The 103,125-nt window shown below is 48.2% G+C and overlaps 1 protein-coding gene across 3 annotated transcripts; it reads right to left on the minus strand.

Moving 5' to 3' along the window:
• Positions 1–13,486: 13,486 nt before the first annotated feature.
• On the minus strand, positions 13,487–93,025 carry scarf1 (scavenger receptor class F, member 1). Of its 3 annotated transcripts, none has more exons than XM_085964646.1 (11): positions 92,800–93,025; positions 87,871–87,932; positions 84,869–84,970; positions 81,569–82,091; positions 75,330–75,548; positions 71,475–71,603; positions 30,642–30,745; positions 28,930–29,035; positions 27,432–27,556; positions 17,438–17,572; positions 13,487–14,784 (listed from the first exon to the last, which is right to left on the minus strand). In XM_085964646.1, the coding sequence occupies exons 1-11, from the start codon at positions 92,898–92,900 to the stop codon at positions 13,694–13,696; spliced, it is 2,697 nt and encodes an 898-aa protein (XP_085820772.1). In that variant the 5' UTR covers positions 92,901–93,025; the 3' UTR covers positions 13,487–13,693. The 3 variants fall into 3 exon arrangements, with proteins under 3 accessions (XP_085820772.1, XP_085820774.1, XP_085820773.1); XM_085964648.1 differs by having other exon boundaries at positions 30,642–30,769; XM_085964647.1 differs by lacking the exon at positions 92,800–93,025 and adding an exon at positions 89,408–89,837.
• Between the last annotated feature and the right edge of the window lie 10,100 nt (positions 93,026–103,125).

The following is a 103,125-nucleotide window of genomic DNA, read 5'->3' on the forward strand; positions in this document are numbered from 1 at the left end:
TGGAGCCAGTGAAATGTTCGAAATGGGCAGCTCCCATAGTACCCGTTTTAAAACCGGACAATTCGGTAAGACTCTGTGGAGACTATAAATTGATAGTCAATCGGGTGTCCAAACTAGAGCAGTATCCTATTCCCAAAACAGAGGATCTCTTTGCAAACCTGGCTGGAGGAAAGAAATTCACAAAGTTGGATATGAGTCATGTCTACTTGCAGATCACACTGGATGACGAATCAAAGATGTATGTCACCATAAATACACACAAGGGCTTGTTTACATATAATCGCTTACCATTTGGTGTCTCATCTAGTCCAGCTATCTTCCAGAGGACAATTGAAGGTGTACTGCAAGAGATTCCACATGTTTCCATCTATCTGGATGACATTCTGGTGACGGGAAGAACCGACCAGGAGCATCTGAGCACTCTGAGAGAGGTACTACAGAGATTGGAGAGGGCAGGGTTCCGGCTCAAGAGGAGTAAGTGCACTTTCCTGGGGAATGAGGCAGTGTTCCTGGGACACAGAGTGGACGCCACCGGGCTCCATCCACTAAAGGAGAAGGTACAAGCACTGCAGGACGCCCCTGCTCCTACAAATGTGGCTGAGTTAAAAGCTTACCTGGGACTGTTGAACTATTATAACAGGTTTTTACCAAACTTGTCAACAGTGTTAGCACCTCTTCACAAACTACTGCGCAAGGAGACACAGTGGCAGTGGGGAGAGGAGCAGGGGGTTTCATTTGAACAGTCCAAGAAACTAATGCTGTCGTCGGATGTGCTGGTTCACTACAATGCAGAGAAAGACATCATTCTCTCTTGTGACGCTTCACTTACAGGGTGGGGGCAGTTCTTTCACACTGCATGGAAGATGGAACTGAAAGACTAATAGGGTTTATGTCCCGAACTCTTAACACCAGCGGAAAAAAACTATTCCCAGTTAGACAAAGAGGGGTTAGCAGTAATGTTTGGGTTACAGAGGTTCCACAAGTACATATATGGCAGGAAGTTCACCATATGCACCGATCATAAGCCTCTTCTCTCTCTTTTCAATGAAATGAAAGCAGTTCCACAGATGGTGTCACCCCGGATCCAGAGGTGGGCCGTGACATTGAGTGCCTATGAGTATGTCATCATCTACAAGGCGGGCAAGTACCAAGGGAACGCAGATGCCTTGAGCCGTCTTCCACTGCCAGGCACACCTATCCGTGCAGCTCCAGAGGACAGAGTGTTGATGTTGGAGGACACTGACATGGCACTTGTGACTGCAGAGCGGTGGCATAGTGGTTCTGTCACTAGACTAGTAAGCCAGAGGCTCAGTCAAATGCTCTGAGGATATGGGTTCAAATCCCACCACGGCAGCTGGTGGAATTTAAATTCAATTCAATTTAATTCTGGAATTAAATGTTAGTCTTAGTAATGGCGACCATGATACCATTGTCGATTGTTGCAAAAACCCATCTGGTTCACTAATGTCCTTTAGGGAAGGAAATCTGCCGTCCTTACCTGGTCTGGCCTACATGTGACTCCAGACCCACAGCAATGTGGTTGACTCTTAATGCCCTCTGAAATGGCCGAGCAAGCCACTCAGTTGTAAACAACCGCTACGAAAAACAATAAGAATAAAACCGGACGGACCACCCGGCATCGACCTCGGCACCGGAAATGACAACGACAATGGCAAACCCAGCCCTGTCGACCCTGCAAAGTCCTCCTTACCAACATCTGGGGGCTTGTGCCAAAATTGGGAGAGCTGTCCCACAGACTAGTCAAGCAACAGCCTGACACAGTCATAATTACCGAATCATATCTTACAACCAATGTCCCAGACACCACCATCACCATCCCTGGGTATGTCCTGTCCCACCGGCAGGACAGACCCACCAGTAGGTGCTGGCACCGTGGTATACAGTCGGGAGGGAGTAGCCCTGGGAGTCCTCAACATTGACTCAGGACCCCATGAGGTCTCATGGCATCAAGTCAAACATGGGCAAGGAAACCTCCTGCTAATTACCACCTACCGCCCTCCCTCAGCTGATGAATCAGTACGCCTTCATGTTGAACACCAATTAGAAGAAGCACTGAGAGTAGCAAAGGTACAAAATGTCCTCTGGGTGGGGGACTTCAATGTCCATCACCAAGAGTGGCTCGGTAGCACCACAACTGACCGAGCTGGCCGAGTCCTAAAGGACATAGCTGCCAGACTGGGTCTGCGACAGGTGGTGAGGGAACCAACAAGAGGGAAAAACCTACTTGATCTCGTCCTCACCAATCTACCTGTTGCAGATGCATCTGTCCATGACAGCATTGGTGGAAGTGACCACCGCACAGTCCTTGTGGAGACGAAGTCCCGTCTTCATGTTGAGGATACCCTCCACCGTGTTGTGTGGCACTACCACCGTGCTAAATGGGACAGATTTCGAACAGATCTGGCAACTCAAAACTGGGCATCCATGAGGCGCTGTGGGCCATCAGCAGCAGCAGAATTGTATTCAACCACAATCTGTAATCTCATGGCCCGGCATATCCCTCACTCTACCATTACCATCAAGCCAGGAGATCAACCCTCTTTTAACAAAGAGTGCAGGAGAGCATGCTGGGAACAGCACCAGGCATACCAAAAAATGAGGTGTCAACCTGGTGAGGCTACAACACAGGACTACTTGCGTGCCAAACAACGGAAGCAACATGCGATAGACAGAGCTAAGCGATCTCACAACCATCGGATCAAATCAAAGCACTGCAGTCCTGCCACATCCAGTCATGAGTGGTGGTGGACAATTAAACAGTTAACAGGAGGAGGAGGCTCCAAAAATATCCCCATCCTCAATGATGGTGGAGCCCAGCACGTGAGTGCAAAAGACAAGGCTGAAGCATTTGCAACTATCTTCAGCCAGAAGTGCCGAGTGGATGATCCATCTCGGCCTCCTCCTGAGGTCCCCAGCATCACAGATGCCAGTCTTCAGCCCATTCAATTCACTCCACGTGATGTCAAGAAACGGCTGAAGACACTGGATACTGCAAAGGCTATGGGCCCTGAAAACATTCTGGCAATAGTACTGAAGACTTGTGCTCCAGAACTAGCTGTGCCCTGTAATGATATCAGCAAATAGAGATGGTATTTGCCTGTTTGATTATGATGCCTTAATAGCATGTTTGCATGTATTGGTTGCTTGTGCCTGACCAGCAGAGGGCATGTGACCGAGAGACAAGCAGTTTGTTTTAGTTTCAGTTTCGTTCTAGATGCATCACAAGCATCGTGTCTCCTGTAAAAGCTGTATAAAAGAGTTGAACAAGCTTTAGATTAAAAGTCATTCTCTTTCATAAATGTCTCGTCATTGAACCCACAAAGAAATCAATACATGGTGTCAGAAGTGATTGAAAGAGATGAAGAGAAAAAATCTGAAGTTAAATCAGCTCTCCACAGATTAGCAAGCCAAAAGAGAACATCGTTACTTACCATTAGAGAATAGCTAACGAAGTGAAAAATGGCAGGTTTACTCCCACCGGCGACGCTTCAGTTGACAGGTAATGTGGCTGAAAATTGGAGAAGGTTCAAACAACGTGTGGGGTTGTATTTATCAGCAATCGGAGCTGACGAGAAAAGTAATAAAAGGAAATCGTCACTGTTCTTACATGTCGTGGGTGATGAAGCGCTGGAGGTGTACAATAACTTCACATTCGCTGCTAATGGAGACAAAATGAAGCTAGATAAAATAATGGAACAGTTTGAGGCCTACTGCATACCTAAACGTAACGTGACATTTGAGAGGCACAGATTTTTCACATGTGTTCAGAAAACAGGTGAGACTATTGATCAGTATGTGACTGAACTGAGAAACAGAAGCAAATCATGTGAATTTGGGGGACTGACAGACTCGCTGATAAAAGACAGACTGGTGTGTGGTATTCCAGATAATGGTCTAAGGGAAAGACTGCTAAGAGAGCAAGATCTAGACCTGGGAAAAGCCATAGCACTGTGTAGGGCTACAGAGACTGTGAAGTTGCAGGCAAAGGAGCTGTTCAGTGACAATAGCTGCAACGTGGATGCAGTGAGAATGAACGGACATAAACCGTTTAACAAAAAGAGCGCCAATGTGAAAAAAGAGGCGTGGCCAGCGAACGAAAATGAAAGGGACAATCGAAAGACATGTAGTCGATGCGGTACACAGCATCCACCAAAAAAGTGTCCAGCATATGGTAAAACATGCAATAGTTGCAACAAGAACAACCATTATGCCCGTTGCTGTAAGAACCAAGTGCAACAAAGCAAGGTCCATGCAGTAGATGAAAGCGACATAGAGGAGTTCTATGTAGATGTTGTGTCTGAAAACAAAAAAGAAGAAAGAGACTGGATGTTGACACTAAAAGTGAATGACATACACATTCCATTTAAATTGGATACTGGAGCACAAGTTAATGTGATATCAGAGACTGATTTTAAGAAAATTAGACCCAGACCAAAGATACATGGAATAAAAGTGAAAGTGACAGGATACTCAGGTACTGAAATACCAGTGAAAGGAAGATGCATTGTCAAAGTGACACACAAGGACAGAGAGCACACGTTAGCATTAATCATGGTGCCAAAGGAGGTGCAAGTCATACTAGGTTTAAAAGCCTGTGAGAGACTGAACCTGGTAAAGAGAGTCCTCGTTGTGGAAAGCGAAGGAGAGACAGTCTATGATGAACTCATGAAAGAGTACAAAGACCTATTTAAGGGTCTAGGCTGCATTCCAGGAGAACACACGATCAGAGTAGATAAAAGTATGACACCGGTCATACATCCATGCAGAAAAGTTCCGTTTGCTCTTCAAAAGCAACTGAAGGCAGAGTTGGACAGGATGGAAAGCCTGAACGTGATTCAGAAGATAGATGAGCCAACTGAGTGGGTGAGTTCCCTCGTCGTAGTGGACAAAAAGAATGGAAAGCTCAGAATTTGCCTGGATCCAAGGGATCTAAACAGAGCAATAAAGAGAGAGCACTTCAAGCTTCCTACACGTGAGGAAATCATGGCACAGTTTGCAAATGCAAAATATTTCAGCAAGTTAGATGCATCATCAGGATTTTGGCAGATGAAGCTGGACGAAGCAAGTTCAAGACTGTGCACGTTCAACAGTCCATTTGGCAGATACAGATTCCTAAGGTTACCATTTGGCATTGCCTCAGCTCCTGAAGTGTATCACAAGACTATCCATATGATCTATGAGCACCTGGAGGGAGTTGATACATCAATGGATGACATCATAGTATGGGGAACCACGAGAACTGAGCATGACGAGAGACTGAAAAAAGTGCTGGAAGCAACAAGGAAAACAAACCTGAAGCTGAATAGAGAGAAATGCCAGCTCGGGGTGACAGAACTGACATTCGTGGGAGATATCCTTAGCGGTGAGGGCGTCAGACCAGATCCCAGAAAGGTGTCCGCCATTGAGAATATGCCAAAGCCACAATGCAAAAAGGACGTGCAGAGGTTTAATGGAATGATCAACTACATGGGGAAATTCATATCCAACCTCTCAGAAAAGATGGCGCCACTGAGACGACTAACTGAAAAGAACATAGAATGGGAATGGAATCATGAGCATGAGAAGTCATGGAGCGATCTAAAGAAACTGCTCACAGAGGAACCAGTTCTGAGGTTTTATGACCCAGCGAGACCCATCAAGATATCATCAGATGCATCACAGAGTGGGCTCGGTGCCGTTCTTCTGCAAAAATATGACTACTGGCAACCTATTGCATATGCATCGCGCTCAATGACAGACGCGGAGACGCGATATGCTCAAATAGAAAAGGAGCTGCTCAGCATCACATACGCCTGTGAAAGATTTCACCAGTTTGTGGCAGGACAAGCAATCAGTGTAGAGACTGACCATAAGCCCTTGATTGCACTGTCCCAAAAGCCACTAAATAGCTGTCCGCTTAGAATACAAAGAATGATGATCAGGCTGCAACGCTATACACTGAATGTTGCGTACACACCGGGTAAGCTGATGTATACAGCAGACACGTTGTCCAGAGCTGTAGACCCAAGTGAGCCCGCAAACACCACAATGGATGAAAAAGTGAACGCCTACGTGGACATGATCACAAGTGCACTGCCCATAGCAGATGCAAAAATGGAGCTCATAAAGACTGAGACAAACAAAGATGAAACAATGAGACGACTGAGGAAAAGCATCTTGGATGGATGGCCCAACATGAAGCAAGACTGCTCACCTGACATAGCAGAGTACTGGAACTGCAGGGTAGAACTATCAGTGGTTGAAGACATCATCTACAAAGGAAGTAAAATAGTTATCCCAAAGAGTCTGAGAAAAGAGATGCTAAAAAGGATCCATGGAGGACATCTGGGAATCGAAAAGTGTAAGAAAAGAGCACGAGAGGTGATGTACTGGCCACGAATCAACCAAGATGTGACAAATGAGGTGTCAAACTGCACAATATGCCTGAAATATCGAGCAAGCAATCCGGTAGAACCACTAAAGCCACACCCAGCGCCAGACAGACCTTACCAGAAGGTAGGCGCTGACCTATTCGTATGTCAAGGGAAGGACTATCTTGTAGTCACAGACTATTATTCCCTGTATCCAGAGGTTAGTAGACTGTACACCACCACTGCAGATGCTGTGATAAGATGTATGAAAGCCATATTCTCCAGACATGGCGTGGCAAGCGAGGTCTTCACAGACAACGGACCCCAGTTTTACAATGCAAGTTTCCGACACTTTGCCAAAGAGTGGGACTTTGTTCACACAACGTCAAGTCCTCACTTTCCACAGTCCAATGGACTAGTGGAAAAATCGGTCCAGACAGTGAAAAGACTGATGTACAAGGCAAAAGACAGTGGAACTGACTTCTACCAGAGCATGCTTGTATACCGCACAACGCCGCTCGAGTGTGGTAAGTCACCAGCCCAACTCCTTATGGGACGTCGGCTAAGGTCAAACCTACCCATCCCGGAGAACCTCCTGAAAACAAAAGAGGGGGAGAAAGTGAAGAAGTTCAAAGAACAGAAAGAAAAGCAAAAGTACTACTATGACAGAGGAACACAAAACCTACCTGAACTCCACACTGGTGACCAAGTAAGGTTGAAAGACAAAACAAACACATGGACTCAGAAGGGAACTGTCCTGAGTGAAGTTCAACCAAGATCATACACCATTCAGACAGATGAGGGTGCTGTTCTGAGAAGAAATCATCGAGATCTTCTCATGGGACCAGCCACAGCAGGTCAAGAGACTGATACTGTTGAACAACCTGATCACACAGCTGAGAACACATCATCTGAGGCAACAACTCAGATTCAAGGACAATCAATCAGAAAATCCTCAAGACACGTGAAGCCTCCTGAGAGACTCATTGAGCAAATTTAAGGACTATTGTTATAGAAGGAAGTAATGTTATCTTATTCTTTCTTCAAGTTCTAGTGTATTGACATATTTCATGTGAACACACAAAGCAAGGTTAAAAAACCTTGATCATGATAATGATAATGTAAGTTCATTAAGTGTTACAGTTAAAATGCAGATTAATACAAAGAAAACATGTTGTTAGTTAAAAGTAAAATACTTTTGTTTTAAGAAAATGAGATGTAATGATATCAGCAAATAGAGATGGTATTTGCCTGTTCGATTATGATGCCTTAATAGCATGTTTGCATGTATTGATTGCTTGTGCCTGACCAGCAGAGGGCATGTGACCGAGAGACAAGCAGTTTGTTTTAGTTTCAGTTTCGTTCTAGATGCATCACAAGCATCGTGTCTCCTGTAAAAGCTGTATAAAAGAGTTGAACAAGCTTTAGATTAAAAGTCATTCTCTTTCATAAATGTCTCGTCATTGAACCCACAAAGAAATCAATACATGCCCCTAGCCAAGCTGTTCCAGTACAGCTACAACACTGGCATCTACCCGGCAATGTGGAAAATTGCCCAAGTATGTCCTGTCTACAAAAAGCAGGACAAATCTGACCCGGCCAATTACCGTCCCATCAGTCTACTCTCAATCATCAGCAAAGTGATGGAAGGTGTCGTCGACAGTGCTATCAAGCGGCACTTACTCAGCAATAACCTGCTAACTGATGCCCAGTTTGGGTTCCGCCAGGGCCACTCAGCTCCTGACCTCATTACAGCCTTGGTCCAAACATGAACAAAAGAGCTGAGCTCAAGAGGTGAGGTGAGAGTGACTGCCCTTGACATCAAGGCAGCATTTGATCGAGTGTGGCATCAAGGAGCCCTAGCAAAACTGAAGTCAATGGGAATCAAGGGGAAAACTCTCCATTGGTTTGAATCATACCTAGCACAAAGGAAGTTGGCTGTGGTTGTTGGAGGTCATTCATCTCAATCACATGACATCACTGCAGGAGTTCCTCAGGACAGTGTCCTAGGCCAAACCATCTTCAGCTGTTTCATCAATGACCTTCCCTCCATCATAAGGTCAGAAGTGGGGATGTTCACTGATGATTGCACAGTGTTCAGCACCATTCGAGACTCGTCAGATACTGACGCAGTCCGTGTCCATGTGCAGCAAGACCTGGACAACATTCAGACTTGGGCTGACAAGTGGCAAGTGGCAAGTAACATTCACACCACACAAGTGCCAGGCAATGACCATCTCCAACAGGCGAGACTCTAATCATCTCCCCTTGACATTCAATGGCATTACCATTGCTGAATCCCCCACTATCAACATCCTGGGGGTTACCATTGATCAGAAACTGAACTGGACCAGCCATATAAATACTGTGGCTACAAGAGCAGGCCAGAGGCTGGGAATTCTGCGGTGAGTGTCTCACCTCCTGACTCCCCAAAGCCTTTCCACCATCTACAAGGCACAAGTCAGGAGTGTGATGGAATACTCTCCACTTGCCTGGATGAGTGCAGCTCCAACAACACTCAAGAAGCTCGACACCATTCAGGATAAAGCAGCCCGCTTGACTGGTACTCCATCCACCACCTTCAACATTCTCTCCCTCCACCACCGGCGCACTGTGGCTGCAGTGTGTACCATTTACAAGAAGCACTGCAGCAACTCGCCAAAGCTCCTTCAACAGCACCTTCCAAACCCGCGACCTCTACCACGTAGAAGGACAAGGGCAGCAGACGCATGGGAACATCACCACCTACAAGTTCCCCTCCAAGCCACACACCATCCTGACTTGGACCTGTATCGCCGTTCCTTCACTGTCGCTGGGCCAAAATCCTGGAACTCCCTTCCGAACAGCATTGTGGGTGTACCTACACCATATGGACTGCAGCGGTTCAAGGAGGCGGCTCACCACCATCTTCTCAAGGGCAATTAGGGATGGGCACTAAATTCAGGCCTAGCCAGCGACGCCCACATCCCATCAATGAATAAAAATAAATAAAAAAAGCATGGACAGGTAAAGATCTAGTACTGTCTAGAGTTCGAGAATATGTGGTGAGGGGATGGCCACAGCATCCGGAAGGGGCTGACTTCACACCCTACAGTGTCAGGAAAACAGAGCTGAGTGTGCAGGATGGTTGCGTGTTGTGGGGAGCACGAGTGATTATTCCACAGCCAGCACGACAGTCTATCCTAGAGCAACTACATCAGTGTCATCCTGAGGTCTTGTGTATGAAAGCCTTGGCTAGGAGTTACTTGTGGTGGCCAAAGCTAGATGAGGAGATAGAAAATCTAGTCAAGACATGCAGCACTTGTCAGGAACACCGGAAGGCACCAGCAGCGGCTCCTCTCCACCCCTGGGAGTGGCCGGATAAACCATGGAGAAGATTGCACTTGGATTATGCGGGTCCATTCATGGGGAAGATGTTCCTCATAATCATTGATGCACATTCCAAATGGATGGATATTTATCCTGTAAATTCTGCTTCCGCCACTACTACTATAGACTGCCTGCGTCAGAGCTTCAGTAATCAAGGGCTACCGGAGATCGTGGTAAGTGACAATGCCACTTGTTTTGTGAGTACAGAGACAAAAGAGTTCTTGAGAAAAAATGGCACAGTGCAGGTGACCTTGGCTCCATATCATCCGTCCTCAAATGGACTTGCGGAGAGAGCCGTACAAACATTTAAAGAGATGATGAAAAAAAGTGCAGAAGGGAGTTTAGCAGCCAAAATGTCACGGGTTCTGTTCAGCTACAGAATAACACCTCAATCCACCACAGGACTCTCTCCTGCTGAGATGTTATTAGGTCGTAGACTACGCTCCACTCTTGACCTTGTCCACCCGGACCTAAAAAGGAAAATGGAAAACAGACAAAACAAACAAAAAGAGAACCATGACAAAAGAACAAAGAGCCGAAGTTTTGGAGAAGGAGATGCGGTCCTTACCAGGAATTTCAGTTATGGACTAAAGTGGATTCCTGGCTTCATAGACTCAATGACCAGTCCAGTATCATACAAGGTCATGTTGGGAGATGGTAGGGTAGTACGCAGACATGTAGATCAGATACTTCTCAGACATGGGGAAATTGAAATGAAGGTTCCAGATGCAATGACTGAGGACAGGTTTACCCCCAGTTATCCAAGTGCATCTGTGGTGCCACCACCAGGGACAGAGAAAATTCCACAGGAACCCATTCGTCAAGAGGGAACCATCGGTGCAGAGTCAGATACTCCGAGCACTGCTCAGGAGCAGCTGGTGGCTTCACCACAAACAAGCAGGGACTTTACTGTTAGGCGTTCACAAAGGCCTCGCAAGCCACCAGAGAGATTGATACTGACCTGTTAGATTCGTCAAGTATGGAACATGGTGAATGGAGACTTCTTATGTGACCCTTAGGAATGGTTGTTTGTTAAGAAATTCATACTGAAATCTTAAGGGGGGAGGGATATAGTGATCTGGGTTGTTATGGTTGGGGTTGTCCACCGGGTGGTGCTGTAGCCAATGCTGCTGCTAAGATCAGGGGGTTTTACTTCCTGTTAAGGTCAGTAAAGGTCGAATGCCAGGATGCAGGCCTGATGTGTGTGTTTCCCTGTTGTTAATAAAGTACTCGTGTTAATTCTACGATATCGCCTCTTTGAGTCCTTGTTCCACTTAATGGATTTATCACACTTTCTTTCTTTCATTCTGAGCTTCAGTATCTTTGTTAATACCTGGCCGTTTCTGCCAGCAGATATGGCGGAGTTTGATCAAATCATGGCGACTATGTGGAACCCTTTGAACATAATCGACAGCCAACACCATGGGCGCTGATGGTGAGAGAATTCAATGTGAAGCAGCGCCTCCTGTAGGCAGCTCGGAGATTATTTTCCAACAGGATAAGGATAAGGGGTAAGCCATTTAGGACAGAGATGAGGAGGAATTTCTTCACCCAGAGAGTGGTGAACCTGTGGAATTCTCTGCCAAAGAAGGTAGTTGAGGCCAATTCATTAAATATTTTCAAGAAGGAGTTGGATATATTTCTTAAGGCTAAAGGGATCAAGGGATATGGGGAGAAAGCAGGGACAGGATACTGAATTTGGATGATCAGCCATGATCGCATTGAATGGCGGAGCAGGCTCGAGGGGCCGATTGGCCTACTCCTGCTCCTATCTTCTATGTTTCTATAGGCCCCCTGTGGCAAAGGGTCAAACCCCACGGGACATGGGCTCAAAACGAGGGAGTCAAGGAAAGGTTTTTCACCCAATGGGGAAGCGAGTTGTGGAATTACTAATCAGGGTCAAGGGGCAATTGTTTCTGCAGAGAGGAGGTGTTGAGGGATGTGGGGAGAAGGTGGGATTTGGAAAAGGGCTTGTTAGGAACGTCTCAGTGATTTGTGCATCTTGTTGATCTGTTTTTAAGAGTGAGCACAGCTGCTCACTGCTGCTCAATATCGTCTCTGGTTTTCCGCGACCTGACCCCATTAAAATAGTTGCTCTTTGCATCTGTTCCAAATGTAAAACTTCATTCCCAACAAGTTCCACAGTGGAGTTTGAGATCTCCTTTTATTATCACACATTTCACAGCATTTAAAATATACACAGATATTGTTTAAATTCTCCGTGATTCCCACTGACCCCAGGCAGTGTGCGAAGGATTAACTCCAGCACGACAGAGCCTTGCGATCAACCCCTGCCTTCCCTGGGCTGGCCAGCACCAATCAATCTCAAACACTGGCCACAATCTGGCTGCATTTCAGAATCGCATTTTGTGTTTAAAACTCCAGGAGTCAGGGAGCACGGAGAGGGGTCAGGGGGCACGGAGAAGGGTCGGGGGGCATGGAGAGGGTTCGGGGGGCACGGAGAGGGGTCGGGGCACGGAGAGGGGTCGGGGGGCACGGAGAGGGGTCAGGGGGCACGGAGAGGGGTCAGGGGGCATGGAGAGGGGTTGGGGGGAACGGAGAGGGGTTGGGGGGAACGGAGAGGGGTCGGGGGGTCGGAGAAGGATCGGGGGGTCGGAGAGGGATCGGGGATTCAGAGAGGGGTCGGGGGGTCGGAGAGGGGTCGGGGTCGGGGGGTCGGTGGCACAGAGAGGGGTCGGAGGGCACAGAGAGGGGTCAGAGAGGGGTTGGGGGGTTGGAGAGGGGTCGGGGGCACGGAGAGGGATCGGGGGGAGTGGAGAGGGGTCGGGGGCACGGAGAGGGGTCGGGTGGTGCGGAGAGCGGTCGGGGGGGCATGGAGCAGGGTCGGGGTGTCGGAGAGGGGTCGGGGGGGTGAGAGTCGGGACTCCATTCATTCAGCGACTGGTGCTGCAGTGAGTCCTGGTGAATTGGCCTCAGCCACCTCCTCTCACACCGAGACCACTGACCCTCTCAGTGGGGTCGTATGTCATAATCTCGCTGCTGTCGTAAAATGACAATGAGAGAAAAAGAGATCGAACGGGACCTCGACTTAAATGGGCAAGTATCTAACGGCATTGTGTGAAATTCCTTGGATCGGCACCTTCACTAAAACAGAGCACGGAATCTCAGACCAGTCGGTGTCCCAGGGCGAAGTTTCAGGACCACTGTTCCCACTGATGGAATTACAGAGCTTTAACCCGTCAGGTGTATAGACTGGCTCGGGCCTGCTCCCCTCCTCCCAGGGCGCATCGAGCTGCCCAGCAAGAAAAAGATACTTAAATAACACTGACGTACAGCACTGGTTCATTGAGTCATTATCAAACGCTTTTACTGGACTCACTGCAGCACAGTCAATGGGGTAGATTTGGAATTTGCACAGTAAAGGGTGATAGCGAATCAGCAGCCCCCTTTACATTTTTATTCCCAATCCCTCCACTCCCCCCAATCCCTCCACTCCCCCCAATCCCTCCACTCCCCCCAATCCCTCCACTCTCCCCCAATCCCTCCACTCCCCCCAATCCCTCCACTCTCCCCAATCCCTCCACTCCCAATCCCTCCACTCTCCCCCAATCCCTCCACTCTCCCCCAATCCCTCCACTCTCCCCCAATCCCTCCACTCTCCCCCAATCCCTCCACTCCCCCCAATCCCTCCACTCCCCCCAATCCCTCCACTCTCCCCCAATCCCTTCACTCCCCCCAATCCCTCCACTCCCCCCAATCCCTCCACTCTCCCCCAATCCCTCCACTCTCCCCCAATGTTTCAAAAGTCTTGTCCTGAAGTACTCTCAACAATCCTACTGTCAAGACTGGGAGACTTGTTGCGATGACCACGTCAGGTTCAGGGTTGAGTCCTAGTCTTTCCACTTCACTTGCCATGTTGGGCCCCTGAACTCTCAGTTCATAACAGCTCTGTGCATGAGTGTGGCCTTTCACGGCTCACAACTCGTTTCTCATTAGTTGCTCTGGCTCGGTTCCTCGGTGGGGATCTCCTCACAGTGCTGGTGTTGGTCCTGATGGTCACCTTGGTCCTGTTCAGGAGGGTTGTCCCTTTGGTTGGGACCGGGCACCATACCCAGTCTGTTTTCTGTATCCTCTGCCATGTTCACCACCAGCTTGCGAAGGATGGGAGTGGTTGGGATAAGTGGCTTCTTGGTCAAGGTGGCGTTGCCCACTGCTTGGCACTGTTGGGTGGCATTGGCTGGCATGGCAGGGAATCTGGAGGGAGGAATCCCCTTGGGTATCTTCACCCCATCTGCGGAGGCTGCCGCAATCTCCAGTGACTGGCGTTTGAAGTTCCTGTCCAGGGCGGCTAGCTTGCGATGGGCTTTGGAGACATTCTCTCCCCGGGATCTGGGTCTCAACTCCTCTTTGGGACTCGACCGCTGTCTCTGAAAGCTACCAAACCTTTTCAGCATTGCCTGGACGGTCCCGGCTCCGATTCCTTCCGCTGGGCTCCCCCAAGTCCTGGAGGACCTCTTCGCTTCTCCGGCCATTACATAGACTGTCGCCACTTTCTGATCGCTGGCAGCGGCTTTGGGGTCAGCAGAGGTCGCTGGCAGATCCACTCCCTCCGGAACCGGAGGGGCTTTCTTGGCGCTGGACAAGGTCCGCCTGCGGTCTCCAGCTCTGGCCCTGGCTGAGGGTTTGCTGGGGCGAGGGGAAGCCTCGGTCTCCGGGTAAACACCGGCCAGGTTAGTGCACTCGTAAGGTTGGCAGACGGCAGCGGGGCTGTCACTGGGCCCAGGGTCCGACTGGATAGGCGACAGTTTACTGAGCGTCCACGACAGCTTCCTTTTCTTCTGCGGGTTGGTGGTTGGGTCGACCCTGCTCTCGGGCACAGATCCGCGCCTCATTTCGGGGCCAAATTTGGTCCCTTCCGCAAACGAGACGGAGGGCCGCTTGGCCTTGGCGATGCTGGAGGTTCTGGGAATGGACAGTGGCTGCAGCCCGTCTTCACTGCTCAACTCCGAGGGTTCCGCCGGGAAATAGTTGCACCTGGAACTCAACTCCTGAAATCCTCCCGAGGGAACCAGGAAACCATTTCCTGAAACAAAGGGAGGAAAAAATATTAAAATAAACATCTCATGTTCTTAAATCTTTGCTAGTTTATTCCCCCACCCTCACCCCTGAAGGTGCTGACTCTCACTGGGGTACAGTTCCTGAAGGCGCTGACTCTCACTGGGGTACAGTTCCTGAAGGTGCTGACTCTCACTGGGGTACAGTTCCTGAAGGCGCTGACTCTCACTGGGGTACAGTTCCTGAAGGTGCTGACTCTCACTAGGGTATAGTTCCTGAAGGAGCTGACTCTCACTGGGGCACAGTTCCTGAAGGTGCTGACTCTCACTGGGGCACAGTTCCTGAAGGTGCTGACTCTCACTGGGGTACAGTTCCTGAAGGTGCTGACTCTCACTGGGGTACAGTTCCTGAAGGTGCTGACTCTCACTGGGGTACAGTTCCTGAAGGTGCTGACTCTCACTGGGGTACAGTTCCTGAAGGTGCTGACTCTCACTGGGGCACAGTTCCTGAAGGTGCTGACTCTCACTGGGGTACAGTCCCTGAAGGTGCTGACTCTCACTGGGGTACAGTTCCTGAAGGTGCTGACTCTCACTGGGGTACAGTTCCTGAAGGTGCTGACTCTCACTGGGGTACAGTTCCTGAAGGTGCTGACTCTCACTGGGGTACAGTTCCTGAAGGTGCTGACTCTCACTGGGGTACAGTTCCTGAAGGCGCTGACTCTCACTAGGGTATAGTTCCTGAAGGAGCTGACTCTCACTGGGGCACAGTTCCTGAAGGTGCTGACTCTCACTGGTGTACAGTTCCTGAAGGTGCTGACTCTCACTGGGGTACAGTTCCTGAAGGCGCTGACTCTCACTCGGGTACAGTTCCTGAAGGTGCTGACTCTCACTGGGGTACAGTTCCTGAAGGTGCTGACTCTCACTGGGGTACAGTTCCTGAAGGTGCTGACTCTCACTGGGGTACAGTTCCTGAAGGTGCTGACTCTCACTGGGGTACAGTTCCTGAAGGTGCTGACTCTCACTGGGGTACAGTTCCTGAAGGTGCTCTCACTGGGGTACAGTTCCTGAAGGTGCCGACTCTCACTGGGGTACAGTTCCTGAAGGTGCTGACTCTCACTGGGGTACAGTTCCTGAAGGTGCTGACTCTCACTGGGGTACAGTTCCTGAAGGAGCTGACTCTCACTGGGGTACAGTTCCTGAAGGTGCTGACTCTCTCTGGGGTACAGTTCCTGAAGGTGCTGACTCTCACTGGGATACAGTTCCTGAAGGTGCTGACTCTCACTGGGGTACAGTTCCTGAAGGTGCTGACTCTCACTGGGGTACAGTTCCTGAAAGTGCCGACTCTCACTGGGGTACAGTTCCTGAAGGTGCTGACTCTCCCTGGGGTACAGTTCCTGAAGGTGCTGATTCTCACTGGGCTACAGTTCCTGAAGGTGCTGACTCTCACTGGGGTACAGTTCCTGAAGGTGCTGACTCTCACTGGGGTACAGTTCCTGAAGGTGCTGACTCTCACTGGGGTACAGTTCCTGAAGGTGCTGACTCTCACTGGGGTACAGTCCCTGAAAGTGCCGACTCTCACTGGGGTACAGTTCCTGAAGGTGCTGACTCTCACTGGGGTACAGTTCCTGAAGGTGCTGACTCTCACTGGGGTACAGTTCCTGAAAGTGCCGACTCTCACTGGGGTACAGTTCCTGAAGGTGCTGACTCTCACTGGGGTACAGTTCCTGAAGGTGCTGACTCTCACTGGGGTACAGTTCCTGAAGGTGCTGACTCTCACTGGGTTACAGTTCCTGAAGGTGCTGACTCTCACTGGGGTACAGTTCCTGAAGGTGCTGACTCTCCCTGGGGTACAGTTCCTGAAGGTGCTGACTCTCACTGGGGTACAGTTCCTGAAGGTGCTGACTCTCCCTGGGGTACAGTTCCTGAAGGTGCTGACTCTCACTGGGGTACAGTTCCTGAAGGTGCTGACTCTCCCTGGGGTACAGTTCCTGAAGGTGCTGACTCTCCCTGGGGTACAGTTCCTGAAGGTGCTGACTCTCCCTGGGGTACAGTTCCTGAAGGTGCCGACTCTCACTGGGGTACAGTTCCTGAAGGTACTGACTCTCACTGGGGTACAGTTCCTGAAGGTGCCGACTCTCACTGGGGTACAGTTCCTGAAGGTGCTGACTCTCACTGGGGTACAGTTCCTGAAGGTGCTGACTCTCACTGGGGTACAGTTCCTGAAGGTGCTGACTCTCACTGGGGTACAGTTCCCGAAGGTGCTGACTCTCACTGGGGTACAGTTCCCGAAGGTGCTGACTCTCACTGGGGTACGGTTCCTGAAGGTGCTGACTCTCACTGGGGTACAGCTCCCCTCATTGTTTAACCTGTGCTCACGCCATCACCACAAGGAACAACTTGTCTCAATCATCTTTGTATAATCTGGAGCTTCACCTCGCAATCTCCTTTTCACAGGAAACAAATCCAATTTCCTTATTCATGTTTTATAATTGTGATTCCTAATTCCAGGGATTATCTTTTCTACCCCCTGGACCCTCTCGAGGGGATGAATATTGTGCCTGTGATTAGGTGACTAGACCTGTCAGTGAGGGGGTGCGCAGTGCTCCCATTACGAGGTAGGGTTCGAGTTCAGCGTTGCCGCTGTGTGTTCCAGAGTTTGCTGCCCCCTCCGTCTCTCCTCACCTTCCTGAGGGGGTACACAGTACACGGGCTCCTCATTGTCCGTCTCAAAGGAGGAGAAAGACACGGAGTCCCAGCCTGCGGAGGGAGAGTCGATGAAACTGCAATTAAAACTGACGTCCGCATCATGGTGAGAAACTGCAGGGGAAAGAGAGCCAGAGTTACACATGTTTCACACTGCACCGTGCGCCAGCGCAGTGACACGCTCGCTCGCTGCACTGTGCGACACGCTCGCTCGCCAGCAGTGACATGCTCACTCGCTGCGCTGTGCGACACACTCACTCGCTGCGCCATGCGTCAGTGCAGTGACACGCTCGCTCGCTGCCTTGTGCGACACGCTCGCTCGCCAGCAGTGACACGCTCATTCGCTGCGCTGTGCGACACGCTCGCTCGCCAGCAGTGACACGCTTGCTCGCTGCCTTGTGCGACACGCTCGCTCGCCAGCAGTGACACACTCACTCGCTGCGCTGTGCGACGCGCTCGCTCGCCAGCAGTGACACGCTCACTCGCTGCGCTGTGCGACACACTCACTCGCTGCGCCATGCGTCAGCGCAGTGACACGCTCGCTCGCCAGCAGTGACACGCTCACTTGCTGCGCTGTGCGACACGCTCGCTCGCCAGCAGTGACACGCTCACTCGCTGCCTTGTGCGACACGCTTGCTCGCCAGCAGTGACACGCTCACTCGCTGCGCTGTGCGACACGCTCGCTCGCTGCGCTGTACGACACGCTCGCTTGCCAGCAGTGGGTATAAATCCCTCCGTTTGCTGTTTTTAGTGAACTGGTTTACAGTTTCCTGTGGAATTCCCTCGTGCGCTGTTTTAACAAAGACATGAAGCCATTTCCTGTTTTGCTTCTGTGTATTTGAACAGATTTAGAGCTGATCAGTGTGAAACAATCCACTCCGCTTCACACCAGAAATTTATTTCATTTTTAACATCTGTTCAATGGAGAAGAGCGAACAATTGTGCCTCTGGAATAGCAGCTCCAGAAAAACCAACTGTATTTGATCATCATCCAGTTTCCCTCCTTGGAAACTCAGCCTCTTTTCTCTTTCAGTGTTTCAAACGAGCAGAAGGTGCAAAGAAAGAAAGACTTCCATTGATATAGCGCCTAGCACGGCGCCGACCTGAGCGGGGGCAGGGGAAAACCCCCAAAAAACAAGGAGTGACCTCACAGGACAGCAGGTAGGTGATTGGTTGGTGAGCTGTTTTGTTCTTTGGGTCAGGTAAGTGGATTAAATTCAGAACTGGGAGAGTATTAACTACTATAACTTTATTGAATTAATAACTTAAACTAAATTAACTAATTAAAACTAAAATTTAAAATCAAAAATAATCATTTGAATAAATACTGTAACTAATTATATAAATAAAATAAGGTTGATAGAGACGGCAGGGCAGCTGGTGTGTGGTAACTGCAGCATGTGGGAGTTGGTGGAGAGCATCGCGACCCTGAGTAACCACGTCTGCGGTAAGTGGCTGCAGCTCGAGGGGCTTCTGCCGGAGTCCGAGCTGCAGACAGTGCGGGGCATCAGGGAGGTGGTGAGTTATGTGGACACTGTTCCAGGAGGCAGTCACACCCCTTAGGTTAAGCAGTACTTTAGAGTTAGTCAATGGTCAGGGACAGGAGGGTGTGACTGTGAGTCAGGAAGGTATGGGGACCCAGGATGTAGTGATGGGGGAGCCTCAGCCCTGGACCTTGTCCAACGGGTACAAGGTACTTGCTGCCTGTATAGATGAGAACAAGGACAGCAGGGAGGATGGGCAAACTGACCATGACACCGTGGTACAGGGGGCCATCCAAGTGGGAGGAGTAAAAAGGAATGCGGTAGTGGTAGGGGACAGTATAGTCAGGGGGATAGATACTGCTCTCTGCAGCCGCGACAGGGAGTTCCGAAGGCTGTGTTGCCTGCCCAGTGCCAGGGTTAAAGACATCTCCTCGCAGCAGGAAAAGAACTTGGAGTGGGAGGGGGAGGATCCAGTTGTCATGGTCCACGTAGGAACCAATGACATAGGTAGAACTAGGAATGAAGTTCTGCTGAGGGAGTTTGAGGAACTAGGATCCAAATTAAAAAGCAGAACCTCAAAGGTAATAATCTCTGGATTGTTACCTGAGTCACACGCAAATTGGCATAGAGACAAACAGATTAGAGGTTTAAATGCGTGGCTCAAAGAGTGGTGTGGGAGGAAGGGGTTTCAGTCCATGGGGCACTGGCACCAGTACTGGGGAAAGAGGGAGCTGTTCCGATGGGACAGGCTCTACTTAAACCAGGCTGGGACCAATGTCCTGGCGAATCGAATAACTAGGGCAGTAGACAGGGCTTTAAGCTAATGAAGGGGTTGGGGGGAGGATTCAGGAAAAAGTAAATTTAAAAGCAGCGAGAGAAATGTCAAGGCTCTAGAGCAGAGTAGATTAGATAAGGGGGAACCAGTGGATGTGTATTTGGATTTTCAGAAGGCATTTGATAAGGTGCCACTCAAGAGGTTATTAAACAAAATGAGGGCTCATGTGATTGGGGGTAATATACTAGCATGGACTGAGGATTGGTTAACAGACAGAAAACAGAGAGTAGGAATAAACAAGTCATTTTCGGGTTGGCAGGCTGTAACTAGTGGGGTACCGCAAGGATCAGTGCTTGGGCCTCAGCTATTCACAATCTACATCAATGATTTGGATGAGGGGACCAAATGTAATATATTCAAGTTTGCTGATGATACAAAGCTGGGTGGGAATGTAAGTTGTGAGGAGGATGCAAGGAGGCTTCAAGGGGATATAGACAAGCTAAGTGAGTGGGCAAGAACATGGCAAATGGAATATAATGTGGAGAAATGTGAAGTTATCCACTTTAGTAGGAAAAATAGAAAAGCAGAGTATCTTTTAAATGTTGAGAGATTGGGAAATGTTGGTGCTCAGAGGGACCTGGGTGTCCTTGTACACGAATCACTGAAAGTTAACAAGCAGGTACAGCAAGCAATTAGGAAAGCAAATGGTATGTTGGCCTTTATTACAAGAGGATTTGAGTATAAGTGTAAAGATGTCTTACTGCAATTATATAGGGCCCTGGTGAGACCACACCTGGAGTATTGCGTACAGTTTTGGTCTCCTTACCTAAGGAAGGATGTACTTGCCATAGAGGGAGTGCAACAAAGGTTCACCAGACTGGTTCCTGGGATGGGGGGATTGTCCCATGAGGAGTTTAGAAGATTGAGAGGTGATCTCATTGAAACATACAAAATTCTTACAGGGCTTGACAGGGTAGATGCAGGGAGGATGTTTCCCCTGGCTGGGGAGTCTAGAACCAGGGGTCACAGTCTCAGAATAAGGGGTCGGCCATTTAGGGCTGAGATGAGGAGAAATTTCTTCACTCAGAGGGAGGTGAATCTTTGGAATTCTCAACCCCAGAGGGCTGTGGAGGCTCAGTCGTTGAGTATATTCAAGACAGAGATTGATAGATTTTTGGATATTAAGGGAATCAAGGGATATGGGGATAGGGCAGGAAAGTGGAGATAAGGTAGAAGATCAGCCATGATCTTATTGAATGGCAGAGCAGGTTCGAAGGGCCGAATGGCCGACTCCTGCTCCTAATTCTTATGTTCACATCCTCAGGACGCCCCAAAGCACTTTACAGCCAATTAATTACTTTTTGAAGTGCAGTCACTGTTGTAATGTAGAAACACGGCAGCCAAATAGAGCACAGCAAGCTCCCACAAACAGCAATGTGATAATGACCAGATAATCTGTTTCTGCTATGTTGGTTAAAGGATAAATATTGGCCAGGACACCAGGGAGAACTCCCTCTGCTCTTCTTCGAAATAGTGCCGTGGGATCTTTTAGCTGGGTGTTGGAGAGTCTGGGAGTGAGCTGGGATTTAAAAAATAAAAGAAATGATGGAGCAGGTTGTTTCGTCTTCCCAAGTTCTGAACAGACAAGATAATAAATGGTGGCAGTGATTTTAACCCTTCCCGCCCGCTTAGGGTCGCCAACTCTAGGTGGACATATTCCTGGAGGTTCCATCACATGACCTCCCGCCTCCAACTGCCCCGCCCCCACACTCCCGCCATTGGTCGCCTGACACATCCATCCTCGGAGCCCCGCCCCCCACACTCCCGCCATTGGTTGCCCAATAACACAGGATATACGGCACAGAAACAGGCCATTCGGCCCAACCAGTCCATGCCGGCGTTTATGCTCCACTCGAGCCTCCTCCCATCTTTCCTCATCTAAATCTATCAACATAACCCTCTATTCCCTTCTCCCGCATATGATTATCTAACTGCCGCTATTTGATCCACATTCTCACCACCCTCTGGGTAAAGAAGTTTCTTCTGAATTCCCTATTGGATTTCTTGGTGACTATCTTATATTGATGGCCTCTAGTTTTGCTCTTCCCCACAAGTGGAAACATTCTCTCTGTATCCACTCTATCAAAACCTTTCATAATTTTAAAGACCTCTATTAGGTCACCCCTCAGCCTTCTTTTTTCAAGAGAAAAGAGACCCAGCCTGTTCATCCTTTCCTGATAGGTATACCCTCGCATTTCTGGTATCATCCTTGTAAATCTTCTCTGACCCTCTCCAGTGCCTCTATATCCTTTTTATAATATGGCGACCAGAACTGTACGCAGTACTCCAAGTGTGGTCTAACCAAGGTTCGATACAGGTTTAGCATAACTTCCCTACTTTTCAATGCTATCCCTCTAGAAATAAACCCTAGTGCTTGGTTTGCTTTTTTCATGGCCTTGCTAACCTGTGTCGCAACTTTTAGTGATTTGTGTATTTGTACTCCGAGATCCCTTTGTTCCTCTACCCCACCCAGACTCGCACCCTCCAAGTGATAAGTGACCTCCCTATTCTTCCTGCCAAAATGTAACACCTCACATTTATCTGTGTTGAACTTCATTTGCCAATTATATGCCCATTCTGCAAGTTTATTAATGTCCTCCTGTAATTTGTTACTGTCCTCCTCAGTATTGACTATCCCCCCCCCCAATTTAGAAATTGTGTTTCTGATTGCAAAGTCTAAATCGTTAATATAAATTGTGAACAGCAGTGGTCCCAGCACTGATCCTTGTGGAACACCACTACCCACCTTCTGCCACTCTGAATAGTTACCCTTTACCCCTACTCTCTGCTTTCTGTCCTGAAGCCAGCCAGCTATCCATTCTGCTACTTGTCCCCTGACTCCGCATTCTCTGACCTTGTTCATCAGTCTATTATGGGGTACCTTATCGAAGGCCTTTTGAAAATCTAGATAAATTACATCTACTGCATTACCCTTGTCTACTCTCTCTGTCACCTCTTCAAATAATTCAATGAGGTTGACCTTCCCTTTTGAAATCCATGCTGACTATTCATAAAAACATGAGAACTAGGAGCAGGAGTCAGCCATACGGCCCCTCGAGCCTGCTCTGCCATTCAATAAGATCATGGCTGATCATCGACCTCAACTCCACTTTCCTGCCCGATCTCCATATTCCATGATTCCCCTAGAGTCCAAAAATCTATCGATCTCAGCCTTGAATATACTCAAAGACTCAGCATTCACAGCCCTCTGGGGCAGAGAATTCCAAAGATTCACAACCCTTTGAGTGAAGAAATTCCTCCTCATCTCAGTCTTAAATGGCCGACCCCTTATCCTGAGACTATGCCCTCCAGTTCTAGACACTCCAGTCAGGGGAAACAGCCTCTCAGCATCTACCCTGTCAATCCCCTTCAGAATCTTGTATGTTTCAATGAGATCACCTCTCATTCTTCTAAACTCCAGAGAGTATCGGCCCATTCTACACAAGCACTCATCATAGGACAATGCTCTCATCCCAGGAATCAATCTAGTGAACCTTCGTTGCACCATCTCCAAGGCAAGTATATCCTTCCTTAGATAAGGAGACCAGATTGTGCACAGTACTCCAGGTGTGGTCTCACCAAGGCCCTGTACAATTGTAGCAAGACTTCCTTACTCTTATACTCCAACCCTCTAGCAATAAAGGCCAACATGCCATTTGCCTTCCTTATTGCTTGCTGTACCTGCATGCTAGCTTTCTGTGTTTCTTGCACGAGGACACCCAAATCTCTCTGAACACCAACATTTGAAAGTTTCTCACCATTTAAAAAATATTCTGTTTTTCTATTCTTCCTACCACAGTGAATAACCTCACATTTCCCTACATTATACTCCATCTGCCACCTTACTGCCCACTCACTCAGTCTATCTGCATCCCTTTGAAGACTCTTTGGGCTGGATTTTGTCAATGGGAAGCTTTTGGAGGCAGGACTGCTGCTTGCCGGCTTTCAATCCCGCCTCCATCAGCTTCTGGCCAACCAGCGGGATTTTCCCCTGATTGACCAGTGGGCTCAGCAGGCCAATTAAGGCCAATTAGGGGGAAGTCACTGACAGAGCACATCAATGTCTGACGTGCCATCTGTCAAGATTTTTTGAAAGAAGAAATGTCAGCGTTTGACAGCTCTGTAAAGCTGTCAAACACTGACATTCTGTGTAGTTTGATGAGTCTGTGTGTTCAGGACTCATCAAACCTTTCAAGTTTGCAGAAATCACCTGGCTGTTGGTTCGGAGGATCCAACAGCCAGTCTGTGAAATCTACAATGGAGATATCGGGACTTCGGCTCCACAGTGGCTGAAGACTGTAGGTAGAAACAAAGGTAAGTGAACATTTTCTAACACTTTACACTCACCTTACATACTTACCACTCCACACTTGCACCCATCACTCACCTCTACATCACACTTTCAGACCCCTCCGACCCCCGCAGATCTCCTACTCATCTCCTACACCTTGGCGAGGTCGGGAAGCCTGCACTTCGGAAGGAAAAATGGGGCTAATTCTATTTTCTGCCTGTTAGCTACCTGTTAACAGGCAGTTAATAGGGTTTAATCCCTTTCCCGCCTCGAGGAGATGGGACCCGGGGCAGGAAGGCTTCCCGCCTCCTGGCAAGAGGGCACGGAGGCGGGTTGGGAGCAGGCTTGCCATCCGCCCCCAAATTCTGCAACTTTACCGACAGTCCCACCTCCATACCCGCCTCCTCGGGGCTGACAAAATCCAGCCCTTTGTGTTCTCCTCACAGCTTACTGTCCCACCTAGCTTTGTATCATCAGCAAACTTAGATACATTACACTCGGTCCCTTCATCTAGGTCATTAATATAGATTGTAAATAGCTGAGGCCCGAACACCAATCCAGTGGCACCCCACTAGTTACAGCCTGCCAACCTGAAAAAGATCCGTTTATTCCTACTCTCTGTTTTCTGTCCATTAACCAATCCTCTATCCATGCTACTACATTACCCCCAACCCCATGAGCCCTAATCTTGTGTAATAACCTTTTATGTGGCACCTTATCGAATGCCTTTTGGAAATCCAAATATACTACATCCACTGGTTCCCCTTTATCTACCCTGCTAGTTACATCCTCAAAAAACTCTAATAATTAATTACTATGTTTTTGGTTTCTAGATGTTCTTCTATTCTCTCCTTTAGTAGGGATCCCATTATTTTTCCTACCACCGATGTTATAATTCCCTGGACACGTTCTATCCCCCTTCTTGAATATCGGTATTACGTTAGCTATCCGCCAGTCCTCTGGCACTACACCTTTTCTAATGAATTATTAAATATGTGTAGCAATGCCTCTGCTATTTCTTCCCTAGATTCTTTTAAAATGCGTGGATGCAATCCATCCAGACCAGGGGTTTTATCCTCTTTGAGTTTGATTAGTTTATTTAATATATCCTCACGGAGCCCCGCCCCGGCACGCCTGCCATTGGTCACCCGACACGTCAATCCTCACTGAGAGCCTCGCCTTCCCACAGCGATTGGTCGATGAATAGACTCATCACCTGATTGGATGATTCTTGACTGTTAGTCAAACAGCCTTTTCCCCATCTCCAATATTTTTTTAAAAAGTGTTCAAAAGGTTATGTGGTGCATTTTGGTTGGAGAAATCAGGAGGCCACAAGATTGAATGGGCCGGGGCTCTTTTCTCTAGAAAAGAGAAGGCTGAGGGGTGACCTGATCGAGGTCTTTAAAATTATGAAGGGGTTCGATTGGGTAGACATAGAGAAGATGTTTCCACTTGTGGGGGAGACCGGAACTAGGGGCCATCAATATAAGATAGTCACTAATAAATCCAATGGGGAATTCAGGAGAAACTTCTTTACCCAGAGAGTGGTGAGAATGTGGAACTCGCTACCACAGGGAGTGGTTCAGGCGAATAGTATAGATACATTTAAGGGGAAGCTGGATAAACACATGAGGGAGAAAGGAATCAAAGGACATGCTGATAGGGTGAGATGAAGAGGGGTGGGAGGAGGCTCGTGTGGAGCAGAAACACCGGCACGGACCAGTTGGGCCGAATGGCCTGTTTCTGGGCTGTAAATACTCTGTAATAGAATTTGTTGATTTTTCTCCCGGATTGTGTCCAGGAGATTAATCTTCAATTCCTGGAGACTCCAGCCCAATTCTGGAGGGTTGGAAACCCCTGTCCAGCGGGAAACGAACGGGTGAGCAGTTAAAATCTCCCCAATCCCCCGAACCCCCCTCCCCACATCACCCCCCGAACCCCCCCTCTCCACATCACCCCCGAACCCCCCCTCCCCACATCACCCCCCGAACCCCCCCTCCCCACATCACCCCCCGAACCCCCCTCCCCACATCACCCCCCGAACCCCCCTCCCCACATCACCCCCAAACCCCCCCTCCCCACATCACCCCGCGAACCCCCCTCCCCACATCAGCCCCCGAACCCCCCTCCCCACATCACCCCCCGAACCCCCCTCCCCACATCACCCCCGAACCCCCCCTCCCCACATCACCCCCGAACCCCCCCTCCCCACATCACCCCCGAACCCCCCCTCCCCACATCACCCCCCGAACCCCCCTCCCCACATCACCCCCCGAACCCCCATCCCCACGTCACCCCCCGAACCCCTCCCCACATCAGCCCCCGAACCCCCCTCCCCACATCAGCCCCCGAACCCCCCTCCCCACATCAGCCCCCGAACCCCCCTCCCCACATCAGCCCCCGAACCCCCCTCCCCACATCAGCCCCCGAACCCCCCTCCCCACATCACCCCCGAACCCCCCTCCCCACATCACCACCCGAACCCCCCTCCCCACATCACCCCCCGAACCCCCCTCCCCACATCACCCCCCGAACCCCCCTCCCCACATCACCCCCCGAACCCCCCTCCCCACATCACCCCCCGAACCCCCCTCCCCACATCACCCCCCGAACCCCCCTCCCCAAACCCCCCGAACCCCCCTCCCCACATCACCCCCCGAACCCCCCTCCCCACATCACCCCCCGAACCCCCCTCCCCACATCACCCCCCGAAACCCCCTCCCCACATCACCCCCCGAACCCCCCTCCCCACATCACCCCCCGAACCCCCCTCCCCAAACCCCCCGAACCCCCCTCCCCACATCACCCCCCGAACCCCCCTCCCCACATCACCCCCCGAAACCCCCTCCCCACATCACCCCCCGAACCCCCCTCCCCACATCACCCCCCGAACCACCCTCCCCACATCACCCCCCGAATCCCCCTATCACCCCCCGAACCCCCCTCCCCACATCACCGGCTGCACGCTTAAAGGGGACGTTGATCGGGACCTGACTCCAATTTTAACCGCAGCCTGTACCAGGGTCGGGGGTGAGCCAGGCCGAGCCGGGACTGGAGAAGATCAGGCCCAGAGAGGCCAAGATAAGGGAATCTCCATTTTAAAGTGCACCTCGGCCCTCAGCTCCCCGCTGAGCCAGGCTGACGGAGCAGTCACGGAGATCGACTCCATTATATTATAAGGTGCTGTCAGGAAAACCCTGATGGACAATCAACGTGTAGAATCTCCAGGATGTGATCTGGGACAGTATCTGTCAGTCACCCTGGAGATCAACAACTGCTTTTACCAGTTATCTACAAAAACCGAACTGGGATTATGATGGAAATCAGTAACTGATCCGATCACTGGGACACGTTCAATCTTACCCGTGATTTTTGGGAGCTTCTGATTTCCAAACGAGAAGCAAGGTACGGCGGAGCCCAGATTGGCCAGAACTCCCTGCACATGATGTTTCATCCTCGCTATCGGACCACTGTCTTCATCCACCATCCTGAACACAACAGATAGGAGCAAGACAGTAATATGAGTAACACACGGCCAGTACCAGCATCCCACGACCCACAGGATCGACACACGACCCACGGGATCGACACACGACCCCACAGGATCGACACACGACCCACGGGATCGACACTCGACCCACGGGATCGACACTCGACCCACGGGATCGACACACGACCCACGGGATCGACACTCGACCCACGGGATCGACACACGACCCACGGGATCGACACTCGACCCACGGGATCGACACTCGACCCACGGGATCGACACACGACCCACGGGATCGACACACGACCCCACAGGATCGACACACGACCCACGGGATCGACACTCGACCCACGGGATCGACACACGACCCACGGGATCGACACACGACCCACGGGATCGACACTCGACCCACGGGATCGACACACGACCCACGGGATCGACACTTGACCCCACAGGATCGACACATGACCCACGGGATCGACACTCGACCCACGGGATCGACACACGACCCACGGGATCGACACTCGACCCACGGGATCGACACACGACCCACGGGATCGACACTCGACCCACGGGATCGACACACGACCCACGGGATCGACACTCGACCCACGGGATCGACACTCGACCCACGGGATCAACACTCGACCCACAGGAGTAATGCAGAGGAGATTTACAAGAATGGTTCCAGGGATGAGAGAAGCTGGGGTTGTTCTCCTTCGAACAGAGAATATTAAGGGGAGATTTGATAGAGGCATACAAAACCATGCTGGGTTTTGATAGAGTAAATAAGGAGAAACTGTTTCCAGTGGCAGGAGGGTCGGTAACCAGAGGACACAGATTGAAGGTGATTGGCAAAAAAGAACCAGGGGGAGACGAGAATGTTTTAACGCAGCGAGTTGTTGTGATCGGGAATGCGCTGCCTGAAAGGATTCAATAGTAAATTTCAAAAGGGAATTGAAGAAATATTTAAGAAAGAAAGATTTGCAGGGCTCTGGGGAAAGAGTGGGGGGAGTGAGACAATTGGAGAGCTCTTTCAAAGAGCCGGCACAGGCACGATGGGCCAAATGGCCTCCTCCTGTGCCGTGTGATTCGATGAGTCCCTCGTGTTTCTCCAATCTCTACTAAAACCGCAGTTTATCTTTCGGTCTTCAGTTCTGGCGGAGTGCGTCACACTGCAAGACATTCCTCGCCACGGACACCGCCTCACCTGTTGCCGGCAATTCCTGTTCTGAATCCCGTGCGAGACCAGATTTGGGAATGTTTCCTGCCTCCCACTGCGCGAAGGTCTGCGCAACTTCCTCCGGCCTCCCCTCCACGGCCAGGGAAACATTCACCCAAAGGAACGCCAAGTCTCCAGACATTTCCTACCTGTTCTTGGGATCGTTCTTATCGTTTCCACAGCAACAACAGCAGAAAATGCAGAGAAGGACGAGGAGAGATACCACGACAGCAGCAATCACAACACCCGCCTTACCTGGAAAAACATCAAAAGAATCATGGTCGCCGGCGGACTCTGGCTGAAATACCAAGCAAGATCCCAAGACACTCCAGAAGCATCATGGTACTAGAGTGGGCAGAGAAACAGGCCCTTCGCCCCACTCGGATTGTTGGCCAGTATCCCAGTCCCATGGACACACCCTGTTCCCTGGTCCCATGACACCTCTTCCCTTCAAGCATCTAGTTAACCTATTCTTAAATGATCAGACACAGATTAACCCTTCCCCTCCTGGGTGGGAGGGTAGGTCAAAAGATAAGAGATTGCAGGAATAGGCAGAGTGAAGGTTAGAGAAATCTAATTTAATCCCACTCCCCATTCATATATCCCACCCAGTCCAATCCCACACTCCCCCTCACTCCCTGTAGCGTTTAATATCCCACCCAGTCTAATCCCACTCTCCCCCTCACTCCCCGTACCTTTTAATATCCCACCCAGTCTAATCCTACTCTCCCCCTCACTCCCTGTAGCGTTTAATATCCCACCCAGTCTAATCCCACTCTCCCCCTCACTCCCCGTACCCTTTAATATCCCACCCATTCTAATCCCACTCTCCCCCTCACTCCCCGTACCCTTTATTATCCCACCCAGTCTAATCCCACTCTCCCGCTCACACCCCGTACCCTTTAATATCCCACCCAGTCTAATCCCACTCTCCCGCTCACTCCCCGTACCCTTTAATATCCCACCCAGTCTAATCCCACTCTCCCCCTCACTCCCCGCATCCTTTAATATCCCACCCAGTCTAATCCCACTCTCCCCCTCACTCCCCGCACCCTTTAATATCCCACCCGGTCTAACCCCACTCTCCTGCTCACTCCCCGCATCCTTTAATATCCCACCCAGTCTAATCCCACTCTCCCCCTCACTCCCCGCACCCTTTAATATCCCACCCAGTCTAACCCCACTCTCCCTCTCACTCCCTGCACCCTTTAATATCCCACCCAGTCTAATCCCACTCTCCCCCTCACTCCCCGCACCCTTTAATATCCCACCCAGTCTAATCCCACTCTCCCCCTCACTCCCCGCACCCTTTAATATCCCACCCAGTCTAACCCCACTCTCCCTCTCACTCCCTGCACCCTTTAATATCCCACCCAGTCTAATCCCACTCTCCCCCTCACTCCCCGCACCCTTTAATATCCCACCCAGTCTAACCCCACTCTCCCCCTCACTCCCCGCACCCTTTAATATCCCACCCAGTCTAATCCCACTCTCCCCCTCACTCCCCGCACCCTTTAATATCCCACCCAGTCTAATCCCACTCTCCCGCTCACTCCCTGTCTATTTTCGGCACTGGGCAATGAGCAGGTGCAGGACCCCGGTCTGATTTCCCCTCCTCCGGGGGCATTGAGAGTAAGGGTAGTATCCCCTACTCTCATCGGAGCTGAGCTCCGCCAGTTCAGCCCCAAACTAGTCAGTGAGGTGCAGTGCCACTCCCGGGGGCCCATTCATTCACTGAACCACCGGAGTCTCAAAAATAGAGCGTTTAATGATGATTAAACTGGAACATTTGGGACACGGTAGATGCAGGAGTGAAAGCAGGCCCCATCACAGTGACCGATGGCGGTGAGGAATTACTCACTGAAGTGACAGGCTCCAGTCACACGATCACATGAAGCAGCCAGGCAGCGGCAGGACATCGAACAGTTCACTCCGTGAGAGCCATCCCAGCAGCTGGAATTGCAGCTGGAAAAACAACCAAAAACAGCACTGAAGGAAAGACTGGAAACAACGGAGAAATTCTGCTGTGTTTTGTAAGCACAGGGACTTGATAAACGAATTAACCCGTGAGACTGCTGATCACACAGTGATTCTGCACAGTTACAGCGAGTGATCCTTAACCTGAATAAACAGTGACTCTGTACACTTACAGTGACTGACCCTTACTCTGAATAAACAGTGACTCTGTACAGTTACACAGTGAGCGACCCTTAACCTGAATAAACAGTGACTCTGTACACTTAGTGAGTGATCCTTACCCTGAATAAACAGTGACTCTGTACAGTTACACACTGAGTGGCCCTTACCCTGAATAAACAGTGATTCTGTACAGTTACAGTGAGTGATCCTTAACCTCAATAAACAGCGACTCTGTACAGTTACAGTGAGTGACCCTTACCCTGAATAAACAGTGACTCTGTACGGTTACACAGTGAGTGACCCTTACCCTGAATAAACAGTGACTCTGTATAGTTACAGTGAGTGACCCTCACCCTGAATAAACAATGCCTCTGTACAGTTAGTGAGTGACCCTTACACTGAATAAACAATGACTCTGTACAGTTGCACAGCGAGTGACCCTTACCTTGAACAAACAGTGACTCTGTACAGTTACACAGTGAGTGACCCTAACCCTGAATAAACAGTGACTCTGTATAGTTACACAGAGGGTGATGCTCAGCCTGAATAAACAGTGATTCTGTACAGTTACACAGTGAGTGACACTTACCCTGAATAAACAGTGACTCTGTACAGTTACACAGTGAGTGACCCTTACCCCGAATAAACAGTGACTCGGTACAGTTACACAGTGAGTGAACCTTACCATGAATGAACAGGGACTCTGTACATTTACAGTGAGTGACCCTTACTCTGAATAAACAGTGATTCTGTACAGTTACAGTGAGTGACCCTTACTCTGAATAAACAGTGACTCTGTACAGTTACACAATGAGTGACCCTTACCCTGAATAAACAGTGACTCGGTACAGTTACAGTGAGTAACCCTTACCCTGAATCAACAGTGACTCTGTACAGTTACACAGGGAGTGAGCCTTACCCTGAATAAAGAGTGACTCCCTACAGTTACACAGTGAGTGAGCCTTACCCTGAATAAAGAGTGCCTCCCTACAGTTACATTGAGTGACCCTTACCCTGAATAAACAGTGACTCTGTACAGTTACACAGTGAGTGACCCTTACCCTGAATAAACAGTGACTCGGTACAGTTACACAGTGAGTGACTCTTACCCTGAATAAACAGTGACCGTAGAGTTACACAGTGAGTGATCATTACTTTGAATAAACAGTGACTCTGTACAGTTACACAGTGAGTGTCTCTGTACAGTTACAGTGAGTGAACCTTACCCTGTATAAACAGTAACTCTGCACAGTTACAGTGAGTGACCCTTACCCTGAATAAACAGTGACTCTGTACAGTTCCACAGTGAGTGATCCTTAACCTGAATAAACAGTGACTCTGTACAGTTAATGAGTGATCCTTAACCTGAATAAACAGTGACTCTGTACGGTTACACACTGAGTGACCCTTACCCTGAATAAACAGCGATTCTGTACAGTTACAGTGAGTGACCCTCACCCAGAATAAACAGTGAATCTGTACAGTTACAGTGAGTTACCCTTACCCTGAATAAACAGTGACTCTGTACAGTTACAGTGAGTGATCCTTAACCTGAATAAACAGTGACTGTATAATTACAGTGAGTGATCCTTACACTGAATAAAAAGTGACTCTGTACAGTTAATGAGTGACCCTCACCCTGAATAAACAGTGACTCTGTACAGTTACTGAGTGACCCTTACCCTGAATAAACAGTGACTCTGTACAGTTACACTGAGTGACCCTCACCTTGAATAAACAGTGAATTTGTACAGTTACAGTGAGTGATCCTTAAGCTGAATAAACAGTAACTCTCTACAGTTACAGGGAGTGACCCTTACCCTGAATAAACAGTGACTCTGTGCAGTTACACAGTGAGTGACCCTTACCCTGAATAAACAGTGACTCTGTACCGTTACACAGTGAGTGACCCTTACACTGAATAAACAGTGACTCTGTACAGTTACAGTGAGTGTTGCTTACCCTGAATAAACAGCGACTCTGTACAGTTATACAGTGAGTAACACTCACACTGTATAAACAGTGACTCTGTACAGTTACACAGTGAGTGACCCTTACCCTGAATAAACAGTGAATCTGTACAGTTGCACAGTGAGTGACCCTTACCCTGAGTAAACAGTGACTCTGTACAGTTACACAGCGAATGAACCTTATCCTGAAAAAACAGTGACTGTGCAGTAAATGAGTGACCCTCACCCTGAATAAACAGTGACTCTGTACAATTTCACAGTGAGTGACCCTTACCCTGAATAAACAGTGACTGTACAGTTACACAGTGAGTGACACTTACTCTGAATAAACAGGAACTCTGTACAGTTACAGTGAGTGACCCTTACCCTGAATAAACAGTGACTCTGTACAGTTACACAGTGAGTGACACTTACCCTGAATAAACAGTGACTCTGTACAGTTACACAGTGAGTGACACTTACCCTGAATAAACAGTGACTGTACAGTTACACAGTGATCATTACTTTGAAGAAACAGTGACTCTGTACAGTTACAGAGTGAGTGACCCTTACCCTGAATAAACAGTGACTCTGTACAGTTACACAGTGAGTGACCCTTGCCCTGTATAAACAGTGACTCTGTACAGTTACAGTGAGTGAACCTTACCCTGTATAAACAGTGACTCTGTACAGTTACACAGCAAGTGACCCTTACCCTGAATAAAAAGTGACTGTACCGCTACACAGTGAGTGACCCTTACCTTGAGTAAACAGTGACTCTGTACAGTTACAGTGAGTGGCCCTTACCCTGAATAAACAGTGACTCTGTACATTTACAGAGTGAATGAACCTTACCCTGAATAAACAGTGACTCTGTACAGTTACACAGTGAGCGACCCTTACCCTGAATAAACAGGGACTCTACGGCTACAGTGAGTGATCGTGACCCTGAATAAACAGCGACTCCGTACAGTTATAGTGAGTGACCCTTACCCAGAATAAACAGCGACTCTGTACAGTTACACAGTGAGTGACGCTTACCCTGAATAAATAGTGACTCTGTATAGTTACACAGTGAGTGACGCTTACCCTGAATAAACAGTAACTCTGTACGGTTACACAGTGAGTGACGCTTACCCTGAATAAACAGTAACTCTGCACAGTTACACAGTGAGTGACGCTTACCCTGAATAAATAGTGACTCTGTATAGTTACACAGTGAGCGACCCTTACTCTGAATAAACAGTAACTCTGTACGGTTACACAGTGAGTGACGCTTACCCTGAATAAACAGTGACTCTGTGCAGTAAATGAGTGACCCTTACCCTGAATAAAAAGCGACTCTGTACATTTTCACAGTGAGTGACCCTTACCCTGAATAAACAGTGACTCTGTACAATTACACAGTGAGTGAACCTTACCCTGAATAAACAATGACTCTGTACAGTTACACAGCGAGTGACCGTTAACCTGAATAAACAGTGACTCTGTACAGTTAGTGAGTGATCCTTAACCTGAATAAACAGTGACTCTGTACAATTACAGTGAGTGATCCTTACCCTGAATAAACAGTGACTCTGTACAGTTACACACTGAGTGGCCCTTACCCTGAATAAACAGTGATTATGTACAGTTACAGTGAGTGACCCTCACCCTGAATAAACAGTGAATCTGTACAGTTACAGTGAGTGATCCTTAACCTCAATAAACAGTGACTCTGCACGGTTACACAGTGAGTGACCATTACCCTGAATAAACAGTGACTCTGTATAGTTACAGTGAGTGACCCTCACCCTGAATAAACAATGCCTCTGTACAGTTAGTGAGTGACCCTTACCCTGAATAAACAGTGACTCTGTACAGTTACACAGTGAGTGAACCTTACCATGAATGAACAGGGAGTCTGTACATTTACAGTGAGTGACCCTTACTCTGAATAAACAGTGATTCTGTACAGTTACAGTGAGTGACCCTTACTCTGAATAAACAGTGACTCTGTACAGTTACACAATGAGTGACCCTTACCCTGAATAAACAGTGACTCGGTACAGTTACAGTGAGTAACCCTTACCCTGAATCAACAGTGACTCTGTACAGTTACACAGGGAGTGAGCCTTACCCTGAATAAAGAGTGACTCCCTACAGTTACACAGTGAGTGAGCCTTACCCTGAATAAAGAGTGCCTCCCTACAGTTACATTGAGTGACCCTTACCCTGAATAAACAGTGACTCTGTACAGTTGCACAGTGAGTGACTCTTACCCTGAATAAACAGTGATCGTAGAGTTACACAGTGAGTGATCATTACTTTGAATAAACAGTGACTCTGTACAGTTACACAGTGAGTGTCTCTGTACAGTTACAGTGAGTGAACCTTACCCTGTATAAACAGTAACTCTGCACAGTTACAGTGAGTGACCCTTACCCTGAATAAACAGTGACTCTGTACAGTTCCACAGTGAGTGATCCTTAACCTGAATAAACAGTGACTCTGTACAGTTAATGAGTGATCCTTAACCTGAATAAACAGTGACTCTGTACGGTTACACACTGAGTGACCCTTACCCTGAATAAACAGCGATTCTGTACAGTTACAGTGAGTGACCCTCACCCAGAATAAACAGTGAATCTGTACAGTTACAGTGAGTTACCATTACCCTGAATAAACAGTGACTCTGTACAGTTACAGTGAGTGATCCTTAACCTGAATAAACAGTGACTGTATAATTACAGTGAGTGATCCTTACACTGAATAAAAAGTGACTCTGTACAGTTAATGAGTGACCCTCACCCTGAATAAACAGTGACTCTGTACAGTTACTGAGTGACCCTTACCCTGAATAAACAGTGACTCTGTACAGTTACACAGTGAGTGACCCTTACCCTGAATAAACAGTGATTCTGTACAGTTACACTGAGTGACCCTCACCTTGAATAAACAGTGAATTTGTACAGTTACAGTGAGTGATCCTTAAGCTGAATAAACAGTAACTCTCTACAGTTACAGGGAGTGACCCTTACCCTGAATAAACAGTGACTCTGTGCAGTTACACAGTGAGTGACCCTTACCCTGAATAAACAGTGACTCTGTACCGTTACACAGTGAGTGACCCTTACACTGAATAAACAGTGACTCTGTACAGTTACAGTGAGTGTTGCTTACCCTGAATAAACAGTGACTCTGTACAGTTATACAGTGAGTAACACTCACACTGTATAAACAGTGACTCTGTACAGTTACACAGTGAGTGACCCTTACCCTGAGTAAACAGTGATTCTGTACAGTTACACAGTGAGTGACCCTTACCCTGAATAAACAGTGAATCTGTACAGTTACACAGTGAGTGACCCTTACCCTGAGTAAACAGTGACTCTGTACAGTTACACAGCGAATGAACCTTATCCTGAAAAAACAGTGACTGTGCAGTAAATGAGTGACCCTCACCCTGAATAAACAGTGACTCTGTACAATTTCACAGTGAGTGACCCTTACCCTGAATAAACAGTGACTGTACAGTTACACAGTGAGTGACACTTACTCTGAATAAACAGGAACTCTGTACAGTTACAGTGAGTGACCCTTACCCTGAATAAACAGTGACTCTGTACAGTTACACAGTGAGTGACACTTACCCTGAATAAACAGTGACTGTACAGTTACACAGTGATCATTACTTTGAAGAAACAGTGACTCTGTACAGTTACAGAGTGAGTGACCCTTACCCTGAATAAACAGTGACTCTGTACAGTTACACAGTGAGTGACCCTTGCCCTGTATAAACAGTGACTCTGTACAGTTACAGTGAGTGAACCTTACCCTGAATAAACAGTGACTCTGTACAGTTACACAGTGAGTGACCCTTGCCCTGTATAAACAGTGACTCTGTACAATTACAGTGAGTGATCCTTACCCTGAATAAACAGTGACTCTGTACAGTTACACACTGAGTGGCCCTTACCCTGAATAAACAGTGACTCTGTACAGTTACACAGTGAGTGACCCTTGCCCTGTATAAACAGTGATTATGTACAGTTACAGTGAGTGACCCTCACCCTGAATAAACAGTGACTCTGTATAGTTACAGTGAGTGACCCTCACCCTGAATAAACAATGCCTCTGTACAGTTAGTGAGTGACCCTTACCCTGAATAAACAGTGACTCTGTACAGTTACACAGTGAGTGAACCTTACCATGAATGAACAGGGACTCTGTACATTTACAGTGAGTGACCCTTACTCTGAATAAACAGTGATTCTGTACAGTTACAGTGAGTGACCCTTACTCTGAATAAACAGTGACTCTGTACAGTTACACAATGAGTGACCCTTACCCTGAATAAACAGTGACTCGGTACAGTTACAGTGAGTAACCCTTACCCTGAATCAACAGTGACTCTGTACAGTTACACAATGAGTGACCCTTACCCTGAATAAACAGTGACTCGGTACAGTTACAGTGAGTAACCCTTACCCTGAATCAACAGTGACTCTGTACAGTTACACAGTGAGTGAGCCTTACCCTGAATAAAGAGTGCCTCCCTACAGTTACATTGAGTGACCCTTACCCTGAATAAACAGTGACTCTGTACAGTTACACAGTGAGTGACCCTTACCCTGAATAAACAGTGACTCGGTACAGTTACACAGTGAGTGACTCTTACCCTGAATAAACAGTGACCGTAGAGTTACACAGTGAGTGATCATTACTTTGAATAAACAGTGACTCTGTACAGTTACACAGTGAGTGTCTCTGTACAGTTACAGTGAGTGAACCTTACCCTGTATAAACAGTAACTCTGCACAGTTACAGTGAGTGACCCTTACCCTGAATAAACAGTGACTCTGTACAGTTCCACAGTGAGTGATCCTTAACCTGAATAAACAGTGACTCTGTACAGTTAATGAGTGATCCTTAACCTGAATAAACAGTGACTCTGTACGGTTACACACTGAGTGACCCTTACCCTGAATAAACAGCGATTCTGTACAGTTACAGTGAGTGACCCTCACCCAGAATAAACAGTGAATCTGTACAGTTACAGTGAGTTACCCTTACCCTGAATAAACAGTGACTCTGTACAGTTACAGTGAGTGATCCTTAACCTGAATAAACAGTGACTGTATAATTACAGTGAGTGATCCTTACACTGAATAAAAAGTGACTCTGTACAGTTAATGAGTGACCCTCACCCTGAATAAACAGTGACTCTGTACAGTTACTGAGTGACCCTTACCCTGAATAAACAGTGACTCTGTACAGTTACACAGTGAGTGACCCTTACCCTGAATAAACAGTGATTCTGTACAGTTACACTGAGTGACCCTCACCTTGAATAAACAGTGAATTTGTACAGTTACAGTGAGTGATCCTTAAGCTGAATAAACAGTAACTCTCTACAGTTACAGGGAGTGACCCTTACCCTGAATAAACAGTGACTCTGTGCAGTTACACAGTGAGTGACCCTTACCCTGAATAAACAGTGACTCTGTACCGTTACACAGTGAGTGACCCTTACACTGAATAAACAGTGACTCTGTACAGTTACAGTGAGTGTTGCTTACCCTGAATAAACAGTGACTCTGTACAGTTATACAGTGAGTAACACTCACACTGTATAAACAGTGACTCTGTACAGTTACACAGTGAGTGACCCTTACCCTGAGTAAACAGTGATTCTGTACAGTTACACAGTGAGTGACCCTTACCCTGAATAAACAGTGAATCTGTACAGTTACACAGTGAGTGACCCTTACCCTGAGTAAACAGTGACTCTGTACAGTTACACAGCGAATGAACCTTATCCTGAAAAAACAGTGACTGTACAGTAAATGAGTGACCCTCACCCTGAATAAACAGTGATTCTGTACAATTTCACAGTGAGTGACCCTTACCCTGAATAAACAGTGACTGTACAGTTACACAGTGAGTGACACTTACTCTGAATAAACAGGAACTCTGTACAGTTACAGTGAGTGACCCTTACCCTGAATAAACAGTGACTCTGTACAGTTACACAGTGAGTGACACTTACCCTGAATAAACAGTGACTGTACAGTTACACAGTGAGTGACCCTTGCCCTGTATAAACAGTGACTCTGTACAGTTACAGTGAGTGAACCTTACCCTGTATAAACAGTGACTCTGTACAGTTACACAGCAAGTGACCCTTACCCTGAATAAAAAGTGACTGTACCGCTACACAGTGAGTGACCCTTACCTTGAGTAAACAGTGACTCTGTACAGTTACAGTGAGTGGCCCTTACCCTGAATAAACAGTGACTCTGTACATTTACACAGTGAATGAACCTTACCCTGAATAAACAGTGACTCTGTACAGTTACACAGTGAGCGACCCTTACCCTGAATAAACAGGGACTCTACGGCTACAGTGAGTGATCGTGACCCTGAATAAACAGCGACTCCGTACAGTTACACAGTGAGTGACGCTTACCCTGAATAAATAGTGACTCTGTATAGTTACACAGTGAGTGACGCTTACCCTGAATAAACAGTAACTCTGTACGATTACACAGTGAGTGACGCTTACCCTGAATAAACAGTAACTCTGTACAGTTACACAGTGAGTGACGCTTACCCTGAATAAATAGTGACTCTGTATAGTTACACAGTGAGCGACCCTTACTCTGAATAAACAGTAACTCTGTACGGTTACACAGTGAGTGACGCTTACCCTGAATAAACAGTGACTCTGTGCAGTAAATGAGTGACCCTTACCCTGAATAAAAAGCGACTCTGTACATTTTCACAGTGAGTGACCCTTACCCTGAATAAACAGTGACTCTGTACAATTACACAGTGAGTGACCCTTATCCTGAATAAACAGTGACTCTGTACAGTTACACAGCGAGTGACCGTTAACCTGAATAAACAGTGACTCTGTACAGTTAGTGAGTGATCCTTAACCTGAATAAACAGTGACTCTGTACAATTACAGTGAGTGATCCTTACCCTGAATAAACAGTGACTCTGTACAGTTACACACTGAGTGGCCCTTACCCTGAATAAACAGTGATTATGTACAGTTACAGTGAGTGAACCTCACCCTGAATAAACAGTGAATCTGTACAGTTACAGTGAGTGATCCTTAACCTCAATAAACAGTGACTCTGCACGGTTACACAGTGAGTGACCATTACCCTGAATAAACAGTGACTCTGTATAGTTACAGTGAGTGACCCTCACCCTGAATAAACAATGCCTCTGTACAGTTAGTGAGTGACCCTTACCCTGAATAAACAGTGACTCTGTACAGTTACACAGTGAGTGACCCTAACCCTGAATAAACAGTGACTCTGTATAGTTACACAGTGGGTGACACTCAGCCTGAATAAACAGTGACTCTGTACAGTTACACAGCGAGCGACCCTCGCCCTGTATAAACAGTGACTCTGTACAGTTACACAGTGAGTGACCGTTACCCTGAATAAATAGTGACTCTGTACAGTTACACTGTGAGTGACACTTACCCTGAATAAACAGTGACTCTGTACAGCTACAGTGAGTGACCCTTACTCTGAATAAACAGTGACTCTGTACAGTTACACTGAGTAACCCTTACCCTGAATCAACAGTGACTCTGTACAGTTACACAGTGAGTAACCCGTACCCTGAATAAACAATGATCCTGTACAGTTATACAGTGAGTGAACCATACCCTGAATAAACAGGGACTCTCTACAGTTACACAGTGAGTGAGCTTTACCCTGAATAAAGAGTGACTCCCTACAGTTACATTGAGTGACCCTTACCCTGAATAAACAGTGACTCTGTACAGTTACACAGTGAGTGACCCTTACCCTGAATAAACAGTGACTCTGTACAGTTACAGTGAGTGACCCGTAGCCTGAATAAACAGTGACTCTGTACAGTTACACAGTGAGTGACCCTTACCCTGAATAAACAGTGACTCTGTACAGTTACAGTGAGTGACCCTCGCCCTGAATAAACAATGCCTCTATACAGTTAGTGAGTGACCCTTACACTGAATAAACAGTGACTCTGTACAGTTACACAGTGAGTGACCCTTACCCCGAATAAACAGTGATTCTGTACAGTTACACTGAGTGACCCTCACCTTGAATAAACAGTAAATCTGTACAGTTACAGTGAGTGATCCTTAAGCTGAATAAACAGTAACTCTCTACAGTTACAGTGAGTGACCCTTACCCTGAATAAACAGTGACTCTGTACAGTTACACAGTGAGTGACCCTTACCCTGAATAAAAAGTGACTCTGTACAGTTACAGAGTGAGTGACCCTTACCCTGAGTAAACAGTGACTCTGTACCTTTACACAGTGAGTGACTCTTACACTGAATAAACAGTGACTCTGTACAGTTACAGTGAGTGTCCCTTACCCTGAATAAACAGTGACTCTGTACAGTTATACAGTGAGTGACCCTCACCCTGTCTAAACAGTGACTCTGTACAGTTACACAGTGAGTGACCCTTACCCCGAGTAAACAGTGACTCTGTACAGTTACACAGCGAATGACCCTTATCCTGAAAAAACAGTGACTGTGCAGTAAATGAGTGACCCTTACCCTGAATAAACAGTGACTGTACAGTTACACAGTGAGTGACACTTACTCTAAATAAACAGGAACTCTGTACAGTTACAGTGAGTGACCCTTACCCTGAATAAACAGTGACTCTGTACAGTTACACAATGAGTGACCCTTACCCTGAATAAACAGTGACTGTACAGTTACACAGTGATCATTACTTTGAAGAAAGTGACTCTGTACAGTTACACAGTGAGTGACCCTTACCCTGAATAAACAGTGACTCTGTACAGTTACACAGTGAGTGACCCTTGCCCTGTATAAACAGTGACTCTGTACAGTTACAGTGAGTGAACCTTACCCTGTATAAACAGTGAATCTGTACAGTTACAGTGAGTGATCCTTAACCTCAATAAACAGTGACTCTGTACAGTTACAGTGAGTGAACCTTAACCTGAATAAACAGTGACTGTACAGTAACACAGTGATCATTACTTTGAAGAAACAGTGACTGTACAGTTACACAGTGAGTGACACTTACTCTGAATAAATAGGAACTCTGTACAGTTACAGTGAGTGACCCTTACCCTGAATAAACAGCGACTCTGTATAGTTACACTGTGAGTGACACTCAGCCTGAATAAACAGTGACTCTGTACAGTTACACAGCGAGCGACCCTCGCCCTGTATAAACAGTGACTCTGTACAGTTACACAGTGAGTGACACTTACCCTGAATAAACAGTGACTCTGTACAGTTACACAGTGAGTGACCTTTACCCCGAATAAACAGTGACTCGGTACAGTTACACAGTGAGTGACCCTTACCCTGAATAAACAGTGACTCTGTACAGTTACACAATGAGTGACCCTTACTATCAATAAACAGTGACTCTGTACAGTTACACTGAGTAACCCTTACCCTGAATCAACAGTGACTCTGTACAGTTACACAGGGAGTTACCCTTACTCTGAATAAACAGTGACTCTGTACAGTTACACAGTGAGTAACCCGTACCCTGAATAAACAATGATCCTGTACAGTTATAGTGAGTGAACCATACCCTGAATAAACAGGGACTCTCTACAGTTACACAGTGAGTGAGCTTTACCCTGAGTAAAGAGTGACTCCCTACAGTTACATTGAGTGACCCTTACCCTGAATAAACAGTGACTCTGTACAGTTACACAGTGAGTGACTCTTACCCTGAATAAACAGTGACTGTAGAGTTACACAGTGAGTGATCATTACTTTGAATATACAGTGACTCTGTACAGTTACAGAGTGAGTGACCCTCGTCCTATATAAACAGTGTCTCTTTACAGTTACAGTGAGTGAACCTTACCCTGTATAAACAGTAACTCTGCACAGTTACAGTGAGTGACCCTTACCCCGAATAAACAGTGATTCTGTACAGTTACACTGAGTGACCCTCACCTTGAATAAACAGTGAATCTGTACAGTTACAGTGAGTGATCCTTAAGCTGAATAAACAGTAACTCTCTACAGTTACAGTGAGTGACCCTGACCCTGAATAAACAGTGACTCTGTACAGTTACACAGTGAGTGACCCTTACGCTGAATAAACAGTGACTCTGTACCGTTACACAGTGAGTGACCCTTACACTGAATAAACAGTGACTCTGTACAGTTACACAGTGAGTGACCCTTACCCTGAATAAACAGTGACTGTGTACATTTACACAGTGAGTGATGCTTACCCTGAGTAAACAGTGACTCTGTACAGTTACACAGTGAGTGACCCTTCCCCATAATAAACAGTGACTCTCATAGAGTCATAGAGTTATACAGCACGGATAGAGGCCCTTCGGCCCATCGTGTCCGCGCCGGCCATCACGCCCTGTCTAATCTAATCCCATATTCCAGCATTTGGTCCGTAGCCTTGTATGCTATGGCATTTCAAGTGCTCATCCAAATGCGTCTTGAATGTTGTGAGGGTTCCAGCCTCCACAACCCTTCCGGGCAGTGAGTTCCAGACTCCAACCACCCTCTGGGTGAAAAAGTTCTTTCTCAAATCCCCTCTAAACTTCCCGCCCTTTACCTTGAATCTGTGCCCCCTAGTTATTGACCCTTCTACTAAGGGAAAAAGCTCCTTAGTATCCATCCTATCTATGCCCCTCATAATTTTGTACACCTCAATCATGTCCCCCCTCAGCCTCCTCTGCTCCAAGGAAAACAAACCCAATCTGCCCAGTCTCTCTTCATAGCTGAAGCGTTCCAGCCCTGGTAGCATCCTGGTGAATCTCCTCTGCACCCTCTCCAAAGCTATCACATCCTTCCTGTAGTGTGGCGACCAGAACTGCACACAGTATTCCAGCTGTGGCCTAACCAGTGTTTTATACAGCTCCATCATAACCTCCTTGCTCTTATATTCTATGCCTCGGCTAATGAAGGCAAGTATCCCATATGCCTTTTTTACCACCTTATCCACCTGTTCCGCCGCCTTCAGGGATCTGTGTACTTGCACACCCAGATCCCTCTGACCCTCCGTCTTGCCTAGGGTCTTACCATTCATTGTGTATTCCCTTGCCTTGTTCGTCCTCCCAAAGTGCATCACCTCGCACTTTTCCGGGTTAAATTCCATTTGCCACTGTTCCGCCCATCTGACCAACCCATCGATATCGTCCTGCAGACTGAGACTACCCTCCTCGCTATTTACCACCCTACCAATTTTTGTATCATCCGCGAACTTACTGATCATACCTTTTACATTCATATCCAAGTCATTAATATAGACCACAAACAGCAAGGGACCCAGCACCGATCCCTGTGGTACCCCACTGGCCACAGGCTTCCAGTCACAAAAACAACCTTCGACCATCACCCTCTGCTTTCTGCCACTAAGCCAGTTTTGTATCCAACGTGCCAAGGCACCCTGGATTGCATGGGCTCTTACCTTCTTGACCAGTCTCCTGTGCGGGGCTTTATCGAAGGCCTTACTGAAATCCATGTATACCACATCCACTGCGTTACCCTCATCCACACACCTAGTCACCCCCTCAAAAAATTCAATCAAATTAGTCAGACATGATCTTCCCTTGACAAAGCCATGTTGACTATTCCTGATTAATCCTTGCCTCTCCAAGTGGAGACTGATTTTGTCCCTCAGAATTTTTTCCAATAATTTTCCCACCACTGATGTTAGGCTCACTGGCCTGTAGTTCCCCGGTTTTTCCCTACTCCCCTTCTTGAATAATGGAACTACATTAGCGGTTCTCCAGTCCTCTGGCACATCCCCTGTGGCCAGAGAGGTTCTGAATATGTGTGTTAGAGCCCCCGCAATCTCTTCCTTTGCCTCACACAGCAGCCTGGGATACATTTCGTCCGGGCCTGGGGATTTATCCATTTTTAGGCCTGCTAAAACCGCCAATACCTCCTCCCTCTCGATGTTAATGTGTTCGAGCATATCACAGTCCCCCCGCCCTATTTCTATGTCTACATCGTCCCTCTCCATAGTGAAAACAGATGCAAAAAATTCATTTAGAACCCCTCCTACATCTTCCGGCTCCACACACAGATTGCCACTTTTGTCCCTAATGGGCCCTATTTTTTCCCTAGTTATCCTCTTACCCTTAATATACTTATAAAACATCTTAGGATTTTCCTTTATTTTGCTCGCCAGTGTTATTTCATGGCCCCTCCTTGATCTCCTAATTTCTTTTTTAAGTATCCCCCTGCACTTTTTGTACTCCTCTCGGGCTTCCTCCGTCTTTAGCCTTTTGTATCTGCCAAAAGCCCTCCTTTTTTTTCTAATACATTCTCGTATATCCCCTGACATCCACGGTTCCCTGTGGTTTTTGGAACCACCCTTGACCTTTACGGGAACATGTTGCCATTGTATGATCTCAATCTCCCTTCTGAAAGCCTCCCATTGCTCCGATGCGGATTTTCCTACCAGTAGCTGATCCCAGTCCATTTTGGCCAGATCCTGCCTTATCCTATTAAAATCGGCCTTCCCCCAATTTAGAACCTTTATTTCCGGCCCATCCCTGTCCTTTTCCATGACCACCTTAAATCTCATCATATTATGGTCACTGTCACCAAAGTGCTCACCTACTAGCACTTCTTCCACTTGGCCGGCCACATTCCCTAGAATTAGGTCCAGTACCGCCCCCTCTCTTGTAGGACCTTCTACATGCTGGCTCAAAAAGCTCTCCTGGATGCACTTTACGAATTCTACACCCTCTGTGCCTTTCACACTCTGACTATCCCAGTTAATATTGGGGAAGTTGAAATCCCCCATTATTATTACCCTATTATTTGCACATTTCTCTGAGATTTGCCTACATATCTGTTCCTCTATCTCCCCCTGACTGTTTGGAGGCCTATAGTACACTCCCAGCAAAGTGTTTGCCCCCTTCTTGTTTTTAAGCTCCACCCATATGGCCTCATTAGAGGAACCTGCTAATATGTCATCCCTCCTTACTGCAGTAATTGACTCCTTAATTAATATTGCTACACCCCCTCCTCTTATACCCCCCCCCTCTGTCTCGCCTGAAGATTCTGTACCCCGGAATATTGAGCTGCCAGTCTTGCCCCTCCCTCAACCATGTCTCCGTGATAGCAACAATATCATACTCCCATGTGTTTATCAACACCTTCAGTTCATCCACCTTATTTGCAAGACTCCTTGCATTAAAATAGATGCCATCCAGCCTTGCCCTTGTATATTTGCCCTGTCTACCAAGCTGACTTGTTTTTTTCTCTATAATTGGCAGCACATCACCCCCTCTTTCAGCTCCCCTCTGTATCCCATCCCCCTGCCAAGTTAGTTTAAACCCCCCCCAACAGTGCTAGCAAACCTCCCCGCAAGGATATTTGTCCCGCTCTGGTTCAGGTGCAACCCGTCCGACTTGTACAAGTCCCACCTTCCCCAGAAGCAGGCCCAGTGATCCAGGAAAGTAAAACCCTCCCCCCTACACCAACTCATTAGCCACGCATTCATCTGCTCTATCCTCCTATTCCTATACTCACTAGTACGTGGCACTGGGAGTAATCCAGAGATTACAACCTTTGAGGTCCTGCTCTTTAATCTGTTACCTAGCTCCCTAAATTCTTGATGCAGGACCTCATCCCCCTTCCTACCTATGTCGTTGGTCTCAATGTGGACCACGACCTCTGCCTGCTCACCCTCCCCCTTAAGAATGCCCTGTAGCCGCTCAGTGACATCCATGACCCTGGCCCCAGGGAGGCAACAAACCATCCTGGAGTCACGTTTGCGGCCACAGAAACGCCTATCTGTTCCCCTTACGATAGAATCCCCTACCACTATTGCTCTCCCACTCTTTTTCCTCCCTTTCTGAGCAGCAGAAGCGTCCCTGGTGCCAGGAAGCTGGCTGCTGCTGCCTTCCCCTGGTGAGTCATCCCCCTCAACAGTATCCAACTTGGTATACTTGTTTGAAAGGGGGATGTCCGCAGGGGGCCCCTGCACTTCCTGCCTGCCTCTGTTGCTCCGCCTGATGGTCACCCCCTGTGCAGCCCTACCCTGAGGCGTGAACAACTCGCTAAACGTGCTATCCACGAGCCTCTCAGCATCGCGCATGCTCCAAAGCTCATCCACCCGCAGCTCGAGCGCCACAATGCGGTCTACAAGTAGCTGCAGCTGGATGCATTTCCCGCACACATGGTCGCCAGGGACACTGGCAGCGTCCCTGACTTCCCACATAGAGCAGGAGGAGCAGAACACGGGTCTGAGCTCTCCTGCCATGCCTTACTCCTTTAATTAATCTAAAAATTTATTCAATACCCCAGTTACAGGTATACTCTAGGGCGCTTTATTTACCAACTGTCCTCACTACAACACAGAGCCCCTAGAAATTTAACACCACAGAATTCAAGCTTGTAATGAAAAGAGAGAAATACTCACCAACCAATCACTTACCTGCTCCCTGGTGACGTCACACCCCGATTACTTTTTACCTCTCTGCAACTTCCGAGCTCGCAGACTGGAGTTTGGTATACCTCTCCTGGCCCCACTGCCGCTTTAAGTACCCCGCCGCCGCCGAGTCTCCCGCAGGTCCCGCCTCTCTCGCTGCCTGCCGCCGCTGCTCTGAGGCCTCTCCTGGCCTCGCTGCCGCTTTTATTGCCGCTGCCGAGTCTCCCACAGGTCCGCTGCTCCCGCTACCTGCCGCCGCTGCTCTGAGGCCTCTCCTGGCCTCGCTGCCACTTTTATTGCCGCCGCCGCCGCCGAGTCTCCCTCAGGTCCGCTGCTCCCGCTACCTGCCGCCGCTGCTCTGAGGCCTCTCCTGGCCTCGCTGCCGCTTTTATTGCCGCCGCCGCCGCCGAGTCTCCGACAGGTCCGCTGCTCCCGCTACCTGCCGCCGCTCTGTACTCTGTACATTTACACAGCGAGTGACCCTTATCCTGAATAAACAGTGACTGTGCAGTAAATGAGTGACCCTTACCCTGAATAAACAGTGACTCTGTACAATTTCACAGTGAGTGACCCTTACCCTGAATAAACAGTGACTGTACGGTTACACAGGGAGTGACCCTTACCCTGAATAAACAGGGACTCTGTACAGTTACACAGTGAGTGTCCCTTACCTTGAGTAAACAGTGACGCTGTACAGTTACACAGCGAGTGACCCTTATCCTGAGTAAACAGTGACTCTGTGCAGTAAATGAGTGACCCTTACACTGAATAAACAGTGACTCTGTACAATTTCACAGTGAGTGACGCTTACCCTTAATAAACAGTGACTGTACAATTTCACAGTGAGTGACACTTACTCTGAATAAACAGGAACTCTGTACAGTTACAGTGAGTGACCCTTACCCTGAATAAACAGTGACTCTGTACAGTTACACAGTGAGTGACCCTTGCCCTGTATAAACAGTGACTCTGTACAGTTACAGTGAGTGAACCTTACCCTGTATAAACAGTGACTCTGTACAGTTACACAGCAAGTGACCCTTACCCTGAATAAAAAGTGACTCTGTACAGTTACACAGTGAGTGACCCTTACCCTGAATAAACAGTGACTCTGTACAGTTCCACAGTGAGTGATCCTTAACCTGAATAAACAGTGACTCTGTACAGTTAGTGAGTGATCCTTAACCTGAATAAACAGTGACTCTGTACAATTACACAGTGAGTGATCGTTACCCTGAATAAACAGTGACTCTGTACAGTTACACACTGAGTGACCCTTACCCTGAATAAACAGTGATTCTGTACAGTTACAGTGAGTGACCCTCACCCAGAATAAACAGTGAATCTGTACAGTTACAGTGAGTGATCCTTAACCTGAATAAACAGTGGCTGTGTACAGTTACAGTGAGTGATCCTTAACCTGAATAAACAGTGACTCTGTACAGTTACAGTGAGTGATCCTTAACCTGAATAAACAGTGACTGTATAATTACAGTGAGTGATCCTTACACTGAATAAAAAGTGACTCTGTACAGTTAGTGAGTGACCCTCACCCTGAATAAACAGTGACTCTGTACAGTTAGTGAGTGACCCTTACCCTGAATAAACAGTGACTCTGTACAGTTACACAGTGAGTGACCCTTACCCCGAATAAACAGTGATTCTGTACAGTTACAGTGAGTGACCCTCACCTTGAATAAACAGTGAATCTGTACAGTTACAGTGAGTGACCCTTCAGCTGAATAAACAGTAACTCTCTACAGTTACAGTGAGTGACCCTTACCCTGAATAAACAGTGACTCTGTACAGTTACACAGCGAGTGACCATTACCCTGAATAAACAGTGACTCTGTACAGTTACACAGTGAGTGACCCTTACCCTGAGTAAACAGTGACTCTGTACCGTTACACAGTGAGTGACCCTTACACTGAATAAACAGTGACTCTGTACAGTTACAGTGAGTGTCCCTTACCCTGACTCAACAGTGACTCTGTAAAGTTATACAGTGAGTGACCCTCACCCTGTATAAACAGTGATTCTGTACAGTTACACAGTGAGTGACCCTTACCCTGAATAAACAGTGAATCTGTACAGTTACACAGTGAGTGACCCTTACCCTGAGTAAACAGTGACTCTGTACAATTTCACAGTGAGTAACGCTTACCCTTAATAAACAGTGACTGTACAGTTACACAGTGAGTGACACTTACTCTGAATAAACAGTGACTCTGTACAGTTACACAGTGAGTAACCCGTACCCTGAATAAACAGTGACTGTACAGTTGCACAGTGATCATTACTTTGAAGAAACAGTGACTGTACAGTTACACAGTGAGTGACACTTACTCTGAATAAACAGGAACTCTGTACAGTTACAGTGAGTGACCCTTACCCTGAATAAACAGTGACTCTGTACAGTTACACAGTGAGTGACACTTACCCTGAATAAACAGTGACTGTACAGTTACACAGTGATCATTACATTGAAGAAACAGTGACTCTGTACAGTTACAGAGTGAGTGACCCTTACACTGTGTGGTAAACCACTGTTTGCATTCCACTGTGTACATGCCTGTACATGTCTCGGCTGACTCCTCCCACGAGGCCAGGTATAAAGGTGACTGCTCCACAGTCCCTCTGTATTCTGGACTGGTCGACCACTCGAGGCACACCTTCCTTCTCTTCTTAATAAAAGCCTGTTAGTTACTCGCTTAATCTCAGTCTTTTGAGTTATTGATAGCGCATCACCCTGAATAAACAGTGACTCTGTACAGTTACACAGTGAGTGACGCTTGCCCTGTATAAACAGTGACTCTGTACAGTTACAGTGAGTGAACCTTACCCTGTATAAACAGTGACTCTGTACAGTTACACAGCAAGTGACTCTTACCCTGAATAAAAAGTGACTCTGTACAGTTACACAGTGAGTGATCCTTACCCTGAGTAAACAGTGACTCTGTACAGTTACACAGTGAGTGACCCTTACCCATAATAAACAGTGACTCTGTGCAGTAAATGAGTGACCCTTACCCTGAATAAACAGTGACTCTGTACAATTTCACAGTCAGTGACCCTTACCCTTAATAAACAGTGACTGTACAGTTACACAGTGAGTGACACTTACTCTGAATAAACAGGAACTCTGTACAGTTACACAGCGAGTGACCCTTACTCTGAATAAACAGTGACTCTGTACAGTTACACAGTCAGTAACCCGTACCCTGAATAAACAGTGACTGTACAGTTACACAGTGATCATTACTTTGAAGAAACAGTGACTCTGTACAGTTACACAGTGAGTGACACTTACTCTGAATAAACATTGACTCTGTACAGTTACAGTGAGTGACCCTTACCCTGAATAAACAGTGACTCTGTACAGTTAAACAGTGAGTGACACTTACCCTGAATAAACAGTGACTCTGTACAGTTACACAGTGAGTGACCCTTGCCCTGTATAAACAGTGACTCTGTACAGTTACAGTGAGTGAACCTTACCGTGTATAAACAGTGACTCTGTACAGTTACACAGCAAGTGACCCTTACCCTGAATAAACAGTAACTCTGTAGTTATACAGTGAGTGACCCTTACTCTGAATAAACAGTGACTCGGTACAGTTACACAGTGAGTAACCCGTACCCTGAATAAACAGTAACCCTGTACAGTTATACAGTGAGTGAACCTTACCCTGAATAAACAGTGACTCTGTACACTTACACATTGAGTGACCCTTACTCTGAATAAACACTGACTCTGTACAGTTACACAGTGAGTGACCTTTACTCTGCATAAACAGTGACTGTGTACAGTAACAGTGAGTGACCCTTACTCTGAATAAACAGTAACTCTGTACAGTTACACAGTGAGTGAAACTTACCATGAATAAACAGTGACTCTGTACAGTTACAGTGAGTGACCCTTACTCTGAATAAACAGTGACTCTGTACAGTTACACAGTGAGTGACCCTTACCCTCAATAAACAGTGACTCTTTTCAGTTACACAGCGAGTGACCCTTACCCCGAATAAACAGGGACTCTACAGCTACAGTGAGTGACCGTGACCCTGAATAAACAGTGGCTCTGTGCAGTTAGTGAGTGACCCTTACCTTGAATAAACAGTGACTCTGTACAGTTACACAGTGAGTGAAACTTACTATGAATGAACAGGGACTCTGTACATTAACAGTGAGAGACGCTTACCCTGAATAAACAGTGACTCTGTACAGTTACAGTGAGTGACCCATACACTGAATAAACAGTGACTCTGTACAGTTACACAGTGAATGACCCTTACCCTGAATAAACAGGGACTCTGTGCAGTTAGTGAGTGAACCTTACTATGAATAAACAGTGACTCTGTACAGTTACACAGTGAGTGACCCTTAATCTGAATAAACAGTGACTCTGTACAGTTACACAGTGAGTGAACCTTACCATGAATGAACAGGGACTCTGTACAGTTACACAGTGAGTGACTCTTACCCTGCTGAATAAACAGTGACTCTGTACAGTTACACAGTGAGTGACCCTTACTCTGAATAAAGTAACTTTGTACAGTTACACAATGAGTGACCCTGACTCGGAATAAACAGTGACTCTGTACAGTTACACAGTGAGTGACCCTTACCCTGAATAAACAGTGACTCTGTACAGTTACACAGTGAGTTACCCTTACTCTGAATAAACAGTGACTCTGTACAGTTACACAGTGAGTGACCCTTACTCTGAATAAACAGTGACTCTGTACAGTTACACAGTGAGAGAGCCTCACCCTGAATAAACAGTGACTCTGTACAGTTACACAGTGAGTGACCCTTACTCTGAATAAACAGTGACTCTGTACAGTTACACAGTGAGTGACCCTTACTCTGAATAAAGTAACTTTGTACAGTTACACAATGAGTGACCCTTACCCTGAATAAACAGTAACTTTGTACAGTTATCCAGTGAGTGACCCTTACCCTGAATAAACAGTGACTCTGTACAGTTACACAGTGAGTGACCCTTACTCTGCATAAACAGTGACTGTGTACAGTAACAGTGAGTAACCCTTACTCTGAATAAACAGTGACTCTGCACAGTTACACAGTGAGTGAACCTTACTCTGAATAAACAGTGACTGTGTACAGTAACAGTGAGTGACCCTTACTCTGAATCAACAGTGACTCTGTACAGTTACACAGTGAGTAAACCTTACCCTGAATAAACAGTGACTGCGTACAGTTACAGTGAGTGACCCTTACCCTGAATAAACAGTGACTCTGTACAGTTACACAGTGAGTGATCCTTACCCTAAATAAACAGTGACTCTGTACAGTTACACAGTGAGTGACCCTTACTCTAAATAAACAGTGACTGTACAATTAGTGAGTGAACCTTACCATGAATGAACAGGGACTCTGTACAGTTACAGTGAGTGACCCTTACCCTGAATAAACAGTGACTCTGTACAGTTACACAATGAGTGACCCTTACTATGAATAAACAGTGACTCTGTACAGTTACACAGTGAGTGACCCTTACTCTGAATAAACAGTGACTCTGTACAGTTACACAGTGAGAGAGCCTTACCCTGAATAAACAGTGACTCTGTACAGTTAAAGTGAGTTACCCTTACTCTGAATAAACAGTGACTCTGTACAGTTATACAGCGAGTGACCCTTACCCTGAATAAACAGTAACTCTGTACAGTTATCCAGTGAGTGACCCTTACTCTGAATAAACAGTGACTCTGTACAGTTACACAGCGAGTAACCGGTACCCTGAATAAACAGTGACTCTGTACAGTTACACAGTGAGTGACCCTTACTCTGCATAAACAGTGACTGTGTACAGTAAGTGAGTGACCCTTACTGTGAATAAACAGTAGCTCTGTACAGTAACACAGTGAGTGACCTTTACCCTGAATAAACAGTGACTCTGTGCAGTTAGTGAGTGACCCTTACCCTGAATAAATAGTGACTCTGTACAGTTACACAGTGAGTGACCCTTACCCTGAATAAACAGTGACTCTGTACAGTTACACAGTGAGTGAAACTTACCATGAACAAACAGTGACTCTGTACAGTTACACAAGGAGTGACCCTTACTATGAATAAACAGTGTCTCTGTACAGTTAGTGAGTGACCCTTACTCTGAATAAACAGTGACTCTGTACAGTTACAGTGAGTGACCCTTACCCTGAATAAACATTGAGTCTGTACAGTTACAGTGAGTGAACCTTACCCTGTATAAACAGTAACTCTGTACAGTTAGTGAGTGACCCTTACCCTGAATAAACAGTGACTCTGTACAGTTACACAGTGAGTGAAACTTACCATGAACAAACAGTGACTCTGTACAGTTACACAAGGAGTGACCCTTACTATGAATAAACAGTGTCTCTGTACAGTTAGTGAGTGAACCTTACCCTCAATAAACAGTGACTCTGTATAGTTACAGTGAGTGACCCTTACCCTGAATAAACATTGAGTCTGTACAGTTACAGTGAGTGAACCTTACCCTGTATAAACAGTAACTCTGTACAGTTACACAGCGATTGAACCTTACCCTGAATAAACAGTGACTCTGTACAGTTACACAGTGAGTGCCCCTTACCCTGAATAAACAGTGACTCTTTTCAGTTACACAGTGAGTGACCCTTACCATCAATAAACAGTGACTCTGTACAGTTACACAGTGAGCGACACTCACCCTGTATAAACAGTGACTCTGTATAGTCACACAGCGAGTGACCCTTACCCTGAATAAACAGGGACTCTACAGCTACAGTGAGTGACCGTGACCCTGAATAAACAGTGGCTCTGTGCAGTTACAGTGAGTGACCCATACACTGAATAAACAGTGACTCTGTACAGTTACACAGTGAATGACCCTTACCCTGAATAAACAGGGACTCTGTGCAGTTAGTGAGTGACCCTTACTCTGAATAAACAGTGACTCTGTACAGTTACACAGTGAGTGACCCTTAATCTGAATAAACAGTGACTCTGTACAGTTACACAGTGAGTGAACCTTACCATGAATGAACAGGGACTCTGTACAGTTACACAGTGAGTGACTCTTACCCTGCTGAATAAACAGTGACTCTGTACAGTTACACAGTGAGTGACCCTTACTCTGAATAAAGTAACTTTGTACAGTTACACAATGAGTGACCCTGACTCGGAATAAACAGTGACTCTGTACAGTTACACAGTGAGTGACCCTTACCCTGAATAAACAGTGACTCTGTACAGTTACACAGTGAGTTACCCTTACTCTGAATAAACAGTGACTCTGTACAGTTACACAGTGAGTGACCCTTACTCTGAATAAACAGTGACTCTGTACAGTTACACAGTGAGAGAGCCTCACCCTGAATAAACAGTGACTCTGTACAGTTACACAGTGAGTGACCCTTACTCTGAATAAACAGTGACTCTGTACACTTACACAGTGAGTGACCCTTACTCTGAATAAAGTAACTTTGTACAGTTACACAATGAGTGACCCTTACCCTGAATAAACAGTAACTTTGTACAGTTATCCAGTGAGTGACCCTTACCCTGAATAAACAGTGACTCTGTACAGTTACACAGTGAGTGACCCTTACTCTGCATAAACAGTGACTGTGTACAGTAACAGTGAGTAACCCTTACTCTGAATAAACAGTGACTCTGCACAGTTACACAGTGAGTGAACCTTACTCTGAATAAACAGTGACTGTGTACAGTAACAGTGAGTGACCCTTACTCTGAATCAACAGTGACTCTGTACAGTTACACAGTGAGTAAACCTTACCCTGAATAAACAGTGACTGCGTACAGTTACAGTGAGTGACCCTTACCCTGAATAAACAGTGACTCTGTACAGTTACACAGTGAGTGATCCTTACCCTAAATAAACAGTGACTCTGTACAGTTACACAGTGAGTGACCCTTACTCTAAATAAACAGTGACTGTACAATTAGTGAGTGAACCTTACCATGAATGAACAGGGACTCTGTACAGTTACAGTGAGTGACCCTTACCCTGAATAAACAGTGACTCTGTACAGTTACACAATGAGTGACCCTTACTATGAATAAACAGTGACTCTGTACAGTTACACAGTGAGTGACCCTTACTCTGAATAAACAGTGACTCTGTACAGTTACACAGTGAGAGAGCCTTACCCTGAATAAACAGTGACTCTGTACAGTTAAAGTGAGTTACCCTTACTCTGAATAAACAGTGACTCTGTACAGTTATACAGCGAGTGACCCTTACCCTGAATAAACAGTAACTCTGTACAGTTATCCAGTGAGTGACCCTTACTCTGAATAAACAGTGACTCTGTACAGTTACACAGCGAGTAACCGGTACCCTGAATAAACAGTGACTCTGTACAGTTACACAGTGAGTGACCCTTACTCTGCATAAACAGTGACTGTGTACAGTAAGTGAGTGACCCTTACTGTGAATAAACAGTAGCTCTGTACAGTAACACAGTGAGTGACCTTTACCCTGAATAAACAGTGACTCTGTGCAGTTAGTGAGTGACCCTTACCCTGAATAAATAGTGACTCTGTACAGTTACACAGTGAGTGACCCTTACCCTGAATAAACAGTGACTCTGTACAGTTACACAGTGAGTGAAACTTACCATGAACAAACAGTGACTCTGTACAGTTACACAAGGAGTGACCCTTACTATGAATAAACAGTGTCTCTGTACAGTTAGTGAGTGACCCTTACTCTGAATAAACAGTGACTCTGTACAGTTACAGTGAGTGACCCTTACCCTGAATAAACATTGAGTCTGTACAGTTACAGTGAGTGAACCTTACCCTGTATAAACAGTAACTCTGTACAGTTAGTGAGTGACCCTTACCCTGAATAAACAGTGACTCTGTACAGTTACACAGTGAGTGAAACTTACCATGAACAAACAGTGACTCTGTACAGTTACACAAGGAGTGACCCTTACTATGAATAAACAGTGTCTCTGTACAGTTAGTGAGTGAACCTTACCCTCAATAAACAGTGACTCTGTATAGTTACAGTGAGTGACCCTTACCCTGAATAAACATTGAGTCTGTACAGTTACAGTGAGTGAACCTTACCCTGTATAAACAGTAACTCTGTACAGTTACACAGCGATTGAACCTTACCCTGAATAAACAGTGACTCTGTACAGTTACACAGTGAGTGCCCCTTACCCTGAATAAACAGTGACTCTTTTCAGTTACACAGTGAGTGACCCTTACCATCAATAAACAGTGACTCTGTACAGTTACACAGTGAGCGACACTCACCCTGTATAAACAGTGACTCTGTATAGTCACACAGCGAGTGACCCTTACCCTGAATAAACAGGGACTCTACAGCTACAGTGAGTGACCGTGACCCTGAATAAACAGTGGCTCTGTGCAGTTAGTGAGTGACCCTTACCCTGAATTAATAGTGACTCTGTACAGTTACACAGTGAGTGAACCTTACTATGAATGAACAGGAACTCTGTACATTTACACTGAGTGACGCTTACCCTGAATAAACAGTGACTCTGTACAGTTACAGTGAGTGACCAATACCCTGAATAAACAGTGACTCTGTACAGTTACACAGTGAGTGACCCTTACCCTGAATAAACAGGGACTCTGTGCAGTTAGTGAGTGACCCTTACTCTGAATAAACAGTGACTCTGTACAGTTACACAGTGAGTGACCCTTACCCTGAATAAACAGTGACTCTGTACAGTTACACAGTGAGTGAACCTTACCATGAATGAACAGGGACTCTGTACAGTGACAGTGAGTGACCCTTATTCTGAATAAACAGCGACTCTGTACAGTTACAGTGAGTGACCCTTATTCTGAATAAACAGTGACTCTGTACAGTTACAGCGAGTGACCCTTACTCTGAATAAACAGTGACTCTGTCCAATTAGTGAGTGACCCTTACCCTGAATAAAGAGTGACACTGTACAATTACACAGTGAGAGACCCTTACCCGAAATAAACAGTGCCTCTGTACAGTTAGTGAGTCACCCTTACCCTCAATAAACAGTGACTCTGTACAGTTACACAGTGAGTGACTCTTACCCTGCTGAATAAACAATGACTCTGCACAGATACACAGTGAGTGACCTTTACTCTGAATAAAGTGATTTTGTACAGTTACACAATGAGTGACCCTTACTCTGAATAAACAGTGACTCTGTACAGTTACACAGTGAGTGAACCTTACTATGAATGAACAGGGACTCTGTACATTTACAGTGAGTGACGCTTACCCTGAATAAACAGTGACTCTGTACAGTTACAGTGAGTGACCAATACCCTGAATAAACAGGGACACTGTGCAGTTAGTGAGTGACCCTTACTCTGAATAAACAGTGACTCTGTACAGTTACACAGTGAGTGACCCTTACTTTGAATAAACAGTGACTCTGTACAGTTACACAATGAGTGACCCTTACCCTGAATAAACAGTGACTCTGTACAGTTACACAGTGAGTGACCCTTACTCTGAATAAACAGTGACTCTGTACAGTTACACAGTGAGTGACTCTTACTCTGAATAAACAGTGACTCTGTACAGTTACACAGTGAGAGAGCCTTACCCTGAATAAACAGTGACTCTGTACAGTTACACAGTGAGTGACTCTTACTCTGAATAAACAGTGACTCTGTACAGTTACACAGTGAGTGACCCTTACTCTGAATAAACAGTGACTCTGTACAGTTACACAGTGAGTGACTCTTACTCTGAATAAACAGTGACTCTGTACAGTTACACAGTGAGTGACCCTTACTCTGAATAAACAGTGACTCTGTACAGTTACACAGTGAGTGACTCTTACTCTGAATAAACAGTGACTCTGTACAGTTACACAGTGAGTGACCCTTACTCTGAATAAACAGTGACTCTGTACAGTTATACAGCGAGTGACCCTTACCCTGAATAAACAGTAACTCTGTACAGTTATCCAGTGAGTGACCCTTACTCTGAATAAACAGTGACTCTGTACAGTTACACAGCGAGTAACCGGTACCCTGAATAAACAGTGACTCTGTACAGTTACACAGTGAGTGACGCTTACTCTGCATAAACAGTGACTGTGTACAGTAAGTGAGTGACCCTTACTGTGAATAAACAGTAGCTCTGTACAGTAACACAGTGAGTGACCTTTACCCTGAATAAACAGTGACTCTGTGCAGTTAGTGAGTGACCCTTACTGTGAATAAACAGTGACTCTGTACAGTTACACAGTGAGTGACCCTTACCCTGAATAAACAGTGACTCTGTACAGTTACACAGTGAGTGACCCTTACCCTGAATAAACAGTGACTCTGTACAGTTACACAGTGAGTGAAACTTACCATGAATAAACAGTGACTCTGTACAGTTACACAAGGAGTGACCCTTACTATGAATAAACAGTGTCTCTGTACAGTTAGTGAGTGACCCTTACTCTGAATAAACAGTGACTCTGTACAGTTACAGTGAGTGACCCTTACCCTGAATAAACATTGAGTCTGTACAGTTACAGTGAGTGAACCTTACCGTGTATAAACAGTAACTCTGTACAGTTACACAGCGATTGAACCTTACCCTGAATAAACAGTGACTCTTTTCAGTTACACAGTGAGTGACCCTTACCATCAATAAACAGTGACTCTGTACAGTTACACAGTGAGCGACACTCACCCTGTATAAACAGTGACTCTCTATAGTCACACAGCGAGTGACCCTTACCCTGAATAAACAGGGACTCTACAGCTACAGTGAGTGACCCTTACCCTGAATTAATAGTGACTCTGTACAGTTACACAGTGAGTGAACCTTACTATGAATGAACAGGGACTCTGTACATTTACAGTGAGTGACGCTTACCCTGAATAAACAGTGACTCTGTACAGTTACAGTGAGTGACCAATACCCTGAATAAACAGTGACTCTGTACAGTTACACAGTGAGCGACGCGCACCCTGTATAAACAGTGACTCTGTACAGTTACACAGTGAGTGACCCTTACCCTGAATAAACAGGGACTCTGTGCAGTTAGTGAGTGACCCTTACTCTGAATAAACAGTGACTCTGTACAGTTACACAGTGAGTGACCCTTACCCTGAATAAACAGTGACTCTGTACAGTTACACAGTGAGTGAACCTTACCATGAATGAACAGGGACTCTGTACAGTTACAGTGAGTGACCCTTACTTTGAATAAACAGTGACTCTGTACAGTTACACAATGAGTGACCCTTACTATGAATAAACAGTGACTCTGTACAGTTACAGTGAGTGACCCTTATTCTGAATAAACAGCGACTCTGTACAGTTACAGTGAGTGACCCTTATTCTGAATAAACAGTGACTCTGTACAGTTACAGCGAGTGACCCTTACTCTGAATAAACAGTGACTCTGTCCAATTAGTGAGTGACCCTTACCCTGAATAAAGAGTGACACTGTACAATTACACAGTGAGAGACCCTTACCCGAAATAAACAGTGCCTCTGTGCAGTTACACAGTGAGTGACTCTTACCCTGCTGAATAAACAATGACTCTGCACAGATACACAGTGAGTGACCTTTACTCTGAATAAAGTGACTTTGTACAGTTACACAATGAGTGACCCTTACTCTGAATAAACAGTGACTCTGTACAGTTACACAGTGAGTGACCCTTACTCTGAATAAACAGTGACTCTGTGCAGTTACACAGTGAGTGACTCTTACTCTGAATGAACAGTGACTCTGTACAGTTACACAGTGAGTGACCCTTACTCTGAATAAACAGTGACTCTGTACAGTTACACAGTGAGTGACCCTTACTCTGAATAAAGTAACTTTGTACAGTTACACAATGAGTGACCCTTACCCTGAATAAACAGTAACTTTGTACAGTTATCCAGTGAGTGACCCTTACCCTGAATAAACAGTGACTCTGTACAGTTACACAGTGAGTGACCCTTACTCTGCATAAACAGTGACTGTGTACAGTAACAGTGAGTAACCCTTACTCTGAATAAACAGTGACTCTGCACAGTTACACAGTGAGTGAACCTTACTCTGAATAAACAGTGACTGTGTACAGTAACAGTGAGTGACCCTTACTCTGAATCAACAGTGACTCTGTACAGTTACACAGTGAGTAAACCTTACCCTGAATAAACAGTGACTGCGTACAGTTACAGTGAGTGACCCTTACCCTGAATAAACAGTGACTCTGTACAGTTACACAGTGAGTGATCCTTACCCTAAATAAACAGTGACTCTGTACAGTTACACAGTGAGTGACCCTTACTCTAAATAAACAGTGACTGTACAATTAGTGAGTGAACCTTACCATGAATGAACAGGGACTCTGTACAGTTACAGTGAGTGACCCTTACCCTGAATAAACAGTGACTCTGTACAGTTACACAATGAGTGACCCTTACTATGAATAAACAGTGACTCTGTACAGTTACACAGTGAGTGACCCTTACTCTGAATAAACAGTGACTCTGTACAGTTACACAGTGAGAGAGCCTTACCCTGAATAAACAGTGACTCTGTACAGTTAAAGTGAGTTACCCTTACTCTGAATAAACAGTGACTCTGTACAGTTATACAGCGAGTGACCCTTACCCTGAATAAACAGTAACTCTGTACAGTTATCCAGTGAGTGACCCTTACTCTGAATAAACAGTGACTCTGTACAGTTACACAGCGAGTAACCGGTACCCTGAATAAACAGTGACTCTGTACAGTTACACAGTGAGTGACCCTTACTCTGCATAAACAGTGACTGTGTACAGTAAGTGAGTGACCCTTACTGTGAATAAACAGTAGCTCTGTACAGTAACACAGTGAGTGACCTTTACCCTGAATAAACAGTGACTCTGTGCAGTTAGTGAGTGACCCTTACCCTGAATAAATAGTGACTCTGTACAGTTACACAGTGAGTGACCCTTACCCTGAATAAACAGTGACTCTGTACAGTTACACAGTGAGTGAAACTTACCATGAACAAACAGTGACTCTGTACAGTTACACAAGGAGTGACCCTTACTATGAATAAACAGTGTCTCTGTACAGTTAGTGAGTGACCCTTACTCTGAATAAACAGTGACTCTGTACAGTTACAGTGAGTGACCCTTACCCTGAATAAACATTGAGTCTGTACAGTTACAGTGAGTGAACCTTACCCTGTATAAACAGTAACTCTGTACAGTTAGTGAGTGACCCTTACCCTGAATAAACAGTGACTCTGTACAGTTACACAGTGAGTGAAACTTACCATGAACAAACAGTGACTCTGTACAGTTACACAAGGAGTGACCCTTACTATGAATAAACAGTGTCTCTGTACAGTTAGTGAGTGAACCTTACCCTCAATAAACAGTGACTCTGTATAGTTACAGTGAGTGACCCTTACCCTGAATAAACATTGAGTCTGTACAGTTACAGTGAGTGAACCTTACCCTGTATAAACAGTAACTCTGTACAGTTACACAGCGATTGAACCTTACCCTGAATAAACAGTGACTCTGTACAGTTACACAGTGAGTGCCCCTTACCCTGAATAAACAGTGACTCTTTTCAGTTACACAGTGAGTGACCCTTACCATCAATAAACAGTGACTCTGTACAGTTACACAGTGAGCGACACTCACCCTGTATAAACAGTGACTCTGTATAGTCACACAGCGAGTGACCCTTACCCTGAATAAACAGGGACTCTACAGCTACAGTGAGTGACCGTGACCCTGAATAAACAGTGGCTCTGTGCAGTTAGTGAGTGACCCTTACCCTGAATTAATAGTGACTCTGTACAGTTACACAGTGAGTGAACCTTACTATGAATGAACAGGAACTCTGTACATTTACACTGAGTGACGCTTACCCTGAATAAACAGTGACTCTGTACAGTTACAGTGAGTGACCAATACCCTGAATAAACAGTGACTCTGTACAGTTACACAGTGAGCGACGCGCACCCTGTATAAACAGTGACTCTGTACAGTTACACAGTGAGTGACCCTTACCCTGAATAAACAGGGACTCTGTGCAGTTAGTGAGTGACCCTTACTCTGAATAAACAGTGACTCTGTACAGTTACACAGTGAGTGACCCTTACCCTGAATAAACAGTGACTCTGTACAGTTACACAGTGAGTGAACCTTACCATGAATGAACAGGGACTCTGTACAGTGACAGTGAGTGACCCTTATTCTGAATAAACAGCGACTCTGTACAGTTACAGTGAGTGACCCTTATTCTGAATAAACAGTGACTCTGTACAGTTACAGCGAGTGACCCTTACTCTGAATAAACAGTGACTCTGTCCAATTAGTGAGTGACCCTTACCCTGAATAAAGAGTGACACTGTACAATTACACAGTGAGAGACCCTTACCCGAAATAAACAGTGCCTCTGTACAGTTAGTGAGTCACCCTTACCCTCAATAAACAGTGACTCTGTACAGTTACACAGTGAGTGACTCTTACCCTGCTGAATAAACAATGACTCTGCACAGATACACAGTGAGTGACCTTTACTCTGAATAAAGTGATTTTGTACAGTTACACAATGAGTGACCCTTACTCTGAATAAACAGTGACTCTGTACAGTTACACAGTGAGTGAACCTTACTATGAATGAACAGGGACTCTGTACATTTACAGTGAGTGACCAATACCCTGAATAAACAGGGACACTGTGCAGTTAGTGAGTGACCCTTACTCTGAATAAACAGTGACTCTGTACAGTTACACAGTGAGTGACCCTTACTTTGAATAAACAGTGACTCTGTACAGTTACACAATGAGTGACCCTTACCCTGAATAAACAGTGACTCTGTACAGTTACACAGTGAGTGACCCTTACTCTGAATAAACAGTGACTCTGTACAGTTACACAGTGAGTGACTCTTACTCTGAATAAACAGTGACTCTGTACAGTTACACAGTGAGAGAGCCTTACCCTGAATAAACAGTGACTCTGTACAGTTACACAGTGAGTGACTCTTACTCTGAATAAACAGTGACTCTGTACAGTTACACAGTGAGTGACCCTTACTCTGAATAAACAGTGACTCTGTACAGTTACACAGTGAGTGACTCTTACTCTGAATAAACAGTGACTCTGTACAGTTACACAGTGAGTGACCCTTACTCTGAATAAACAGTGACTCTGTACAGTTACACAGTGAGTGACTCTTACTCTGAATAAACAGTGACTCTGTACAGTTACACAGTGAGTGACCCTTACTCTGAATAAACAGTGACTCTGTACAGTTATACAGCGAGTGACCCTTACCCTGAATAAACAGTAACTCTGTACAGTTATCCAGTGAGTGACCCTTACTCTGAATAAACAGTGACTCTGTACAGTTACACAGCGAGTAACCGGTACCCTGAATAAACAGTGACTCTGTACAGTTACACAGTGAGTGACGCTTACTCTGCATAAACAGTGACTGTGTACAGTAAGTGAGTGACCCTTACTGTGAATAAACAGTAGCTCTGTACAGTAACACAGTGAGTGACCTTTACCCTGAATAAACAGTGACTCTGTGCAGTTAGTGAGTGACCCTTACTGTGAATAAACAGTGACTCTGTACAGTTACACAGTGAGTGACCCTTACCCTGAATAAACAGTGACTCTGTACAGTTACACAGTGAGTGACCCTTACCCTGAATAAACAGTGACTCTGTACAGTTACACAGTGAGTGAAACTTACCATGAATAAACAGTGACTCTGTACAGTTACACAAGGAGTGACCCTTACTATGAATAAACAGTGTCTCTGTACAGTTAGTGAGTGACCCTTACTCTGAATAAACAGTGACTCTGTACAGTTACAGTGAGTGACCCTTACCCTGAATAAACATTGAGTCTGTACAGTTACAGTGAGTGAACCTTACCGTGTATAAACAGTAACTCTGTACAGTTACACAGCGATTGAACCTTACCCTGAATAAACAGTGACTCTTTTCAGTTACACAGTGAGTGACCCTTACCATCAATAAACAGTGACTCTGTACAGTTACACAGTGAGCGACACTCACCCTGTATAAACAGTGACTCTCTATAGTCACACAGCGAGTGACCCTTACCCTGAATAAACAGGGACTCTACAGCTACAGTGAGTGACCCTTACCCTGAATTAATAGTGACTCTGTACAGTTACACAGTGAGTGAACCTTACTATGAATGAACAGGGACTCTGTACATTTACAGTGAGTGACGCTTACCCTGAATAAACAGTGACTCTGTACAGTTACAGTGAGTGACCAATACCCTGAATAAACAGTGACTCTGTACAGTTACACAGTGAGCGACGCGCACCCTGTATAAACAGTGACTCTGTACAGTTACACAGTGAGTGACCCTTACCCTGAATAAACAGGGACTCTGTGCAGTTAGTGAGTGACCCTTACTCTGAATAAACAGTGACTCTGTACAGTTACACAGTGAGTGACCCTTACCCTGAATAAACAGTGACTCTGTACAGTTACACAGTGAGTGAACCTTACCATGAATGAACAGGGACTCTGTACAGTTACAGTGAGTGACCCTTACTTTGAATAAACAGTGACTCTGTACAGTTACACAATGAGTGACCCTTACTATGAATAAACAGTGACTCTGTACAGTTACAGTGAGTGACCCTTATTCTGAATAAACAGCGACTCTGTACAGTTACAGTGAGTGACCCTTATTCTGAATAAACAGTGACTCTGTACAGTTACAGCGAGTGACCCTTACTCTGAATAAACAGTGACTCTGTCCAATTAGTGAGTGACCCTTACCCTGAATAAAGAGTGACACTGTACAATTACACAGTGAGAGACCCTTACCCGAAATAAACAGTGCCTCTGTGCAGTTACACAGTGAGTGACTCTTACCCTGCTGAATAAACAATGACTCTGCACAGATACACAGTGAGTGACCTTTACTCTGAATAAAGTGACTTTGTACAGTTACACAATGAGTGACCCTTACTCTGAATAAACAGTGACTCTGTACAGTTACACAGTGAGTGACCCTTACTCTGAATAAACAGTGACTCTGTGCAGTTACACAGTGAGTGACTCTTACTCTGAATGAACAGTGACTCTGTACAGTTACACAGTGAGAGAGCCTTACCCTGAATAAACAGTGACTCTGTACAGTTAAAGTGAGTGACCCTTACTCTGAATAAACAGTGACTCTGTACAGTTATACAGTGAGTGACCCTTACCCTGAATAAACAGTAACTCTGTACAGTTACACAGTGAGTAACCGGTACCCTGAATAAACAGTGACTCTGTACAGTTACACAGTGAGTGACCCTTACTCTGCATAAACAGTGACTGTGTACAGTAACAGTGAGTGACCCTTACTCTGAATAAAGAGTGACTCTACAGTTACACAGTGAGTGCTCCTTACCCTGAATAAACAGTGACTGCGTACAGTTACAGGGAGTGACCCTTACCCTGAATAAACAGTGACTCTGTACAGTTACACAGTGAGTGCTCCTTACCCTGAATGAACAGCGACTCTGTACAGTTACACAGTGAGTGATCCTTACCCTAAATAAAGAGTGACTCTGTACAGTTACACAGTGAGTGACCCTTACTCTGAATAAACAGTGACTCTGTACAATTAGTGAGTGACCCTTACCCTGAATAAAGAGTGACACTGTACAATTAAACAGTGAGAGACCCTTACCCTAAATAAACAGTGCCTCAGTACAGTTAGTGAGTGACCCCTACCCTGAATAAACAGTGACTCTGTACAGTTACACAGTGAGTGACCCTTACTCTGAATAAACAGTAACTCTGTGCAGTTACACAGTGAGTAACCCGTACTCTGAATAAACAGTGACTCTGTACAGTTACACAGTGAGTAACCCATACTCTGAATAAACAGTGACTCTGTGCAGTTACACAGTGAGTAACCCGTACTCTGAATAAACAGTGACTCTGTACAGTTACACAGTGAGTAACCCGTACTCTGAATAAACAGTGACTCTGTGCAGTTACACAGTGAGTAACCCGTACTCTGAATAAACAGTCATTCTGTACAGTTACACAGTGAGTGACCCTTACCCTGAATCAACAGTCATTCTGTACAGTTACACAGTGAGTGACCCTTACTCTGAATAAACAGTGACTCTGTACAGTTACACAGTGATTGACCCTTGCTCTGCATAAACAGTGGCTCTGTACAGTTGCAAAGTGAGTAACCCGTACCCTGAATAAACAGTGACTCTGTACAGTTACACAGTGAGTGACCCTTACCTTGAATAAACAGAGACTGCGTACAGTTACAGTGAGTGACCCTTACCCTGAATAAACAGTGACTCTGTACAGTTACACAGTGAGTGATCCTTACTTTGAATAAACAGTGACTCTGTACAGTTACACAGTGAGTGACCCTTGCTCTGCATAAACAGTGGCTCTGTACAGTTGCAAAGTGAGTAACCCGTACCCTGAATAAACAGTGACTCTGTACAGTTACACAGTGAGTGACACTTACCTTGAATAAACAGAGACTGCGTACAGTTATAGTGAGTGACCCTTACCCTGAATAAACAGTGACTCTGTACAGTTACACAGTGAGTGAACCTTACCATGAATGAACAGTGACTCTGTACAGTTACACAATGAGTGACCCTTACTATGAATAAACAGTGACTCTGTACAGTTACACAGTGAGTGACTGTTACCCTGCTGAATAAACAGTGACTCTGTACAGTTACAGTGAGTGACCCTTATTCTGAATAAACAGCGACTCTGTACAGTTACAGTGAGTGACCCTTATTCTGAATAAACAGTGACTCTGTACAGTTACAGCGAGTGACCCTTACTCTGAATAAACAGTGACTCTGTCCAATTAGTGAGTGACCCTTACCCTGAATAAAGAGTGACACTGTACAATTACACAGTGAGAGACCCTTACCCGAAATAAACAGTGACTCTGTCCAGTTACACAGTGAGTGACTCTTACCCTGCTGAATAAACAATGACTCTGCACAGATACACAGTGAGTGACCTTTACTCTGAATAAAGTGACTTTGTACAGTTACACAATGAGTGACCCTTACTCTGAATAAACAGTGACTCTGTACAGTTCCACAGTGAGTGACCCTTACTCTGAATAAACAGTGACTCTGTGCAGTTACACAGTGAGTGACTCTTACTCTGAATGAACAGTGACTCTGTACAGTTACACAGTGAGAGGGCCTTACCCTGAATAAACAGTGACTCTGTACAGTTAAAGTGAGTGACCCTTACTCTGAATAAACAGTGACTCTGTACAGTTATACAGTGAGTGACCCTTACCCTGAATAAACAGTAACTCTGTACAGTTGTCCAGTGAGTGACCCTTACTCTGAATAAACAGTGACTCTGTACAGTTACACAGTGAGTAACCGGTACCCTGAATAAACAGTGACTCTGTACAGTTACACAGTGAGTGACCCTTACTCTGCATAAACAGTGACTCTACAGTTACACAGTGAGTAAACCTTACCCTGAATAAACAGTGACTGCGTACAGTTACAGGGAGTGATCCTTACCCTAAATAAACAGTGACTCTGTACAGTTACACAGTGAGTGACCCTTACTCTGAATAAACAGTGACTCTGTACAATTAGTGAGTGACCCTTACCCTGAATAAAGAGTGACACTGTACAATTAAACAGTGAGAGACCCTTACCCTAAATAAACAGTGCCTCAGTACAGTTAGTGAGTGACCCCTACCCTGAATAAACAGTGACTCTGTACAGTTACACAGTGAGTGACCCTTCCTCTGAATAAACAGTAACTCTGTGCAGTTACACAGTGAGTAACCCGTACTCTGAATAAACAGTGACTCTGTACAGTTACACAGTGAGTAACCCGTACTCTGAATAAACAGTGACTCTGTGCAGTTACACAGTGAGTAACCCGTACTCTGAATAAACAGTGACTCTGTACAGTTACACAGTGAGTAACCCGTACTCTGAATAAACAGTGACTCTGTGCAGTTACACAGTGAGTAACCCGTACTCTGAATAAACAGTGACTCTGTACAGTTACACAGTGAGTGACCCTTACCCTGAATCAACAGTCATTCTGTACAGTTACACAGTGAGTGACCCTTACTCTGAATAAACAGTGACTCTGTACAGTTACACAGTGATTGACCCTTGCTCTGCATAAACAGTGGCTCTGTACAGTTGCAAAGTGAGTAACCCGTACCCTGAATAAACAGTGACTCTGTACAGTTACACAGTGAGTGATCCTTACTTTGAATAAACAGTGACTCTGTACAGTTACGCAGTGAGTGACCCTTGCTCTGCATAAACAGTGGCTCTGTACAGTTGCAAAGTGAGTAACCCGTACCCTGAATAAACAGTGACTCTGTACAGTTACACAGTGAGTGACCCTTACCTTGAATAAACAGAGACTGCGTACAGTTACAGCGAGTGACCCTTACTCTGAATAAACAGTGACTCTGTCCAATTAGTGAGTGACCCTTACCCTGAATAAAGAGTGACACTGTACAATTACACAGTGAGAGACCCTTACCCGAAATAAACAGTGCCTCTGTACAGTTACACAGTGAGTGACTCTTACCCTGCTGAATAAACAATGACTCTGCACAGATACACAGTGAGTGACCTTTACTCTGAATAAAGTGACTTTGTACAGTTACACAATGAGTGACCCTTACTCTGAATAAACAGTGACTCTGTACAGTTACACAGTGAGTGACCCTTACCCTGAATAAACAGTGACTCTGTACAGTTACACAGTGAGTTACCCTTACTCTGAATAAACAGTGACTCTGTGCAGTTACACAGTGAGTGACTCTTACTCTGAATGAACAGTGACTCTGTACAGTTACACAGTGAGAGAGCCTTACCCTGAATAAACAGTGACTCTGTACAGTTAAAGTGAGTGACCCTTACTCTGAATAAACAGTGACTCTGTACAGTTATACAGTGAGTGACCCTTACCCTGAATAAACAGTAACTCTGTACAGTTATCCAGTGAGTGACCCTTACTCTGAATAAACAGTGACTCTGTACAGTTACACAGTGAGTAACCGGTACCCTGAATAAACAGTGACTCTGTACAGTTACACAGTGAGTGACCCTTACTCTGCATAAACAGTGACTGTGTACAGTAACAGTGAGTGACCCTTACTCTGAATAAAGAGTGACTCTACAGTTACACAGTGAGTGCTCCTTACCCTGAATGAACAGCGACTCTGTACAGTTACACAGTGAGTGATCCTTACCCTAAATAAAGAGTGACTCTGTACAGTTACACAGTGAGTGACCCTTACTCTGAATAAACAGTGACTCTGTACAATTAGTGAGTGACCCTTACCCTGAATAAAGAGTGACACTGTACAATTAAACAGTGAGAGACCCTTACCCTAAATAAACAGTGCCTCAGTACAGTTAGTGAGTGACCCCTACCCTGAATAAACAGTGACTCTGTACAGTTACACAGTGAGTGACCCTTACTCTGAATAAACAGTAACTCTGTGCAGTTACACAGTGAGTAACCCGTACTCTGAATAAACAGTGACTCTGTACAGTTACACAGTGAGTAACCCGTACTCTGAATAAACAGTGACTCTGTGCAGTTACACAGTGAGTAACCCGTACTCTGAATAAACAGTGACTCTGTACAGTTACACAGTGAGTAACCCGTACTCTGAATAAACAGTGACTCTGTGCAGTTACACAGTGAGTAACCCGTACTCTGAATAAACAGTGACTCTGTACAGTTACACAGTGAGTGACCCTTACCCTGAATCAACAGTCATTCTGTACAGTTACACAGTGAGTGACCCTTACTCTGAATAAACAGTGACTCTGTACAGTTACACAGTGATTGACCCTTGCTCTGCATAAACAGTGGCTCTGTACAGTTGCAAAGTGAGTAACCCGTACCCTGAATAAACAGTGACTCTGTACAGTTACCCAGTGAGTGACCCTTACCTTGAATAAACAGAGACTGCGTACAGTTACAGTGAGTGACCCTTACCCTGAATAAACAGTGACTCTGTACAGTTACACAGTGAGTGATCCTTACTTTGAATAAACAGTGACTCTGTACAGTTACGCAGTGAGTGACCCTTGCTCTGCATAAACAGTGGCTCTGTACAGTTGCAAAGTGAGTAACCCGTACCCTGAATAAACAGTGACTCTGTACAGTTACACAGTGAGTGACCCTTACCTTGAATAAACAGAGACTGCGTACAGTTACAGTGAGTGACCCTTACCCTGAATAAACAGTGACTCTGTACAGTTACACAGTGAGTGATCCTTACTTTTGAATAAACAGTGACTCTGTACAGTTACACAGTGAGTGACCCTTACCCTGAATACACAGTGATTCTGTACAGTTACACAGTGAGTGACCCTTACTCAGAATAGATAGTGACTTTGTACGTTGCACAGTGAGTGACCCCTACCCTGAATAAACAGTGACTTTGTAGAGTTATACAGTGAGTGCCCCTTACCTGAATAAACAGTCACTTTGTACAGTTATACAGTGAGTGATCATTACCCTGAAAAACCGTGATTTTATACAGTTATAGATTGAGTGACATTTCCTCTGAATAAACAGTGACTCTCTACAGTTACACATTGAGTGACTCTTACTCTGAATAAACAGTGACTCTGTACAGTTAAACAGTGAGTGAACCTTACCCTGAATAAACAGTGACTCTGTACAGTTACACTGAGTGACCCTTACTCTGAATAAACAGTGACTCTGTACAGTTAAACAGTGAGTGACAATTACTCTGAATAAACAGTGACTCTGTACAGTTAGTGAGTGACCCTTACCCTGAATAAACAGTGACTCTGTACAGTTACACAGTGAGTGACCCTTACCCTGAATAAATAGTGACTCTGTACAGTGAGGGACCCTTACCCTGAATAAACAGTGACTCTGTACAGTTAGTGAGTGACCCTTACCCTGAATAAACAGTGACTCTGTACAGTTACACAATGAGTGACCCTTACTCTGAATAAACCGTGACTCTGTACAGTTACACAGTGAGTGACCCTTACCCTGAATAAACAGTGACTCTGTACAGTTACACAGTGAGTGACTCTTACTCTGAATAAACGACTGTGTAGTTACACAGTGAGTGACCCTTACCCTTACTCAGTGTGTTGTACCTGCCTCTTTGTATATACCAGTGTACAAAATGTGCAACTGACTCCTTACCTGTCTCCAGTATATCCCACATCACAGGTGCACCCCCCTGTGATATGATGGCACTTTCCATGGTAACACTCTGGACAGGTCGAGTCACAGCCAACCCCAAAGGTCCCAGATACACAGGGAGAGTCACACCTAGGCATCGACACAAAGATTAGTTGTTGTGTACTCACAGACTGTACAACTGATTCCCAATATCGAAAACATCAAAGATCCAACAGTACTTGGCGCAATCCAGAGCAGTTTTGCGTCTGAGTCAGAAGGTCGTGGGCTCGAGTCCCACTCCAGAGACTTGAGCACAAAATCCAGTCTCACACTCCAGTGCAGTACTGAGGGAGCACCGCACTGTCGGAGGGGCAGTACTGAGGGAGCACCGCACTGTCGGAGGGGCAGTACTGAGGGAGAGCTGCACTGTCAGAGGGGCAGTACTGAGAGAGCGCCGCACTGTCGGAGGGGCAGTACTGAGGGAGCTCCGCACTGTCAGAGCGGTAGTACTGTGGGAGTGCCGCACTGTCGGAGGGGCAGTACTGAGGGAGCTCCGCACTGTCAGAGCGGCAGTACTGAGGGAGAGCCGCATTGTTGGAGGGGCAGTACTGAGGGAGCGCCGCACTGTCGGAGGGGCAGTACCGAGGGAACGCCGCACTGTCAGAGGGGCAGTACTGAGGGAGCGCCGCATTGTCGGAGGGGCAGTACTGAGGGAGCGCCGCACTGTTGTAGGGGCAGTACTGAGGAAGCGCCGCACTGTCGGAGGGGCAGTACTGAGGGAGTGCCGCACTGTCGGAGGGGCAGTACTGAGGGAGCTCCGTACTGTCGGAGGGGCAGTACTGAGGGAACGCCGCACTGTCGGAGGGGCAGTACTGAGGGAGCGCCGCACTGTCGGAGGGGCAGTCCTGAGGGAGCGCCGCAGTGTCGGACGGGCAGTACTGAGGGAGCGCTGCACTGTCGAAGGGGCAGTACTGAGGGAGAGCTGCACTGTCTGAGGGGCAGTACTAAGGGAGCGCCGCACTGTCAGAGGGGCAGCACTGAGTGAGCGCCGCACTGTCGGAGGGGCAGTACTGAGGGAGAGCTGCACTGTCGAAGGGGCAGTACTGAGGGACAGACGCACTATCAGAGGGGCAGTACTGAGGGAGTGCCGCACTGTCCGAGGGGCAGTACTGAGAGAGCGCTGCACTGTCGGAGGGGCAGTACTGAGGGAGCGCTGCACTGTCGGAGGGGCAGTACTGAGGGAGCGGTGCACTGTCAGAGGGGCAGTACTGAGGGAGTGCCGTACTGTCGGAGGGGCAGTGCTGAGGGGGAGCTGCGCTGTCTGAGGGGCAGTGCTGAGGGAGCGCTTCACTGTCGGAGGGGCAGTACTGAGGGAGCGCCGCACTGTCAGAGGGGCAGTACTGAGGGAGCGCCGCACTGTCGGAGGGGCAGTACTGAGGGAGCGCCGCACTGCCGGAGGGGCAGTACTGCGGGAGCGCCGCACTGTCGGAGGGGTAGTACTGAAGGAGCGATTCATTGTCGGAGGGGCAGTACTGAGGGAGCGCTGCACTGTCGGAGGGGCACTACTGAGGGAGAGCCGCAATGTCGGAGGGGCAGTACTGAGGGAGAGCCGCACTGTCGGAGGGGCAGTACTGAGGCAGCGCCGCACTGTCAGAGGGGCAGTGCTGAAGGAGCGATTCACTGTCGGCGGGGCAATACTGAGGGAGCGCCGCACTGTCGGAGGGGCAGCACTCTGGGAGCGCCGCACTGCTGGAGGGGCAGTACTGAGGGAGCGCCGCACTGTCAGAGGGGCTGTACTGAGGGAGCGCCGCACTGTCGGAGCGGCAGTACTGAGGGAGCGCTGCACTGTCGGAGGGGCAGTACTGAGGGAGAGCCGCACTGTCGGAGGGGCAGTACTGAGGGAGCTCCGCACTGTCAGAGCGGCAGTACTGAGGGAGAGCCGCATTGTTGGAGGGGCAGTACTGAGGGAGCGCGCACTGTCGGAGGGGCAGTACTGTGGGAACGCCGCACTGTCGGAGGGGCAGTACTGAGGGAGAGCCGCACTGTCAGAGGGGCAGTACTGAGGGAGCGCCGCATTGTTGTAGGGGCAGTACTGAGGAAGCGCTGCACTGTCAGAGGGGCAGTACTGAGGGAGAGCCACACTGTCGGAGGGGCAGTACTGAGGGAGCGTCGCACTGTCGGAGGGGCAGTACTGAGGGTGTGCCGCACTGTCGGAGGGGCAGTACTGAGGGAGCTCCGTACTGTCGGAGGGGCAGTACTGAGGGAACGCCGCACTTTCGGAGGGACAGTACTGAGGGAGAGCCGCACTGTCAGAGGGGCTGTTCTGAGGGAGCGCCGCATTGTTGGAGGGGCAGTACTGAGGGAGCGCCGCACTGTTGTAGGGGCAGTACTGAGGAAGCGCCACACTGTCAGAGGGGCAATACTGAGGGAGAGCCACACAGTCGGAGGGGCAGTGCTGAGGGAGAGTCGCACTGTCGGAGGGGCAGTACTGAGGGAGCGCCGCACTGTCGGAGGGGCAGTACTGAGGCAGCTCCGCACTGTCGGAGGGGCAGTACTGAGGGAGTGCCGCACTGTCGGAGGGGCAGTACTGAGGGAATGCTGCACTGTCGGAGGGGCAGCACTGAGTGAGAGCCGCACTGTCAGAGGGGCAGTACTGAGGGAGCGCCGCATTGTTGGAGGGGCAGTACTGAGGGAGCGCCGCACTGTTGTAGGGGCAGTACTGAGGAAGCGTCGCACTGTCAGAGGGGCAGTACTGAGGGAGAGCCACACTGTCGGAGGGGCAGTACTGAGGGAGAGTCGCACTGTCGGAGAGGTAATACTGAGGGAGCGCCACGCTGTCGGAGGGGCAGTACTGAGGGAGCGCCGCACTGTCGGACGGGCAGTACTGAGGGAGAGCTGCACTGTCAGAGGGGCAGTACTGAGGGAGAGCCGTACTGTCGGAGGGGCAGTACTGAGGGAGCGCCGCACTGTCGGAGGGGCAGTACTGAGGGAGAACCGCACTGTCTGAGCGGCAGTACTGAGGGAGAGCCGCACTGTTGTAGGGGCAGTACTGAGGGAGCGCCGCACTGTCAGAGGGGCTGTACTGAGGGAGCGCCGCACTGTCGGAGGGGCAGTGCTGAGGGAGCGCCGCACTGTCGGAGGGGCAGGACTGAGGGAGCACCGCGCTGTCGGAGGGGCAGGACTGAGGGAGCGCCGCACTGTCGGAAGGGCAGTACTGAGGGAGCGCTGCACTGTCGGAGGGGCAGTACTGAGTGAGCGCCGCACTGTCGGAGGGGCAGTACTGAGGGAGCGCCGCACTGTCGGAAGGGCAGTACTGAGGGAGCGCCGCACGGTCAGAGCGGCAGTACTGAGGGAGCGCCGCACTGTCGGAAGGGCAGTACTGAGGGAGCGCCGCACGGTCAGAGCGGCAGTACTGAGGGAGCGCCGCACTGTCGGAGGGGCAGTACTGAGGGAACGCTGCACTGTCCAAGGTGTCGTCTTTTGGATGAGACGTTAAACTGACGCTCTGTCTGCCCCCACAGGTGGATGTGAAAGATCCCACGGCCACTATTAGAAGGAGGGCAGGGGAGTTTTCCCGGTGCCCTGCCCAATAACTATCCCTCAACCAACATGAGAAAGAGATTATCTGGTCATTTATCTCATTGCTGTTTGTGGGAGCTTGCTGTGCGCAAATTGGTTGCTGCGTTTCCCTACCAAACAAAGCTAACCAACTTCAGAAATAATTAATTGGCTGTAAAGCGCTTTGGGACTTCCTGTGGATGTGAAAGGTGCTCTAAGAATGTGTGTCTTTCTGAATTGAATCACTTCAGTTACCCGAATAAATCTGCTTCATAAAACTAAGCGCGGTGGAGTGGATTCCAGCCGCGGGTGCCGTACCTGGGCCTGATCCATCCCGCGTTGCAGGCGTGGCAAATCCCGGTCTCGGCGTCGCAGAATTCCCCATCCCGGCACGCAGGGCATTTCTCCGCGCACTGGTCGCCGTGGAAACCCGGGGAGCAGGGCTGGTCACAGCGGCTCCCGTCCCAGCCGGGCTCGCAGGGCTGACAGAAACCATCGACGGGGGAGCAGGGCTGAGCGTCTTTGCAGCGGCCGCACCTGTGACGGGGAGGACAACACGGGTCAGATGTAACGGAACGGACGGTCGGCCGAGTTGTAGCAGACTGGTCGTGCTCTCCCTGGCATTGAACGCGGGGACACAAGGACCACAGATAGTCTTCAGGTGAAGTGTGGCTAGACCAGGAGGCAGAGACGTAACTCCGACCCCAGTGTAAAGTTAGGCATTCTGTCCTTATTTTTACATTTGCATTATAAATCCCTCCGCCCACTTTTATAATGGAAAAATCCTATGTAAACTGTCACGCTGCAATTACAAAAACAATTTGCATTTATATAGCACCTTTAACGCAGTAAAACGTCCCAGGGTGCTTCACAGGAGCCTTATCAGATAAAATTTGACACCAAGCCACACAAGGAGACCAAAAGCTTGGTCAAAGCGGTCGGTTTTAAGGAGCGTCTTAAAGGAGGCGAGTGAAGCGGAGATATGGAGGGGTTTAGGGAGAGAATTCCAGTGCCTAGGATAAGGCAGCTGAAGGCACGGCTGCCAATGATGGAGCGATTAAAATTGGGGATGCGCAAGAGGCCAGAATTTGGAGGAGCGCAGATATTTCAGAGGGTTGTAGGGCTGGAGGAGGTAACAGAGATAGGGAGGGGGCGAGGCCATGGAGGGATTTAAACACAAGGATGAGAATTTTTAAATCAAGGCGCTGCCGGGCTGGGAGCCAATGTTGGTCAGCGAGCACACCCTCCCGCCAGTGTTGGTGCTGCAGCGCCCCCATTAGAAGGAGAGGGGATATTACAGTGTGACATGTTTACACAGAATTTCTCCATTATAAAAGTGGATGCAGAATAGAAAAGATTTACAGGAAGTGCATGCAGTGCTATGATCTTTAATACATTGTGTAGATGTAGCCAGTTGTGGCTGGTCTAATACGTGAGTGCAAAAGACAAGGCTGAAGCATTTGCAACTATCTTCAGCCAGAAGTGCCGAGTGGATGATCTATCTCGGCCTCCTCCTGAGGTCCCCAGCATCACAGATGCCAGTCTTCAGCCCATTCAATTCACTCCACGTGATGTCAAGAAACGGCTGAAGACACTGGATACTGCAAAGGCTATGGGCCCTGACAACATTCCGGCAATAGTACTGAAGACTTGTGCTCCAGAAATAGCTACGCCTCTAGCCAAGCTGTTCCAGTACAGCTACAACACTGGCATCTACCCGGCAATGTGGAAAATTGCCCAAGTATGTCCTGTCTACAAAAAGCAGGACAAATCCGACCCGGCCAATTACCGTCCCATCAGTCTACTCTCAATCATCAGCAAAGTGATGGAAGGTGTCGTCGACAGTGCTATCAAGCGGCACTTACTCAGCAATAACCTGCTAACTGACGCCCAGTTTGGGTTCCGCCAGGGCCACTCAGCTCCTGACCTCATTACAGCCTTGGTCCAAACATGGACAAAAGAGCTGAACTCAAGAGGTGAGGTGAGAGTGACTGCCCTTGACATCAAGGCAGCATTTGATCGAGTGTGGCATCAAGGAGCCCTAGCAAAACTGAAGTCAATGGGAATCAAGGGGAAAACTCTCCATTGGTTTGAATCATACCTAGCACAAAGGAAGTTGGCTGTGGTTGTTGGAGGTCATTCATCTCAATCACATGACATCACTGCAGGAGTTCCTCAGGGCAGTGTCCTAGGCCCAACCGTCTTCAGCTGTTTCATCAATGACCTTCCCTCCATCATAAGGTCAGAAGTGGGGATGTTCGCTGATTATTGCACACTGTTCAGCACCATTCGAGACTCGTCAGATACTGACGCAGTCCGTGTCCATATGCAGCAAGACCTGGACAACATTCAGACTTGGGCTGACAAGTGGCAAGTAACATTCGCACCACACAAGTGCCAGGCAATGACCATCTCCAACAGGCGAGACTCTAACCATCTCCCCTTGACATTCAATGGCATTACCATCGCTGAATCCCCCACTATCAACATCCTGGGGGTTACCATTGATCAGAAACTGAACTGGACCAGCCATATAAATACTGTGGCTACAAGAGCAGGCCAGAGGCTGGGAATTCTGCGGCGAGTGTCTCACCTCCTGACTCCCCAAAGCCTTTCCACCATCTACAAGGCACAAGTCAGGAGTGTGATGGAATACTCTCCACTTGCCTGGATGAGTGCAGCTCCAACAACACTCAAGAAGCTCGACACCATTCAGGATAAAGCAGCCCGCTTGATTGGTACTCCATCCACCACCTTCAACGTTCTCTCCCTCCACCACCGGCGCACTGTGGCTGCAGTGTGTACCATCTACAAGATGCACTGCAGCAACTCGCCAAAGCTCCTTCAACAGCACCTTCCAAACCCGCGACCTCTACCACTTAGAAGGACAAGGGCAGCAGACGCATGGGAACATCACCACCTACAAGTTCCCCTTCAAGCCACACACCATCCTGACTTGGACCTGTATCGCCATTCCTTCACTGTCGCTGGGCCAAAATCCTGGAACTCCCTTCCTAACAACATTGTGGGTGTACCTACACCATATGGACTGCAGCGGTTCAAGAAGGCGGCTCACCACCATCTTCTCAAGGGCAATTAGGGATGGGCACTAAATGCAGGCCTAGCCAGCGACGCCCACATCCCATCAATGAATAAAAAAATTAAAAAATAAAAATGTGATTTTCTAGCACTCTGCAGCAATCTGCATCAAAGACACAGTAACTGTACAATGGGCCGTATTTTCCGATCAGAGGCCTCGGAACTTACCCGAGGGCTCCCGGGGCGCCTACACTTCCGCTCCTGGGCCTCTCCAAATTCCAAGTGCGCAGGGCCCACGTATCCCAGTGTCGCGGGCGATTCGAAAGCGTCCCTGGGATCACGTGGGCCAGGCCAGCCAATAGGAGAAGGGAATCTCCCTTTATACACTTGACAGATCGACCCGTCAAATATATGAATGGAGATCAATGAAAAAACATAGTAAAACTTTAAATAATTTTTTTTTTAAACCATCTCCTTTTTAAAATTAGTTGAAATTACAATAAATTTAATATTTTAAACAAATATTTAATTATTTGAAAAACATAATTAAAGTGTTTTATGGGGCTAAAAATAAACTTACCATTTTTTAAGGTATTTTTAACTGATAAATCAGTGAAAAAATCTTTTTTTTTACTTTTTTCAACTCTTATCCTGGTAAAAGCAGGCCTTACGCCTTACGAGGTGTAAGAATTGTAAGGGTTTTCTGCGGGCGGAGGGTCTCCAGAAAGCGGAACTCTCCGCCCGCAGAGCCGCTTCTCCCGGGCAGCTGGAGGATCTGTCAAGACCATTCTTCACTGATCGGAAATGTCGGTTTTCAGTGCATGCGCTGTGCATGCCTGAAACCGGCATTTCCGATGCCCCTACGGATGGGTACATAGCGCGTACCCACCCGTAGGGATCGGAATATACGGACCAATATGACATCCAGTACTTGTCGATCTCTCCTGGTGCCTGTGCCGGCTCTTTGAAAAAGCTCTCCAATTTAGTCCCACTCCCCCTGCTCTTTCCTCATAGCCCTGCAATGAGCCATAAGAACATAAGAACATAAGAAGTAGGAGCAGGAGTAGGCCATACGGCCCCTTGGGCCTGCTCCGCCATTCAATAGGATCATGGCTGATCCGAACCTAGACTCACGTCCACTTCCCTGCCCGCTCCCCATAACCCCTAATTCCCTTATCAGCTAGGAAACTGTCTATCTCCGTTTTAAATTTATTTAATGTCGCAGCTTCCACAGCTCTCTGAGGTAGCAAATTCCATAGATTTACTACCCTCTGAGTGAAGAAGTTTCTCCTCATCTCAGTTTTGAAAGGGCAGCCCCTTATTCCAAGATTATGTCCCCTAGTTTTAGTCTCACCCATCAGTGGAAACATCCTCACCGCATCCACCCGATCAAGCCCCCTCACAATCTTATATGTTTCGATAAGATCGCCTCTCATTCTTCTGAATTCCAATGAGTAGAGGCCCAACCTACTCAACCTTTCCTCATAAGTCAACCCCCTCATCTCCGGAATCAACCGAGTGAACCTTCTCTGAACTGCCTCGAGAGCAAGTATATCTTTTCTTAAATATGGAAACCAAAACTGTACGCAGTATTCCAGGTGTGGCCTCACCAGTACCCTGTATAACTGAAGCAAGACTTCCCTGCTTTTATACTCCATCCCCCTTGCAATAAAAGCCAAGATTCCATTGGCCTTCCTGATCACCTGCTGTACCTGCATACTAACCTTCTGTGTTTCATGCACCAGGACCCCCAGATCCCTTTGTACTGTAGCACTTTACAGTTTCTCTCCATTTAGATAATAACTTGCTCTTTGATTTTTTCTGCCAAAGTGCATAACCTCACACTTTCCAACATTATATTCCATCTGCCAAATTTCTGCCCACTCACTTAGCCTGTCTATGTCCTTTTGCAGGTTTTTTATGTCCTCCTCACTCACTGCTTTCCCTCCCATCTTTGTACCGTCGGCAAACTTGGATATGTTGCACTTGGTCCCTTCCTCCAAATCGTTAATATAGATTGTAAAGAGTTGGGGTCCCAGCACTGACCCCTGCGGAATACCTAGTTACTGATTGCCAACCCGAGAATGAACCATTTATCCCAACTGTCTGTTTTCTGTTAGATAGCCAATCTTCCACCCATGCCAGTATATTATCCCCAATCCTGTGATTTTTTATCTTGTGCAATAATCTTTTGTGTGGCACCTTGTCAAATGCCTTTTGGAAGTCCAAATACACCACATCCACTGGTTCCCCTTTATCCACCCTGTTTGTTACGTCCTCAAAGAATTCGAGCAAATTTGTCAAATATGACTTCCCCTTCATAAAACCATGCTGACTCTGTCCGATTAAATTATGCTTATCCAAATGTCCTGTTACTGATTCCTTAATAAGGGACTCCAACATTTTACCAACCACAGATGTTAGGCTAACTGGTCTATAGTTTCCAGCCTTTTGTCTACCTCCCTTTTTAAATAAGGGCGTTACATTAGCAGTTTTCCAATCTGCTGGGACCTTTCCTGAATCCAGGGAGTTTTGGAAAATTACCACCAATGCATCCGCAATCCCTACCGCTACTTCTCTCAAGACCCTAGGATGTAAGCCATCAGGTCCAGGGGATTTATCCGCCTTTAGTCCCATTATCTTACCAAGTACCATCTCCTTAGTGATTTTAATCATGTTTAGCTCCTCCCCCCCATTGCCCCCTGTTTGTCCAGTGTTGGTATATCTTTAGTGTCCTCTACTGTAAAGACTGATACAAAATATTTGTTCAGCGTTTTTGCCATCTCCATGTTCCCCACCACTAATTTCCCAGTCTCGTCCTCTTTAAGTACGTGTCCAATTGCCTTTTGAAAGTTCCCATGGAATCTGATTCCGCCGCCCTGTCAGGCAGTGTGTTCCAGATCACAACAACCCTCTTGTGTGAAGACATTTCTCCTCATTTCCCCTCTAGCTCTTTTGCCAATTATTTTAAATCTGTGACCTCTGGTCACCGACCCACTTGTCAGAGGAAACAGTTTTTCCTACTCGCTCTATCAGAACCCCTCATCATTCTGAACACCTCTATTAAATAAGAAACATAAGAAATCGGAGCAGGAGTCGGCCATTCGGCCCCTCCAGCCTGCTCCGCCATTCAATAAGATCATGGCTGATCTGATCTTGGCCTCAACTCCACTTCCCTGCCCGCTCCCCATAACCCTTGACTCCCCTGTAACTCAAATATCTGTCTATCTCCACCTTGAATATATTCAATGATAAATCTCCCCATAACCTTCTCTGCTCTAAGGAGAACAACCCCAGCTTCTCCAGCCTCTCCACGTAGCTGAAGCCCCTCATCCCTGGTATCATCCTGGTAAATCTCCTCTGCGCCCTCTCCATTTCTATTGGACGACACAGAACTAATACATACATAACTATATATGTGACATGCCATCATGTCATCATATCAAATCCTACACAATCCATGATGGCTACAGGCGATGTACATTCAGTACAGTACTGATACAATGCTTTGCTCCTACCTCCTCCTGCAACCTTCTCCGTACAGCCCAGCTGTACACGGCTCACTGCAGGTCCGCCCCTGGTACCCAGCGTGACAAGCACAGAGCCCGTTACTGGGGTTACACTTCCCTTGCACGCAGGCACATCTTCGCTCGCACAGCGTGCCCCACCATCCTTGGCTGCACTCGCACACCCCCGTGTCCTGCGCGCACGAGGACCGGGTACAGAAGCACTGAATGTTGCATCGCCTGCCCCAGAACCCGGAGGAGCAGTTGCACTTCCCGGTCAGCGGGTCGCACAGGGAGTGCCCCGGGTGGCACTGGCACATCTTGCTGCAGTCAGCTCCCCACCAGCCAGGCTCGCAGAGGCAGCGCCCTGTGCCCGGGTCACAGTGCCCGTGCTGACATCGGCACCTCCTGGCGCAGTTTGGTCCCCAGCGGTCACGGTTGCAGGTGCACTTCCCCGAGACCGCCTCACACTTCCCGTTGGGATGACAGGAGCAGACATCCCGGCAATCCGGACCCCAAAACTGGTCCGGACATCCTGCAGAAACAAGAAAAGAAAGACTTGCATTTCTAAAGCCCCTTTCACCATCTCAGGACGTCCAAACGCACTTTACAGCCAATGAAGTACTATTGAAGTGTAGTCACTGTCAATGTTCCCTCTCATTTTTTGGCCCACGCGCACGGCCCCTTTAACAGGCTGCGTGGGACATTCAGAATTCCGCGCATGCGCAGTTTTTCTATTTAAACCCGGCTCACCGGCTACACGGGACCCTCAAGGGGCGAGGTGTGGCTGCACAGCTCAAAGTGAGCATTGGTCGCTGTTGTAATGTAGGAAACGTGGCAGATAATTTGCGCACAGCAAGATCCCATAAACTGCAATGTGACAATGACTAGATAATCTGTTTTTAGTGATGTTGGTTGAGGGATAAATATTGGCCCCAGGACACCGGGGAGAACACCCCTGCTTCTCTTCGAAATAGTGGCCGTGGGATCTTTTACGTCCACCTGAGAGAGCAGATGGGGGGATTGGGGGATTGGTTGGCTTACTGGGCAGGGGGGCGGGTAGGGGCAGGGTATCAGCAGAGGCAGCTGAATGGATAATCCCAAACTCGGAGATGAAGAAGCCCGTGAATGTTATCACGTCAGTGTTGCCCACATCCCAAGGAAACATTAGAAAAGAAATGCCGAAAGGAAGCGGCCAAATCGTTCCACCATTGGCGGCCGTGCCTTCTGCTGCCGAGGCCCTAACGACCACTCCAGGGGAGATGGGCTAACGGAGGGGAGACTGGGGTTCGAGGCCGGCCCCTCCCTGGTCTCTCTGGCTCAGTGCCACAACTGGCGATGTACTCGCCCGCTCAGCCTGGGAGGGGAGTATGCTTAATCATAGAATCACACCGCACAGGAGGAGGCCATTCAGCCCATCGTGCCTGTGCCGGCTCTTTGAAAGAGCTCTCCCATTAGTCCCACTCCCCCCTGCTCTTTCTCCACAGCTCTGCAAATTTCTCCTTTTTCTCCTATTTATCTAATTCCCTTTTGAAAGTTACTATTGAATCTGCTTCCACCGCCCTTTCAGGCAGCACATTCCAGATCACAGCAACTCGCTGCGTAAAAATAATCTCTTCTCCCCTCTGGCTCTTTGCCAATTACCTTCAATCTGTGTCCTCTGGTTGCCGACCCTCCTGTCACTGGGAACAGTTTCTCCTCATTTACTCGATCAAAACCCTTCATAATTTTGAACACCTCGTTTAAATCTCCCCTTAACTTATTCTGCTCTAAGGAGAATGATGAGTTTGAATTGTTAGTGTGTTTTATTCACTGATGTTCCGAGGGGTGGGGGAGTCAGGATTGTTAGCCGTGTCCCTTCGCTTCCTCCCACTAGATAGCACGGAGGGGAAGAAGCAGCAACTCAGGATCCTGGCAACGGAGCGACAGGTCAAGCAGACCAGGAAGGGTGGGCTGGGAACGGAGAGTGGGCTCCAGTCACAGACAGGCAAGCCTTTTACTCAGAGCACTCTCCGCATGGGTTACATCGAAACATAGAAACATAGAAGATAGGAGCAGGAGTAGGCCATTCGGCCCTTCGAGCCTGCTCCGCCATTCAACGAGATCATGGCTGATCATCCAAACCCCAGCATCCGGTCCCTACACGAACAACCATCCCACCCAAACCCTATCCCCGTAACCCCACGTATTTAATCCCCCCTAACACTAAGGGCCAATTTTTATCATGGCCAATCAACCTAACCCACACATCTTTGGACTGTGGGAGGAAACCGGAGCACCCGGAGAAAACCCACACAAACACGGGGAGAATGTGCAAACTCCACACAGACAGTCACCCGAGGCCGGATTTGAACCTGGGTCCCTGGCGCTGTGAGGCATCAGTGCTAACCACTATGCCACCGTGCCGCAACACCACCACAACAACAACAACGTTTGTTTATATAGCGCCTTTAACATAGTAAAACCTCCCAAGGTGCTGCACAGGAGCGATTATCAAACAATATTTGACACTGAGCCACATAAGGATATATTAGGACATGTGACCAAAATCAAAGAGGGAGGTTTTAAAGAGCATCTTAAAGGAGGAGGAGGGGAAGAGAGAGGCGGAGAGGTTCAGGGAGGGAATTCCAGAGCTCAGGGCCCAGGCAGCTGAAGGCACGGCCACCAATGGTGGAGCGATGGAAATCAGGGATGCTAAAGAGGCCAGAATTAGAGAAGCTCAGAGATGTCGGGGAGTGGGGGGGATGCTGTGGGGCTGGAGGAGGTTACAGAGATCGGGAGGGGCGAGGCCATGGAGGGATTTGAAAACAAGGATGAGAATTTAAAAATCATGCTGTTGCTTAACTGGGAGCCAGTGTAGGTCAGTGAGCACAGGGGGTGACGGGTGAACGGGACTTGGTGCAAGTTAGGGCACGGGGCAGTGAGCACAGGGAGTGACGGGTGAACGGGACTCGGTGCGAGTTAGGACACGGGGCAGTGAGCACAGGGGTGACGGGTGAACAGGACTCGGTGCGAGTTAGGGCACGGGGCAGTGAGCACAGGGGGTGACAGGTGAATGGGACTCGGTGCAAGTTAGGACACGGGGCAGTGAGCACAGGGGTGACGGGTGAACGGGACTCGGTGCGATTTAGGACTCGGGGCAGTGAGCACAGGAGGTGATGGGTGAACGGGACTCGGTGCGAGTTAGGACACGGGGCAGTGAGCAGAGGGGGTGATGGGTGAACGGGACTCGGTGCGAGTTAGGACACGGGCAGCAGAGTGTTGGATGTGGCCGAGTTTACGGAGAGTGGAAGTTGTGTTCATGGCACTCACTGGTCACACAGTTGGCTCCGAAGAATCCGTGGGGACAGCGACACACTCCGGGTCTGACACACATCTCTTCCGGGCTGCAGGAGTTTGGCGGCTCACAGATTGCTAGAAAGAAAGCAAGAAAAGACTAGCATTTCCTGACCTCGGGATGACGCAGAGCGCTTCACAGCCAATGAAGTACTTTTGGAGTGTAGTCTCTGTTGTAATGTAGGAAACGCGACAGCCAATTTGCGCACAGCAAGATCCCACAAACAGCAACGTGATAATGACCTGATTTAGTGATGTTGATTGAGGGATAAATATTGGCCCCAGGACACTGGGGAGAGCGCCCCTGCTCTTCTTCCAGTAGTGCCATGGGGTCATTTACGCCCACCCGAGAGGGCAGGTGGGGCCTGAGTTTAACACCTCATCCGAAAGACGACCCCTCCGACAGTGCGGCGCTCCCTCAGTACTGCCCCTCTGACAGTGCGGCGCTCCCTCAGTACTGCCATTCCGACAGTGCGGCGCTCTCTTGGCACTGCCCCTCCGACAGTGCAGCGCTCCCTCAGTACTGCCACTCTGACAGTACCGCGCTCCCTCAGTACTGCCCCGCCGACAGTGCAGCACTCCCTCAGTACTGCCCCTCCGACAGTGCGGCACTCCCTCAGTACTGCCCCTCTGACAGTACCGCGCTCCCTCAGTACTGCCCCTCCGACAGTGCGGCGCTCCCTCAGTACTGCCCCTCCGACAGTGCAGCACTCCCTCAGTACTGCCCCTCCGACAGTGCCGTGCTCCCTCAGTACTGCCCCTCCGACAGTGCAGCAATCCCTCAGTACTGCCCCTCCGACAGTGTGGCGCTCCCTCAGAACTGCCCCTCCGACAGTGCGGCGCTCCCTCAGTACTGACCCTCCGACAGTGCGGCGCTTCCTCAGCACTGCACCTCCGACAGTGCGGCGCTCCCTCAGCACTGCCCCTCCGACAGTGCGGCACTCCCTCAGTGCTGCCAATCCAACAGTGCAGCGCTCCCTCAGTATTGCCCCTCCGACAGTGCGGCACTACCTCAGTACTGCCACTCTGACAGTGCGGCACTCCCTCAGTACTGCCCCTCCGACAGTGTGGCGCTCTCTTGGTACTGCCCCTCCGACAGTGCAGCGCTCCCTCAGTACTGCCCCTCCGACAGTACCGCGCTCCCTCAGTACTGCCCCTCCGACAGTACCGCGCTCCCTCAGTACTGCCCCTCCGACAGTGCGGCACTCCCTTACTACTGCCCCTCCGACAGTGCGGCGCTCCCTCAGTACTGCCCCTCCAACAGTGCGGCACTCCCTCAGTACTGCCCCTCCAACAGTGAGGCGCTCCATCAGTACTGCCCCTCCGACAGCGCGGCGCTCTCTCAGTACTGCCCCTCCGACAGTGCAGCGCTCCCACAGTAGTGCCCCTCCGACAGTGCGGCGCTCCCTCAGTACTGCCCCTCCGAAAGTGCGGCGCTCCCTCAGTACTGCCCCTCCGACAGTGCGGCGCTCCCTCAGTAGTGCCCCTCCGACAGTGCAGCGCTCCCTCAGTACTGCCCCTCCGACAGTGTGGCGCTCCCTCAGTACTGCCCCTCTGACAGTGCGGCGCTCCCTCAGCACTGCCCCTCCGACAGTGCGGCGCTCCCTCAGTATTGCCCCTCCAACAGTGCGGCGCTCCCTCAGTACTGCCCCTCCGACAGTGCGGCGCTCCCTCAGTACTGCCCCTCCAACAGTGCGGCACTCCCTCAGTACTGCCCCTCCAACAGTGAGGCGCTCCATCAGTACTGCCCCTCCGACAGCGCGGCGCTCTCTCAGTACTGCCCCTCCGACAGTGCAGCGCTCCCTCAGTACTGCCCCTCCGACAGTGCCGCGCTCCCTCAGTACTGCCCCTCCGACAGTGCAGCACTCCCTCACTACTGCCCCTCCGACAGTGCGGTGCTCCCTCAGTACTGCCCCTCCGATAGTGCGGCACTCCCTCAGTACTGCCCCTCCGACAGTGCGGCACTCCCTCAGTACTGCCCCTCCAACAGTGCGGCGCTCCCTCAGTACTGCCCCTCCGACAGTGCGGCGCTCCCTCAGTAGTGCCCCTCCGACAGTGCGGCGCTCCCTCAGTACTGACCCTCCGAAAGTGCGGCGTTCCCTCAGTACTGCCCCTCCGACAGTGCGGCGCTCTTTCAATACTGCCCCTCCGACAATGCGGCGCTCCCTGAGCACTGACCCTCCGACAGTGCAGCGCTCCCTCAGTACTGCCCCTCCGACAGTGTGGCGCTCCCTCAGTACTGCCCCTCCGACAGTGCGGCGCTCCCTCAGCACTGCCCCTCCGACAGTGCGGCGCTCCCTCAGTATTGCCCCTCCAACAGTGCGGCGCTCCCTCAGTACTGCCCCTCCGACAGTGCGGCGCTCCCTCAGTACTGCCCCTCCGACAGTGCAGTGCTCCCTCAGCACTGACCCTCCGACAGTGCAGCGCTCCCTCAGTACTGCCCCTCCGACAGTGCGGTGCTCCCTCAGTACTGCCCCTCCGACAGTGCGGCGCTCCCTCAGCACTGACCCTCCGACAGTGCAGCGCTCCCCCAGTACTGCCCCTCCGACAGTGCGGTGCTCTCTCAGTACTGCCCCTCCGACAGTGCGCTGCTCCCTCAGTACTGCCCCTCCGACAGTTGCTGACGTGGAGGGTAATCGCCAGCACGGACTAGATGGGACAAATGGCCTGTTTCCTAGTTGTAACTAACTAATAATCTATTGACTGTTACCATAGCTCCCGCTAATCTTAGCAACTCACTTATCAACCAATAAAATTCCTCCCGGCATCTTTACTGAAACAATCAGATCACACAGTCCCATCCACCATCCTTACTACCAATCACATCACACAATCCCATCCAAATAACACTGTCTGTCACTCACATCAAAGAGGTCACAGGCCAGATACCTAAGGTCACCATCAGATCTCAGCGTAAATACAAGATAGTTGATTTATTACATTTTATATATTTTCAGCAAGTTGTAATAAACACCTACCGATACTGCACTCGTTCCCTTGCTGTCTCCAGCCTGGGCAGCAGCTCAGTGAGGGAAGGTCCCTAGGAGGCAAGGAGAGTGCGAGAGTTACTGACCAGCGATTTGGTTGATGTTAATGTCTGAGGGCCGTGTGCACCTCGGGCACATTCTCCCTTACTCAGGCCCATTGCCCACTTGCTGATTTGTCCAGATTGAATTCTGTGAGCCTGGGAAGGGCTGTTCTTATTGTTGTTGTTGTAGCATTGGTGGAAGAATCCTAAATCAGAACACCCCACGGGATCTGTGTGTTTGAGCAACTCGAGATATCTGGGAATGGATGGGAACAGGGAATGAAACTTTCTAAAGGTGTGGCCCTTGGACACCTGCCCGCCCCGTCCTAATGCGTGTCGTTACTCTGGCTATTGGCTACATGCTGTGTTGGAGCTCACATGTGAACCATGACACTTTCTTTCTCCAAGTGAGAGATCCACTAAGAGCACAGGCCCGGCGATGGAGCCTGGGCCTTTCCTGCTCTGTGGGGCTCAGTACCGGACCGGGTGGTGCAGCTTCCAGTTGAGCCACGGTGGGGAGTATACAATCTGCGTGTGTAAAGGTAACAGTCAATCAAGATAGAGGAGATGGTCGCATGGTCTTCACCCAATTCCTGGAGTGACCCCCTCCCCCTCCCTCTTCCTCTTCCCACCCTCCAATCCCTGAAATACCCTGCCCTCTCCCCCAGCCTTCGATTCCTGCAGTGGTCCCTCTCTATAGGATAGGGGTTGGAAAACTATAGGGTGTGTCAGATATCTATAGGGTCGGGTCGGATAGCTATAGGGCGGGGTCGGATATCTATAGAGTGGTGCTGGATATCTATAGGGTGGTGTCAGGTATCTGTAGGGTGGGGTCGGATATTTATAGGGTGGGGGTGAGATATTTATAGGGTGGGTTGGATATCTATAGGATGAGGTTAGATATCTATCGGGTGGGGTCGGATATCTGTAGGGTGGGGTCGGATATCTATAGGGTGGGGTCGGATATCTATAGGGTGGGGTTGGATATCTATAGGGTGGGGTCGGGTATCTATAGGGTGGGGTCGGATATCTATAGGGCGGTGTCGGGTATCTATAGGGTGGTGTCGGGTATCTATAGGGTGGTGTCGGGTATCTATAGGGTGGTGTCAGATATCTATAGGGTGGGGTCAGATAGCTATAGGGTGGGGTCGGATATCTACAGCGTGGCGTCGGATATCTATAGGGCGGGTCGGATATCTATAGGGCGGGTTGGATATCTATAGGGTCGGGTCGGATATCTATAGGGTGGGTCGGATATCTACAGGGTGGATTGGATATCTATAGGGTGGGGTCAGATATCTATAGGGTGGGGTCAGATATCTATAGGGTGGGTCAGATTATCTATAGGGTGGGTTGGATATCTATGGGTTGGGTCAGATATCTATAGGGTGGGGTCAGCATCTGATCGAGTGTGGCATCAAGGAGCCCTAGCAAAACTGAAGTCAATGGGAATCAAGGGGAAAACTCTCCATTGGTTGGAATCATACCTAGCACAAAGGAAGTTGGCTGTGGTTGTTGGAGGTCATTCATCTCAATCACATGACATCACTGCAGGAGTTCCTCAGGGCAGTGTCCTAGGCCCAACCATCTTCAGCTGTTTCATCAATGACCTTCCCTCCATCATATGGTCAGAAGTGGGGATGTTCGCTGATGATTGCACACTGTTCAGCACCATTCGAGACTCGTCATATACTGACGCAATCCGTGTCCATATGCAGCAAGACCTGGACAACATTCAGACTTGGGCTGACAAGTGGCAAGTAACATTTGCACCACACAAGTGCCAGGCAATGACCATCTCCAACAGGCGAGACTCTAACCATCTCCCCTTGACATTCAATGGCATTACCATTGCTGAATCCCCCACTATCAACATCCTGGGAGTTACCATTGATCAGAAACTGAACTGGACCAGCCATATAAATACTGTGGCTACAAGAGCAGGCCAGAGGCTGGGAATTCTGCGGCGAGTGTCTCACCTCCTGACTCCCCAAAGCCTTTCCACCATCTACAAGGCACAAGTCAGGAGTGTGATGGAATACTCTCCACTTGCCTGGATGAGTGCAGCTCCAACAACACTCAAGAAGCTCGACACCATTCAGGATAAAGCAGCCCGCTTGATTGGCACTCCATCCACCACCTTCAACATTCACTCCCTCCACCACCGGCGCACTGTGGCTGCAGTGTGTACCATCTACAAGATGCACTGCAGCAACTCGGCAAAGCTCCTTCAACAGCACCTTCCAAACCCGCGACCTCTACCACTTAGAAGGACAAGGGCAGCAGACACATGGGAACATCACCACCTACAAGTTCCCCTCCAAGCCACACACCATCCTGACTTGGACCTGTATCGCCGCTCCTTCACTGTCGCTGGGCCAAAATCCTGGAACTCTCTTCCTAACAGCATTGTGGGTGTACCTATACCATATGGACTGCAGCGGTTCAAGAAGGCGGCTCACCACCATCTTCTCAAGGGCAATTAGGGATGGGCACTAAATGCAGGCCTAGCCAGTGATGCCCACATCCCATCAATGAATAAAAAAAAAGATATCTATAGGGTGGGGCCAGATATCTACAGGGCGGGTCGGATATCTATAGGGTGGGTCGGATATCTATAGGGAGGGGTTGGATATCTATAGGGTGGTGTTGGATATCGATAGGATGCGGTCAGATATCTACAGGGTGGGGTCGGATAGCTATAGGGTGGGTCGGATATCTATAGGGTGTGTCAGATATCTATAGGGCGGGGTCCGATATCTATAGGGTGGGGCGGATATCTATAGGGTGGGTCAGATATCTATATGGTGTCGTCGGATATCTATAGGGTGAGTCTGATGTCTATAAGGTGGGGTCAGATATCTACAGGGCAGGGTCAGATATCTATAGGGTGGGGTCGGATATCTATAGGGTGAGGTCAGGTATCTATAGGGTGGGGTCCGATATCTATAAGGTCGGGTCAGATATCTATAGGATGGGGTCAGATATCTATAGGGTGGGGTCAGATATCTATAGGGTGGGGTCAGATATCTATAGGGTGGGGTCGGCTATCTATAGGATGGCGTTGGATATCTATAGTGTGGGGTCAGATATCTAAAGGGTGGGGTCAGATATCTATACGGTGGGGTCGGATATCTATAGGGTGGGGTCAGATATCTATAGGGTGGGGTCAGATCTATAGGGTGGTGCTGGATATCTATAGGGTGGGGTCGGATATCTATAGGATGGGGTCGGATATCTATAGGGTGGGGTCAGATATCTATAGGGTGGGGTCAGATCTATAGGGTGGTGCTGGATATCTATAGGATGGGGTCGGATATCTATAGGGTGGGGTCAGATCTATAGGGTAGTGCTGGATATCTATAGGGTGGGTCGGATATCTATAGGGTGGGTCGGATATCTATAGGATGGGGTCCGATATCTATAGGGTGGGGTCGGATATCTATAGGGTGGGGTCAGATATCTATATGGTGGGGTCGGATATCTATAGGGTGGGGTCAGCTATGTATACGCAATTTGAATTTCGGTACCTGACTGAGATTGGAGCTATTGATTGAACAAAGTCAGTGAACGTCACAAACTAACCGCGCTTTACCGAAGCTGCCGCTGAATTAAACAGGACTCAGAATGCGAGGTTTTCAGGAATGACTCTCTTCCATTATCTCTGCACTTGTAGTAATTATTACCTCCTGTTTTACCCAGTTGCTCTATCATCTTTAACATGGAGCGATGAGGCTGCGTTTAGATCGTGGTTTCAACACAATACATTCCCGTCCCGTGTGAGTCACACATCCCCAGAGGAAGTGTGGGGCCGAGGGCAGCAAGGCAAAGCAACTACAGGGGTCTCAGCGAGAGGCTAGCCACAACTTAAAGGGGCCACACTGGGGAGTCTGTCAGAGAGAGGAAGAGAGGCTGAGAGACGGACACACCGAGACAGACAGACTGAGAGACAGACACATTGAGAGAGACAGACAGAGAGAGGAAGACAGACTGAGAGACAGACACACTGAGGGAGACAGACAGAGCAAGACACACTGAGAGACAGACAGACACACTGAGAGACAGACAGACACACTGAGGGAGACAGACAGAGAGACAGACACACTGAGGGAGACAGACAGAGCGAGACACACTGAGAGAGACAGACACACTGAGGGAGACAGACAGAGAGACAGACACACTGAGGGAGATAGACAGAGCGAGACACACTGAGAGAGACAGACACACTGAGGGAGACAGACAGAGAGACAGACACACTGAGGGAGATAGACAGAGAGAGGAAGAGAGGCAGAGAGACGGACACACCGAGAGAGACAAATTGAGAGACAGACACACTGAGATACAGACGCACCGAGAGACGGACACACCGAGGGAGACAGATGGAGAGAGACACACTGAGAGACAGACACACTGAGAGACAGACTGAGAGAGGCAGACACACTGAGAGACAGACTGAGAGAGGCAGACACACTGAGAGAGACAGGCTGAGAGAGACAGACACACTGAGAGACAGACTGAGAGAGGCAGACACACTGAGAGAGACAGACACACTGAGAGACAGACGCACTGTGAGAGACAGACTGAGAGAGAAAGACACACTGAGAGACAGACGCACTGTGAGAGACAGACTGAGAGAGACAGGCGGATAGGGAGACGACAAGAGAAAAGATATACAGAGAGAGGGGCAGAGATTGAGGCCAATAAACGAGAGACGGAGAGAGATACAGACACAGAGCCGGAGACAGGAAGGCAGAGATACAAAGGGAGTGCGACAGAGACAGACAACCTCCAAGTGACTGAGGTTCACAGCAACCTTAGAGAGGAGAACTCCCAACTATGGCGAAAAATTCAAGAAAGCAAAAAGCACTGATGGGTTTACCGTCCTGCCTGACAGACGTTGGTGCCATTCGGATCGAGTTGCTGGATGTGGGAGGCCCAGGTCAGAGGGTAGAGACTGACCAGGAGGAGCAGGGTTCCCATGGTAGATCTGAGTGCGAGCTCAGCGTGTAGTCCTGGGGTCGGGTTCGTCGGTTCTGCTTGGCTTTGCGCCCCCTCCTGCCCTTACCCCAGAGCGAGTGGCCTCCTATCCCGGGTACGGTGCTCACTGTCCCAGATCCTGAGCTCAGGGTCAGGCTTCCTCCTGGGGAAGTGCTGCTCTTTCCTGGGGAAGTGAGGGGCGGCTTCGACGAGTTCCTTCTATTCAAGAGCCAGCAGCTCAGGAGAAACAATAAAAAGGACAGGAGAGATCAGATCTCTGTGTCAGAGAGAGGATGAAAACCTCAAATTCCCGAGAATCAAAGGCGACTGAACTCACAAGATAATCTCCACTGATGTCATAGAATCACACAGCACAGGAGGAGGCCATTCGGCCCATTGTGCCTGTGCCGGCTCTTTGAAAGAGCTCTCCAATTAATCCCACTCCCCCCTGCTCTTTCCCCACAGCCCTGTGAATTTCTCCTTTTCAAGTATTTATCCAATTCCCTTTTGAAAGTTCCTATTGAATCTGCTTCCACCGCCTGTTAAGTTTGTGTGTTCCAGTTATGGTTAATATGAATCACTGCACACAGACCACAGGAATAACTTTAACAGGTCTTTACTAGTCGAAGGTCAGGGCTAAACTGCCCAATAAATCATTACACAGCACTTATATACCGGTGTGGTCACCACCGGTATTACAGTATACAGCAGCCAAGATAAAGTAGTGCAACTCTTAAAATAGTTCTCTTAAAGGTGGAACGGTTACATACACCACAATCCTCCCTTTTTAGCTTAACAGTATATATTCCCCATTAAACATAACATAATAACATATATACACAACTTCATGTAAAAACAGTTCACAGATTCAGTCTCTGAGGAGGCCTCCTGACTCAGTCCGGATAACGCCTCGGTGGTGTAGTAGATTTTGGTGGTGTAGTAGGTTCTTTTGGCAAGGTCGATTCGGCTTGAATGCCAGTGTCGGGTTCATCTGGTTCCAGTATCACCGGATCGGAGGTAGATACTATGGGTATCTCTGCTTCATCATTAGGCGTATAGAGTTGTGGTGTAGGTTGTCCCTTTTCGGATGACTCTATGATCTGGTCAGCATGGCGCCTTATTATGCTTTCACCAATGTCCACGGTATACATCAGCGGTCCTAGTCGTGTGCAAATAGTTCCAGGCTGCCATTTCTCGGTACGGTAGTCTCGGGCCAAAACTTGTTGACTTACCTGGAAGGTTCTAGTTGGCCTTTCATTCATGCCTTGAAATTGCCGGTTCTCTACGTCCCTTCTGATGTTTGGCTTGATCAAATCCAGCCGGCATCTTAGTCTTCTATTGAAAAACATCATGGCGGGAGTTTGGTTTGTAACCACATGTGTTGCATTCCTGTACGCAAACAAGAAGTTATCTACCTTATGTTGTAGATTTATGTCTTCATTACCCATGGCCTTTATGGCCTTCTTGAAGGTCTGGACAAACCTTTCAGCTAATCCATTGGTGGCGGGATGGTATGGGGCGGACGTGTAGTGCTTAACCCCATTGTTTTTTAAGAACTTCCTGAATTCTTCGGACACAAATTGCGGTCCATTATCAGAACAGATCTGTTCCGGCAGCCCATTCCTGACAAATATGGTCCTTAATACTGTGATGGTTTTTTCCGTGGTGGTGGAGGACATCTTTATTACCTCCGGCCACTTGGAGTGTGCATCCACCGCGATTAAGAACATTGAGTCCATAAATGGACCAGCAAAGTCGATATGTACCCTTTGCCATGGAGATGAGGGCCACTCCCATGGATGTAGAGGGGCTTGTGGTGGGGCGTTTTGGACCTTCTGGCATCCTAGACAGCTCTTGGTCATTTCTTCGATGTCTCCATCGATACCTGGCCACCACACAAACGCTCTGGCTAGGTTCTTCATTTTCACTCCACCCAGATGCCCCTCGTGAAGCTCCTTTAGCACTTTATACTGGAGTTTGGGTGGAATCACCACTCTGGATCCACACATCAAGGTTCCTCGGCACACTGACAGCTGTTCTCTTCTTTGCGAGAATGCTGGCAACAGTGGTTCGCCATGTGCTGGCCATCCCTTCACCGTTAAATCGTAGACTCGTGAGAGAGTCGGGTCATTTCTCGTTTCCTTTTCAATGGTAGAATTTGTTACTGGTAGACATTCCACTATGGTTGAGTGGAACATCTCCACTGGGTCCACTGTAGGCGCCTCTTCTACCGTTGGCAACGGTAGGCGCGATAAACCATCAGCATTCCCATGCTGTTTTGATCCTTTGTATTCTATGTCATATTGGTGTGCCCCTAGGAAAAGGGACCACCTCTGTAGCCTTTGCGCTGTCATAATGGGAACGCCCTTTTTAGGGTTGAATATGGATACCAACGGCTGGTGGTCTGTCAGCAGTGTAAACTTCTGGCCCTGCAGGTAATGATTAAACTTCTTTACTCCCCACACCAGGCTGAGAGCCTCCCTATCTATCTGAGCATAGTTGCGCTCAGCGGAGGTCAATGATCTGGATGCAAATGCGACTGGCCTTTCCAAGCCATTTGGCAACTTGTGTGAGAGTACTGCTCCAATACCATAAGGAGAAGCATCACAAGCTAAACGAATAGGTAGCGTTGGGTTGAAGTGAGCCAACACTTCCTCTGAGGTGATCAATGCCTTGCTTTTGCGAAAGGCCTTCTTACAGTCCTCGCTCCACTTCCATGGTACTTCTTTCTGCAAAAGAGCATTCAGCGGGTGCAGCACCGTGGATAGATTTGGCAGAAACTTATGGTAATAGTTAATCAACCCTAGGAACGACCTCAACTGGGATACATTTTCCGGAGCGGGAGCCTTCACAACAGCTTCGATCTTGTCAGGTGACTTGTGCAGCCCCTCCTGGTCAATGACATGACCACAGTACGAGATCCGTTTCTGAAAGAACTCACATTTCTGGCGATTAACTCGAAGTCCATATTCCTTCAATCTGGTGAGCACCAGTTTCAAATTTGCAAGGTGTTCCTCATCGTCATCTCCTGTAATCAGGATATCGTCCAAGTAACATTGAGTGCTTGGAATTCCCTGTAATACCTGCTCCATGGCCCTCTGCCAAATTGCTGGAGCCGAAGCCACTCCAAAAACCAGTCTATTATATCGATACAAGCCTCTGTGCGTGTTGATTGTGAGATACTGGCGCGACTCTTCCTCAACTTCCATCTGTAAGTACGCTTGCGCCAGGTCTATCTTGGTGAAGTGTTTCCCGCCAGACAATGAAGCAAAGATATCCTCAATCCGCGGAAGCGGATATTGCACCGTGTGAAGCACCGGATTAACTGTGATCTTGAAGTCTCCACAGATGCGGACCTTCCCCGGTTCCCCTGGCTTGTTACTCGATGAACGCTTCATGACGGGAACAATGGGCGTGGCCCACTCACTCCAGTCCACCTTAGACAGTACTCCTGAATGTTCTAGCCCTTCCAGCTCAGCTTCCACAGCAGGTCGTATCGCATAAGGTACCTGTCTGGCTTTGAAAAATTTTGGGTTTGCATGTTCTGCAATCTTGATTTTTGCCTTAATTCCTCTCAGTGTTCCCAGTCCCTGTTGGAACACCTCTTTAGCCTCATCCAATATTCTGGACAATCGTTCAGGTTTGACATCTTTTTTTCCGGAATCTACCGTTATTGCTTTTAGGGAGTGCCAGTCCATATTTATTTTCCTGATCCACTCCCGTCCCAGAAGTGGTGGACCTCCCTCAGGTAGTACATATAAGTCCATTCCTTGGTGCTCTTTGCCCTTGTGTATCACCTTGACTTTTATCTTTCCGATGGGGTGTATTCTTTGCCCCGTGTATGTCTGCAATACTATCTCCGTATCCCGTAGGGGAATATGTGTGAATAACCTTTTGTAATCTTGCTTATTCATGACCGTCAACGCCGATCCGGTGTCCAATTCCATCTTCACTTGGACTCCTGCTATCTGCAGTGTGACCCAGATAGTTTGTAGGTCAGCTTCCTTACTCACATTGTGAATTCTCAGACTACCCAGTTCCTTGCTGTTGGAGTCTGAATCCGAATTCTGTTCATCCGAACTCTTCTCAGCCACCTTATGTACATTTCTGCACTTTTCCTGCGGTGACTTTTTGTTGCTGGTCTTCTTTCCTGACCGGCATACTTTAGCTATGTGACCAAGCTTGCCACATTTTCTACATTCCTGGTTTTTAAACCAGCATTGGTTCTGATCGTGTGTTGTCTTTCCACAACGATAACATTTGGTTGTACCCAAAGCCATTTGATCTACGCTGAGTACCGCTGCCTTCAGCTGCATTTCCGCAGTGCCTCTCGCTGCGGCTTCGTGCGATGCTGCAATAGTGACAGCCTTATCAAGTGTAAGATCATTCTCTTCAAGCAGCCGCTTTTGTGTTCCTTCTTTCGACAATCCACACACGAATTTGTCTCTCAGTGCCTCTGTCAGTCTTTCCCCAAACTGACAGTATTTCGCTAGCTTACGCAGTTCAATTAAATACTCCGCGTTGCTTTCCTCTTTCAGTTGCGTTCTCGCATAAAATTTAAATCGTTCCGCTAACATCAGCGGTGTGGGGTTCAAATGATTTCTCAGGACAGCAACAATATTAGCGAAAGCCTGATCCGCCGGTTTAGCTGGTGATAGAAGATGCTTCAATAGCCCGTATGCCTTCGCACCCATTGAGTTTAGTAAGGTTAGTGCTTTATCTTCATCGGATATTTTATTTGCCTTACAATAAATCTCTATGCGTTCTACATACGTGGCCCAATCTTCAACATCGGGATCGAAATCATTGATGTTACCACGCTTAGGCATCCTCGCAATCTTCTTGAGGAACAAAAAGAAATTTTTCTTTAATTTTTTTTTTTTTTTTTTAAATGGCAGTTTCCCGCGCTTGTCTTCTTCCCCCGCCTACGGAAATGGCGGCTTCCCGCATTTGCCTTTCTCCCCCGCTGGCTGTAATGGCGATTGCCGTATTGCTGCATTCGTCCTCCCCAGCGGTTCTCAAATCGTGCCTCCCAGCCCCTCTTGCAGTCCGGTCCTTTCCCCCAGCTGCGGCTGAGTTCTCCGCGGTTTAAAAAAAAAAAAATTTCTCCCGCGCCTTACACTGTCCCGGTCGCTGCGCCTCGCGGCCTCGGTAGCTGCCTGGCCTTTTTCACCAGTCACGGTCGAGCTCTCTCTCGACGCTGTTGCGTCTCCCAGCCCGCTTGCAGCCCGGTCTTTTACCCCGGCTGCGTTTGCATTCACCGCGGCTCCCATGCCTTACGCTGCCCCAGTCTCAGCGCCTCTGGCCCCGACTTCTGTCCGACTCTTTTCCCCGGCCGTGGTCGAGTTCTCCGCCCTTATATCCTCCGTTTTTCCCTCCTCTACTTCACAGCCAACGTGGCCGACTTGCTGCTCGTCGCTGATCGGCTTACCCACCTCCGTGATAGAAGGGATGATCACTGCCTGTTGCTGATGGAAGGCTTCGTGTCAGGATTCTTCCTTGCTCTTCAGACCCGAGTCTTTTCTCAGCAGGATGATGAGGGCGGATGCCTCTTCTCGACGCCCGTTAAACTGCCTTGGATATGTCTCTGCCGCAGGGTAAGATCGTACTCGTCGCCACTGTTAAGTCTGTGTGTTCCAGTTATGGTTAATATGAATCACTGCACACAGACCACAAGAATAACTTTAGCAGGTCTTTACTAGTCGAAGGTCAGGGCTGAACTGCCCAATAAATCATTACACAGCACTTATATACCGGTGTGGTCACCACCGGTATTACAGTATACAGCAGCCAAGATAAAGTAGTGCAACTCTTAAAATAGTTCTCTTAAAGGTGGAACGGTTACATACACCACACCGCCCTTTCAGGCAGCGCATTCCAGATCACAACAACTCGCTGTGTAAAATAAATTCTCCTCGTCTCGTCCTCTGACTCTTTTGCCAATCACCTTAAATCTCTGTCCTCTGGTTACCGACCCTCCTGCCACTGGAAACAGTTTCTCCTTATTTACTCGCTCAAAACCCTTCATTAACACCTCCATTACATCTCCCCTTAACCTTCTCTGCTCTAAGGAGAACAATCCCAGCTTCTCCAGTCTCTCCACATAACTGAAGTCCCTCATCCCTGATAGCATTCTGGTCAATCTCCTCTGCACCCTCTCCAAGGCCTTGACATCCTTTTTTTGACAAGTACAAAGCAAAAAGAAAGACTTGCCTTTCTGTAGCGCTTTTCACAACTTCAGGACATCCCAAAGCACTTTACAGCCAATGAAGTACTTTTTAAAGTGTGGTCACTCTTGTAATGTTGGAAACACGGCAGCCAATTTGCACACAGCAAGATCCCACAAACAGCAATGTGATAATGACCAGATAATCTGTTTTAGTGATATGGTAATAGATTGGGAGAAGGGGAAGTGCAAAGAGACCTGGGTGTTATTGTGCACCAGTCGCTGAAGGTAAGCATGCAGGTGCAGCAGGCGGTTAAGAAGGCAAATGGTATGTTGGCCTTCGTAGCAAGAGGGTTCGAGTACAGGAACAAGGATGTCTTGCTGCAGTTGTACAGGGCCTTGGTGAGACCGCACCTTGAGCATTGTGTGCAGTTTTGGTCACCATACCGGAGGAAGGACGTTCTTGCCATGGAGGGAGTGCAGCGAAGATTCACCAGGCTGATACCTGGGATGGCAGGAATGACGTATGAGGAGAGATTGTGTCGATTGGGCTTATACTCACTGGAGTTTAGAAGATTGAGAGGGGATCTCATCGAAACCTATAAAATTCTGTCAGATCTGGACAAACTAGATGCAGAAAGGATGTTTCTGATGGCCGGGGAGTCCAGAACCAGGGGTCATAGTTTAAGGATAAGGGGCAAGCCATTTAGGACTGAAATGAGGAGGAATTTCTTCACCCAGAGAGTGGTGAACCTGTGGAATTCTCTGCCACAGAGGGCGGTGGAGGCCAGTTCATTAAATATATTCAAGAAAGAGTTGGATATATTTCTTGAGGCTAAAGGGATCAAGGGATATGGGGAGAAGGCAGGGACAGGGTACTGAATTTGGATGATCAGCCATGATCTCATTGAATGGCGGAGCAGGCTCGAGGGGCCGAATGGCCTACTCCTGCTCCTATCTTCTATGTTTCTATGTTTCTATGATTGAGGGATAAATATTGGCTCCAGGACACCGGCGAGAACTCCCCCTGCTCTTCTTCGAAATAGTGTCGTGGGATCTGTTATGTCCACCTCAGAGAGCAGACAGGACCTCGGTTTAACGTCTCATTTGACAGTGCGGCGCTCTCTCAGTACTGCCCCTCCGACAATGCGGCTCTCCCTCAGTACTGCCCCTCCGACAGTGCGGCGCTCCCTCAGTACTGCCCCTCCGACAGTGCGGCGCTCCCTCAGTACTGCCCCTCCGACAGTGCGGCGCTCCCTCAGTACTGCCCCTCCGACAGTGCGGCGCTCCCTCAGTACTGCCCCTCCGACAGTGCGGCGCTCCCTCAGTACTGCCCCTCCGACAGTGCGGCGCTCCCTCAGTACTGCCCCTCCGACAGTGCGGCGCTCCCTCAGTACTGCCCCTCCGACAGTGCGGCGCTCTCTCAGTACTGCCCCTCCGACAATACGGCTCTCCCTCAGTACTGCCCCTCCGACAGTGCGGCGCTCCCTCAGTACTGCCCCTCCGACAGTGCGGCGCTCCCTCAGTACTGCCCCTCCGACAGTGCGGCGCTCCCTCAGTACTGCCCCTCCGACAGTGCGGCGCTCCCTCAGTACTGCCCCTCCGACAGTGCGGCGCTCCCTCAGTACTGCCCCTCTGACAGTGCAGCGCTCCCTCAGTACTGCCCCTCCGACAGAGCGGCGCTCCCTCAGTCCTGCACCGGGAGTGTCGGCCTGGGTTAATTGAAGAATAATTCTTGTTTAATGAGACCTTTTGCTCTGCCAATTGCCCTTCACACAACGGATACCCGGCCCTTCAGCGACCTCCGACCCTGCCCACACTCAGTGTTCACTGTGGCTCAGTCTGGAATCGGTGGTCCGCAGGGAATGTTCCCCGCACTGACCCAACACACAACCGATAAACTCCAGACAGATGTTTGCTCCGGACAGCAAGTCACAGCCTAAGAACAGCACAAGCTGGGACCTTTGACCCAGGTCACGAGAACTAGGAACAGGAGGAGGCCATTCAGCCCCTCGAGCCTGTTACACAGGAAGAGGAGGAGGCCATTCAGCCTCTCGAGACTGTTACACTGGAACAGGAGGAGGCCATTCAGCCCCTCGAGACTGTTACACGGGAACAGGAGGAGCCCATTCAGCCCCTCGAGACTGTTACACTGGAACAGGAGGAGGCCATTCAGCCTCTCGAGACTGTTACACTGGAACAGGAGGAGGCCATTCAGCCCCTCGAACCTGTTACACAGGAACAGGAGGAGGCCACTCAGCCCCTCGAGCCTGTTACATGGGAACAGGAGGAGGCCATTCAGCCTCTCGAACCTGTTACATGGGAACAGGAGGAGCCCATTCAGCTCCTCGAGCCTGTTACACAGAAACAGGAGGAGGCCATTCAGCCCCTCGAGCCTGTTACATGGGAACAGGAGGAGGCCATTCAGCCCCTCGAACCTGTTACATGGGAACAGGAGGAGCCCATTCAGCCCCTCGAGACTGTTACACGGGAACAGGAGGAGGCCATTCAGCCCCTCGAGCCTGTTACACAGAAACAGGAGGAGGCCATTCAGCCCCTCGAACCTGTTACACAGGAACAGGAGGAGGCCATTCAGCCCCTCGAGCCTGTTACATGGGAACAGGAGGAGGCCATTCAGCCTCTCGAACCTGTTACATGGGAACAGGAGGAGCCCATTCAGCTCCTCGAGCCTGTTACACAGAAACAGGAGGAGGCCATTCAGCCCCTCGAGCCTGTTACATGGGAACAGGAGGAGGCCATTCAGCCCCTCGAACCTGTTACATGGGAACAGGAGGAGCCCATTCAGCCCCTCGAGACTGTTACACGGGAACAGGAGGAGGCCATTCAGCCCCTCGAGCCTGTTACACAGAAACAGGAGGAGGCCATTCAGCCCCTCGAGCCTGTTACACAGAAACAGGAGGAGGCCATTCAGCCCCTCGAGCCTGTTACACAGAAACAGGAGGAGGCCATTCAGCCCCTCGAGCCTGTTACACAGGAACAGGAGGAGGCCATTCAGCCCCTCGAACCTGTTACATGGGAACAGGAGGAGCCCATTCAGCCCCTCGAGACTGTTACACAGAAACAGGAGGAGGCCATTCAGCCCCTCGAGCCTGTTACACAGGAACAGGAGGAGGCCATTCAGCCCCTCCAGCCTGTTGTGCCATTCAATTTGATCATGGCTGATCTGTATCTTAACTCCATTTACCTGCCTTGGTTCCGGAACCCTTAATACAAAAATCTATCCATTTCAGTTTTGAAATTTCCATTTGACCCCCAGCCTCAACTGCTTTTTGGGGGCGAGTATTCCAGGTTTCCACCCCACTTTGTGTGAGGAAGTGCTTCCTGACATCGCCCCTGAACGGCCTGGCTTTAATTTTAAGGTTCTGCCCCCTTGTTCTGGACTCCCCCCACCAGTTTCCCTCAATCTACCCCATCGAATCCCTTTAATCCTGGAACAACAACAACAACTTGTATTTATATAGCACCTTTAAGGTAGTAAAACATCCCAAGGTGTTTCACAGGAGTATTTTAAGACAAAAAATTTGACACCGAGCCACATAAGGATAAATTAGGGCAGGTGACCAAAAGCTTGGTCAAAGAAGGAGGTTTTAAGGAGCGTCTTAAAATGGGAACAAGGAAAAGGCCCTCGGGGGGAAACAAGCCCCTCCCCCGACAGTCCCTACTCTCCCCAGTTTGCTTCATCGGCTGGAGGAGTGGGCCAGCTTGGCTCGGTCAGTAGCACTCTCGCCCCTGAGCAGGAGGTTGTGGGTTGGTCGGCCCAAGGAGTGAGAAAGCTGCAGCCGCAGGCGGTGGAATCCTGGAGAGCTGAGGTCAGGAGAGCAGACTTCATCCCTTGAACCGACCCTCAGGTCAATCATCTCACCCAATCCACCCTCTGGACTCTCGGGCCCTCCCTCGCTGACTCTCTGTTCCTGTAATTACTTTCATCATTTTCAGTCCTGTTAATAGCGCAGTGTAGGAACGTGGGTTCCTAACTAAAAGACTGAGTTTTACTCAGGCGATCAAACAAAATGAACTTTAATGAAACAAACAGGCTTTAAC

This window comes from Somniosus microcephalus, chromosome 22, assembly GCF_052327205.1.
Source record: "Somniosus microcephalus isolate GS21.2 chromosome 22, FLI_Smic_1.0, whole genome shotgun sequence".
NCBI classification, from domain to species: domain Eukaryota; kingdom Metazoa; phylum Chordata; class Chondrichthyes; order Squaliformes; family Somniosidae; genus Somniosus; species Somniosus microcephalus.

Bases quoted from the DNA above. Each gene is read 5' to 3' on its own strand.
- scarf1 (XM_085964648.1), bottom strand. From the start codon at position 92,900: ATGGGAACCCTGCTCCTCCTGGTCAGTCTCTACCCTCTGACCTGGGCC. The intron at 71,604-75,329 runs GTACGGCACCCG...GTCGATGCCTAG, and splicing joins GCGGGATGGATCAGGCCCAG to GTGTGACTCTCCCTGTGTAT. The intron at 27,557-28,929 runs GTAGGAAATGTC...TGTTGTGTTCAG, and splicing joins AAGAACGATCCCAAGAACAG to GATGGTGGATGAAGACAGTG.